Here is a 144,179-nt window from a genome sequence, read left to right on the forward strand (position 1 = left end):
TGGCATTGTCATGTTGGAAAATGCAAGGTCTTCCCTGAAAGAGACGTCGTCTGGATGGGAGCATATGTTGCTCTAGAACCTGGATATACCTTTCAGCATTGATGGTGTCTTTCCAGATGTGTAAGCTGCCCATGCCACACGCACTAATGCAACCCCATACCATCAGAGATACAGGCTTCTGAATTGAGCACTGATAACAACTTGGGTCGTCCTTCTCCTCTTTAGTCCGAATGACACGGCGTCCCTGATTTCCATAAAGAACTTCAAATTTTGATTTGTCTGACCGTAGAACAGTTTTCCACTTTGCCACAGTCCATTTTAAATGAGCCTTGGCCCAGAGAAGACGTCTGCGCTTCTGGATCATGTTTAGATACGGCTTCTTCTTTGAACTGTAGAGTTTTAGCTGGCAACGGCGGATGGCACGGTGAATTGTGTTCACAGATAATGTTCTCTGAAAATATTCCTGAGCCCATTTTGTGATTTCCAATACAGAAGCATGCCTGTATGTGATGCAGTGCCGTCTAAGGGCCCGAAGATCACGGGCACCCAGTATGGTTTTCCGGCCTTGACCCTTACGCACAGAGATTCTTCCAGATTCTTTGAATCTTTTGATGATATTATGCACTGTAGATGATGATATGTTCAAACTCTTTGCAATTTTACACTGTCAAACTCCTTTCTGATATTGCTCCACTATTTGTCGGCACAGAATTAGGGGGATTGGTGATCCTCTTCCCATCTTTACTTCTGAGAGCCGCTGCCACTCCAAGATGCTCTTTTTATACCAGGTCATGTTAATGACCTATTGCCAATTGACGCAATGAGTTGCAATTTGGTCCTCCAGCTGTTCCTTTTTTGTACCTTTAACTTTTCCAGCCTCTTATTGCCCCTGTCCCAACTTTTTTGAGATGTGTTGCTGTCATGAAATTTCAAATGAGCCAATATTTGGCATGAAATTTCAAAATGTCTCACTTTCGACATTTGATATGTTGTCTATGTTCTATTATGAATACAATATCAGTTTTTGAGATTTGTAAATTATTGCATTCCGTTTTTATTTACAATTTGTACTTTGTCCCAACTTTTTTGGAATCGGGGTTGTATAATATTTTTGTCTCATTTGTTTAACTGGGTTCTCTTTATATTCTTTTAGGACTTGTGTAAAAATCTGATGATATTTTAAGTCATATTTATGCAGAAATATAGAAAATTCTAAAGGGTTCACAAACTTTCAAGCACCACTGTAAGGTGGACATGTAAAATTGCCTAATGTCCATATTTTTTTAATAGCCATACAAGTTAGAATTCATCTCTATAATGAACTGTTGTGATAGGCACAAAAACAAAACAGAAAGAAACTACTAAGTCCCAGCAGGGTGTAGTCAAACCTACAGTGCACTTTAACTTGCTAGATCATTAAAACTGAAATTAAAAGTGAAGATTCTTGAGATTATAGTCGGCTACAAAAATAACTACAAAATAACTACAAAAGATTTGTAATAATTATATTTTTATGAAAACATTTGCTTCATCTGTAGTCTTCTACATTTTAAACTTTTGCTTATTTATTTCATCTACATAGGCTATTACTGCCACTGCCCCATGCCACTAGATTATGACAAGCCTTCAATCCCTAAAAGTTATTGAAAATAAAAGCGAAAGTAAAAAAATAAAGTTATTTGCAATTTCCAAGGTAGTTGAACACATACACTTGAGAAACATCGGAAGCCCTTCACAAATGGACAATATATTAAAGAAGCATTTTGTGCAGCAGATAATTTGTTTAATGGTTTAGAAAACAAGAATATTATCACTAGGAGTAAAGATACTCAGTAAGAATGGATGATCGCCAAATAATTAAAACTGTGAACAATGTCAATCCCTGCCATAGGAGCGCTATTGGGTGTGCACTTGGCATCAGAGAGAGCAATTTGAGTTTTGCCAACATGGAACACTGGGAGGTTAATTGACTGATTTACAAAATTAGTTTATGTGACCTTGGGCCGAAAACCCTGTGAGGTTACTCTAAAATCAAGTCAGTTTATTTGTATAGCACTTTTAACAACAGACATTTTCAGAAAGGAGCTTTACAGAAAAATAAAGACTTTAAATATATGAACAAATTTTATCCCAAATGATTTGTGGTGGCATGGTGGTGTAGTGGTTAGCACTGTCGCCTCACAGCAAGAAGATTCTGGGTTCGAGCCCAGTGGCCGATGGGGGCCTTTCTGTGTGGAATTTGCATGTTCTTCCCTGTCTGCATGGGTTTCCTTGGGTGCTCCGGTTTCCCCCACAGTCCAAAGACATGTAGGTTAGGCTAATTGGTGACTCTAAATTGACCATAGGTATGAGTGTGAATGATTGTTTGTCTCTATGTGTCAGCCCTGTGATGACCTGGCAATTTGTCCAGGGTGTACCCCGCCTCTCGCCCATAGTCAGCTGGGATAGGTTCCAGCTTGCCTGTGACACTGCACAGGATAAGCAGTTACAGATAATGGATGGATGGATTAAATTATTTATCAGATGATCAAGCCTGAGGTGATGGTCTCAAGGAAAAACTCCCTCAGACGACATGAGGAAGAAACCTTGAGAGGAACTAGACTCAAAAGAGAACCCATCCTCATTTAGGTGATAACAGATAGTGCGATTATAAATAACTTGCTTCTATAACTGTGTCCTACATAGTCACAAAGTATAATTGTGTAACCAGGACATTCATTATAGTTTTAGCATGACGTCTATTTTGTTGAAGTTATCAGTTGTTCATTGAAGGAAATTTGAGTGCAAAACTATTCATGACAACTGCAGTCCTAAAATTATCATGGCAATTGTAGTCCTATACCATCATAGCAAAACTGTAAGTGTCCAGAGCCATCTTTTACGTATATCTTTTGACTGTCCATTTGGGGTCATCCTCCACAGGAGCGATGTGATGAGAACTCCTGTTAGGGGTCGTGGAGGTGTGGTGAGATAAGGATCCAAAAGCAGAACATAGACAGTAATCCAATAAATAAGGTGATTTAATCCAGGGAAAAAAGGGCATGGCAAAAAGGTAAGCAAACAGGACAAAAAAACAAATGGCAAAAATAGTCCGGGTAAAAGAGACAAAAAAAATTGACAAAAACATGAGACAGGCAAAGACAAAAACGCTAGTGCAAAAAACCATGAACAAGGGAAAAAAACGCTTAGTGCAAAAAACCATGAACCAGAAAAAATAGCTAGAGCAAAAAACCATGAGCCGCAATAGAGGCACAGATACAGCTAGAGAAAATGAGACGTTACTGCAAAGTCAGAGTCTGAGAATGGCTTTTATATATGCAGGAAGTGAATTCAGGTGAGCGCTCGCTGAACGGGGAAGCAGGCAGGATGGAATTCCCGTCCTGGATCAAGATCGGCGCTGATGTGGGAGATCCGTAATCTCCGGAGTGGATGTCCGGGGCGGAGCATGACAACTCCAGCCAGAAGTAGGGCATCGGGATGGATCAGGCAGGTCTGAAGAGCAGGAGAGGCCAGCAATCACTGGTATCTCAGGATTAACATGTAACTTGATAGAGAGAGAGAACACAGGTTGTTAGGTATGCCTGTTGTCACAGAATAGTTAAGAACAGTATACATTTTGTGCTGAGTGCAGACCTCCCAAGTGAAAAATGATATCCAAATCAGCTGACCTGCCAAGACATGAAAAATCCATATACAGAAAATCTAAAGAGTAATGTCAATGATCTGTCAGGATTTATCTAAGCTTAGACTTGCCAGTAAGTCAGTAACTTGCCCTGTCAATAACTGCCAGTAGCCAGTAATTTTGTCACCTATAAATGCTCCATCTGAGGTAATTAACACTGGACAAGTCTTGTAATAACTGCTATTAGCATATAACAGGAAGAGAGGGAAGAATTTCCAGAAGACTATGCAGCTGATCCACATGTAGAGGCCGTGGTTCCTCAACCACACAGGAGTCTACTCATGGGGGAGCCATACCACAATATGGCCCCAATAATTATCAAAGGGACAGAAAGAAGATATGAGCCCTGGACATTCACAGTTGCTCAATGGCTCATCAACAAACAACCCAGATATTTATCAAGGAGGACAGAAGTGGATCACAGCATTTGAAGATCACACATCCTCATTCAGGTTGGCCATAGGAGACATTAAAGTGCATATCCTGGAACAATTTAGTGTTTTTTTATATGAAAGTATGTCCCTTTACACACTCATCCAGAAGGATAATTTTGCACAAGGCCATCTGTCTACAGCAGAAAAAAATAAAATAACAAAACACGTCTGGAAAAATCCCAAGGGAGTCTGAAGCCAGATTCGTGATGTCATGTGCGGATCCGCCAGCAGGCTGAGAGAGCTTACATGGATTCAGTGCACAGTCTGTGTAGACTAAGTTTAGCAGCTAGAGATTTTGCATTGAAATATGGAATTGTCGCCTGAGCTTCTAAACCCATGGATTCATGTATCAATGCTCATCTATGTATTGCTACATAAACCATATTTTTTCTAATTACTATTATGTATTTATATATTTCTTCATTTAGAAGAAATATATAAATACATATATAATACTGTAGGAGAAAGATTTCATAAGCTACACACATGGAATCGGCTAAGCAGGGTTGTATATACATTTAATGTGTTTGACAGGTCCCAAGATCTCAAGCCCTGACACGCATATCCCTTGATATGTGTGAAGTAAGTGTATTATCGCCCAGAGCTTTCGTGTTGTTTACTTTTGTGTGTCAATAAATAATATTATCCTTGTGTCACACAAACACAGGAACACCTATAGTCTATATATACCTATATATTATTTCTTACCCTGGCAACAGTCAACTTGTGAATTGCCAATTTTCTTGGTCTTTTTCTCAGCTCTGCTTGGTCCTCGGCTTTTTCCAGGTGCCTCGCACGAAACGCCTCCATTTCTCTCTCATTGTCTGGTCTTTTGGAAAACGATGAGTACTAATCCCATCATGATTGGTGTTGCTACACCCTCCTATGATGCATCTGTTAACCATTTTAATAATTACGTGATAACGTTGAAGAAATTCGCAGAAAACCACCAGGTCATATTCTCATAAACAAACCAACGCTGACATGGGATTCAGAAGGAGGCGTCCTGTGCGTGACGTCACGAAAATCAGTGTTTGCCGGGAAATCCAAATGCCAAGTTTTTTCAGAGGCAGATGAATTCGCCTCAAATGGCTTGATTTCAACTGAATTTTTCTGGTATTGCGCAAGGTAAAAAAAATTGCACAAAATGTGACAGATATTTGACCAAAGTTTAATATAAAATTATGTACAGTGGGGCGCTGTGTGAGACGGCTGCCTCTCCAGTAGCTCTGTAGTTTTTAGCTCTTTAAACCTCTTTTTTCAACCTTTTTTCCTTTTCTGTTCTTCTTACGAAGACGTAGTGTGTTTTACTTATATCACATGGATATTTTTAACTTTAACACGCAACCAGGAGCCAGTTTTCTCGCTTATTCGAGAGAGGAGCTGCTGGCCCTGAAAACAACGGGACGAGCCAGGAGACGACACCCCATCCCGGCGGCGCTGAGGAGGAAACCCAGGGGCTGCAAAGCCGGAGCTAAGCAAAAGGGTAGGCTAGTGGACAACCGGCGGCACTACAAACCATCCATTCCCTCTGTTATCATGGGGAATGTGAACTCGCTGCTGAATAAGGTCGATGAGCTTTCCGCTCTGAACAACCAGTGGATTTACCAGGAGAGCAGCTTATTTATCTTTACGTAGACATGGCTAACACACCTCGTACCGGATGCTAACGTGGACCTGCGGGGATTCACTGCTGTGAGAGCTGACAGAGACACTAACACATGCGGAAAAAGCAAAGGTGGGGGACTCATCATTTATGTTAACCACTGGTGTAACCCGGGACATATCTCCATAAAGACAGTTTTATGTTGCCCGGACTTGGAGCTGCTAGCTGTTAGCCTGCGGCCATATTATCTGCCGAGGGAGTTCAGTCACGTGATCACCATCTGTGTTTCCATCCCTCCGAGGGCAGCCGCTGCATGTGAGAGGATTCACTCTGTCACAGCAAGGCTGCAGACACAGCACCCTGAGGCATTTATGATCATTTCTGGGGACTTTAATCACGCTACTTTGGACTCTACTTTGGCTGTTTTTACCAGGCTGTGGACTGTCCAACTAGAAACAACAGGACAATTGACTTGCTGTATGCTAATGTGAGGGATGCATACAGAATCACACCCCTCCCCCCACTAGGGAAGTCTGACCATAACCTGGTTCATCTACAGCCAAAGTACACCCCCCTGGTTCAAAGGCAGCCTGCAACAACTAGCTCCATCAGGAGGTGGTCCCCTGAAATGGAAGATGCCCTCAGAGACTGCTATGACATCACGGACTGGGATGTGCTGCTTAGCCCACACTGTGAGGACATAGAGGGGCTGACACACTGTCTGACGGATTACCTCAACTTCTGTGCAGATGTGATCTCCCCCGCTAAGACTGTACGGTGTTACCCTAATAACAAAACATGGGTAACACAGGAAGTCAAAGCTGTCCTCAACAAGAAGAAGGCTGCCTTCAGGAGCAGGGACAGGGAGGCGATGAAAGCAGCACAGCAGGAGGTGAAATGCTCCATGAGGGAAGCTAAGGACAGCTACAGGAGAAAGGTGGAGCAGAAGCTGAAGGAGAACAGCATGAGGGAGGTCTGGGAAGGTGTGAAAACCATCACAGGCCACAATACAAAGACCAGAGTTGTTGAGGGGACAGTGGAGAGGGCGAACGAGTTGAATGACTTCTTCAACCAGTTCAACCAGCCCATGTTCAACCAGCCCATGTCCCCCCCACCCTCCCCCTCACTGCAGTCATCTCTCCTTCTTCTCTCAACACACCTCCCCCCAGTCATCGCAGCAGCCCCCTCCTCCCCCATCTCAACACAGACTCCTCCATGCATTACTACAGACCAGGTCAGAGGTCAACTGAGAAAGCTTCACCCCAGGAAAGCAGCAGGCCCGGACAAGGTGTGTCCCCGACTATTGAAGACTTGCGCTGTTGAACTGGGTGAACCACTCCAACGCATCTCAACCTCAGCCTGCAGCTGGGGAGAGTGCCCACCCTCTGGATTCAAAATTCAATTCAAAAAGAATTGGCCCAGCGAGCTGAACGACTTCTGACCGGTGGCACTCACTTCACATCTGATGAAGATGTTGGAGCGGCTCTTCCTCAGCCTCCTCAGACCCCAGGTACAACATGCCCAGGACTGTCTGTAGTTTGCATACCGGGCAGGTGTTGGTGTGGAAGATGCCATCCTCTACCTGCTACACCGAGCCCACTTGCATCTGGATAAGGGAAACGGCACAGTGAGGATCCTCTTCTTGGACTTCTCGAGTGCCTTCAACACCATTCAGCCCATTTTGCTTCAGGACAAACTAAACAGGATGCGAGTGGACCCCTGCCTGGTCACCTGGATCTTCAGCTACCTCACCAACAGGCCGCAGTACGTCAGGCAGAAGGACATCACGTCTGACACTGTGATTAGCAGCACTGGAGCACCCCAGGGCATGGTGTTGACCCCTCTTCTCTTCACCCTGTACACAGCGAACTTCTGCTACAACTTGGAGCTGTGTCACATTCAGAAGTTCGCTGATGACACAGCCATCGTTGGGTGTATGAGTGACGACAGAGAGGAGGAGTATAGGAGCCTGGTGAGGGACTTTGCTATGTGGTGCAACAGGAACCATCTGCAGCTCAACACCTCGAAGACCAAGGAGCTGGTCATTGACTTTGGGAGGTCCAGACCAAGGTCACGACCAGTTCTGATCGAGGGAGTCAAGGTGGAGGCTGGGGATTCCTACAAGTACCTTGGGCTGTGGCTGGACAGCAAGCTGGACTGGACTTGCAACACCAATCACTTATACAGGAAGGGACAGAGCAGGCTATACTTCCTTAGGGGGCTGCAGTCCTTTAACATCTGCAGGAAACTCCTGTGGATGTTCTATCATGTTCCTTCCCAAATGCAGGACGAACAGACTTAAAAACTCCTTTGTCCCTCATGCCATCAGACTGTACAACTCCTCTCTGGGGGGAGGAGGGGTAACAGGAGGACAGAGGATGGGAAGGAGCAGTAGCCTAGCCTAACAATAAGCAATACCCAACAATGTGCAACATAAAGTGCAATATCTCTCCTGCGCCCCCCTTTTTTTGGTTCCCTTTCTTCCCCCCTTCCTCTCTTCCCCATATCTTATTCTTTTTATATTTGTATATGTAAATACTTAATTTAATTTATCTAGAAGTTTTTTCTCTATTTTCTATTCTCTGTTTATCCTGTAATGATGCTGCTGGAATCTTAATTTCCCTGAGGGAACCCTCCCGAAGGGATCAATAAAGTTCTATCTAATCTAATCGAATCCAATCGAATTACATTGATCTTGCTCCTAAATATACCCAAGATGTGCACTTTGAAAGACTTACTGTCCTGTGTGTGTGGGAGAGCAAAAATGACAGACGTACTAACCGAGGCTAGCATGGAGGAAGCAACAGCCTCACATGCATATGATCATATGCATGTGAGGCTGTTGCTTCCTCCATGCTAGCCTCGGTTAGTATGTCTGTCATTTTTGCTCTCCCACACACACAGGACAGTAAGTGGGAATTCAGCTACTACAGAACAACAGTATGGGGTGCAATAAGAGAAGCTTTCCCAACTAAGATTGACCCAAGTAAACCGGAATGTTTTGAACATTTTGGAACATTTGAATGACAATGAATGTGTAATGAAGCACATGTGTGAGTTCCAGAAAAAGTGGGTGGAGGAGACTGGAACAGCATACGTCAAGTTATATGGTTTCCCCGTGTTTTATATGGGACAATGCAATTTTTTGGCTAATACGGTGTACACTGATTTTCATCCGGGAAAATTACGTTTTGTATCAGAGATTTTTTCTGTTACTCCGAGCAAATGTTCTTAGCATCCACTATTTATTTTTCCAAACACGCCTGCCCAATGAAACAGAACTATTTTCGATTTATGTGGTTTTATAGTTGCACGTGGTTTTCTCGGTCATTTAAGTACATCGGCTCAGACTGCCCAGACTTCTGTGATGGCTGCAGAAGTTATGTTCTGCTAATTTCTCGTGGAACACAACATCCCCCCGACTGTGGCAGACCATTTTTCACAGCTAGCAAAAAAAATGTTTCCTGATTCAAAGACTGCACAGGTAAGCATTTGTGTGATTTATTTATTTATTTATTTATTTATTTATTTTAGTTTTTACTGTTTGCATGTAGGAAAGCTTCCTCCATTATGATGATAATTTATAATATATAATGCACACCATTGTTGTTCAGTGTTCTCCTGATGGTGGACTCATGAACATTAACATTAGCCAATGTGAGAGAGGCCTTCAGTTGCTTAGAAGTTACCCTGGGGTTCTTTGTGACCTCGGGCACCCAGTATGGTTTTCCGGCCTTGACCCTTACGCACAGAGATTCTTCCAGATTCTCTGAATCTTTTGATGATATTATGCACTGTACATGATGGTATGTTCAAACTCTTTGCAATTTTACACTGTCGAACTCCTTTCTGATATTGCTCCACTATTTGTCGGCCCAGAATTAGGGGGATTGGTGATCCTCTTCCCATCTTTACTTCTGAGAGCCGCTGCCAATCCAAGATGCTCTTTTTATACCCAGTCATGTTACAGTAATGACCTATTGCCAATTGACCTAATGAATTGCAATTTGGTCCTCCAGCTGTTCCTTTTTTGTACCTTTAACTTTTCCAGCCTCTTATTGCCCCTGTCCCAACTTTTTTGAGATGTGTTGTTGTCATGAAATTTCAAATGAGCCAATATTTAGCATGAAATTTCAAAATGTCTCACTTTCGACATTTGATATGTTGTCTATGTTCTCTTGTGAATACAATATCAGTTTTTGAGATTTGTAAGTTATTGCATTCCGTTTTTATTTACAATTTGTACTTTGTCCCAACTTTTTTGGAATCGGGGTTGTATATTAATACATGACCAGGGTTCTCCACGAGGGGTTTTAGAGGTGCGGGCCGCCCCCCTTTCTGTGATTCCCGCCCCCGTTTAATTTCTGCCGCCCCTTTACAAAAGGAAGAGACGTCCCTTTGTTTTCTTTGTGACAGATAGCCTTTCTCTGTTGGAGTACCGACAACGCGACAACACCCGAGTGTGAAACTCATTTACCAGCAATTAGTTTAGTCAGTCTGACGATTATAGTCTAAGAAAAGCGTTTCACACTTCGGCGTTTTTGACACATTGTTCTTGCGCCGGGAGATAACACGCCTTTATAATAACATGTGAATCGACACCAAGTTCGAGATAACTGATTGTTATATGGGCAGGCATTAGGAACAGGAAGATCACCTTCGAAGTGGATGTTTAGGAAAAGAGGAAAGCAGGTAATTTTGAGTTAGTTTCTTTCAAATATCAAAGCATTTTGTGCAACCATATTTTAGAGATCATGTTTGGCTGTGTAACTATTACAATGCATTTTGCTTGAGTCTGTATGAATGAGTTTAAATTACAATGTCATTTTTCTTTTTTATCTTCTTAGACTGTTAACTGGTGAACATGGATGGAGCAGTGTAAATATAGCCATAGAGCAGTATAAATATAGCCATGGAGCAGTGTAAACATAGTTAAAACAACATCTTTTCAATGTACTTTACTCTCTAAAAAAAAATTATTTTTTCCAGTGGTGCCTGCAAATACATTTCCATTTCAAACAATGTCCGCTTTTGTGGAGCAGTGTGAATATAGTTAATACAAAAACTTTTTTCTGTACTTTTCTGTTCTTTTTTTGTAGTTTGCTAAATAAAAAAATATTTTTTCCAGTTCCATTTCAATGTGTCTGAATATGATGTGTGTAATGTTTGATGTATGATGTGTTTTGTACCAGTCCAATTGATTCCTCTATTCTAAATGATTACTATTTAAGAGTATTTTATGCAAATTGTATGCAAATGACATATGTAAATTTATGCAAATTTGTTTCGAGGTCATCCGATTGACCCCCATTTTCAATCCGTGGAGAACCCTGCATGACACACATAGAGTGGACCATGTGTGTAGGGAGACATAGTATAAAGGATACAAAACACATGGTGGTCACCATTTTTGATGGCCCTAATAGGCAAAACACTAAAACATTGCATAGTGTGTGCACAATACAACATAAATAAATCTTTCACAGTCCCATTAGGAACAATACCACAGCCCAATGCCCCATTCAGACACTTGATGATGGACTACATAGACATGACACCACATGTAGTAGGGAAATATAGGTACATACTGGTAGTGGAAGACAGGTTCAGTAGATGGGTAGAAGCCCATGCAGTAGTAAAAAAGTGATGCAATGACAACAAAGTTTCTATTGTATTTCCCTGGTTTGGATAAATTCGGATAAATTGAGTTCTGACAATGAAGTACATTTTGTGAACAAAATAATCCAGATAGTGACACAGAGCCTTAGAATAAAGCAGAGAGTAGGTTGTGGGTATCATTCACAGTCACAAGGGATGGTAGAAAGAGTGAACGGTGTGCTAAAAAACAAATTAGCAAAAATCTGTACAGGAGAAAAGATGCATTTGATAGATGCTTTGCTGCTTGCTTTAATGAGCATGAGAATGCAAACTAACCAGAATGCACACCTAACACTGCATGAAATGCTTACAGGGCACCCCATGCCAGTTACCTATCTCAGGTCACCCAACTGGGGACACCCATTGGAGCAGCTTGAGAAAGAATACTTATGTGAAATGTTTAACTGATATCCACTGAGCTTTGTTTACCCAGGTGAAAGATGCCACAGAAGGAAGAACCTCCAAGATTAAGGAAGAAGTATGTGCAGTGGTGCCAGGAGATTAAGTCCACGTGAAGGTCTTCAAAAATAAGTGGAACTAGAAAAGCACTCGGAGAGCGCAGACCTCCGCCAAGAAACCTTTAAAAAATTCCGGGATCCAGAAGGTGATCCGGATCACCGCCAAAATTTAATGGATTGTTACTTGTGCCCAGTCACACCTCTGGAAAAAATTTCAGAGCAATCCGTTCATAACTTTTTCCGTAATGTTGCTAACAAACCAACCAACAAACAAACAAACCAACGCTACCGAAAACATAACCTCCTTGGCGGAGGTAATGATGCAAGAAGGGTAATGTGGTTCTCACAACACCAACAGCAGGGAAAGTGGAAGACAAGCTAATGTGGTTCCACCTCAACCATTGTTCCAGAGCACCAGATCAAGGAAGAATGCTGGGGGACGTTCATCAGTCTCTAAGATGTTTAGCAGCATCAGCAGAAGAAGAGGAAGAGACTGAAGTAGACAGAGTTCCTAGGGGGCAGACATGACAAGGACAACAAAAAAAGCCCACACCAGAAACATCAGAAATGCAACTGCCCAGACACAGCGTCAGACAGCAACAAAAGAAAGAAAAAGCTAGAAGAGCAGGACAACAAGCTGAGAAAATTCTCTGACAAGCTCAGGAAATTCCATGAATGGACCCCCAAACATCGCAGAATAAGGACAATAGAGCCCCAAAAAGACTGCTCTGGAAACTATGCCTAATAATATACTTGGGGACAGTGAACTGTAATGACAAGGACCTAATAACCTATCAAATGAACAATGGGGGTCATGTATTGTTGAGCATAATGACATGTAATGAACTTAAAGAAAGAGAAGCAATGTATGCACGTTGCAAAGCAGCAGTAATGGTGGGATGGGAAACCTGGCAGAGAAAACTGGGTAGCAGAATTGTTCAGAGACTTGGCAGACATCACAAGATATGACTCCAAATTGGACTGGGTGGAGGAACTCAGGTGAAGAGGATGGTGTCTACCAAATGATCTGACAGGAGGGCAGGAAAGAAAGTGCAAGGGGAAGAGTCTAAGATGTAAAACTAGTCTGAATCAAAAGAAAAGATGTCAACCAAAGAACGAGACAGCTCATGCACAACATGGGAAAGACAAAGGGGAATGGGTAATGACTGATGGAGTACTGGACAATATGCTGTATGGACTAATGACTTATACTGCCAAAAGTTATGGTGATAAAGGCAAGCCTTGTGTGGCATGCTATAACAGGAGGAAGTTACGTACCTAAAATAGCCCCAGTACCATGGGAGATAGAAGATAGTCTGACTTGTCGGTCAGGAAGGAGGGGATTTTAAGAGTTTTAAGAATGAATGAATGTTTTCTGCAATAGATAAGTTTCCTTTAAACACATATATAAAATGCATACTGCAAGGCTGACTATCAAAAAATGATATGGGCAAGCTCCCTTGTGTCTGTCATCACTCAGAGGAGGATGAGTTCCAATTGAGTTGGGATTCTCCCAAGGTTTCTTTCTCAAACCATCACGAGTTGGCTTAGTGGTTAGTGTGTCCGCTTCTCGACTGGGAGATTGTGAGTTCTACTTGTGGTTGGGTTATACCAAGACTATTATCAAAATGGTACCTACTGCCATCTGGTGAGGCATGTCACAATACAAATATGAGTAGGGAGTCAAACTCTGACAGTTACCAGAGGACTTGTCCCCCCACTGTAACCCTAGCTATGTAATAGGTGAGTCTGAGAATTATGGAAAAGGAGATTGATGCTGGGCGGCACAGTGTTGTAGTGGTTAGCGCTGTTGCCTCACAGCAAGAAGGTCCGGGTTCGAGCCCCGTGGCCGGCGAGGGCCTTTCTGTGCGGAGTTTGCATGTTCTCCCCATGTCCGTGTGGGTTTCCTCCGGGTGCTCCAGTTTCCCCCAAAGACATGCAGGTTAGGTTAACTGGTGACTCTAAATTGACCGTAGGTGTGAATGTGAGTGTGAATGGTTGTCTGTGTCTATGTGTCGGCCCTGTGATGACCTGGCGACTTGTCCAGGGTGTACCCTGCCTTTCACCCGTAGTCAGCTGGGATAGGCTCCAGCTTGTCTGTGACCCTGTAGAACAGGATAAAGTGGCTAGAGATAATGAGATGAGATGAGAATGAGATTGATGCTGCCCAGCACGGGCGCAGATAGAGGGGGGGACGGGGGGGATTCGTCCCACCCAGATTTAAATTCACCTCATTCGGTCCCCCCCACTTATAGGGAGGAAAAAAGGTCTATGCTGTCTTTCTTTGCATAAGGCAAACCTCACGGAAAAATCAAAAGACTAATTACCATTCGGTTTATTGAGGTGCACAGCAGTACATACATAGTTGCAACTGCGCAGACTGCACAGGTTGCGAGCTCGAGCTTGGTTGCTATGGTTACCCACAACAAGTTTGACAGGCATATCGGGGACAGCTCCTCCTAGTTCAGGACCCCAACACGGCATGATGAAGGGTGCCAAAAGGCAGAAAATGATTGCATCGTTTTTTCAAAAAAAAAAAAAACGACTGTAAGTAAACTGTGCCTTACTTTATCATATCACCTTGCAATTTTTTGATAGTCTGTTCAAAGTAATGTCATAGTGAAAGTAAAATCGTACGGAGTAGAGATGCCTTTCTGGTAGCCTCCTTCTTTCGGTGGCAGCCTGTAGATACAGTGCTCAGAAGGCAGTTTTAATGTTTAATCTGGCATTCCCTGCCATAATTTCAGCGAGCATATTGTTTCATAAGGAAACTTTACGAAGAGTTGTTGACTGACTGCCGCTCACGCAACAAACAGGCATAGTTAGAAAGTCAGGATGCACTGGTTTACACTTTACACACACACACGTAGCCCAGCCTCTCGCTATGTTTAACAGTTGGAACTTTAGCGGTTTTAAAACTAGTTTAACAGTTTTGCAATTTCTGTGCGTGATGATAATGTGTAAACTTTGGATTTCCATAGGCTATGTTAAAATGTTATCATTGTCCTGGCCTACAGGTAGTTCCTGGTGATGGCAGTGAGGGAGGTGAAATAACATGTATACACACTACCGTTCAAAAGTTTGGGGTCACCCAGACAATTTTGTGTTTTCCATGAAAACACAATAAAAAACCTCAAAATTCAGGAAAGTGGCTCCGGTGTCGCAAGTGCACAAGAACAGTTACTTGAAAGTTAACCTAATGAATTTGTGCATGCACGTGCGATTTCATGAAGAACCGGGACAATTGGCATTCGGTGAAAGATTCACACCTATGACTCATTATATTCGCGCGCGCCCTCTCGCCCACTGTTGCTTTGTTTTCCTGATTTACATGAGTGTCTGAAGATGGAGTTTTCAGAAATCTCCACTCTGCCCCGAGTTTGCGAAAGTAGCTGTTTTCAGTGACTGAAACCTCCGTATACAGTACCAGTCAAAAGTTTGGAAACACCTTCAAATTCGATGTTTTTATTTTTTAATTTTTTTCCTACATTGTAAATGAATACTGAAGTCATCCAGACTATGCGGCAACACATAAGGAATCATTTAGTAAACTTTAAAATGTTAATCAAACCAAAATATGTTTTAGATTTTAGATTCTTAAAGTAGGCACCTTTTGCTTTGATTACAGCTTTGCACACTCTTAACATTCTCTCAATCAGCTTCATGAGGTAATCACTCGAAATGGTTTTCCAACAGTCTTGAAGGAGTTCCCAGAGGTGCTGAGCACTCGTTGGCTGCTTTGCCTTCACTCTGCGGTCCAACTCATCCCAAACTTTTTCGGACTGACTGACCTTCATTTCTTAAAGTAATGATGGACTGTCGTTTTTCTTTACTTAGTTGAGTAGTTCTTGGCATAATATGGATTAGAGCAGTACTCAAATAGGGCCATTCACTGTATACCAACTCTACCTCTTCACAACACAACTGATGGTCTCAAACACATTAAGAGGTCAAGAAATCCAAGAAATTAACTCTTGACAAGGCACAGCTGTAAACTGAAAGCCATTCCAGGTGACTACCTCATAAAGCTGACTGAGAAAATGCCAAGATGTGCAAAGCTGTCATCTAAGCAAAAGGTGCCACTTTGAAGAATCTAAAATATAAAACATATTCTGGTTTGATTAACACTTTTTTTTGTTTACCAAATAATTCCATATATATTTCTTCATAATGTCGATGACTTTAGTATTAATCTACAATTCAGAAAATTTTAAAATAATGAAAAACCACTAAATTAGAGGAGTTTCCATTATTTGACTGGTACTGTAGGTGTGAATGAGAGGTGCAACCGAATAAATAAATATGCGTCTTTTTTATCCGGCTACATGTAGGCTATCACTGTGCAAAGCCTCTAATGTTGAAATGGTAGTAATATTTGTTAAAATAATAGTAGGCTAATTTCTACATTAATTGGTAAAATGGCACAAGGGATGTGATGGGGGGGATGGCCGTTTTATAAGGGGGATGATTTGAGATTTTTATTTCAGAAGGGGGATGCCATCCCCCACATCCCCCCTCAACTCGAGTACTGCGTATAAGGCCACCTGACATAGGCCCTTCGATTTCCATCACTAGAGTGCGTCAAATTACTTTCGGTTTTGCCAGCATGGATGCGCTTCTTTTAAATGAAGGCACAGATGTGTCAGACATCGACAAAACGGTAAAGAATAAGTGGAGATGGGCTTGGCGAAATGAAATGAGCGATAATGGCAAGCTCCTGCTGCTGTGCCAAGGAAAAAGAAACAAAAACAGGCATCAGGTGTTGCCAAACTAGATGCCTTTGGCTTCACTGCGAAGAAGCAGAAAAAGTGAACTTTCACTTTACTTTTCTTGTTTCCTGGCTTTATTTCAACAGATTTTCTTATTTTTCTTTCTGTTCCACTCTTTTGAAAGCATGGTTCAAGTTCGACTGCACTTGCACTTTTCTCTGAACCACTGCTGTGCATTACTAAAGTACTGTTAAAATAAATTTGCACTTTGCGCTGAAAACTTGTTTCATCATTTATAGCCAGTAATGACAATGGTAAAGTCTTGCCTTAGCTTTAGTCATTGTTAAAATTATGTAAATGTACTATAAGTAGGGGCCGAGGGGATAATGGACAACATGGCGTTTAAAATTTGACGCATCACTGACATGGTAGGGGCCAACGACATAGAGCTTTTTTTCAGTCAGATGATTTTTTTTTTTGCTTTAATCCATGCGTATGCGGCCGCGCATCTAGATGATATCATCATCTATAGTAATGACTGGCCGAAGCACCTTGAACATCTGAGGGCCGTCCTTAGGTCGCTGAGGCGAGCGGGGCTCACAGCCAACCCAAAGATTTGGGCGGGTGGAAGTACGGTATCTGGGCTTCCACTTGGGCAACGGGCAGGTGCGTCCCCAAATTAATAAGACGGCAGCGATTGCAGCCTGCCCTAGGCCCAAGACCAAAAAGGGGGTGAGACAGTTCCTGGGGCTGGCTGGCTATTACCGTAGGTTTATACCTAATTATTTGGACTTCACCAGCCTGCTGACTGATCTCACTAAAAAGGGGGCCCCAGATCCGGTCCAGTGGATGGAGCAATGCCAGCAGGCTTTGTCAGAGGTAAAGGCTGCACTGTGTGGGGGGCCACTTTTACACTCCCCTGACTTTTCTCTCCCCTTTGTGTTGCAGACCGATGCGGCGGACAGAGGGCTGGGGGCAGTTTTGTCCCAGGAGGTGGAGGGGGAGGACCGCCCATCCTCTACATCAGTAGGAAGCTGTCAGTGCATGAGGGGCGCTACAGCACCATTGAAAAGGAGTGTCTGGCGATCAAGTGGGTGGTCCTCACCCTCCGTTACTACCTGCTGGGGCACCCTTTCACCCTCTGTTCGGACCACGCGCCCCTCCAGTGGCTCCACCGCATGAAAGATGCCAACGCGCTGATCACCCGTTGGTATCTGGCAGTCCAACCCTTCAATTTTCAACTCAACTTCAACTTTATTGTCCCCAAAGGGGCGATTGAGTGTGCAGCAAGACAACATAAACACATATAGACAACACATAACACAGGACAGACCATAAAGTGCAATTGGTCATTAAAAAGTTAAAAGGTTAAAAGAAAAAAATAAAAACATCATAATAAAATAAAATCATCATCACACCATAAAATGCCACAAACAACACCAGAGATCAAGTCAAGTGATCAGTGAGGATCTGAGTTTAACAGGGAAATGGCACTGGGGACAAATGAAAATCTAAATCTGTTGGTTTTGACAGAGGGGAACCTAAAGCATGAATTTTAAGGTGGTCCACAGGCCGGGGGCGCAGATGGTCGTGGCGGACTTCCTCTCCCGTCAAGGGGGGGGGGGGGAGTCAGCTGCGAGCCGGACGGCCGCCCGGCCTGAGTCGGGCGGTGGGGGTATGTGGCAGCGGGGGCGTGGTCAAGCGCCGGTCTGTGACAGGAGGGCGGAGTCAGGGAAGGTAAGTGGCAGAATCACTACACCTGACGGCAATTAACCTGTGTTTGTGTGTGTCTTCCCAGTGACCGCGCCCTACTTAAGGAGGGAGAGCGAGAGCAGAGGGAGCTCATTCCCAAACCAGACGCCGGTCGTGTGTGTGTGTGTGTCTATTTTGTTTAAAGTTGTTCACTGAAAAGTGTGGCAATAAAAGCCCTATTTCTGAACCTGATCTCTGTCCTGCCGTCCTCTGTGCTCCACCCACCCGTACAAACCGTTACAGGGGGAATTTCCTGTTTGCAGCAGTACAGTGGATAGCAGCAGAAGAGGACATATCAAGCCACACAAGTAATATATATATATATATATATATATATATATATATATATATATATATATATATATATATAAGAAAAAAATATACCTGAGATAAATACTAAATTACAGGAATTAAGTTCAGTGGTGCCCAACCAGTAGCCCGCGGTCGACCGGTCGCCCGCGGCCTGATCACAAGTCGTCCGCGGGAGGTTTGGGGGGGAAAAGAAAAAAAGGGGGGAAAACGGGAAAAAAAGCAATTTTCGCAACCGCACCGGCTGGTTGTATGTGTGTGCGTGTGCGCATGTGTAGTCTACCAGTGACACGTGCGTTATGGGAAATTGACAGCTGACCCCGGCAGTGGCCTAGCAACAGCAACGGGCAGGGACGTCACTAGGTTTGAGAGACAGGGGTAGCTTAGCACCCAGAGGAGAAAAGGTATTGTGCGCGCGCAGCGCGCGCCGAACATTTTTCAGAGCACCTACTAAGGCTGTCAATCAATTCATTATTTCAAGAGCATCACACCTTGGGGACACACTTCCCACCATTTCTATTCTATTTTAAAATTGCTTTCATCATTTAATTGCTTGCTGAAGCAACTTCACCAGCTAAACTACAAAAATGTGAAAAAAAAACAAACAAACAAATGGTAGGTGTCATGCATTCCTGCGCAAACTGAAGAGGGCAAGTGCTTCACAAATCATCATGTAAACATTCTACAGAAGACTCAATATAGCCTAGGTAAAGTTAAGCAAATGCAAACCACTGACATCAAATTACAATCTCACCGTGTGTGTCTGCAAATGAAAGCATAGAATTCTGACTCTCTGCAAACCCAACTCAATGGAAGCCCGCACCGCGCCTGCTGCAGAATGCCCGCGTAGTTTTTTAAGTCCTACTAGCCTACCACTCGACGTGACGCTTGACACAGAGCCAATGAGGAGGAATCATAACGATATTAATAATATTGCATTAAACAATAAATAAGCAAGCAGAAACTGTTGTTCGGATTAACTTGCGTTCTTGATGGCTCATGTTCAGTGCTTTACTGCCTTTGTTTTTATTGGGAAAAAATACAAATAATTTAAAAAAGGGCAAAAAATATAGGGTGGCTTTGCCATAAGATAGGGTGGCTGGAGCTACCCTAAAATGGGTCTGGCGACGTCTATGGCAACGGGTTAACATGGCGGAGGGCCCGAGCAAACCGAAACGTCCCAAGACCTATCATTTTCACTCTGAATGGGAGGAAGATTATTTTTTTGTTTATTTTAATAAAGCGCCCATTTGTCTGATCTGCAATGCAAAGGTGGGATTGGCAAAAAAAGCGAATGTTGAGCGTCATTACAAGACGATGCACGCCGGGAAGTACGAGAAGGAATACCCCGCAAAAACCCCTTTACGTGCCGCAAGACTCAAGGAACTGAAAGCACGCCTGTCTGAGCAGCAGGCACAATTCACCAGACCTAATGAACAGTCGAAGGCCGCAACAATTGCTTCATATCGGGCTAGTCACATCCTTGCTAAACACAAGAAGCCATTCAAAGACGGCGAGGCGTGGAAGGAAGGCTTTCTGGAGGCCGCGGATAGCCTATTTGACGGCTTTAAAAATAAAACGGAGATCATGAAGGCGATTAAAGATGTACAAATGTCCCGCAATACCACTACAAAGCGATGTGAGGTAATGGCTGTGGACGTGGAGGAGCAGCTAAGAAAGGACATCGATGCATGTGAATGCTTCTCTCTGCAGTTTGATGAGTCAACTGATATGGTGGATGTGGCTCAGTTATGTGTTTTCATCAGAATGGTTTTCGAAGACATGAGCGCCAGGGAAGAGCTACTGACCATGTTGCCACTAAAAGGACAAACGAGAGGCGAGGATATTTTCAATGCCTTCATGACATTCGCCCGCGAGACAAAACTGCCGCTCTTTAAACTGATTTCTATAACCACTGACGGTGCCCCTGCTATGATAGGCCGCACAAATGGATTTATAGCACTGTGCAAGCAAAGTGAGTCTTTTCCAGACATTCTGAATTATCACTGTATTATCCACCAGCAAGCACTAAGCGGGAAGATCGTTCAAATGAAAGACGTGATGGATATCTGCATGAAGATTGTGTGTTCAGTGCGCGCCAGGAGTCTTCAGAGAAGGCTTTTCCGTGCACATCTGGAGGAAAGCGACGCTGAGCACACCGAGCTGCTGCTTCATACAGACGTCAGGTGGTTAAGCAGAGGGAAGTTTTTAGCCAGATTCACAGAGCTGCTGCCAGAAATCAAGGAATTCTTGAAGCTGTCTAAACATGCAGATTATCATGACAAGCTAAATGACCACCAGTGGCTTTTAGATTTATCTTTCCTCACCGACCTCACCCACGAACTCAATTTGTTGAATGTAGACCTGCAGGGTAAAGATAAAGACGTAGTCCAGATGATGAGTTCTGTGAACACTTTTAAAAGCAAGCTACAGCTCATGTCACGGCGGCTGCAGCAGCGCGACCTGCACACAAACTTTCCAAATATGCATGCTGAACTACAAAGTCAAGGTAAAAGGCTGATGCAACTTGATATTGACCGCTATATGGAGCATGTTCAGAACGTCTCGTCAGAATTTGAGCGGCGTTTTACTGACTTTGCGACCCTCGAACCTGTAGCAACCTACATGTGTAATCCATTTGGTGCAAATGTTGCTGTTGGTGACATTGCTGACAAAGTCAAATCACTGTTCGATTTGGAACGCGATGCGATTGAAAACGAGATTCTAAAATTGCAAAATGACATTGTCATGAAAGCCAAATCAACATCGGCCCCGCCTGGAAAGCACGCAGCGTTCTGGGAGCTGCTGTTGGATGAGAAATACCCCAATCTCCGAAGATGTGCTTTAAACCTGACAGCTCTTTTTGGTTCCACTTATTTGTGCGAGTGTGCGTTCTTGCACATGAAAATTATAAAGTCCAAGTACCGATCAACAATGACTGACGACCACCTTGTAGCCTGCCTACGCCTTGCAATCAGTACCTACACTCCTGCCTACGAAAAGCTCGCCTCCTCCTCCCAGTGCCAGGTGTCCCACTAGCTGCCTCCGCTCTGCCCAGCGCATCGTCTCACCCAGCCCACAGGTAGGCAGTTATGGCTGTGTGTCTGTCTGTCTGTCTGTCTGTCTGTCTGTTATTATAAGAAGCGGCTCATTTTTTGGAGGATTGTTGTCTGCTGTCTGTGAATTATGCCAACAGTATTATTCTGCAACGTGTAATGTGGTCTGTGTGTGTCTGTTGTTATAGGAAGCGGCTCATTTGGAGGATTGTCTGCTGTCTGTGGAATTATGCCAATAGTATTGTTCTGCAACGTAATGGACTGTTCTGCAACTTGTAATGGACTTTTCAATTTCTGGCCTGTTCTGCCACCTGCAACTTGTGATGGACTGTTCTTATTATGATTGCATGGCAGTGTTTGTCCAAATCTGTTGTACTTATGTTTTACTGATGTAGGCCTACTTATAAGTCTGTCAACTTGTAGCCTACTTTATGCTTATGTGGACATAAAGTAAAGTGGTAAACAAAGTAGTATTGTGTTGTTGTGAAGTTACTGCAGGCTGGCGACGATGTTTGTGGTTTGAAATGTTGGTATTGGACTGGTAGACCCCGGAGGGGTTGGCTACTGAAAAGTAGACCTCGGGTCAAAAAAGGTTGGGCACCCCTGAAGTAGATGAAACACACTTATTTCACATATCACGTGGTCATACTGCAAAAGAAAAAACAGAATAAAAACAGAAAAAACAATGCAACAACTATTGACAGACATACAGATGTGAGTCTACTGTGAGCAGTGCTGGTTGTACAGTCTAACAGCTGCATTTAGGAATGATCTGCGGTAATGCTCCTTCACACACTTAGGGTGGAACAGCCTCCTGCTGAAGGAGCTCTGCAGTCCAGTGAGTAAGTCCTGTAGGGGGTGGGAGTCATTCTCCATCATAGGTGACAGCTTAGCCATCCTCCTCCTCCCACCCACTACCTCCACTGGCTCCAGGGGGCATCCCAGCATAGAGTTGGCCCCAGTACCGGTTCACCCAATACGCACACTACGCACGTTGTGTAGGGCCCCGCAAACTCATAGAGGCCCCATGGGGGGGAAAAAAAACGTGACGACGTGACCGTCCGTCGCGCTGCTCACGCACGTCAGATTCCCAGTGCATGTGCATCAACCTAGCAAGATGAAGCGGAGTTATCCCTCGGGGAGTGAAAAAAGGAAAAAGAAACTGCATGAAAATGAACAGCGGGAACAGCAGTCAGGTAACTCTCCTCTCCAGGTGGGAGGGACGGGGCTAGTCGGTGTTTGACCTACATAACAGGGCGGTGAGCCCTGGGTGAACCCCGGACGGTCTCCATGTGCATCTTGCTGGCTTCTACAATTTAAGTGTTATATCAGTCGTTCTGAGTGTAGTTACAACTGCACTTATACAAAATGGAAAGTAATGGATAAATATTTACTAAGATTGAATTTTGTTTGCTTGGATAGTCCACAGGCAAATATAGATGCAGATATATTAGTGAATAAATAAAACTCGTGAAATATTATGACAATGGTGCTAAATAGGCTAAATAATAATCTAAATCACCTACATTTTAAGTACAGTATCTGAAGGTAAAACAAGTGCAGCCAATTTGATGGAGCTGAATTAATAGTAGCCTTATCTATATTTTACTTCTTCAACATTGTGGTTGACTCCACAATAGCATCCATTGATGAACGATTTGAAACTCTGAACCAGGTGAAGCAGAGCATTTTTTAACATAGTTACTGGGAGACCAAATGGCCAGTGGCCAGATTTGGTCTCCTAGTCAATGCCAAACCAGCTCTGGGAGACCAAATTTTAAACCAAGTTATGTCTTATCATTTGGTTCAATCAGTTGCAATTAATTAACCAAGTACCATGTAAGTATACATTTAACAAGGAAAACGAAGATCTATGTTATAAGATATACACACAAGATCATGTTGGTTAAGAAAAACAAAACTAAAATTTGGTTACTGAGATGGCTGATGTCAGAATCCGATGTCATTACTGTGTAACTTTGAGTGTCTTTGACATAACATTTGTGCTTGGTATTGCTCTTGATAGCTGTGTAGTCACTGTAGTGTGTTTGTCTGTATGGTGATTGGTGAACCATTTTGCATCACAGAATATGCCGCAGTGGTGCAGCCGCATGGACTCTGGGGCCTGTGATTGTATTGCCCAGACCAGTTGGTCTCCTAGTGGAAAATCCTTAAAAAATGTTCTGAGGTGAAGACTAAATATGGAGTAGTGCTGAACTTCAGCACTGCATGTCAGATGTCCAGTGACTCCTTAAGGCTCAGTGTATGGAACTTGAGAAATCTCTGACCTTCAACCAAGACTGTGACATCAGTGGAGTTGATTTGGCAAACGAAATCAAGAATTTACCTGACCTACCATCAGCTAATATGACTGCCTTTGAGCTGCTTTCTTTCCTTTGTGAGAAAAATCTGGAGGAACTCTATCCTAACCTTTGGATAGCCCTAAGAATTGCTGTCACTCTGCCTGTGACAGTTGCCTCAGCTGAGAGGAGCTTCAGCAAGTTAAAAATGATCAAAAGCTATCTGAGCTCTTTCATGTCTCAGGAACATCTGAGTGGTTTGGCCATCATGAGCATCAACCATGATGTGGGGAAGCAAATATCATATGATGACATTATTGATGATTTTGCATCCAGAAAGTGCAGAAAGGGACATTTTTAATGGTGAGTAATTTGTTACACATTTAGTTCGATTTGATTTGGTCTGATTTGGGCCGAATCCCATTTCACCCCTTGGACCAACCCCTTGGCCCTTCCCCTCCATTTTGCGCATTCACGTGAAGGGGTAGGGGTATCCCAATCCCAGTTAACGCGGAGGGGTAGGGGAAGGGGTAGGGCTTCTGTACCCCTCCAAACGGAGATTTTCCTGGAGCTGACTCCGAACGAAGGGGTTTGAGTGATTTCCCACAATGCCATGCGGATTTCAGCGAGATTTCATGCGGATTTCAGAAAGATGGCGGTTCCCGCGGCGAAAGATTGTCATAAATGTATTTTCTCCATTATTTACGTGTTTTAAGTTGTTATCCAGAGGAAACACGCCGCTTGATTCGCTTTCGAGCTGAGAATGAGCAGCGATTTCTGAAATCCAAGCTGCTGCTAAAAAGCTTTGGGAGTGAGTATTGTTTTCGGTTGCTTGACTGCGTACATTTTGTTCTGTTATTCTCGCTTTTATTGTTTACATGAGTGTTCTGACACCTCATTCTGTCGGATGTGGTGCACGAAGCGCCAAAGATATCCCATTCAGTGGTGTTAGTTAACAAATCACACCCTGCCAGCAGAGATTTCTGGTTCTGGCTCTGACTGTAGCGGCTGGTCGCAGCCAATGACGCATTTGGTCGCGTTTTGCTAACGTAAACGCTGACGGAGGTACGCGATGACGTATGCGATCGTTGAAGGGCTATCCCAATACGTAGGGGTTGAATTTCAAGCCCTATCCCTTGTAGCTCAGTTTCAAGGGGAAGGGCCAAGGGGAAGGGGTAGAAATTAGAATTGGGATTGGGCCTTGGTCTGTATTTATTTGGAGTTAGACCAACAGGTGGCGACACTAGTGCAATTTGTTTAAAGGGGGGATGAGTGGAAGCACTGGGTGTCAGATGCGACTGTTGAACATTTTGGGGTTCAGTTAAGAGGGCCCCTTAGCAGAATTTTGCCTAGGGCCCCATGGAGGTCTGAACCGGCTCTGGTTGGCCCTCCTGATCAATTTGTCCAGTCTCTTCCTGTCAGCTGTGGAGATGCTGTTCTCAAAACAAACCATGCCATGAAAAATGGCTGACGCCACCACAGTGTCAAAAAGGTCTTGAGGAGTGGTCCTTGCACTCCAAAAGACCTGAGTCTCCACAGCAGATCCAGCCTGCTCTGACCTTTCCTGTACAGTGCTGTGGTGTTATCAGTCCAGTCCAGTTTGTTATTCAGGTCAATACCCAGGTACTTATAAGATGTCACCAGCTCAATGTCCTTCCCCTGGATGCTAACTGGTGTTGGGGGGAGTGAGAGCGCCTGCGAAAATCCACCACCAGCTCTTTAGTTTTCCCCACGTTGATCTGGAGGTGGTTTTGCTGGCATCAGTCCACAATGTCCTGCAACAGTCCTGTGTACTCCCTGTCGTCCCCATCTGTGATGAGGCCAATGATAGCAGAGTCATCAGAGAACTTCTGCAGGTGACAGGTGAGTGAATTATAGGAGAAGTCTGCAGTGTAGAGGGTGAACAGGAATGGGGCCAGAACCGTTCCTGTTCTACGCAGTTTTGAACATGTAAAGAAAGTATTCATTCTGATGTTGTTTAACACCTGTTACTTGAGAGAGATCAGAAGCAGATCCAAAGTTATTCTTAACTGTTCAAACATTACAGCTCATGCTGAATAAAACTCACAGATATTTTTAACAACACAGTGGAGCTGAAGAAGGCAGTGAAACCTGTACACACGCATTTATAGATTTAGTCAGCTTTACATTTGAGTTCTCTTTTCTCTGTCAGTGTTATCAACCTTTTTCTTATGAGCACAGCCACAGCAGCTCATCATTTACCATTAATCATTCCCATCAAAAGTACCTAGGATAAGTTGATCCTCTGTCCATCCAGCCAAATTATCAATGAAAGGTTGCACAAAATAGCCAGGGCTCTTGTCATACATTAATTAATTTGGAGTATTGTCTTCATTCTTAGACTGACCACTTCCACCAATTTTGACACACACAAAACACAACACACACAAAAGACAAAACACAAAGGAGGAGAATTTCCTAGGCAGAGTGAGGCAAAATTTCAACAAATCATAATATTGTGAAATAATTCTCAGCTTGGACTGTATAAACCTCTCAGTCTGTCTCTGGAACACTATCGAGACCATATCTATACAGTATATGGCAGTTTTAGGATATACGTGGTTGAGTAAGACTCAAAAAACTTTTTAATCCCCAGAAACACTCGGAGATAAGGATAACTTGGGCAAATCAGACAAAGCAAATTCAGAGGAATCAAAATCAGACAGATCAAAATCACAGTCTCTTCCAATCAGCCCTAGGAAGCGGCATAGGACTATTTATATGATCAACATGTGTGCGATTGGGATACCCAAAACTACTTCATCCAATCGGTCCTAGGAAATATCATATGACTATTTATATGTTGCACATAGGTGAGCGATTGGGATAACCAAATTTCAGATCCCCAAACAGAAGAAAAGAACCCAATACATTTGATGATACAATTCTCTCTTACCCTCCACATTGAGATACCAGACACAAGACCCCAGAAAACTGATAGGTTTTGATCTGTCTGTACTCTAAGGGTAACAGAAATGGTGATGAAGCATTACATCACTGGTTTAGATTACCCTACTTTATGAAAGAAGAGAGACATTATGACATTACATCACCCACTGGATCATAATCTTAGGAAAGAAGAAAGACATTACTGTTCAAAATAACCTTCATTATCCAATCATCAATCATCATTATCCAATCACATAGTTACAACACACACTTGAATGTGAAAAAAATGTATATATATATATATATATATATATATATATATATATATATATATATATATTTGATGTGATTGACAAAGCTAAGTTATCTATGTATGACAGGGTAACAGAAATGGGTGATGAAGCATTACATCACTGGTTTAGATTACACTACTTTATGAAAGAAGAGAGACATTATGTACCATTACATCACCCATTGGATCATAATCTTTAATCATAATCAGAAAGACATTACTGGTCAAAATAACCTTCATTAAGCAGACAGCAGAATGTGCAAGTGAAGATAAATCTCAAACATTTAACTAACCAAAACAAGTAGCAATCAGACCAACCTATACCAGTTTCAAGCTTGCCAAACATATATTTCTATCAGAATGTCTAGTGCTATGGACACATTCCCTCAAATCTTTGATTAAAAACTTTTTGACTCTTAAGCTGTGCTGGTCTGCGAGTAAGTCTTTCCTGACTAAGATCCTAATGGTACAATCTGGCCAGTATGGATCTGGCAGACCCCAGTCAGTGGAAGACTGTCCTAGAACAACATGGAATCCTACTGGGCAGACAACAGAACCAGATGCACTTCAGTGGTAAGACAGTGAAAGCTATTTCAGTTGCTGTCACGGATCTAGCAGCTCAGATACGACATCTCCAGTTGGCCCAGACCACTGTCCGAGCTCCTACTGTGCCACCTTCTGCTACAACTGCTCCATTCCAGCCTGCTGTTTCACCAAGGAACCACATCTGCCCCCCTCCAGAATGTTATTCAGGGGAACCCTGCACTTATCATTCTTTTCTGGCACAATGCAGCTTGATTTTTGAACTACAGCCATCCACTTTCTCCATGGATCGAGCAAGGGTGGCTTATGTCATTACCCAGCTGTTGAGTCAGGCAAGAGAGTGGGGCACAGTCATCTGGAAGGCCGAGGCACCATATTGTCAGACCTTCTCCACATTCTCACAGGAGATGGAAAAGGTTTTCGATCACTCCAAACATGGCAGAGAGATGGCTTGGGAGATGCTCCGTGTTCGTCAGGGAAACAGCTCAGTATCTGACTATGCCATAGAGTTCCAGACCCTCGCCACCTCTAGTGGTTGGAATACCAAGGCTCAGTTTGATGCATTCTTCAATGGTCTTTCAGAAAGCATAAAAGCTGAATTAGTCACCCTGGAACAGCCTGTCAGTTTGGACACCCTATTAGATTTGGCTATCTGCACTGATGCTCACCTGCAACAACACTGCAAGTGGAGAGCTACTAGAGGTCCCTGGAGGGCTACCAGTGAAGGAACAGTTCCCTATCCCAGCTTGCCCTCTCCTCAGGTTCCATTTCCTACCTCACTGTCAGCCTCTAACCCAGAACCCATGCAAATTAACCATTATCACCTATCAGCAGCAGAGAAACACAGAAGAATTAACTCCAACTGCTATCTGTATTGTGGTGAGTCAGGCCACTATGTGTCTTCTTATCAAGGAAAAGCCAACACTCATCAGTAAGCTGATGAGTACAATTGAGCGTTATCCTCATCAACCTTTCTACTGGCTACTCTCAAGTGGGGTCATCAGCAATGACTGCTCATGTTATTCATTGACTATGGGGCCAATGGGAATTTCACTGATGCTTCCTTGGCTGCTCAGTGAAAACTGCCCTTTCTCCCTTTAAAGATACCCCTGATAGCCAATGCCCTGAATGACAAGAAGTTTGCAGATATCATTCATGTGTCTATTCCAATGACTCTTCTTGTTTCTGACAATCATTATGAACAAATGCAACTTCATATTATTGAATCCCCCATGCACCCATTATTCTTTGTCATCCCTGGTTAGGGAGACATAACCCTCAAATTGACTGGGTCCACAACAAGATTTTGGGCTGGAGCCCATTCTGTTCGTCTCACTGCCTCTTCCAAGCACACATGCTCCTTCATCTAGTTCTGGACCTCCCAGGGGAGTTCCCAGATCTGTCCACTGTTCCCCCGATTACAAGGACCTCAAGGCTGTATTTAGTAATTCCTGGGCTATTGCATTGCTGCCTCACTGGCCCTCTGACTGTGGCATTGATTTGCTACCAGGCATGACACCACTTAGGGGGCATCTGTATTCCCTTTCCAGACCTGAAACTGAAGCCATGGAGGAGTACATTCAAGAACCACTAGCCATAGGCATCATTCATCCTTCCTCCTCCCCTGCTGGAGCAGGGTTTTTCTTCATCATGAAGAAAGATGGCTCCCTCTGCCCTTTCATTGATTATTGGGGACTCAGTAATTAAGTACCACTATCCCCTTTATTTCATGTCCTCTGCACTTGAGTTACTCCATGGTTCATCTGTGTTCAATTAGCTAGACCTCCTTAATGCCTACCACCTGTCTGTATTAGAGAAAGGGATGAGTGGAAGACAGCCTTTGACATTGCCACAGGCCATTATGAGTACCTTGTCATGCCTTTTGGCCTCAGTAATGCCCAAGCTGTCTTCTAAGCTTTGGTAAATGACATTCTTAGGATATATTGAATAAATTTTTTTGTCGATTAGGATGACATTTTGATTTTTTTTTATAAGTCCTCTGACCTCTCTTATCAACAAGCTGTTTGCACCCACAGAACTGTCACTCACTCAATGTTTTTGTGTGTGTGTGTGTGTGTGTGTGTGTGTGTGTGTGTGTGTGTGCCATTCTGTGTAAACTCTAGAGACTACTGTGTGTGAAAAACCCAGGAAATCAGCAATTTCTGAAATACTCAAACCAATCCATCTGGCACCATCAGCCATGTGACAGTGAAAGTCACAGAGAGCACAATTTTTCCCATTCTAATGTTTGAAGTGAACATTAACTAAAGCTCTTGATTTGTACAATGCATGATTTTATGCATTCTGCTGCTGGCAAGAGCTGATTAGCTAACTACATAAACAATAAACAGCAGGTGTATTGGTGTTCCTAATAAAGTGGTCAGTTTATGTAGTGCCCTGCTGCAAATGATGTTTTGTTTCTTTGGACATGTGTTTGGTTGGCAAATGTGCGGTGTATCTTGAAATGTTGTTTGTTGAATTGCTGCTGTTGTGAGGTGGGTTTGCATTGATGTGGAGAGGTCTGTGTTTGGTGCTTTATTTGGGAGGGTGCTGAAATGTCCCATGTCTTGATGGTCTTTGAGTGTCTCATGTCGTTTCCTCTGTTTATTTGAGTAATCAGGTGTCAATCTGTTATTAGCCAATTAATGCCAGTCAGAGATGAGTGTCAACTACCTACCGGATTCGGAGAGGGGGTGGGACTAAAAAGGAAAAAGACGAGGCTCAGGCAATTAACGGGAGAAAAAACGAGGGAAAAGAATAGCGACACAATGTAAAGAGCTAGTTGTAAGCCGTTTGAAACTGTTTAAAGTTGCTATTGTTATTGAAACTAAAAACCAGTGGTTTTGTATGTGGTTACCTGGTACAAAATGCAAGAGTGAGCCGTGTTTGAAGCTGATTCAGCTGGAAATTATACTAAACTTCGGCGACACCATTTTCTGTTGTGTATTAGTGCTAGTTAGCCTCGTTTTCACTAGCTGGGAGAAGAAGGAGACTCTGTGTGCATGTGGGAGACATATTTTGCGCCAGGTTTTCTGAGTGATTATGGATGTTATGTGTGAACTGGTGACAATATGAACATTTATGGGAACGAATAGTGGGTTTATTAGTGTTGTGAATTTCTGCATAGTGTGCCTCAAAGCCCACATGCCTGCCTGCCATCCCGCTGCCACGGAGGCCACCGCTGCTGTAGAGGGTGCTCAGGACTTTGCGCTGCTGCTAGGGAACCTGTTGCACATGGACCTGTCTTCAGGACTGTTTTCTCCATCTCATTTCACCTGTCTTCGCTGAACAGAGGGTTTGAGGAAAACTGTTGCTAACTATTTCTGAATTTCCAAGGATCAGTGAGTACTAAGAAAATACTTTTTATGAGGATTCAAATGAGCTCCAACATGCGCTCCAACGACATGGTACCATAGCTGAGTTTTACAAAACCCCAGGTATTATTTTATTTTATTGATTTCAAGGGTCACCAGGACATTTTAAAGGGGTGATTGCCTGTTTGTGTGTTTATTAAACATTTCATGTTGTTGCAATGTATATCTGCAGTTGCAGTGTTTATGTCCGATAAATGTGGTTAGGGTTGGGCTATGGTGTGTTGAAAGGTATGCATGGGAGGCTGTAAGCTCACAATGACAGTATAGCTATAAAATCAGCTAACTAGGCCTCTCGGCACCCTAGTCAGAGTCATATGCTCTATAGTTAAAGTAGATATATCCCAAATTTAATATTTTAGTAGACTCCCTCCAATTCGCCTCCATGCTTAAGGGGTTATCAGGTGTAAAGGGGTATGCCATGACAATTCTGTAACACATTAGAGTTGAGTGGGAGGGCTACATATAAAATTAGAAAGGGTGCCTGATGTTTGGATAGTACTGTACCATCTAAATGCCTCCATGCAGCATCTCCACATGCAGTGCTGTGGAGGCACTGTTTCATGTTATCTCCTGAGTCAGGATCCTGAAAGGAATCCTGACTGACCAGAGCACTATCTTTACTGTATGTTATGCAGTCTTTGCAAACTGTATGAATTATTAGGAATTAAATTGATTCATAATAGTGTTTACCATCCTCAGACAGATGGGCTGGTTGAATGAGTTAATCAAACAGTTAAAAACATGACTCCTAAGTTCATAGACAATGACACTTGGAATTGGGATACATGGCTTGAACTCCTATTATTTGAAATATGAGAGGTCACACAAGCCTCCACAAGGTTTAATTGAATTATTGTATGGGTGCAAGCAAAGTGGTGTCTTAGATGTTATTCAGGAAAATTGGCAGGAGGCACTTTCAAACAGCAAAAGTGAAATTTAGAACATTCTTGACCTGAGAGTAAAAACTCCACACACTAGGGCAATTAACATTGGAGAATTTGCAATAGGTGCAAGAACATAAATTCTGGCTGTATAAAGGAGGGGCTCAGTTTGAGGAGATTTCACCAGGAGGAAAAGTGCCCGTTTTACTACCATCAAGCTCGAAATTACTTGCCCAGTGGCACAGACACTTCAAGGTCACATGGTGAGTCGAAGAAGTCGACTATGAGGTCAGGCGAATGTGAGAGACAATGCACTTCAAATATACCACATCAGTCTCCTAAAACTGTAATGAGCAGAGATTCCTTTGGCACTCATGATGGTGGTTTCCATAAGAGAGGAGCTGGGACTGGAGGTAATTCTCAAAAGTGCAGCCCAATTCACCCTGGTCCCCTGTGGTGACCACGTCTCACTGTCTTGGAGGTTACAGGTTGCCAGTTTGCAGGGGAATTTTTCCAATGAGTTTCTGCCTCGACCCAGTCACACAAACCTCATAGACCACCACATTAAGACTCTTCCAGGTGTGGTTGTATGCAGCCACCTATACCAGGTACATGAACACAAGAAAAATATGGTTTGGGATAAACTCAAGGCTTTGCTCAACATGGGGGTAATCAGGGAGTCCCACAGTGACTGGAGCAGCCAAGTGGTCTTGGTGCCCATGACCAATAGGTCAGTCCATTTTTGTGTGGACTTTAGAAAAGTCAACTTGGTGTTGAATTTGGATGCATATACAATGCCTTGCATTGATTAACTGCTCAATCGGTTAGGCGCAGCTCACTTTTATTTGACACTGGATCTAACCAAGGCATATTGGTAGATTCCCTTGACTCCAATATCCTGAGGAAAAAATGGGCTTTTTCACTCTTTGGTTTACACCAATTTGTGATCCTTCCATTTGGGTTGTTTGGTGTGCTAGCAATGTTTCACTTTGTCGTGGACAGAATCCTCTGGCCACACAGTGCATATGCTATTGCCTATTTGGATGGTATCACCATTTATAGTAATGATTGGTAGAAGCATTGACAATGTCTGAGTGCTGTCCAAGATCCTGAGGTTCCTTGCAAATGCAAAGAAGTGTACAATTGGGCAGGTATGGTATCTGAGCTTCCACTTGGGTCATTGGCAGGTGTATGTCAAAATTGATAAGACGGCAGCAATTGTGGCCTGCCTGAGACCTAAGACCAAAAAGGGGGTGAGGCAGTTCCTGGGCCTGCTTGGCTTTTATAGGAGGTTTGTGCCAAAATTTTTCAGACTTGACTACCCTGCTTACTGACCCCATTAAAAAAGGAGCACCAGATCTTTTCCAGTGGACAGAACCAATTGAACCAGGTAAAAGTGTTTTGTGTTGGGCCTGCTATTGTATTCTCCTGAATCTTCTCTCCCATTTGTTCTGCAGATTGGCATATCAAACAGAGGGCTGGGAACTATTTTGTCCTGGTGGAGGGGGAGAAACACCCGGTGCTTTACACCAGCCGCAAACTCTTGGTGTGAGAGACTAAGTATAGCACCATTGAGAAGTAGTGTTTGGCTATCAAGTTGGCATTCCTCACCCTACAATACTATGCACTGTGGTGTCCTTTTACTCTCTATTCTGATCACGTCCTGCTCCAATGGCTCTACCACATGAAGAATGCCAACACTCATTGATATCTAGCACTTCAACCATTTAAAATCGATGTCCACAGGTCAGGGGCACAGATGATAGTAGCATATTACCTCTCTTGCCAGGGAGGGTGGGGGAGTCAGCTGCAGGCCAGATGGCTCCCTCTCCTGAGTTGAATGGTGGGGGTATGTTGCAGTGGAGGCATAGTCAAGCATCAGCTGTGGACTGAGAGGAGGTGGTTTGAACCAGCAGGTAACATGATGAGTCTCACCTGTGTCTAATCACTGGAAGTTTTTTGTGTCTGTTGTGTGCTATCAGGAAGGGAAATGGGTAACCAGAGTGTGGCAGCAGGGGCGGGGTCGAGTGCCGGTTTGTGAATAGAGAGCGAAGCCGGGGAAGGTGAGTGGCAAAGTGGAAGCACCTGTTGTTAATTAATGTGCTGTGTCTGTGTGTTTGTGTGCTATGACTGTGAGCAGATAAAAGGGGGAGAGGAGCAGAGAGAGCTGTTCTCTGGCCAGAGTTATGACCTTTCATTGCATGTTGGTTGTGCATGTGTAGCAAATGTTTCTGTTATAGCCCACTGGAAAGCATGTTTTTATTTGATTTCTTTTTGTAAATAAAACCTGAAGAAGAATCTGAACCCACCTGCCTGTATGTTCAACATCCACCCCTGTCAGGGAACTGTTACACTGGTGCCAAAACCCGGGATGCTGAAAGGGAACAATCTCCATGGAGTCCTCCCCATTCAAGGTGCTCATCCATGCCCTCACCGTCGCCCAACAAAACCAGCACCAGGTGCTGCTCACTATGTGGACTGAGTAGGAACAGTGCTTTGAGGCCCTGCTGCAGGCTCAGCAAGAGGACCACCAGGCGCTCCTGGACCAGTCCAGCAGGTGCCCCAGCTCCAGAGTTAGCAGGCTTCCCCCACATCATCCTTACAAAGATGGGGCCACATGACAACCTGGAGGCCTTTTGGAGCTCTTTGAGTGAGCTGAGGAGGCGTGGGGGTGGTTGGACAAGCAGTGAGCAATCCGCATTCTACCGCTCCTGACCAGCGACGCACAGCTTGCAGCTCAGCCACTGCCCACAGGAATATGTGTATCTAAAGTGCACAATCCTGCAGCAAGTCAGCCGGTCTCCTGAGCAACACTGGCAGCACTTCCACGTGCTGACGCTGGAGGAGGTCGGCCAGCCCTTTGCCTACAACTAGCAGCTGTAGGATGCCTGCCGGTGGTGGTTGAGGGCAGAAGACTGTGACATTGAGGGAGTCACTGATGTGGTGGCACTGGAGCAGTTCATCACTCGGCTGCGGAGGGGGACAATGGAATGCGTCGAGTTCCACTGCCCAGCATTGCTGGATTGAGACATTGAGGTGGCGGAGGACAATCTGGTAGTGGTTCCACTGGCAGGTGGCCATCTTCCTTCTCTCTCTCTCATCCTTACCCCTTCTTACAGTAATGCTTTTATGGCCTAGGATTACAAAACTCTACAACTTCATTCACCTAACCCAAGAGAATTTGTGGTAGGCGCTAGAGCACCAATCCCAGCTGTACAACAGGGGGGTACGCCTTAGAGAATTCACACAGGGCAATAAGGTCCTCATATTATTAACTACATCGAGCTCTAAATTACTTACCCAATGGCAAGGGCCCTTTGAGGTCACATGGTGAGTTGGAGACATCTACTATGAGGTGAAATGAATGGATGGGGTGGGGCATGGCAGATATACCAACTTAATCTGCTCAAACTATGGAACGAGAGGGTAGCTGTGGCATTGGCAACAGTAGTTCTGGAGAAGGAGGAGCTGGGGCCAGAGGTTAAAACAAAATCTGCCACTTGTCTCGCCCTGGTCCCCTGTGGAGACCACCTCTTGCTGTCCCAAGTCATGGAGGTCACCAGGTTGCCAAAGGTTCCGATATGTTCTCACCCTTGTCTGGTCACACCCACCTCATAGAACACCACATTGAGATGCCCCCAGGGTTGGTGATGCATAGCCGCCCCTACCACATACCCGAACACACAAAACCTATAGTTCGGGACGAACTTAAGGCCATGCTCAAGATTGGGAGCAGCCTGGTAGTGTTGGTTCCCAAAACTGATGGGTCAGTTCAGTTCTGTGTGGACTATCGCAAGATCAGTGCGGTGTCTAAATTCAATGTCTACCCAATGCCTCGCATTGATGAACTACACGATTGGTTAGGTGTACGTAGTTCCTGAGGCTGGCTGGCTATTATCGTAGGTTCATGCCTAATTATTCAGACATCACCAGCCCACTGACTGATCTCACTAAAAAGGGAGCATCAGATCCGGTCCAGTGAATGGAGCTGTGCTAACAGGCTTGTACCCAGATAAAAGCTGCATTGTGTGGGGGGCCACTTTTACACTCCCCTGACTTCTCTCTCCCTTTGGTGTCGGACAGAGGGCTGGAGGCCATTTTGTCCCAAACAGTGGAAGGAGAGTGCTGTCCCAAACAGTGGAGCCCAGTGCTGTATATCAGCCACAAGCTCTCTGTGTGAGACACAAAATACAGCACCATTGAGAAAGAGTGCTTGGCTATTAAATGACCCATCCTCACTCTCCGTTACTACCTGTTGGGACACCCTCTGCTCGGATCACACCCCGCTTCAGGGGCTCCACCGCATGTAGGATGCCAACGCACAAATCATCCATTAGTATCTAACTCTACAGCCTTTTAAGTTCAAGGTGGTCCACAGGCCAGGTGCGCAGATGGTGGTAGCTGACTACCTCTCCCTGTGTGCGTGTGTGTGTGTGTGTGTGTGTGTGTGTGGAGGGGGGGGATGTTCCTGCTGCAGGCCAGATGGCTCCCCGGCCTAAGTTGGGGGGTGGGGGTACATGGCAGCTGGGGCGTGGTCGAGTCCCAGTTTGTGAATGGAGAGTGAAGCCGGGGAAGGTGAGTAGCAAAATGGAAGTAGCTATTGTTAATTAATGTGCTGTGTTTGTGTGCAGTGATGGTGAGAAGATAAAAGGGGGAGAGGAGCAGAGACAGCTGTTTTCTGGCCAGAGTTATGACCATTCATTGCGTGTTGGTCGCGCATGTATAGCAAATGTTCCAGTTATAGCCCACTGAAAAGCATATTTTTGTTTGGTTTCATTTTGTGAATAAAACCCGAAGGAGAAACTGAACCTGCCTGCTTGTCTGTTCAGCATCCACCACTGTAAGGGAACGGTTACACAGAGGTAGAACTGAACAGAGCTCTGTGTGTGTGTGTGTGTGTGTGTGTGTGTGCGCGCGCGCACGTACATGTGCAAGTGCATAATAAATCAAGTTCGCTGAAAAGTGAGTGTGCAGTTAGAAAGCATACTGTACTTTTTGAGTTGTCCTAAGCCTCAAAACCCACAAGTGTCACAAAGTATTTATTGCAAATACTGTAGTGACTTTGTGACATTCTTGGAAAGGCTTTTGCATGCATGCACACATGGACAAGGTATCCACATGATTCTTGTTCCCACAGGTGGTTAGACAGGGTGAAAAAGCACTGATGTTTCTGAAAGGCATTATAGCACTCTTGAATGAGCTCAGTGCATGCATGGGGCTGTTTTGAGACTTGGAAGGATATTTGCATTCAAACTTAATGTTTATGCAGAGGATATAAAAAAACATTAATTAGCACTGTAAACATTACCATGTACATCAGAGAGAATTTTACATTTTTCACATATGAGGCAAAAAATTGAGCCACAATTTGATTCATTTATTTTATCTTGGCACAATTCATATTGCATTCAAAAAAGTATAATACAGTTTAGAACTAATCAATAATAAATTAATTAATAATTTATTAATTTAATATAAAATGCTGAGGAATTCTAGTTTCAGAGATTTCAAATACATTTGTGAAATTCAGTCTTATTCAACCATGAGGTTAAATTCTCAAAGACATTTAAACCTAGACATTTTAGGTCATATTGGAGTTTGGAATGAATTCTTTTATCCAGAGCTAATTTAACCTTACAGTCATGGTTACAGTCATGGATGAAAAAGAGCTTGAACTGATTTGTGAATCGTTTGGTATTGTTCTTAATGTTATCACTGAGATGCACTTTCATGGCCACGGTGTTGAGATATTTGCTGAAGGCACAAGTAGACTCGCTGATATTGCTTGATATCCCACTAAGCTTTGGTGAAGGACAGTTATCGACGATGTTCCTCTGAAAATTTGTCATTATAAATGTTAATTTTTTTGGAGACATTTAAAAAAAAGTATAAGAATGAATGTCAAAAGATACTTACATATTGGTTAGTTAGGTGTGATGAGACATTTCTAAGAAAAGCAAATGTACGATGTTGATTTGTGGTAGCAGCTTGACTTGCAGCAAAATAAGTTTGCCCCATGAAGTTGCAAATAAGAAGGCTCAAGATATGCATCCAGAGAGTGGGTCCTTTAAAAAGAAATATTGTGTTATGATGTATGTACACTGTCACAGAAATATTAAATTTAATACACGAGTTATCCAGGAACCCATTTATGAAGTCCTTATTCATGCATATAGTTTTGTAATTTGGTAACAATACCAAACTTTTCCTCATTCTAACAATGCCTTATACATTATTAATTAATTATACATTAAAATTAATTATAAACAATATCAATGAATCAATTGTTTGTTACAAACTTTGTTTTAGATTTTCATAATACAAAGTTTGTACAAAAAAGAATAGTGCCTAAGACTGCACAGTACTTGTGTGTGTGTGTGTGTGTGTGTGTGTGTGTGTGTGTGTGTGTGTGTGTGTGAATTTTTCTTTTCTATTTTAGTACAAACTTCACTATAGATTTTTATGACTCTCAATTCAGTACAAAAACATTGTAGATTTCCAAACATTAGTTTTCCAGCACAAAATTAAATGTTACAGAAAAAATGTTTGTATGTCATTAAAGAAAACATCTTATTTAAGAGACCAATGTCCAGACAAGAAAACATATAAAGAAAGCTGCTTTTTTTTTGTAAGTTTTCTGTAACAAAATTAAATATTGCAGAAAAATGTTTGTATGCCATTAAAGAAAGCAGCATATTACTTAAGAGATCACTGTTCAGACAAGAAAACATAAAGAAGGCTGCTGGTATGATTTGTTCTTTCCTGCATAAACTGTACCTGAGACTACTCTTTTTTTTTTTAAGAAAAGGGTTGTCACACGAACTATTGACTTTGTTTCATTTATTTGTATTTACTTGATATATACAGTATAAAATACACACACACATACTATACAGCTAATTTTCTGAGGCAGTATGACATGATACAACAACTTTTTTTTAAAAAAGAAAGAGAAGTATTTGTTATTTCTATGTACCTCACATTTAAAGTCCTCTGGTTTTTAAAGCAAAGGTAAAAATGACCTACCTGTTACATGCACCATGTTGCAGAATTGTCTGATACCTTGTTGATACCCTATCTGTTGTGCTTTCAGTATCCGTGTATGCATGTTTCTTATTTATAATCATGTAGGGGGAAATACCTGGTTAAGGGATGTGCAGTACATACGTAAGATAAAATCTGAAAAAAAAAATTTCCTATGTACCATTTATCAGAGTATCGCAATGGGGATATGGTTTAATGAGTCAGCGATTATGCACAAAGTTTTCAGGGCCCATTTAAGAAGACACCAACACATCATAAAATCTAGCTAGCTAGTCTTTGTCTTGGCCATTTTATAGTATTGCATATCGTATTAAACAGATGATTTTATAGAATTATAGATTTATTTTCAAATAAGAAATAACATATTAATCAAAACCAATAGCCTTCTATTACTGCTCAGTTTAAAGACACTATACTCTATACAACTCAGTAGGAGATTCAGGACTGTAAGATATACTGCAACACTGAGAATTTGTCATTTTGTGTGTGAGTTCCATATTTTGCCAACATATTTCTTCCTTGGTTGATTTTAGTCCCAGTAATCCACCCTGACATATGACAACAAAAAGCCAATGGGAGCACTTTGTGCATCGCCTGGCAACTATAGACAACACAACACACAGAAGGTCTTTACTGGGAAGAAATGCAAAAGACATAACCTCAATTGAAATTTTCTGTGTTTAGCATAAAAAAATTTAAGAAAATTATGAAGACTCTGACTGGCTTTTGCTCCTAATGGCCTGTTGCACACTGACATCAACCATCAACAAGCTCATTCGCAGTCTGTGTTTGGAAAGCTTCCCAGGTGGTAGAGGGAGCTGGGTGAGTGCAGTGATCCTTAACATTGCATGTAGTTAAATATCTGGCACCGCAAACCTGGAGAAACATATGGTACATTATTTTTCCTGAAAAATAATAAAATGACTGAAGAGCAATGATAAATGAACGATTTTCTTTAAACACGCTGAAGTGTTCAGAAGGACTTTGGTTAGGAAAGTCATTTAGACATCAATGTCTTATCCTGCTGATTACAAATTTGGTAAGATAAATGAGACAAATTATTTTATACATTAGTTCCTTTTTATGGGAGCCAAAAACTTGCAATTTGAAAATAAACATCAATGCAGTCAATACCTGATATAATAACACTTCCTAATGTGTCATACTATACAACATTTTAATTACATTGCAAAATGTACTGTTTATGTGCAGTATGTTATTCAATCTGTACATTCTGCATATACTCTAAAAACCAGTATACGGTATAATATTTATTAATATTTGCACTATAATTTGAATGAATTTCTTTCTTTTTTCTGTCTCTCTTTTTGTTGATTCTCTGTGAATGTTTTGACACCCTTCTGTCAAAACAAGTGACCACTACACTTCTCATTCTGAAGCCTGAATGTGGTCTCTTAATTTTTCCATAGCTGTATAAACTTATTAGCTTAAGCCAAGTTGATGATCCAAATGATAATCCAAATCCCTTGCATGATTAGAATGGAAGTAAATAATTATACATATACATATGGGGTGCCGGTGACACTTGGCACCCCATAAATACAATTCTGAAAACAGTGTACAATCCTTACTTTTATAGCGCAAGCCAACATTAAGAGGCTCTGAAGACTGGCATGATGATGAGAGTGCAGGTGCACAGTTCGAGGAGTCAGACAATCTACATGACTTGCTCCAAAGTCCACTATCACCATGGCATAAAGAGGCATCATGGAGTCCTCAGGCCTTAGTCTTGAGAGAACTGGCTGTAAAGGCACCAGAAAAATGTAATGCTGACTTCATATATTCATTCCTGAGAACTCTACGGATTGTGGACAAAGGGGTGAGTCAGGTTTTCAGGGATTTTTCTCCCAAATATTACTCAGTATCTCATTCTCATCTCATTATCTCTATAGCCGCTTTATCCTTCTACAGGGTCGCAGGCAAGCTGGAGCCTATCCCAGCTGACTACGGGAGAAAGGCGGGGTACACCCTGGACAAGTCGCCAGGTCATCACAGGGCTGACACATAGACACAGACAACCATTCACACTCACATTCACACCTACGGTCAATTTAGAGTCACCAGTTAACCTAACCTGCATGTCTTTGGACTGTGGGGGAAACCGGAGCACCCGGAGGAAACCCACGCGGACATGGGGAGAACATGCAAACTCCACACAGAAAGGCCCTCGCCGGCCCCGGGGCTCAAACCCAGGACCTTCTTGCTGTGAGGCGACAGCGCTAACCACTACACCACCGTGCCGCCCCTACTCAGTATTGACACAAAATAATTATGTCATCCTCTTCAAAAAATGGTGCTTATAAAAATTTTCACCTTCATATAAAAATACATCTTACTGTGGTATTGTACAATGCTGTATTAGGGCCATAGGAGATCAAAAATTCACAAATTTATGACAAAAAAAACTTGGAACAATTGTATTTTTTTGTCAAGGAACCAGATTGCTTCACTGTGTAAGGTTGGATCAACATCATCACACCACAGACACCACAGCTGAGCTGAGAGCTATTGGAAATGTCATCTTTCCACTTTGATCACACACTATAAAAGCGCTCAGAGATTTTCTCCTACATTTCTTCGAATGCACTGCAGCCCAGAAGCTGGGAAGCATAATAATTTTTTTCTCATATATTTGTGACTTCTTCATCTTGAAATATCTGACATTTTAATCTTGGAGTTTCTGAGCTTTTTCTTGCAAATTTATGGGTTTATAATATCTGAGAATATTCAAGATTTTTCTCATAAATGTATCATTTTAATATTGGAAAAGCTGAGGTTTTTTTCCATGACATTACCCCGTACAATGGCCCTAATACATCCATCCATCCATCCATCCATTATCTATAGCCACTTATCCTGTTCTACAGGGTCGCAGGCAAGCTGGAGCCTATCCCAACTGACTATGGGCGAGAGGCAAGGTACACCCTGGACAAGTCTCCAGGTTATCGCAGGGCTGACACAGAGACAAACAACCATTCACACCTACGGTCAATTTAGAGCCACCAATTAACCTAACCTGCATGTCTTTGGACTGTGGGGGAAACCGGAGCACTCCCGGAGGAAACCCACACAGACACGGGGAGAACATGCAAACTCCACACAGAAAGGCCCTCGCTGGCTGCTGGGCTCGAACCCAGGACCTTCTTGCTGTGAGGCAACAATGCTAACCACTACACCACCATGCCACCCCGCCCTAATACGTCATTGTAGTATTATGTATTGCAGAGATCAATTTTTATTTATAAATATTGATAATTTTTCATAATTATTGCTTGAATATTTCTTTTTCTGTTTTGAAAGTATGGCCACCTTAGTATTATGTATTACAGAGATCAATTCTTATTTATCTTCTTCTTTTGGCTGCTCCCATTCGGGGTCAGCACAGTGGATCACCATGATCCACATATTTGATTTGGCATAGGTTTTTACACCAGATGCCCTTCCTGATGCAACCCTCCCCAATCTATATAGGCTTGGGACCAGCACTAAGTATGCATTGGCTTGTGCAACCCCAGTGGCTGGGTATTTTTATCTAATTTGCATGCCTTTGAACTGTGGGAGGAAACCGGAGCACCCGGAGGAAACCCACGCAAACACGGGGAGAGCATGCAAACTCCATACAGAAAGACTCCCATTAACTGTGAGATTTGAACCCAGAACCTTCTTGCTGTGAGGCAGCAGTGCTAACAACTGTACCATCATGCCACTCAGATCAATTCTTGTTTATAAATATTTCTCATGACTATAATTTTATAATTATTGCTTGAATATTTCCTTCTGTATTTTGAAAGTCTGGCTTTTGTCATTTTATATTCATAAGCCAAAACATGGGTGAACAGTCACACTTTCAAAATGCATGCATGGGCAGGTACATGTAATTTCTGTATGTCATACCAAAAAAATACCCACCATCAGATATTCTGGCTTATCAGAAACTATTTATCACAAAGGAATATCACAAACCCAAATAAGGTTTGAAAATGTACACAGTGATCTGTCTCTCCCAGTTGTAGGTTATTAGTCCCATCTGTCTATCTGCAATTAATTAAATAAAAATGGTGAAGGTAGAAAACAGTCAACTTTTGATAGCACTAACTAACTCTAAATAAGGTTTCTGTGTCCTGCACAACAATTATAACATTTGAGCAGTCAACCATTTGGGATTCTCATCACATGGCACTTCTTTGTACTTTTACTGATATTTAATAGTTGTGGTGTCATTTGGTGTCCTCCAAGATGATCATGTTGGCCCTTGAACATTTGAGTCAAATGGGTTGATTTATTCATGATTTAATTACCAGGGGTGGTGGGTGGTGGTCGATCATATTTAAAGATTATTCCCCTCAAGTAATGATGTATTTAAATATTAGATTCCAAACCTGGGATGCCAAACGAGTTTCCTGAGCTTAATTGTTCTGAAATAATTTTTAATAGTGTCTATAGGCTGTCACTGAATAAAATAATAGATACAGAAATAAAATTCAAACTATGTATGTTCATAGTGTATTCCTGACTCACATAAAGTGTTCCTGGGATTGGCTCTGAATGTATTAGGACCCTGACCAAGATATACTGGTTACTGAATTTCAATGAATGAATGAATTAATGACTCTTCCACCGGTGTAGTTTTACATTTATTCAAAGGATGCTTACATGCAAAGTGACTTGGAAGTTAGACAGAATCCAATCCAGACAAATAGCAAAACAATTGCAGTTTATTCCAATAAAGGCCTGGAATTAGTCCAGGAATGCCTACCTTCTGATCATTGTCATAGAGCTGTAACTTCTTGTGCAAGAGAGCAATTGCAACAAATCTATTCAAAGTTTCTCAAAGTAACCTCCTGTCTTTTTAATCATTCTGCTACAGTTCCTAGTTGATAGTGTTTTGTACTCTCTGATTTTGCCATCTTTGGATATTGATGATGGAGTTGTCTATGCTGAGGAAATAACAACATAACTATTGTCTCCAAACTTGGGGTTCAAAATTTGGGAACGTGAACTGGTACATACGTAAGTGTGCTACAGCTGTTAAGTATGCAGTGTGTGAAACTCCAATTACTATGCAGTGTTTTGCATAACCTTCATCAAATACTGACTATGTAGAGCAGGGGTGTCAAACATATGGCCCGCGGGCTGGATCCGGCCCGCCAGATGGTTTAATCCGGCCCCAGACTTGTAGAGAAAAAATTTCTAAGGATGTCAAAAAAAAAAAAAAGTAAATCTCTAGCCTATTCCTGTGACGACTTATGAATTTTTAAAGAAATAACTGAAATGTTCAATTCAGCCGCTAGGGGCAGCCAAAAAAGCAGCACTGATATAACAAGAGATCAGGAAATAAACAGCACATTTTAGCAACGTGGCCAGATATGCTGTCTGATTCCATGAATGGCAGTCTTACCTCACCACTATTAAGTTGCTATCAAAATTATCAAGAGTGATACCCCCATTACCAAAATGTCTGTCAAAAAGAAGAAAAGTTGACATAGAGTGCAGAGTTTTCCAGGAAAAATGGACTGAGTATTATTTATTCACAGAAGTGAATACAAAACCAGTGTGCTTGTAATCAACAGGTTGCAGTGCTCAAAGAATATAATATTCGGCACCATTATGAGACTCATCATAAAGAAAAATTTCACAATTTGTATGGACAATTAAGAAAAGAGAAGATAAATGAATTGTTAGCTGGCCTGAAGAAACAGCAGTCTGCATTTACTCGCAGCTGTGAGGTCAGTGATGGAGCAGTGAAAGCTAGCTACCTTATTGCAAACGAGTTGGTGCAAGCATCCAAGCCATTTTCTGATGGTGAACTCATGAAAAAATGCATGCTGAAGGCTGCAGAATTCGTGTGCCCTGAAAAGCAATCTGCCTTTGCCAACATTAGTCTATCAAGGAACACTATTGCAAATAGGGTTGAAGATCTCTCACGAGACTTGGGCAGCCAAATGAATGACAAAATCAAGTCATTTATTGCATTTTCGGTTGCAATTGATGAGACCACCAATGTCACAGATGTTGCACAACTGTGCATATTTATTCGTGGTGTTGATGAGACTTTGACCGTCACTGAGGAGTTCCTTGAGTTGGTGCCTATGAAGGACACTACAACAGCGAATGACATATTCAGCTCTCTCATTAGAGCGCTGGACAAGGTCGGAGTGGACTGGTCCCGTGCTGTCAGTTTGGCTACAGATGACACCCCATCAATGGTCGGGAGAAAGGCAGGCGTTGCGACAAAATTCAGAGAGAAAGTGCAGGCTTGTAAATTTCATCAGAGCGCAAGGTCTGAATCACCATCAGTTTAACTGTTTTCTCAGTGATAATTACATTCCGGCTGGCTTACCATACCACACTGAAGTACGGTGGTTAAGCCGAGGTGCCATACTCAAGCGTTTCTTTGAACTACAAGAGGAAATTGGACAGTTCATGGAGAAAAAGGGCAGACCAGTAGAGGAATTTAAATGCCCGGAATGGGTGTGGGATCTGGCCTTTATGATGGATATTACACAGCACCTGAATAATCTTAACAAAATGTTGCAAGGCCGCAGAAAAGTTGTCACTCAGTTTTATGATAGCGTACGCGCATTCAAGTTGAAACTGTCACTCTGGGAGACACAGCTATCTAACAGTGACACCTCTCATTTCCCATTGCTCACAGCTATGCGTGCGACTGAACATAATGCTGATTTGGATCGATACAAAGACAAGATAACAGAATTGCTGCAGGAGTTCAAGTGGAGATTTCAGGTTTTCAGTGAACTTGAGGATGAATTTGCCTTTTTTCGCTCGCCATTTACAGTCAATGCTTCTGATATGCCCGCTGACATCCAACTCGAGATAATTGACTTGCAATGTGATTCCAATATGAAGCAGAAATTTGCATCGGTGGGCTTAGACACGTTTTACCAATATCTCTTGCCAGGGTACCCCAAATTAACATCCCTGGCTGCAAAGATTTTATCCATGTTTGGGACTACCTATCTTTGTGAACAGGCGTTCTCTGTTATGAACCTCAACAAAACAAAGCACTGCTCAAGGTTATCAAACGCACACTTGAATGACATTGTGAAATGTGCTGCTACTCAGGATTTGAAACCTGATATTGATGCCCTCGTGAAGGCTAAAAGATGCCAAGTGTCAGGAGCCAGCAGCAGCCAGTAGACTTGGTGAGAGAAAGTGGGGAGGGAGGTTAATCAGCATTAAGGCCTGGGCCTAATTCTTGTAATGTTCACAAATGTTTGCAGTCTGAAGAATGCAGTTCTTTGAAAATAAGATTACTCTGGTTTCACTTTAAAAGACAATGAATATTGTGCAGTATATCATTCTCAGCTTCAGTAAGCCTAGCCTACAAAATAGTTTGATCTGATGTAGCCTAATCGTATTGCTCATGCACTGCTATAACTTTTACGTTTGTTAATTTAATTTTATTTTTCATAAATTTGCACATTTACATTTTTAGGCAGGATGTTTAGGCTACTTTCTTCATAGCTCCCACTTGAGTTTAGTGTGGGGAGTTGGTTCAGGTTGTCAGATGTAAAAATGTATTCACTCAACTGTATAAAAATAAACCAGTTGTTTGAGAGTGAAATGCATTTTATTTCAAATCCATTGGCCTCTCTGTGAATAAATGTGTAATAATCTAGATCCCTTGTGATCAGTGATTATGTAGGCTACAAATGTAGGCTGAAGCATAAAGCATAGCCTACTGAAAAAACAATGCTAAAGATTTGGAGTTGACAAAGGTTATTTTGCAATTATTTTACTGGTCCAGCCCACTTGAGATCAGATGGGCTGTATGTGGGCCCTGAACCAAAATGAGTTTGACACCCCTGAAGAGCAATAGCTCAAACTCTGTTTACCAGTTAATGCACAGTCTGCTCTGTACTTAGTGATAGTTAATGTGTAAATATTAGTTTGTACACAATAATTACATTCTACTGCAATCATTAGATAATTAATCAGGTACTGATATATATAATCTTTACAGGCACTACATCACTAAAATATTAATTATACGTACAGATTTACATACAACATTTCTGACTAAGACATGATTTCATAGTAGGTGCATGTTGTTCTTGTAACAGGATTGCCTGTGTGTATAGTCATCTAAAGTTCCATTTGTTGGATTGAGTGTGATATTAAAAATTTTGAAATCAAAATTGAATAAAATGGAAGTTATAGAGAACCATCAAGGGAAACTCTGCTGCTTACCCACACAGGATAAATGAGTGTGAAACTACTGCAGATCCATTTATGTGTAATATTTTCCTTATTGATAATTGTACTCATCATATCCGGAGTGTTTCTTATCCCCTTAAATCTGACGTCAAGATAAATCTTGAGCCAATTTTGCAGATTTTATCAGTTCATGTGAATGTGTGTTTTGCCAGGTTGAAATAGATAAATATTTTTATTATTTTTCTATATGGGTGGTTTACTGGTGCAAGGTGTTGTAACATACAACATGTGCTGTTTTACTATTACTTTATTTTGATATATAGAATACAAATGATCATTTTCATTTTGTTTTGAATCTGTTCATAGCAAAAGCACGTTTCATTGGAAATTTTTGCCAAAACATTTTATTTATTAAGCAATCTTTCTATTTTTTTGCCTTCTAGGTCTCAGTCATTGATGAAGGATTGTTGATGTTCACTTGTCTTGAAGAGCTCATATTAACTGTTAACAACATCACTGAGGTTCCATTAAATAACCTTCCAAAGACACTTAAGGTGAAGATCCATTGTATTCAGGTCCTTCAAGGGACATATTGATATCTTCTGCCTCTATACACCTCCATACTGTACCTACTCCATATCCTTGACAGGATGCTGTGTATTTTGATGCATCCTACTCACACTGAATGTATCCTTAAGTTCTTCATATTTTATTATTTTCTATAAGAACTTTCTTGTAGCAGTGCTTAACTTCAAAAATTTTATGTGTACTCCTGTAGGAAGTGTTCAGTGGTTTTGTTACCTCTGCCAAGAAGGTTATGTTTTCAGTAGCGTTGGTTTGTTTGTTGGTTTGTCTGTTAGCAACGTTACGGAAAAAATTATGAACGGATTGCTCTGAAATTTTTTCCAGAGGTGTGACTGGGCACAAGTAACAATCCATTAAATTTTGGCGGTGATCCAGATCACCTTCTGGATCCTGGATTTTTTTAAAGGATTCTTGGCGGAGGTCTGCGCTCTCCGAATGCTTTTCTAGGTTTTTTTTCTGGTATTTTTTTCTGCTGTTTTCTTAAAGGGACTGGTGTGATTGGGAATAGGTGTGCATGTGTAACAAGGGCTCTGGACATTTCCCTTCCTTGCCAGGAGAGGTTGTGCCGATGAGAGCTTTATAGCTTTGGATGCATTTAATTCACTGTGTGCTAACAAGACTTCATTTATTTATTTTATTTTTCTATTTATTAATATCTATTTTTAAAGGGTTATCAAATGTTTACAGTGAAATAATACCTTGTTGTGGAAACCTGAATGAGAATTGTATCTGTGTGCTTCTACACAGTGATGTGAATGATATGAATGATAATTTCATTTGATCCATTTAAAGGTTCTTGAACTTTATGGCAATCAAATTTCCAGTCTCAAAAGTCTGAGTACAGAACTTCCTCCTCATCTCCTGCATTTAGGCCTTGGTAACAATTGGCTTGGCTCTCCTGAAGACCTCCAGTATTTTACTGCTAATCTTTGGTAAGGGCTTGACCGCAAAAATTGTGTTTCCACGTCTCTGGTTTTTTTTTTAACCAAAAAAGTCGACATGATATACTGTACTTAATATACATTGAACAGTGTGACCCAGTTACATCACACACTTTATGTTGCATTATCCATGACCCTGCATGAAGTATTTGTTGTGCAAAATAGTTCTGTTCTTATGGAATAAAACTACAACCTACACAAAGACAATCTCAGGAAAAAAAATCCCTGTCTCACTTGGATAGCCAAGTCTCATTCATTATTCAGTGGATAACTTCACTTGGCTACTATGGATTTAAAGCTAAATAATTTGGGTAGTTTAGATTTAAACCAAAAAACTCAAATGAAATGTAAAACAAAAAGTGACTCAGATGCTCATACTCAAGATTCTTTCAACACACAGTACTGTTTGATTTGGCATCATACAGTTGTGGAAGAGTAATGACTCATAACCCCACACTACTAATCTCAACCAGAAGAGGATCAGTTATCTTTTAAGTCTGATAACAAGAAGCCTTTATTTATCACATGTACACTCAAGCACAGACTTAAGCACAGTGAAACTCTTCCTCTGCATTTAACCCAGCTGAAGTTCTAAAGGTTTCTTCGTCATGTCATTTCATGGAGTTTTTTTCCTTGCGACTATCACCTCTGGGTTGCTCATTAGGGATCTAAATTTGTATTTATTTCTAGATTTCTGCTTTGTGCAGATGTCTCTTGTCATAAATAAAAAATGTCTATTGTAATAAATAAAAAATTTGACATGCAGATATTAGATTTAAATTATTTACATAATCACATTTTGGTAAATGGTTTGGTAGATGAACCACATTTGGTCTTGTATGTGCTATGTATTTCTTTCTGCTTCCCTTCCTGTTAGTTAGTTAGTTAGTTAGTTAGTTAGTTAGTTAGTTAGTTAGTTAGTTAGTTAGTGTTTTTACTACAGTCTTTTTGAGTAACCCAATTTGCTCTCTTATGGCCCCAACTGTAGGCCACAGCTGATGTCTCTTGATTTGAGCTGGTCTGGGTATACAAAACAATATGCTCTTGTGGATGCGCTCTCAAGATTGCCTCACCTACAGAATTTAGTTCTAGAGGGCAACCCTCTAACCCTAACCACCTTGTACCCGGGCTTTACACTGGACAGCTTAGTTCACTTGCAGTACTTAGATGGAAATCAAGTAACACCAGATGACCGGCATCGCTTCAGTGGCCTTGCCCAACTCAGAGGTAATATTATTGTATTTTGTATGAATTAAATTCAAACCAATTTAATGTTTCTTTCATGGCAACTTGTGTGTCACAAATATAAAACCAAAAATAATTAAAATGATAACATTTACATTATGCTAAAAGTGGTATATTGCTAACAGTCAATGGATTCTATGTGATTCCTCAGTGAGAAGTGCACGGTCAAAACAGACTTATAAAGGCTTGAAAGAATGTTATAACATTATACTTTTAATTTCATGAAAGGAGCCTTGTATAAGAGATTCTGTCTACTAAAAATGAAAATATCTCTACATATAAATCCAAGGCATGGTGCTGCAGTGGTTAGCACTGTTGCCTCACAGGAAGAAGGTTCAGGGTTTGAACCTCACACTGACGGGGGCCTTTCTGTGAGGAGTTTGCATGTTCTCCCCATATCTGCGTGGGCTTCCTCTGGGTGCTCCAGTTTCCTCCCACAGTTCAAAGACATGCAAATTAGGTAAAATACCCAGCCACTGGGGTTGCACAAACCAGTGCATACTTAGTACTGATCCCAAGCCGGAGAGATTGCATCAGGCAGGGCATCCGGTGAAAAAACTTATGCCAAATCAAATATATTTATATTAAATTAAAAAAATAGATCATGATGATCCGCTGTGGGGACTCCTAACAGGAGCAGCCAGAGGATGAAGATCAATCCAAGACATTTTTAAGCCTGAAATTAGATACTGGTCTCATATCACCAAGATATTATATCTAATCTATCTAAAATGTAGGCTTCAAATGCTTCATTTATTTCACAGGCAATATCATATTACTTTAATGCTAAAGGCTGTTGATTGTGCAATTAGCCAGCCATAATGCATAATTAGTGATAATAATGCTTGCCTTCATAACTTCACTGTTATCTGGATTACCTTCGAGTTCTCCACTGTAATCCAACCTCCCAAAAACATGCTGGTCGATGAAGTGGCTATACTAAAGAGCTTCTGTGTGTGTGTGTGTATGTGTGTGCGTGTGTATGAGTGGATAAATGTGTATGTGAGTAGTGGTCTGTGGTGTCCCATCCAGGGTGTATTTCAGTTTCGAATAGGCTCTGGATCCACTGTCACATCCATCCATCCATTATCTGTAGCTGCTTATCCTGTACAGGGTCGCAGGCAAGCTGGAGCCTATCCCAGCTGACTACGGGCGAAAGGCAGGGTACACCCTGGATAAGTCGCCAGGTCATCACAGGGCTGACACATAGACACAAACAACCATTCACACTCACATTCACACCTACAGTCAATTAAGAGCCACCAATTAGCCTAACCTGCATGTCTTTGGACTGTGGGGGAAACCAGAGCACCCAGAGGAAACCCACACAGACATGGGGAGAACATGCAAACTCCACACAGAAAGGACCCCATCGGCTGCTGGGCTTGAACCCAGGAACTTCTTGCTGTGAGGGGACAGTGCTAACCACTACATTCACTGCCACAATAACCATGAAAATGTGGTTACTTATGTTTATACTGCTCTTGCTGATAATGGAGACATGTATTTTACTTTTGTGTTCAAGTATATTTTTGCATTTCAAGCAACAATCTCTGAGGAAGCAGAGATCACTGTGCGTGTGAAGAAGATGAAGGGTGTTCCTAACTCCAGTGCCTTGCTGTTGAATGATGGTGCAGTTGATTTCCCCCTGGTCAGCTACTGCTATTCAGTCTCATATGAATTTTTTGATGAAGCTCAATCCCAGAAAAATGTAAGTAGCCTTCCCTTACAAGTTTACTTTTAGCCATAATGTACAGTGTTTTGCAAAAGTATTCATCCCCCTTGGTGTTTGTCCTGTTTTGTTGTATTACAAGATGGAACTAAAATGGATTTTTTGAGGGTTAGCACCATCTGATTTGCACAACATGCTGTAACAGTCCCTGATGTGGGTGGAGTACAGAAGCACGGCAGGCAGAAGTTGATGTTCACATACACTTTATTTTACCTATTTTCTTAGCTTTTCAGCTTTGCTCACTCACACACAGTCACACACACACAACACACACACACGTGTTCTGGTCAGGAGAGAGACTTCTCTCTGATCTCTCCCTCCTTTTCTATCCTCCGTTCCTGCAACAACACAAACACAACATTAATTAGCCACAGGTGCATTGACTTTGCCAGTCACCTTCCATGGCCCTGCCCTCCATTCACAAACTGATGCTTGGCCACGCCCCTGCTGCCACATACCCCCACCACCCGACTCAGGCCGGGGAGCTGTCCAGCCTGCAGCGGACTCCCCCCTGACAGGACCGGAAGTCTGCCACCACCATCTGTGCCCCGGCCTGTGGACCACCTCGAATTTAAATGGCTGGAGTGCTAGATAGCAACGGGTGATCCATGCATTGGCATCCTTCATGTGGTAAAGCCACTGGAGGGGCATGTGGTCCAAGCAGAGGGTGAAAGGGCATCCCAGCAGGTAGTATCGGAGGGTGAGAACTGCCTACTTGATGGCCAGGCACTCCTTTTCGATGATGCTGTATTTGCTTAGCCATGTGTGAATATGCATGTGTGTGTGTTGGGTGAGTAGGGTGGGGGGTGGGGGATGTCGATTTTATGTGCATGTGTGTAAGTGTGTGTGTGGTGATCTTAAGTGTGCTGGTGGGTTGGGGGATGGGGGCTGTTAATTTTGAGTGTGTGTGTTTGAATTAGTGAGTGTGCGTGTGTGTTTGTGATAGTATGTTTATTATGTAGAGCAGGTGTAAAGAAAGGTAGGTAATGTCTGACCATTTTTATTAATTTTATTAATTTTATATTTAGTGGATGAATGGATATGTGGATGGACATTGACATATGGTTAGTTATGTATATGTATATTGGCTGTATTTTAGATTGAATGAATGGCCTGGATGAATGGATAGGCTGCTCTTTAAAATAATTTTTTTTTCTTTTTTCTTTTTCTATATTATTTTGGGCGGCACGGTGGTGTAGTGGTTAGCGCTGTCGCCTCATAGCAAGAAGGTCCTGGGTTCGAGCCCCGGGGCCGGCGAGGGCCTTTCTGTGTGGAGTTTGCATGTTCTCCCCGTGTCCATGTGGGTTTCCTCCGGGTGGTCCGGTTTCCCCCACAGTCCAAAGACATGCAGGTTAGGTTAACTGGTGACTCTAAATTGACCGTAGGTGTGAGTGTGAATGGTTGTCTGTGTCTATGTGTCAGCCCTGTGATGACCTGGCGACTTGTCCAGGGTGTACCCCGCCTTTCGCCCGTAGTCAGCTGGGATAGGCTCCAGCTTGCCTGCGACCCTGTAGAAGGATAAAGCGGCTAGAGATAATGAGATGAGATATATTATTTTAAAAGCCCTTCTAGGGATGGGCATTGGAAATTAGCCTATGGCTATAAATGCTATGATGCCTACTGTTAGGCTGTTGCATAGCCTGCATGATATGTATCTGTCCCTATCAAATAAACCATAACTAACTAACTAACTAACTTTCACGCATCGAGAGCTTGTGACTGATGTACAGCATGGGACGCTCCTCACCCTCCACCTATTTGCAATGCCCCACCCCTATCCATTCGCCTCACCTCATATTCAACGCCCCCCAACTCGCTGTGTGACCTCGAAGGGCCCTTGCCACTTGGCTACTAATTTGGAGCTCGATGTGGGCAATAATATGAGCACTTTGTCTCCCGGTGTGAACCATCTAAGGTATGTGCCCCTGTCATACAGCCAGACTTGACGTTCTTGTGCCTGCCATAAATTCTCCTGGGTTAAGTGTGTGAGGGTGTGGAGTTTGGCGCACAGGTCAAGAACGTACTGAATTTCATTTTTGCTAGGTGAAGGTCCCTCTTCCCAATTTTCTCATAGCACATCCAAAATGCCACACAGCTTATGCCCATATAATAGCTCAAACGGTGAAAAACCTGTGGAGGCTTGCGGGACCTCTCGTACTGCAAATAACAGGGGCTCGAGCCATTTATCCCAATTACGTGCATCCTGACTTACAAATTTCCGAATTAAGTTTTTGAGTGTCTGATTAAATCATTCCCCTAAGCCATCCATTTGTGGATGATAGACACTGGTATGGATAGACTTAATTCCCAATAACCTATGCAGTTCACACAGTGTGCGTGGCATAAATGTAGTGCCTTGGTCTGTCAGGATTTCTTTCGGAATCCTGACCTGGGAGATAATATGGAAGACCACTTCTGCAATACTGAATGTTGAGATATTGCGGCGAGGCACTGCTTCTGGATATCGCGTTGCATAGTCCACCAGAACTAAAATAAAGCAATATCCTCGTGCTGACCAATCTAATGGCCTGACGAGATCCATACCAATTCTCTCAAAAGGACTCTCGATTAGCAAGAGAAGGTGCAAAAGTGCTTTTGGAGTGCCTGCGGGATTTAATAATTGGGATTCGCGGCATGCCGCACACCACCGACGAATATCCCTGCGAATCCCTGGCCAATAGAACCAGGCCATTATTCGGGCTAGTGTTTTATCCTGCCCCAAGTGTCCGGCCATGGGATTAAAGTGAGCTGCATGGAATACGAGTTCCCTATGGCTCTTTAGGATCAACAACTGGGTTATCTGTTCACCGGTTTGAGTGTCCTGCATCACTCGGTACAACATATCCTTAATAATAGCAAAATATGGGAAGGCCAGTGTTGCACTTGGCTGGAGAGTTTGACCATCGATTACTCTCACTTGATCAAACGCATGATGCAGAATCTCATTTCGCAACTGCTCTGACAGGAAATCCTCAAGGGAATCCCTGAGAAAGGGAGGCGGGCAAGCTGCTCCTCACTCCTCATATCGCCCTGATGCGGTGCTGACGTAGACGGCTCTGTGATAGCTTCCCCAGTCAATGCTACGCTGGGATCTTCTCATGACATGCTAGTGCAGGACCCACCTCCTACTATGTGTTCCATCAATTCTTTAAATTCTGGCCAATCAGTCCACAAAATCAGTTAGTGGGTCAGACAAGGATTAACCACAGCCTGTAATCTATGCTTTTGTCCCCGGAATAGAATGTGGACAGACACTAGAGGATAATTGTGAATGTCCCCGTGCACACACAACACCTTCACCACTTATGCTCTCCCCAATGCCTCACTTCACACCAGACTTTGATGAATTGAAGTCTGATTACAACCGGAATCCACCAACACGTGATATGTATTCCCTTGAACACTTACCGGTATGCAATACGTTCCGGCCCAATCAGGGGTGGTCTCTGGTGCATCAGGGATCCAGATCACAGCTCCCACCTCCATTGTGGAGCTCTGACTCTGGAGATGCTCCGGCTCCCCGCTGTGCCAGCACACCGGCCCAGACTTTCCCTCTGCACCGGCGTTATGGGTGTCACTCACCTGAGGGGGAGAAGACAGACACAGAAGAGGGAGGTGGGAGGACACCACAGGTGTGATGGGCTGGCTGGGGAGGAGCTGGCTGCTGCCTCTGCGGTGGGGGAACGGGGTGGGGAAGAGTGGGGAGACAGGAAATGAGGAGAGGCGCCTCATCTGCCTGCTGTCGGAACCACCTCCAGATGGTCCTCCAACAACTCAATGGCTTGTTTTAACGACGCCAGGCGATGACACTGGACCCATTCTGCCATTCCTTCCGGAAGTTTAGAGATGAACTGTTCCAGTGCCACCAGATCGATGATCCCATCGGCGTTGCGGTCTTCTACCCTCAGCCACTGCCAGCAGGCGTCCCAGAGTTGCTGGCTGAGTGCGAACGGCTGGCCGACCTCCTCCAACGTCAGCGTCCGGAAGCGCTGGCGAGGTTGTTTCGGGGAGCAGCCGACATGCTGCAGGATGGCTTTCTTCAGGTTGGTGTACATGAGCCGGCAGTCAGCAGGGAGCTGTAGTGCTGTGAGCTGCGCTTCGCCAGTCAGAAGCGGGAGGAGGCGTGCCATGCGCTGCTCGAGCGGCCACCCCCATGTTTCAGCCGCTTGCTTGAAGAGAGCAAGGAAAGCTTCTGGATCATCCTGCAGGCCCATCTTCGTGAGGGTGACATGAAGAGGACCCGCCGTGGTGACGGTCAAAGCCCCTGCCGACATGAGCAGATGCCGGAACGCCTGGTGGTCTTCCTGCTGGGCCAGCATCAAGGCATCAAAGCGTTGCTCTTGCTCCTTCCGGAGGGTGGTCAGCACTTCATGCTGGTTCTGCTGGGTGATAGCGAGGGCATGGATGAGCTCTTTGAATGGGGAGTACTCCATGTGGTGGTCCCTTCTGTACTCCTGGGTTTCAGCACCACTGTAACAGTCCCTGATGTGGGTGGAGTACAGAAGCACGGCAGGCAGGAGTTGATGTTCTCACACACTTTATTTTACCTATTTTCTTAGTTTTTCAGCTTTGCTCACTCATACACAGTCACACACACACACACACACACACACACACACACACACACACACACACACATGTTCTGGTTGGGAGAGAGCCTTCTCTCTGCTCTCTCCCTCCTTTTCTATCCTCTGTTCCTGCAACAGCACAAACACACAACATTAATTAGCCACAGGTACATTGATTTTGCCACTCACCTTCCCTCCATTCACAAACTGACACTTGGCCACGCCACCGCTGCCACACATGCCTACCACTTTAAAGGTGCAAATTGTTGTTTTATTATGACACAGACAATAATAATAAGATGAAATAATAATAAAATGATTAATAAGATGAAATAATAATAAGATGAAAAAAAAAACAGAAATCTGGAGTGTACATAGGTATTCATCCCTTTTCATATGAAACCCCTAAATAAGAGCTGGTCCAACCAATCACTTCATAATTCACATAATTAGTTGATTAAGATCCACCTGTGTGCAATCAAAGTGTCATATGACCTGTCACATGATCTCTGTATAAATCAGTCTGCTCTGGAAGGACCCTGACTCTGCAACACTACTAAGCAAGCAACGTGAAAACCAAGGAGCACTCCAAACATGTCAGAGACAAAGTTGTGAAGAAGTAAGGATCAGGGTTGGGTTATAAAAAAATATCCCAAAGTTTGAATATCCCACGGAGCACCATTAAATCCATTATAGAAAATGGAAAGAATATGTCACCACTACAAACCTGACAAGAGAAGGTTGCCCACCAAAACTCACAGACTGGGCAAGGAGGGCATGAATCAGAGATGCAACAAAGACACCAAAGATAACACTGAAGGAGCTGCAAAGATCTACAGTGGAGATGGGAGTATCTGTCCATAGGACCACTTTAAGCCATACACTCCACAGAGTGTGGCTTTATGGAAGAGTGGCCAGAAAAAAAGTCATTGAAGATGTGTAATCCCAAAGAAAATATTGGGGTAAATCAATAATTATCTGACTCTGAATACTGCCGTCAGACATGTAATCCGTTTGGTTGATATTCTACAACATAATTATGGCAAGCAGACACGTTTGACAAACACAATACATCCATGTAGGTCTTTGCATATAAATAAACAGAGTTGTCTTTGAATTGTTGAGTATAGTGTATACAGAGAGCAATGTACTGCATTTGATCATGTTGAAAAATCATGTTGATGAATCCCCTTGAATTATAATTTTCACAGCAGATTCATAGTGAAGGCCAAACACTGGAAAATATCCCACAGAATTCACAAGAAAATAAGAGAGTAACACCAATCCCATGTATGTCATCCAATCACGGTAAACATTTCACATAAATTATTTCTATAGTTTCTATAGTTTATGAAAGTTTATTAATATCTGCATACCACAAATATTATAAGTATAAAAACAACTATTTATTCAGTTTATTATTATGATAGAAATTTGATCTGCACTTTGTAATATAAAGCATTGTTATATTCTGATATCCCGCTCCTTCTGAACTACCTTTCACTCAGTAGTTGGAAGGAACAGCCATTTGGACCACACATTAATATATTTTTAAAAGCCAGGCCAGTGTGTATTATCTCACAATTGCTGACAATTAAAACATTAGAAAACGTTTTAAAACAAAAGAACAACTATGTCAAATTAATCATCAATAATGTTTTATCTTTGGGTTTGGTTTTTGCATGCATTGCTTTTGAGAAAGCATTTGGCCTGCATTCCTGTCTCCCAACTGATCAACATAATAGTGCAACTGTTTTTCTTGATTGATGGTCACACACCAAATCTCAGTTCACTTTTTCTCACTGTCTGTCTCTGTAAGCTTTCAGCCTTCCTGTAGCTATGAACTGGACATCAAAGCAAGAGTGGGCTGAAGTAATTGAGTTTAATTATGCAAGCACACACCACATCAGAGACTTGGAAGCTCTCAAGAACTTTATTCTCCGAGGCCTTAGGCTGACTGTGGAAGAACAGAAGGTTTGACTTAAAGAAAAACTATAATAATAATAATAATAATAATAAATCCATACCAAAAAGTATAATGCTTTATTTAATTGGTACCCACATTGGGCCTCATTAAAACACATTTAGAAGCATTGTTTATACCTTTCATAAAAAATGATGAATGATTTAAGATGAGGCAGCACGGTGGTGTAGTGGTTAGCGCTGTCGCCTCACAGCAAGAAGGTCCGGGTTCGAGCCCCGTGGCCGGCGAGGGCCTTTCTGTGCAGAGTTTGCACGTTCTCCCCGTGTCCGTGTGGGTTTCCTCCAGGTGCTCCGGTTTCCCCCACAGTCCAAAGACATGCAGGTTAGGTTAACTGGTGACTCTAAATTGACCATAGGTGTGAGTGTGAATGGTTGTCTGTGTCTATGTGTCAGCCCTGTGATGACCTGGTGACTTGTCCAGGGTGTACCCCGCCTTTGCCTGTAGTCAGCTGGGATAGGCTCCAGCTTGCCTGCGACCCTGTAGAACAGGATAAAGCGGCTACAGATAATGAGATGAGATGAGAGATTTAAGATGATGAGGTTTATGCCAACAGTTGTGAGATAACAGAGGTTTCCATGTATTAATGAGCTTGTTTGAAACATTCCTATTTATTTAGCTGACATATTAATTTCAGAAAACTGAAACTCTTTAAATATGTTTATAGTTAAATATTTTTATTTGTTTAGTGATACTGGTGCTACTTTATTGGTTCATGTTATTCCTGTGAGAAGTTAGAGGATGTGTGCTGTTCTGACATTGCAGAGAGATATTGCTAGCACAGTTACAATGCAATTGTAACAATGACCTGTTTAGCACAATGCCAGTGAGCAGAGTGTACACATGAGAGTCAGATCTGATTTTCTGCCTTAATGCAACACAGATCTGATGTTTTCAGGGCTGTGTAAACACACAATTCTGATCTTTTCAAATCAGATTTGAGTCACTTTCATATGTAATCCTAGATCGGATACATATTTGATTTCTGACCATGCAACATGAATGAGAATGTTCAGATCTGAATTCATGTGGCTTTTTGACTGTACGCATGTGCTGAGTTTTGTCATCATCAGCCAGCACTGGCAGTTGGGCAAAACAACAATGGAGGAGAGCTACAATAGCTGTGAAAACAACAAAAGCTGTTTTTCTGGGTTTTTTTCCCCTTCTCAACTTGATCATGTACAGCTGACGAACTGTTTTCTGTCTTCAAACAACAGCATGCTGGAGTACCCAGACCTGAAGCAAGCTATACTGCAGCAGGTCAGCCACAGCCCAGAAGGGCATTGCTAGCACTCCTGCACGCTGGCATATGACAAATTCGGCCACTTCTTTGCTTTCATGCAACAGCTCTGAGACGCCTGCCAACAGTGGTTGCTGGCGGGCTGGTGTGATGTTGAGGACATCATTGATTGAGTGGCACTGAAGAAGTTTTTCATACAATTGCTGAGCAAAACATCAACATGGATCCAGTGTCACTGTGCAGTGTTGTTGGAGGAGGCAGTCTGGCTGGCAGAGGATCACCTGATGGCATTTACCGGGAGCAGGTGCTCTTACAGTGCTCTTGCGCTCTCTCTCTCCCTTTCTTGCTCTCTCTCTTGTTACTGGCTATCTGAAAGACAGATGGAGACACACATTAATAAACATGTTACCTGCTGGTTCAACCTGCCTCCTCACCATTCACAGCCAACGCTCGACCACACCCTTGCTGCCACAATGACCCTTCTTTATTTCTTTGTTTACCTATTTAGATTATCCTTTTGGATCCTTCTACATTTATTGTATTGTGACCTAGGCCTGATATCTGACTGCTTTTTTGATTGTAGCTACCCTGAGATATATCTGTGTATTTACCCTAGCCTCCCTTTTGACTTTGAGTTTTGGATTGTGGACTGTTGTAATAAACTTTCCTGCATACATACAGTGGTGCTTGAAAGTTTGTGAACCCTTTAGGGTTTTCTATATTTCTGCATAAATATGACCTAAAACAACATCAGATTTTCAGACAAGTCCTAAAAGTAGATAAAGAGAACTCAGTTAAACAAATGAGACAAAAATATTATACTTGGTCCTTTATTTATTGAGGGAAATGATCCAATATTACATATCTGTGAGTGGTAAAAGTATGTGAACCTTTGCTTTCAGTATCTGATGTGACCCCCTTGTGCAGCAATAACTGTAGCTAAATGTTTCTGGTAACTGTTGATCAGTCCTGCACACCGGCTTGGAGGAATTTTAGCCCGTTCCTCCGTACAGAACAGCTTCAACTCTGGGATGTTGGTGGGTTTCCTCACATGAACTGCTCACTTCAGGTCCTTCCACAACATTTCGATTGGATTAAGGTCAGGACTTTGACTTGGCCATTCCAAAACATTAACTTTATTCTTCTTTAACCATTCTTTGGTAGAACGACTTGTGTGCTTAGGGTCGTTGTCTTGCTGCATGACCCACCTTCTCTTGAGATTCAGTTCATGGACAGATGTCCTGACATTTTCCTTTAGAATTCGCTGGTATAATTCAGAATTCATTGTTCCATCAATGATGGCAAGCCGTCCTGGCCCAGATGCAGCAAAACAGGCCCAAACCATGATACTACCACCACCATGTTTCACAGATGGTTCGTATGCTGAAATGTAGTGTTCATATGCTGAAATGTAGTGTTTTCCTTTCTCCAAACATAACGCTTCTCATTTAAACCAAAAAGTCTATTTTGGTCTCATCTGTCCACAAAATATTTTTCCAATAGCCTACTGGCTTGTCCACATGATCTTTAGCAAACTGCAGATGAGCAGCAATGTTCTTTTTGGAGAGCAGTGGCTTTCTCCTTGCAACCCTGCCATGCACACCATTGTTGTTCAGTGTTCTCCTGATGGTGGACTCATGAACATTAACATTACCCAATGTGAGAGAGGCCTTCAGTTGCTTAGAAGTTACCCTGGGGTCCTTTGTGACCTCGCTGACTATTACACACCTTGTTCTTGGAGTGATCTTTGTTGATCGACCACTCCTGGGGAGGGTAACAATGGTCTTGAATTTCCTCCATTTGTACACAATTTGTCTGACTGTGGATTCGTGGAGTCCAAACTCTTTAGAGATGGTTTTGTAACCTTTTCCAGCCTGATGAGCATCAACAACGCTTTTACTGAGGTCCTCAGAAATCTCCTTTGTTCGTGCTATGATACACTTCCACAAACATGTGTTGTGAAGATCAGACTTTGATAGATCCCTGTTCTTTAAATAAAACAGGGTGCCCACTCACACCTGATTGTCATCTCACTGATTGAAAACACCTGACTCTAATTTCACATTCAAATTAACTGCTAATCCTAGAGGTTCACATACTTTTGCCACTCACAAATATGTAATATTGGATCATTTTCCTCAATAAATAAATGACCAAGTATAATATTTTTGTCTCATTTGTTTAACTGGGTTCTCTTTATCTACTTTTAGGACTTGTGTGGAAATCTGATGATGTTTTAGGTCACATTTATGCAGAAATATAGAAAATTATAAAGGGTTCACAAACTTTCAAGCACCACTGTACATCTCATCCCTGAGTCCTCCACATTACAGAAGGCTTTGTATGGAACTGTGGATACAGCAGGAGTCCACAAATTCTAGTTGGCACTCACTTACTAGGTCAAAACTACCAAATATTTGCCCATTTGGCTTCCGCTTTGACTTCCCTCTGTAGGGGTAAACTGAAAACTCTGAGATGGACCTAAGATGCCACTCAATCATTCAAGAAACTGAAGAGTCAATTCAGCAGTGCCCCCCTTTTCCATCACCCAGATCTTTTGCTCCCATTCATCATCAAAATAGATACCTCCAAAAGTGGAATCAGAGCCATCCTCTTGCAATGCAATGACAGTCCACCCAGTAGTTTATCCTTGTGTATTCTTCTCATCAAATTTAAGTCCAGAAATACATTATGATGTGGGAGAACTCCTAGCAGTCAAAGTAGCACTTAAAGAATGGCAACACTAGTTGGAAGGGTTGGAAGATGCTTTTTACTTGATTTAAATTTACTCTTTCTTCCAGAGAAGGAAGTAAAAATATTAAAGCTGATGAACTTTCTTACCAATCTGAGAGTTCACAAGTAGAAAGTACTAGGAAAGACATCCAGCAGACACAACAAGAAGACCAAATCCCACCAGAGTGCCAACCAGAGAAGACCTACTGTACAAATTTCTGAATATGAGTATGGCCATTTATTCAACAATCAGCATTTACCCAACAAATTCTGGTGGTCCATGAATTCTCCTGATGTCACAAGGTTTGTCAAATCTTGCTTAGTGTGTACATAGTCCTGTACCTCAAAGCAACAATGCACTGGACTCCTTGAACCTCTACCCCTCCCACAGTATATTTGGTCTCACATAGCTGTAGATTTGGGGCAGCACGGTGGTGCAGTGGTTAGCACTGTTGCCTCACAGCAAGAAGGTTCTGGGTTTGAGCCCAGCAGCTGACTGGAGCCTTTCTATGTGGAATTTGCATGATCAAGGATTTTTATTGTCATTGTAAATCACAATGAAATTCAATTTGACACTCTCCTAGCAGCAATTAAAAGGGATTAAAAAAAATCTATATGACACAAAAAAAAACCCCACAAGTGATAAGACAAGGTGATAGAAATAGTTGCAATTATAAATAATAAGAAAAGGTAAATACATATAGGCAGCATCATATAAAGTGCATGCCAGTGGCGGCTGGTAGTCTTTCAAACAGGGTAGGCTGGTCGGTTATGATATTTCCAGATTTTAAAAGAAAAAACACATAAATTTTGCCCATACTCTTGCCTCTGATCTGGCTGATTGTTGGCAGGGTCACAAACTGTGAAATAACAGGTTCGTTTGGCCCATTAGCCTACTGTCCAATATACATGATGTTGGGGGGGTATATTTTAACATTTTATATTTTAAAATTGTGGCATGTTGTTTAAAAATTGATCATTATTAAAAGCAGCTCTTTGTCAGGAACCTCAGCAGTACCAGCAGAGCATTCTGGAATAGGCACAAGCACTGACCTTGGGGAGCCAAACATAGAGCTGGGTGCCACACATTTCATTCAATGACACTTTCCCTATATTTTACTTATTTTGACTGAGAAATGTTTTATTGACAATTTTGATAACCCTTCACTTTTAATCCAGGTCTGTAGTGTGAAATGTTCTCGGCTGTGTTTTTGTTTAAAAATGTTTTCCAAATTGTAGCTGTGTTTAATTCATATCCAGAAAAATATACATTCCAATATAATATACTCAGCATAAACATTTTAAATAGATTCTATATTTTTGGTCCATCCATGACATATTACTAAAGTAGCCTATTTACTGTTGTTGATGTGGGTCACTTGCTGTTAGCCAATTCACTTTCTTGTACCAGGAGAGCTGAAAGGAACGAGTATTATTCCCTACCTTTTTCACCAAGTCAATTTGAGGCGTTGGTCTACCCTGCTCTTTAATTTAAATTTTTTCCTCGAAAGGAAGACTGGCAAATGGCTTCGCCAAAATTAAATCAGCAATGCTTGGCATCCGTGCGCAGCTTTCTTGCTAGCTGACTAGCCCCCTCAAGTTCAAGTTCAGTCACTCAAATAAACGAAATTTCTGGAACTAAGATGGCAAACTTGACAACACTATATTTACACTTTATTTACAATGAGAATATATACAAACTAAAAAAGCTGGTAGAAACCGTATGTAATGAATGAAATCGAAATGTAAGCTGATCTCTTACAATACACTACACTACTTGCGAATCCACATGGGACTGAACTGAGATTCACCGCTGCCTGTCTATATTTGAAACGAGCTGTCAATCAAAGAAAATATCCGGCCGCTTTCACCAATCACCAGTCTCCTCGCGGAAAGCTTTGCCATGTCCCTCCCATGTGAGGCTCGGAGTCCGTAAGCGGGCATTTTCGCAGTATTTGTCCAATAATCATCTTGCATTTTGAGATTGAAAAGCGCATAGCTCCCAAATGCCATTGAAGTCCACTGAGGCTGGGAGTCCATGGGGTGGGCGTTTTCGCAGTATTTGTCCAATAATCATCTTGCATTTTGAGATTGAAAAGCGCATAGCTCCCAAATGCCATTGAAGTCCACTGAGGCTGGGAGTCCATGGGGCGGGCGTTTTCGCAGTATTTGTCCAATAATCATCTTGCATTTTGAGATTGAAAAGCGCATAGCTCCCAAATGCCATTGAAGTCCACTGAGGCTGGGAGTCCATGGGGCGGGTGTTTTCGCAGTATTTGTCCAATAATCGTCTTGCATTTTGAGATTGAAAAGCGCATAGCTCCCAAATGCCATTGAAGTCCACTGAGGCTGGGCTGCATCGCGCTGTCACGAGGGGGAAAAACTCACGCACACATTAGGCGAACTGGGGAAAGTTATAACGGAATGATTTCGCACTGTAGTTGGGTTGAGCACATATATTTCTATGATTCTGGATCTGAAATAGCAATGTTATAAGGTCGGCTATAACATAAGCCTAGCGCAATTCATCCTACACGATGTTCGTCATTTTTAGAGGAAGCTGAGCCTCCCTCGTTGTCTTCAAGCAATCGCCCATGGTGCATGTAGTTCTAAGTGGAGGCCTAAGTAGAGGCCGCAGCAGTAGGCTGTAAAATGTATTGGTGCTAATAAAGTGCAATAATGAAAGCGACACTGTAAGAATGAGAGTGGGTGGGTGGAGCACAGAAGTACGGCACAGACACATCTCACGCTCATTCCCCCATGCACACACACACTGACACACAAACACACACACACCACTACCACCTATACATGAGTCCATATCAAGTCCATGCTGTCGTGTGTGTGGGAGGGGCAGTGATTCAGGGCAGGGGTTGTGGGTAATGGAGGCTGCAGCTCTAAAGCTGCTCCCCAGTCCTATATGGGTGGAAGGGTGGGAGGGAGGAAGGGGGGGAAGTGATGAGAGCTACAGCTCTTGTTCTAAGTGGAGGCCTAAGTGGAGGCCACAGCAGTTTCCGGAGGGGGCGGGGGGTTGGGGGATGATGGAGGCTACAGCTCTTGGGAAAAAGCTGTTCCTCAATCTTGTGGTTTGAGTCTGTAATGTGCGGTACCTCTTTCCTGATGGTAGGGGGACGAACAGGGTGTGTCCTGGGTGGGTTTTGTCTGTGCTTATTGACCTTGCCTTCCTCCTCAGGTGATCAGCACACACAGAGTCCAGGTTCAGGAGCTCAGCCCCTATAATCTTTTGAGCTGACCTAACCACCCGGGGCCAAGGCCCTCCTGTTCTCTGCAGTGCAGCCTGCATACCACACATTACAGCTCTGGCAGAGGATGCTCTCTATTGTACTCCTGTAGAAGTTTGTGAGCAGGTGTGGGGGTAAGCCAGCCTGTTTGAGTTTTCACAAGAAGAAGAGCCTCTGCTGGGCCCTCTTCACCAGGTTGGAGGTATTAAGCACCCATGTTAGGTCCCTGGTGATGTACTTACTCACTTACTTATGCCCTTCGCCCCCTGCGGAGCATAGGCCATCAACAAGCTTCCTCCAGCGCACCTGATTCTGAGCCTTTCTAGCTAGTTCTGTCCAACTCCAGTCATTCGCTTTAACTTTGCTCTCCAGATCCCTTCTCCTACTGTTTCTTGGGCGCCCTCTCTTCCTTTTTCCCTGGAGATTCCACAAAAGAGCCTGTCTCGTGATGTTGTTTGCTGGTTTTCGCAGAGTATGACCTAACCATCCCCACTTCCTTCTTCTGATTTGCATTGCTACTGGTACTTCCCCAGCCCACTTCCACAGCTCCTCATTTGAAACCTTGTCTTTCCAGAAGATTCCAAGAATTCTTCTAAGGCAGTTGTTAATAAAGCTTTGGATTCTGCTCTGTATCTTTACGGTAGTTCTCCATGTTTCTGCCCCGTAAAGCGGAATATATGAAGTTTAGTTCTTATCGATAGCTCCTTTGATGACCAAAACTTTCTCAACATAAGGAAAGCTGCTCTAAGCCTTGCCAATCCTTGTCAAAGCATCCTTGTCTGTACCTCCCATGGTATTAACAACACTTCCAAGATAGGTAAATTCTTTAACGTCCTCCAGCTGCTGTCCATCCACCATGATAGGTTCTTCACACGTGGTATTCATTCTTAGTACCTTCGTCTTCAACTTGTTTATCCTCAGCCCCACTTTTGCTGATTGCTCTGCCAGCCTTGATGTCTTTTGCTGCATTTGCGTATGATTGTGAGAAAGTAAGGCGAGGTCGTCTGCATAATCAAGGTCATCCAGTTGTTCCCAAGTTGTCCACTGTATTCCGTTCTTAGCCCTCTTGGTTACCGATCTCATTATCCAATCAATTGCCAAGAGAAAAAGAAAAGGTGACAGCAAACACCCTTGTCGCACACCTGTCTTGATTTCAAAAGGTTCCGAAAGTTGGCCCTCATGGGACACGCGACAGGTAAACCCTTCATAGTTGCACTTTATTATGGTGACAAGCTTCTCTGGAATTCCATAAGATCTTAAAAGTTTTCATAGCATCTCCCAATCCACACTGTCAAACGTTTTCTCATAGTCCACAAAGTTGACATAAAGGGGCGAATTCCATTCTAGTGATTGCTCTATGATAATCCATAAGGTACAAATCATGAGCGATCTTTCCGGAAGCCTGCCTGTTGGTCTCTAAGCATGATGTCAACTGCTGTCTTCATCCTTTCCAAAAGTATTCTGTTAAACACCTTGCCCGAAACAGATAGTAGCATAATGCCCCTGTGGTTGTTGCAATTTCCAAGGTCTCCTTTCTTAGGAACTTTGACAATAATCCCTTTTTGCCACTCATCTGGGATGCTCTCCTCTTCCCATATTCTAGCAAAAAGCCTATGAAGGATATCTATTGATGTTGACAAATCTGCCTTCATGGCTTCCGCAGGAACCCCATCTGGTCCTGCTGCTTTACCGTTCTTCATCACCTGGGTAGCTCTCCTAATCTCAGATTTACTTGGTTTATCACATTTCAAGGGGAAGGCAGTGTCTGCTGGTGGAATATCTGGAGGATTTTGGGGGGCAGGTCGGTTTAGAAGCTCTCCGAAGTGCTCCACCCATCGCTTGAGTTGTTCTTCTGCAGTGGTTAATGGTTTCCCCTGCTTGTCCTTTCCCGGTTTCTGTACACAATGTTGAGTCCCCGTCAGCTTCTTTGTGCAACTATAGAGATCTTTCAGATTTCTTTTCTCTGCTGCTTCCTCTGCTGCCTTTGCCAAACTGTCAATGTAGACCCTTTTATCTCTCCGAACACTTCTCCGTACTTCCCAGTGAGCTTCTCCATATACCTCTTGGGCCCTGGCTTTCAAAGCTCTAGTTCGACAGTTATTCAATTCAGCTTTCAACTTTTTCCTCTTTTCAATCTTCTCCATAGTATCCAGAGACATCCAGTCCTTATGTGTTGCTTTCTTCTTCCCAATGGTCTCTTCACAAGCCTCTGTCCAAACCTTTTTTGCTCTTCTCCATTCCGTCTCAATATCAGTAACTCCTTCTGCCTCATACAAATCCTGTAACACCTGGAATCTGTTTGACAAACTCTCCTGGTATTTGTCTCGCATCCTTTGCTCCCTGAACAGGTCCACGTTGTATCGCATCCTTGAGACTGCAGATTGACAATGCCATTTGAGGTGCAGTTTTAGGGTGGCTACAAGAAGGTGATGGTCTGATGCCACGTCAGCTCCTCTCTTAACCCGGACATCTTGCAGAGTTCTTCTGAAATTCTTGCTGATACAAACATGGTCAATCTGGTTTTCAGTCTTGTGGTCTGGTGATACCCACGTAGCTTTATGTATCTTCTTGTGTGGAAAAACGCTACCTCCGATGGCCAATTGATTTAGTGCACAAAGGTCAGCAAACAGCTCTCCATTTTCATTCATATCACCAACCATGCTTTCCTATAACCTCCTCATAACTGGTGTTGTTAGATCCAATCTTAGCATTAAAGTCCCCCATGACAATGGTCATATCTTTTCTTCTCTCCTTGCCAAGTAGATCCTGTAGTATGGAATGGAATTCTTCCTTCTTGCTTTCTTCCACGTCATTAGTAGGAGCATAGCACTGTATAATACTAACATTTATCTTTTTCTGCTTAGTGGCAAACTTAGCTGAACAATTCTAGGGCTCACCGCTTTCCAGCAAACCAGGGCTGCTTTCCTTGATAACATCAGTGCGACGCCTTGCGTATGAGGGGCTCCATCCTCTTCATGACTGGAAAATAAAATCACTTCTCCAGATGATAACATTAGCCATCCAGCCTGATTCCATCTTGTTTTGCTCAAACCAAGAACAGAGAGGCCATAGTTTCTCATTTCCGTAGCTATCTGTGCTGCTCTTCCTGCTTCGTACATCGTTCTCACATTCCAATTCCCTATTTTGATGGTCTTTCTAGGAGTCAGTAGTACATTTGGCCTCACAGCTTCTGATTGGCTTTCACTGTGTCGCATCATAAGCCTTCTTCTTGAAGATCCTGCCTCTCCCAGCACTGGTTGTCTCCCTGGTGATGTAAGTCCCTAGAAATTTTATAGAGTCCACCCTCTCCATCTCTTCCCCATTGATGGAAAGTGGGGTCTGTTTGATCCTCCTAGACCTCCTAAAGTCCACAATGATCTCCTTTGTTTTGATGGTGTTTAGGACCAGGTTGTTATCCACACACCACTCTGCCAGGTGTTGGACATCCTGCCTGTAGTGGGTCTCATTGTTGTCCCTGGTGAGTCCCACCACAGTGATGTCATCAGGAAACTTTATTATGGATGAGTGGATGGGGACACAGTCGAGGGTGTAGAGGGCAGGGCTGAGTACACATCCTGGGGTGCTCCTGTGTTCAGGGTTATAATTGCTGACGTCAGGTTCCCTACTCTGGCATTCTGTGGTCTGTTTATGAGAAAGTCCAGAATCCATGAACAGAGTGAGGCAGGGAGACCGAGATTAATGAGTTGTGCACCAGTTTATGAGGGATTATGGTGTTAAAAGCAGAACTGAAGTCCATGAAGACCATCCTGACATACATGTTTGGGTATTCCAGGTGGGACAGGGCTGCATGGAGTGCGATGGAGACAGCATCCTTAGTAGATCTGTTTGCCTTATAGGCAAACTGGTGGCCGTCCAGGTCTGCAGAGATGCTGTCTCTGATGTATGACAGTATCATCCACTCAAAGCATTTCATATTGACTGGGGTGAGGGCAACTGGGCCATAGTTGTTGAGGCAGGTAACGGCAGATTTTTGGGGGATGGGGACAATGGTGGTGGACTTAAGGCAGGTAGGAACTGCCGGCTTGTTGTAGGGAGAGGTTAAAAATGTAAAGACTCCAGCTAGCTGGTTGGCACAGGACCTCAGTGTACGGCCCGACGCTTTGTTGGTGTCAGTCCTTCTCAGGGTAGACCTCACCTGGTGGTGCTGAAGAGTGAGTGTCTGCTCCTCCCCAGACTGAGTTCTGTCTGCTGTCAAAGCAGGTGAAAAAGCAGTTCAGGGTGTCTGGAAGGTCCCTGTCCTGGCTGACCAGTATGGTGTTACATTTGTAATCAGTTAGAGTTTTGATACCTCTCCACATGCTCTGGGGGTCTTTGCTCTCAATGTTACCTTCTATGCACTGTCTATACCTGCCTTTGGCCTCTCTAATGCCCTTTTTAAGGTCTCTCCGGGCAGTTCTATAAGCCAGCATGTCTCCTGACCGGCAGTATCTCTCTGTACCTGAGTAGCTCCATTCTCAAGGCAGTATCTCTCATCCTGAGTAGCGACCTCACATTACAATCAAACCAGGGTTTCTGATTAGGGAACACCTTGATGGTTTTGGTGCTCAGTACTGTTTCAGTGCAGAAATTAATATAATCCAGGACACTAGAAGTATACTCCTCCAAATCAGCCCCCTGCGAAAATACCTCCCACACTGTATTCTCAAAACAATCCTGTAGTGATGTAACAGCCTCCTCACTCCATACCTGTACTGTCTTCACAGCTGGTTTGGCTCTGCAGACAACTAGTTTATAAGATGGAGTTAATGTCAGAGAGATGTGGTCTGATAATCTCAGGAGTGGAGATGATACAGCTTTATATGCCCTCTGGATATTTGTATACACTTGGTCCAGGATGTTTTTATCTCTGGTTGGAAAGCATACGTTTTTGTGGAGTTTTGGTAATACTGTCTTGAGTTCTGTGTGGTTAAAATCCCCAACCACTATCACCGCTCCCTCTGAGGGCCCATCTAGCTGGTTGCTAATAGAACTGTGCAGCTCTTCTAGAGCTAGCTTAGTGTTCACTTGTGGTGGGATGTAAACAGCTGTAATGAAGATAGCAGAAACCTCCCTCGGCAAGTAAAACAGCCTGCATTTCACAACTAAGTATTCCACATCCAGGGAACAGTGCTTCCCAACAATGTCTGTGGCTGTACACCAGTCATTGTTTACACAAATACACACTCCTCCTCCTCTGGTCCTACCAGAGTCTGCAGTCCTGTCATCAGGAATAGTGCTATCCAGCTATGTCTCTGTGATTACTGTCACACAGTTACCCATGTTGTTCGATGAAATCCTCAGCCTTATTTCGTCAATCTTGTTGACAAGTGACCGGCGGTTGGCCAGAAAGAGACTGGGAAGAGGTGGTCGATATGGGTTAGCTTGTAGCCTAGCCTGCAAGCCACCCCTCTTACCCTGTTTCTGCCTTCTGTCCTGGCACCACCTCCGGCACCTCCCAAGCGGGTAGTGGCTCTCATTCTCAAGCCCTCCAGGGCACAGGATCTCTGGAGGAATGGTGTCCGGTCCATCGATGGTATAGACCCAGTGCTGTTTTCCAATGACGAGGAGTTAAGTTCACTCACAGGTGACACGAGCATCCAATGCAAGGACAAGTACACAAAACATACATAAAACATACATGCTGCTATCCAGTAGAGAGCACCAAGCCGCTGCGTACATGCGCGCCACTATTGCCCATAGGTGTGTATGTTCTCCTCATGCCTGCATGGGTTTCCTCTGGGTGTGCCGGTTTCCTCCCACAGTCCAGAGACATTAGGTCAATTGGCTACTCTAAATTGCCCATAGGTGTGTATGTGTACCAGATGAGGGTTTGGGTGCCCTCTGGTGTGCTACAGTCACCCAAGTGAATTCATGGAAACTAGTTGATGGCTTCCTGAATTGCCGACCTTCCAGATAACATAGTGTCAGGCCAGGGAGTTCAGTTTACCTCATGAGTATGGCATTTTGCAAGTAACTAGATACAAACATTTGTCTACTGTCAAGTTATCACTCACAGTCCATTGACCAGTGTGGAATGCCTAAACCAAGAAATTGGGAGGTTTTTGAGGATATACTGCAGCAAACACAAGGATGACTAGAACATCCACTGGGTTGAATATGTCCAAAATTTGCTTATTCAGTCCTGCACTGGTCTCACCCTCTTTCAATGTGTACTCTGCTACCAACCATGATTCTTTTCATGGTCAAAACTCATCAATTATGCTTTATTAAAAATTAAATATGCAATGTTTATGAATGTGTTATAAAATTCCAGTGTGGGTACCAAAATCAACAAGTGTAGTCGAGAAGTACATATTTGGAATATGTTCAGAGCTCACAACCTAGTTTGTAAGTGCTCAACGAGCTTAGATTATGTTGGTGTACTTTGTATATGCTACTTATTTGTATAATAATGACAAATCAGTGCATAAAATGCATGGTGGGCCTATTAGTTAGTCAATGATATGATAAATACAAAGGCATCATATGTGATGAAATGCAATTCATGTGAATTGCAGTTTAACTCATAAGACTGACATTTGCAATGATATATATAGGTTTTGTCCTGGCCTGCACATCCTGATGAAAGCACTGGAATCAAAACATCAGCAAACAAGAAAGAAAAAGAGGTACAGTCATGTGTCCTAGATAGGAGCCTGTTAGCAGTAGATTATAGACAACTTTTTGATCAACATAGAGTATCATTCATTCATCTTTAGTATTTTATCCTGGTTAGAGTCATGAAGAGCCAGAGCTTATCCACTATGCACAAGGTGGTAATACATCCTGGGCTTATCTCTCTCTTTCTCTCTCACACACACAAAACACACACTCTCTCTCATATGCCCATGCACACACACATGCACACACCCATTTGCACAGTCAGTCACAACTAGGGGCAATTGGTTAGCTGATCCACCTACAATAATACTCACTTTGCCACCATGCTGCCCCTATACCATTTTAATAGTCTCAAAATTAGTCATCTCTTTCTTTTTTTTTTTTAACTTGATGCCTACTTTCTTCTGGTGTTTCTAATAATCATACTTAACATAAATTTTGCTTCCAGAAAATTCACTGGCATAATTTTGTAATTTTGGACCTGAATGTTTTGTTAGGCCACAATGGCAGGTGCAAAATCAAAAGATAAGAAGAAAAAAAAAGTGTCAGAGCTCAAGCTGATACATGAACAACCTATCAAGCGAACCCTTGGTTCAGTGCATGTAAAGCTGAAAGATCTATTGGAAGGAAAGGATCAAATTGAAGAGGAGTGTGACTTGGGGGTACAACACTCAGATCATGCCATCAGAACAGTAGTCACCCAGGAAAAGGTAGGTCATTAACTCTCAAAAATATTTGAAGTATATAAAAAAGCATGTTTACTTCCCTTTGTTCTGGACTACCAGAGTGGTTTTCTTTGGAACTAATTAAGTTCTCATGTTCGCTTGTTTCTTTTACAATCACAGTAGTGTTTGGGAATCAGACACAGTCTCAGCGTTAAAGTGAAGGCTGAAAACATCTGTTTATTTTTGTTAATAGTGTTTATGAGGGAAAGGAGTAGATCTAAAGGGTCCTCAGACATAGAATGTTTTGGTAAACTGTATAGATGCTGTCAGTCCCCCACTCGCTTGCTCACTCGAGTTTGTTGATGGTGTAGTCAAGTCAAGTTTATTTGTATAGCACTTTTAACAATAAACATTGTCCCAAAGCAGCTTTACAGAATTTGAATGACTTAAAACATGAGCTAATTTTATCCCTAATCTATCCCCAGTGAGCAAGCCTGTGGCGATGGTGGAAAGAAAAAACTCCCTCAGATGACATGAGGAAGAAACCTCGAGAGGAACCAGATGCAAAAGGGAACCCATCCTCATTTGGGCAACAACAGACAACATGACTATAACATTAACAGTATTAACATGAAGTCAGTTTCACTGATGTTATAACTCTTCATTGATGGAAACTTGAGTGTAAAACTGTTCATGACAACTGCAGTCCTCAGCCATAAAAGCATTACTGTATGTGTCCAGAGTGTCTTCCAAGTGTGACTTTCAACTGTCCATATGGGGCCATCCTCCACAGGAACAATGTGATGAGACTCCAACCAGACATAGGGCATCAGGATGGATCAGGCAGGTCCGAGGAGCAGAATAAGTCAGCATCTCGATCTCTGGATTGACATGTAACTCAGAGGGACAGATGGGGGAGGGGAGAAAACATAGTTTGTTAGGTATGCCCAAAGTCACCTGAATAAGTAGGAACAGTATACCTTTTGCACTGTGTACAAGCAGGGACTATGGCAAAACTATGACAGCATAACTAAAAGGGGAGAGCCAGAAGGTAACACAGGCATGAAGGAGCCCTGGGACATAAGGCAGCCAGCCACTACACTGTTAACAAACTCGAGTGAGCAAGCGATTGGGGGACTGACAGCATCCATACATCCCAGTTTACCAAAACACTCTATGCCTGAGGACTCTCCAGATCTACTCCTTTACCTCATAAAACACCATTAACAAAAGGCTTAACTAAACAGATATGTTTTTCAGCTGAGACTGTGTCTGATTCCTGAACACTACTTGGAAGGCTGTTCCATAACTGTGGGGCTTTGTAAGAAAAGGCTCTGCCCCCTGATGTAGCCTTCAATATATGAGGTACCAGCAGATGGCCTGCACCTTTTGATCTAAGTACGCGTGGTGGGTCATAAAGGACCAGAAGTTCATTCAGGTACTGTGGTGCAAGACCATTCGGTGCTTTAAAGGTCAATAGTAGCATTTTATAATCAATACGAAATTTTATTGGGAGCCAATGCAGCTTGCTGGCTAAATCCTGATTGTGTAGTGGCTGCTGCTTACGTCCTGGGGTGCCCTCATGCCTGTGTTACCTTCTGGCTCTCCCCTTTTACTTATGCTATCATAGTTAGTTTTGGCAGAGTCCCTGCTTGCACTCAGTGCAAAATGTATACTGTTCTTACTTCACCAGGTGACACTGGGCATACCTAACAACCTGTGTTTTCTCTCTCTCCCCCCCCCCCATCTGTCCCTCTGAGTTACATGTCAATTCTGAGATCGAGATGCTGACCTCCTCTGCTCCTTGGACCTGCCTGATCCATCCTGATGCCCTACAACTGGTTGGAGTCTCATCACATCACTCCTGTGGAGGACGGCCCCATATGGACAGTTGAAAATCACACTTGGAAGATGCTCTGGACACTTACAGTAATGCTTTTATGGCTGAGGACTACAGTTGATTGCTAACCTTAGGACTGCAGTTGTCATGAACAGTTTTGCACTCAAGTTTCCATCAATGAAGAGTTATAACATCAACGAAACTGACTTCATGTTAAAACTGTTAAAAATGTTATAATCACGTTATCCGTTATCACCCAAATGAGGATGGGTTCCCTTTTGAGCCTGGATCCTCTCAAGGTTTCTTCCTCATGTCATCTGAGGGAGATTTTCCTTGCCACCGTCTCCACAGGCTTGCTCATTGGGGATAGATTAGGGATAAAAGTAGCTCATGTTTAAAGTCATTTAAATTCTGTAAAGCTGCTTTGCGACAATGTCTATTGTTAAAAGCTCTATAAAAATAAACTTGACTTGACTTGACAATTACCAATAGTAAAGTTGTCCCCTTATGACTGTGACTGTGGGAAGTTTATAAAAGGTTCATACCATGGGTGCCTGATTTTCTGTGAAATTCGTGGAGCAAACACATAGTGGCTGTCACGTCTGCACATGCTCACATACAGGACTCCACTTTCCAGAGTTTGGAGCAGACTTCAAACATGTCCGCCACAGAGTACAACAATCACACTGCACTGCACCACTCTGTCTTTGGAGTACTACTAATCACTCACACCTGTTCTAAATCAAAGCCTCATTACCACTGCGTATAAATGGACTATCAGGTCATACACAGATTGCAAAGTAAACACTCAGTTTTCCCTTGCCTGACTTTACTAAGCTTTATTACTTGTGCTGTTTATCTGGTTACTGATATAGTTTGTTATTTGGTTTACACTCTCTGTCTTCACCTGTGATATCCTGTTTGTGTCTTGCCTGTTTGTTGACTCTGACTTTGCTCTACAACTTGGATTTGTCTGCCAGCTTTGCCTCAAATAAACACTCTGCCATTTTTACATCTGTCTGTTGCCTGCATTCCTGACAGATTTCTTCACCATTACCATGAATGCAGCAGATGAGAGCTGCTTTATCTGTACAAGGGCATCTCCTGGGAGAATAACAGCAATGTATGGGTGAAATGGATGCCCGCATTTCTCAACTCACTTCTGCTGCTTTGCAAGCAGTCTCAGCATGCCCTGTGCCAGTTATGAGCTCCAGCACACTTATTCCACATCCTGGAAAGTTCTCAGGAGGAGTATCTGAGTGTGAGGGATTCCTGCTGCAATGTTCCCTGTTCTTCACTGTCCAAATGGGGAGCATGTATCAGCAGAAAATAGCCCATCAACCTGCTCACTGGGAAATCACTCAAGTGGGCAACCACTGTCTGGGAGATGGGCGGCAAGCCAACTACCTCTTACGAGTGCTTCATTGAACTGTTTTGCTGGGTCTTCAATCACAGTCCCGAGGGAATGGAGATTGGTGAACAGTTGCTCACTTGATAGCAGAGTATGCACTGGAGTTTCATGCTCAAAACTGGAAATGGATGGAACAAGCCAGCTCTCAAAGCGGCATTTCGTCAAGGGCTCAACCCTCAAATTCACATGGAAATAGCATTTTGGGATGAACAAGCTACCTTAGACTCACTCATTAACATGTCCATCCAAGTCAACAATCTCCTCCGAAATTGACCATCATTGCAAAGCCTCACATCTAACACACCTGTCACAGAAACCCCAGAACCCATGGAGGTCTCTCACACCAGAGTGGCTCACTCAGAATGTAAATGAAGGCTCAATGAGGGGCTCTGCTTTTACTATGGGGAAGCCATACACCATCTGTTGCACTGACCTTCTCATCCAGGAGGCTCAAGGGTCCCCACCATGGCTGAGAGAGCTCTGAACACTGCTAGCCCTCTCTCTTTGAGTCCATTGAAACATCTCTCTTTCAAGTCATTTAAGATTGATGTGTAGATAAGGCTCTCAGACTCTGGAGCCATGGGCAACTTCATGGACAGTGAGACTGCACAGAGACTCCAAGTGCCCATGCAAGAACTCCAGCAGCCATTAAGCATTTGGGCCATCAATGGTGGGCCCTTTGAAGAGAGATTCATCAAGACACATACCAAACATCTTGTTCTCTCCAGTCACTGCATTGTACTATGAGACCCTAAGCTCACAGTTGCTTCCATCACCATGGAGAGCCCTGAGGTCTCCACCATGGCCCATATTCCTGAGTGTTACCAGGCATGCATTGAGGTATTCAGCAAGGGTAAAGCCAGTGGGCTCCCTCCTCATCGTCCTTACGATTGTGCCAGAGGGTTCCTTCCCGACACCATGCATCCTCACTGCTGAATCTCCTCTCTTACAATCTCTGAACAAAAGTCTATGGAGGACTATGTGCAGGAGGCTCTACAGCAGGGGTACATCCATCCCTCCACATCACTTGCATCTGCTGGGTTTTTCTTTGTGGAGAAGAAGGGAGGGGGCACCAACTACCATAGACTGAATCAGATCATGGTGAAATATCCATACCCCTTGCCTTTAGTTCCATCAGCCCTGGAAAAATTCTCTGCAATATCTCAGCACGCAGAGAGATAACAAGACCCGGTTCTAAAACACAAAAGCTGATGCATTGTCCTGTGTATACCACTCCTCAGCTCCAGCCCAGGATTCAGAATCCATTATCCCTCCTGTCTGCTTCATCAACGCCCTCATCTGGGATACAGACCAAGAGCTTGCCCAGACCTTACCATATCACATTCCTGACAGTTGCCCCACCAATCTCACTTGTGTCCCCCTCCATGCCTCTGACGCCAGATGATCACTTGGGCACACGCTACTCCTGCAAGTGTGCACTGGGGCAGCCAACATACAGTACTTATCAACTGCTTAAAACTAAGTACTGGTGCCCGAACATGCTCACTGACATCAAACAATATATCTCATCTTGTTCGGCATGTGCACAGGCTAAAGTACCCCAGATGCTCCCGGTAGGCAAACTCATGCCATTACCCACACCACAATGTCTATGGTCCCACACTGCCATCAACTTCATCACAGACCTTCCCAAATCCTAGAACCACACCGTGATCATGGTCATCATCAACCACTTCTCAAAGTCTCTGAGACCCATCCCTCTACCTGTCCTTCCCACACCACTAGAGAAAGCAGAACTGATCTGCTCACATGTCTTCCAGTACTTTGGCATCCCTGAAGACATTGTCAAGTCAAGTTTATTTTTATAGTGCTTTTAACAATAGACATTGTCGCAAAGCAGCTTTACAGAATTTTAAATGACTTGATCTGCGCATTGGCATCCTTCATGCGGTGGAGCCACTGGAGGGGCACGGGGTCCGAACAGAGGGTGAAAGGGTGCCTCAGCAGGTAGTACCAGAGGGCGAGGATCACCCACTTGATGGCTAGGCACTCTTTTTTAAATTGTGCTGTACCTGCCCTCTCGCACTGACAGCTTTAATGTACAGCATGGGATGCTCCTGCCCCTCCACCTTCTGGGACAGAACGGCCCCCAGCCCTCTGTCTGCCACATCTGTCTGTAAAATAAAGGGGAGAGAAAAGTCAGGGGAGTGTAACACTGGCCCCCCACACAGTGCAGCCTTTACCCTAGAGAAAGCCTGTTGGCATTGCTCCGTCCACTGGACCGGATCTAGTGCTCCTTTTTTAGTGAGATCAGTCAGCGGGCTGGTAACGTCCAAATAATTAGGTATGAACCTCCAATAGTAGCCAGCCAGCCCCAGGAACTGTTTCACCCCCTTTTTGGTCTTGGGCAGGCCGCAATTGCTGCTGTCTTATTAATTTGGGGGGGGGGGGGGGGCAAGGATCCCTGGGGGGGGGTAGTACCTCTCTGGCTGGTCGTTATCAACTTGGCGTCCCAGATTGGTCCTCCCATATCCAGCAGCATGGGATGCGTAACACATGGCCAACTCAACATCAGCAAGGGGCCACACCAACCAGCTTCTCCCATGCCGAAGACCGTCCATAGTGGTTCCACGTGCCGCCCCTGGTTCTTCTTGCGGAACTCAGCGGATCTAGGGGAGTAAACCCCGATAAAAAAATCCCACCATGCTGGATCCCCGATCGTCGGGGTTTTTCCCTGCCATTGGACTTGGACCACTTCTTGCATAGGCACCGTGTGTTTACTGCTGTGCACCAGTACTCCCATGTTAAAAGATTTAATGCGCAAGACATCTATTAAAGGATCACTTTGCAAGCCTGCACAAGTCCTTCGGCGATCGTCGAGAGGCGACGCGGACAGGATTAGTGAGATCTGGAAGTCCCTAGTTTCAAACTGGCAGAGTTCTGATTCAGTCATCTCACTCTTGGATTTAGGAACAGAAGAGTGTCCCAGCAGCGTTCTCTGCGACTGAGCAGTCCTTTTTAGGAGCCGCTCTGCTCACCCCACGATGGGGAGGGGGCTAGAAAAGGTGCCCTAAAAATAGCCTGTTCCACCTACTCCTGGCTGGAATACCACATCCAGCAGGATCACCATCCTAGCGGTCGAAATACTTATAGAAAGGACTTGCAACTTGGAACGTACGAATGCTCCTGGATAACCAACACACTGATCACCCTGAAAGAAGAACCGCCTTAGTCTCCCTCAAACTGAAGCATTTCTGGGTTGACATTGCTGCCCTTCAAGAAACCCAGAGAGCCGGAGCTGAACAGCTGACTGAGCACGGGGGAGGGTACACCTTCTACTGGCAAGGCAGACCGGAAGGCCAGCCACGAATGCAGTGTTGGATTTGCAATCAGGAGTGAACTGACTCAGCATCTTACCTCTCTCCCTCATGGCATTAATGAGCGTATCATGGCAATGCGTCTCTCTCTTGATAGAAATCAATATGCTACTGTCATCTGTGCATATGCTCCAACCCTTGACACTGAGGAGGAGATGAAGGAAGCCTTCTACTTAACACTTGATAACATCCTAGCAAGCGCTCATAAAGATGACAAGATTATTATTCTTGGTGACTTCAATGCAAGGGTTGGAAGAGAACACGAACTCTGGAAAGGGATAATCGGCAAAGAAGGGAGTTCTCTTGCTCACCCTGTGCACAAAACACCAGCTTGTAATCACCAACACTCTGTTCCGCCAAAAGAACAAATTCAAAACTACTTGGCAACACCCAAGATCCATGCACTGGCATCTGATTGACTATGTCATTGTTCGAGCACGCAATCTGAAAGATGTCAAAATCACCAAATCAATCATTAGCGCAGACGACTGCTGGACTGACCACTGACTTGTATGCTCAATCGTCATTCTAAAGCTTCACCGAAGGAGACGGCATACAGCAAAACAACTGAAAAGGCGACTGGATGTTGAAAGGTTAAAAGACCCTGTGGTGCGTGAAAAACTGCAGCTTGCTCTAAATCAGTCTCTCGTCTGTCCATGGCGATAGTGTTGAGGAATACTGGGAGGCTTTGAAAGTAGCCATTCTGTCAAGCAGCGAAGCCTCTATTGGCTACAGAACTAGGAAACATCAGGACTGGTTTGACGAAAACGATCACGCCACTGAAGAACTTATATCTGGGAAGAGGAAGGCCTTTTGCACCTGGCAAAATGATCCTACTAATGAAGCTAAATGCATTGCCTATCACAATATACGGGCTGAGGTCCAAAGGCGGATTCGCCATATGAAAGATCAGTGGTGGGCAGTAAGCAGCTTCAAGATCTTGCCGACAGAGGGGATACTCGTGGCTTTTTCAGTGCTACCAGAACCATTTTCGGACCTAGCACATGTGACGAGATGCCCATTAAAGACAAAGATGGAAGCCTTTTGAAAGATACAGGGAGCATCAATCAGCGCTGGAAACATCACTTCCAGGATCTTCTGAACCGCGACTCCTTAGTGGACGAATCCATCTTTGATAAGATTCCACAGTCGCCAATGAATGCTGAGCTAGGGGCAGAACCCAGTCTGGGTGAGACAAAATCGTTGATCAGTCAAATGAAAAATGGCAAGGCCCCAGGTGTTGATGGCATACCTGCAGAGATTTTTAAGCACGGAGGCGATGAACTTGCTCAGCGTCTTCACCAACTCATTCTTCTTATCTGGCAGATGGAGGAAATAACATCAGACCTTCAGGATGCGGACATAGTTAAGATTTTCAAGAAAGGAGATAAATCTGACTGTGGGAACTACCGTGGCATTTCCCTCCTTGCTATTGCTGGAAATATCATCGCCAGAATCCTCGCCAATCGTCTAGTCCCGCATGCTGAAGGCTTTCTACCAGAGTCTCAATGTGGATTCTGTCCTTATAGAGGAACAGACATGATCTTCACTGCCCGGCAGTTGCAAGAGGAATGTTGGGAGCAGCGTCAACCACTTTATATGGCCTTTATAGATCTGACAAAGGCATTTGACTCCATCAATCGAGTAGCTCTGTGGCGAATTTTGGCTAAATACGGCTGCCCTGAGAAGTTCATCACTATCCTTAGACTCCTTCATGATGGCATGTCCACCAGAGTTCTCAGCAGCCGAGGTGACAGTGAGGCCTTCGAAGTATGAACTGACGTAAAACAAGGCTGCACAATCGCACCTACTCTTTTCTCCATCTTCATATCTGCCATTTTCCATCTAATACAAGACAGACTGCCCGACGGTGTAGAGGTCGTCTATAGAATGGACGGGGGGCTGTTTAATCTTCGAAGGCTGAAGGCAAGAACTAAGACTGCTATAACCTCACTCATCGAGCTACAGTACACAGATGATAATTGCGTTTGCGCCACATCAGAAGGTCAACTCCAAGCCATTCTGGGTGCTTTCACGCACACGTATGAGAGCCTCGGCCTCTCTGTAAAGGTGAAGACGACGGAGGTCCTTTACCAACCTGCTCCTGGTCAGCCGTCCAAAAACTCTTTCCTGAGTATCAGCCGGTCCACACTCAAGAACGTTCAGAGCTTCTCCTACTTAGGTAGTGTTCTATCAACAAAAGCTGACATCGACGCTGAAATCATACACCGTCTAAGAGCCGCAAGCTATGCCTTTGGTAGGCTGTGTGAGAGAGTGTTCGAAGAGAGGGGGCTAAAGAAAGACACTAAACTCCTTGTTTAAAAGGCTGTTGTGCTACCCTCCCTTTTATACAGTTTGGAGTCTTGGACAACCTATAGGAGACACCTCAACTGCCTCGAAAAATATCATCAGCGCTGTCTGTGACGGATCCTGGGTGTGACCTGGCAGGATCAACGGACCAATAACAGCATTCTTGATGAAGTGCACTGTACCAGCATTGAGGCCTTAATAATGAAAAACCAACTATGATGGACTGGCCATGTGGTCAGACTAGATGACTCGCACCTCCCAAAACAGATTTTCTATGGGGAGCCGAGATCAGCACTAGATCACAAGGGGGACAACGAAAGCGTTTCAAGGACAATCTCAAAGCAAATCTCAAAGTGTGTAACTTCAGTCTGCCAGCCTGGGAAGACCTGGCACGCGACAGAGATGGTTGGCGAGCCTCGGTTAGGGAGGGCGTGGCGCTGTTTGAGCAGGAGCGCCATCACAAGGTGGAAGCAAAGCACCAGCACCGCAAGGAGTGTGATGAATGTGCCCCTTGTCGGCCACAGTCTGTTCTTAACACCTGCTCCATATGCGGCAAAATGTGCGCCTCCAGAACAGGGCTTGTAAACCACCAGCGGGTACGTAAGTGAACTTGACTAGACAAATCCTACTCGATTACAAGGGATCCTGAGAGATAGAGAAAGCTTAATTTGGGGATGCACCTGCCCATGGCCTAAGTGGAAACCCAGATACCGTACTTCCACCCGCCCAATCGCACATTTCTTTGGGTTGGCTGTGAGACCCGCCTGTGAGACCCGCCTGCCTCAGTGACTTTAGGACGGCCCTAAGGTGTTCAAGGTGCCACAGCCAGTCATTACTGTAGATCAGGGGTTTTCAAAGTGTGGGAGAGTCAGCCCCCCCCTCGGAGAGCAAATAAACAACAGCGCCCCCCCTTACAATTTTTGTTGTTGCTATACTTAATGTTCCATTCGTATTTAAAAAAAAAAAAAAAAAAAAAAAAGGTTGTTGTACACATTATTTTTTTCTTTTTCACATTTTAAACATCTGTGCTTTTTAAAACATCTTGTTTTACACATTTTAAACATCTCATAGCATCGTTAGCTAGCACCTCTTGGCAGACAACACACTGTGGCAGTGGAGCATCTTCAGATCCAGTCCATGAAAATCCAAACTTTAAATAATCGTGGTCATACCTCCTTCTTTTTCCAGTCCCCCAGGATTCCGCAGGCCTTTTTTGTGATTGTTGCGGGCTAAAATGTCTGATGTTGCGGGGGTTTCCAAAAAAATTGCAATGAAAGTTGCGGTGTTTAGGTTTTTGTTGTGATTACATTGCGGGAGGAAGTGAAAGTTGCGAGAAATTGTTGCGATTTTCTCTTTGTGATTAAAATTGAGTGATATGTTAAATATTAAGTTATTACTGAAAAACTATTGATTAAAAAAACAGACACTGAGAAATGGTCCTATAAACAACTTTACCAATATAAAAGATTACCAGGACTACAAAAATGCAGAAAAATAGGCTTTACTGATCCAAATGCACCTGTTGGTTCAAAAGTTAAAGTGCATAGAACCTCACAGCACAACATGAAGTTACCTTAAAATATAATATAAATGCCTCAGCTTTCATGTAAGAAAAAAAAACTATTAATACTAGTACCGTGTGCAGGCAGTCTCTCCTGAATACTAAATTAAACAGTAATTATAAACTAATAAAATAAATGGCTCAGGCTTCATAGAAGAAAAAAAAAAAACAATTTGAACAGAATCTCACAGTATGATGCTGAAGCTGCCTAAACAATGGAAAATAAAATACCATTTTGGCAAAAATGTTGGCATCCATTAATTTCTTGTATTAAGTAAAAAAAAAAAAAAAAAGTGCACACAGTCCTTCACTGTAAACATACACTTTCAGCAACAGAATTTAAGCCTATATAAACATTGTCTCGCACATCATGCAATGTTGCCAGATACTGCTGACGTTTTCCATTCCAAATATGTTCAAAACCCGCCAAAATGCACTTGAAACCGCCAATCTGGCAACACTGTGCGCATGCTGCTTCTCTTGAACATAGACATCCAGAAGTAAGGCGGAAGGTAGTTTGTTGATGTCACCTCAAGACGACGCCAACAATTGGTCAAATTTGCGGGAAAGCTGTGGTGATTGGATATAATTGCAACACCGCCCTGAATTCGCGGGGATTGGTTGAATTTGCGCTGAAGTTGCAAATCGCAACATCCTGGAGGCTCTGTTTTTTTGCTTGGCTGTCTCCTCACTCCCTGTAGCTTCAGGTACTAAAAATCGATCCATTTTGTCTCTCACGTTGCGCCCCCCCTGAAGAACTCTGGCGCCCCCCGGGGGGGGCGCGCCCCACACTTTGAAAAGCCCTGCTGTAGATGATAATGTCATCCAGATAAGCAGCTGTGTAGCTGGCATGGGGACAGAGGACCCTGTCCATAAGCCACTGGAACGTAGCAGGCGCCCCAAACAGCCCAAAAGAAAGTCATGAATTGGTGTAAGCCAAACGGTGTGGAAAAGGTAGTTTTCTCTCGGGACAGAGAAGTCAAGGGGATCTGCCACTATCCCTTCGTTAAATCCAGTGTTGAATAAAAACGAGCAGCGCCTAATTGATCGAGCAACTTGCCAATGCGAGGCATTGGGTACGCGTCAAATTTAGACACCGTGTTGACTTTCCTATAGTCCACACGGAACTGGACCGACCCATTGGTCTTGGGGACCAGGGCCACTGGGCTGCTCCAGTCACTGTGGGACTCCTCAATTATGCCCATTTCGAGCATGGCTTCAAGTTCATCCTGGACCACCTTTTTTTGTGTTCGGGCAAGCGGTAAGGGCAGCTGCGCACTACCAACCCTGGGGGTGTCTCAATGTGGTGTTCTATGAGGTGGGTGTGGCCGGGCAGGGGCGAAAACATGTCAGAAAATTCTTTCTGCAACTGGGCTACCTCTGTGAGCTGGGTCGGGGAGAGGTGGTCTCCACAGGGGACCGGAGCGGTGGGTGATGTCAATTTTCTTTTTTGAACCTCCGGCCCCAGTTCCACCTTCTCCGGAATTACCGACACCAATGCCACAGGGACCTCCTCATTCCAATGTTTTAACAGATTGAGATGGTAAATCTGTAATGCCCCACCCCTGTCTGTTTGCCTCACCTCATAGTCAACGTCCCTGACTCGCCATGTGACCTCGAAGGGCCCTTGCCACTTGGCGACCAATTTGGAACTCGACGTGGGCAACAATGCAAGTCCTTTGTCTCCCGGTGTGAACTCCCTAAGGCGCGTGCCCCTGTTGTACAGTCGGACTTGACGTTCTTGCACCTGCCGCAAATTCTCCTGGGTTAAGTGCGTGAGTGTGTGGAGTTTGGCACACAGATCGAGAACGTATTGAATTTCGTTCTTACTGGGTGAAGGTCCCTCCTCCCAATTTTCACATAGCACGTCCAAAATGCCACACGGCTTATGCCCGTATAACAATTCAAACAGTGAAAACACTGTGGAGGCTTGCGGGACCTCTCATACTGCAAATAACAGGGGCTCGAGCCACTTATCCCAATTACATGCATTTTTGCTTACGAACTTCTGAATTATATTTTTGAGGGTTTGATTAAACCGTTCTACTAAGCCATCCGTTTGTGGGTGATAAACGCTGGTGTGGATAGGCTTAATCCCCAGTAACCCATACAGCTCACGCAGTGTGCGTGACATGAATGTAGTGCCTTGGTCTGTCAGGATTTCTTTTGGAATACCAACCCGGGAGATAAAGCAGAAGAGTGCTTCTGCTACACTGCGTGCTCACCACTGATGGACATCCCCGCGAATCCCTGGCCAATAGAACCAGGCCATTTTTCGGGCTAGTGTCTTATCCTGCCCCAAGTGTCTGGCCATGGGATTAAAGTGAGCTGCCTGGAATATGAATTCCTGGTGGCTCTTTGGAATTAACAGCTGTGTGATCTTTTCGCCAGTTTGAGTGTCCTGTGTCACTCAGTATAGCCTATCCTTAATAATAGCAAAGTAGGGGAAGGCCGGCATCGCATTTGGCTGGAGAATTTGACCATCGATTACTCTCACTTGGTCAAATGCATGCCGCAGAGTCCCGTCTCACGACTGCTCTAACGGCAAATCCCCAAGGGAATCCCTGAGAGAGAGAGGGGGGCAGGGCACTCCTCACTCCGCATATTGCCCTGATGCGGTGCTGACGTAGACGGCTCTATGACAGCTTCTCCCATCAATGCTACTCCGGGGCTTTCCCTAGCTGAATTACAACAGGACCCACTCTTCACTATGTGCGTCATTAATTCATTAAACCCCGGCCAATCAGTCTCCAAAGTTAGCGAGTGGGTGAGACGAGGGTTAACCGCCACCTTTACACTATGTTTTTCCCCTCAAAATAAAATGTGGACAGACACTAAAGGATAGTTGTGAACATCCCCATGCACGCACGCACACACACACACACACACAACACCTTCACTATTCGTGCTCTCCCCAATGCCTCACCTTGCACCAGGCTTTGGTGGATTGAGGTCTGGTTACAGCTGGAATCCACCATAGCCTGACACGTATCCCCTTGGACACTTACCAGTATTCGATACGCTCCGGCCTGATCGAGGGCGGTTTCTGGCACGTCGGGGACCCAGACCACCGCGCCCACCTCCATTGCGGAGCACTGATGTTGGAGATGTCCTGGCTCCCCGCAGCGCCAGCACACCGGCCCAGGCTCTCCCTCTGCACCAGTGTTACAGACGTCACTCACCTGAGGGGGAGGAGACACAGACAAGGAAGGGGGAAATGGAAGGACACCGCGGGTGCGCCGGGTCGGCTGGGGAGGAGCCAGCCCCCACCTCCACGGTGGGGGAATGGGGCGAGGATGGGAAGCAGAGGGAGAGGGGAAGAGAGAGCAGAAGAGGAGGCAAGCCTTCCTGCCATCGGAACTGCCGCCATGTGGTCCTCTGCCAGCTCGATCGCCTGGTCCAATGACGCCGGGCAATAACACTGGACCCACTCCGCCATTTTTTCCGGAAGTTGCACAATTAATTGTTCCAGTGTCACCAGGTCGATCACTCCCTTGGCGTCGCGGTCATCTGCCCTCAGCCACTGCCGGCAGGCATCCCGGAGTTGCTGCCCGAACGCGAACGACCGGCCGACCTCCTCCAAGCACAGCGAGTGGAAGCGCTGCTGCTGTTGCTCTGGGGAGCGGCCGACACGCTGGAGGATGGCTCTCCGTAGCTCCACATACACGAGCCGGCTGTTGGTGGGGAGCTGCAGCGCGGCCAGCTGCGTCTCGCCCGTCAGCAGGGGGAGGAGGCGCGCCACACGCTGGTCCACCGGCCAACCCCACACCTCCGCTGCCTGCTTGAAGAGCGCGAGGAAGGCTTCCGGGTCGTCATGCGGACCCATCTTCGTTAGGGTGAGGTGGGGAGGGTCCGCTCCGGTGGCAGTTGTGGGCCCCGCCGACGCGAGCAGGTGCTGGAACGCCTGGCGGTCTTCCTGTTGGGCCAGCACCAAGGCTTCGAACCGTTGTTCTTGCTCCTTCCAGAGGGCGACCAGCGCTTGGTGCTGGTTCTGCTGGGCTGTGGCGAGGGCATGGATGAGGTCCTTGAATAGCGAGGACTCCATGGGGCTGTTCCCTTCTGTACTTGTCCCGGGTTTCAGCACCACTGTAGCGAAAGTCAGGTGTGGGTGGAGCACAGAAGCACGGCAGGCGGCTGTTTGCATTGAAGAGGGGTTTTTATTTTACAACTTTTCAGCACAGGGCTCCAAAAACTCTCACTCTCTCACACACGCATGTGCGCACACATACAGGCTGTCAACGAGCCCTCGGCGCTGACCTCCCCTTCTCGCTCTCCTTTTATCGGGCGCAGTCACTGAAGGAGACACACAAACACACGTTAATTGACAACAGGTGTAGTGACACAACCACTCACCTTCCCTGACTCCGCCCTCCATGACGACGCTCAGCCACGCCCCCGCTGCCACAGGGTTGTATTAGTAGTAGCAGTGTTGTGTTGTATGATTGTTGTAGCTGGTGTTGTAAGGCAAATTTCCATGAATAGATAAAAACATTGTCCAAACTAATTGTTTTTAATTTCATAATGATGCTGTCTTCCACAGGAAAAAAGTAAGAAGCCTAAAGAAGAAAAGAAAGAAGATAAAATATTAACACCAACTTCTGTAAAAGGTGATTAATATATGATCATGAAATAATTATATGTTTCAGTTCTAGTGCAATTTAATTAGTCCAACAGAATCCCAACTACTTTTTGGAATATCCTTCAAAACATTTCATGCTATTATTTTAGTTTTAATAATACACTTTGGCCCACAGTGCACCCAAGTTTGTTTTCCGGAAAGATTTCCTGACCTAAATACTGGGGAAACCCCCCTCCTGACATATTGTGTAAATGGAAGATATTTTTTGAACAACTATATTTGGTTTGAATCAGATATCTGCTCTTGGGTACTACACTACAAGCAGTCTAAATGTATACATCAATGGATAGCTGCCAGGACCAATGACTTATGGAAAACATTGCACCATTCACCCCCATTGTGTTTTGTGAAGCCTTTTTGGCCTCTCACACACCCACAGTACATACATGTCCACAATGAATGATCTAAAGTGAACCTAAAATTAATTACCTAAAATTTTAAATACCTAAACTTTAAAAAGTTAAAGTGGTAAGTACAGTGTTATTAATTAATAAGTAAATTGCTAAACTGTACTTGTAATTTTTTTATAGTTATATTGATTTTATCACTGTCAGGAAAAGATTTGAGAGCTTTAGTCATAACTGACTGAGGTACTATTTGCTAGCTCACGGAGATTTTGCATCATTTTAATCAAAATAATGCAAGTATAAGTTACTAATGTAAGGTGCCAAATGAAAATATAAACAGCAGTCAACATTTACACCCATGTGTAGATGTGTAAGGCAGGAGCTGCTCAGGCTACATCCACACTAATACATTTTAGTTTTAAGATAATCACTTTTGCAATGTGTTTTGCTATTGAGGTATTTCACCTGACGTCACAGGGTCACGTGACGCCCCGGTGTCCGCCATTTTGGATGGCAAGCTAGCTAATGTCAACAGCAGTAGCTGGTATGTTACTGTAGCAATGTTCACGTTCAGTCATTTGGATGACTGTTAAAACCTTCCAGTCTCAAGTTTTTCCTTTACTGGATTTACTAGTTTACTGAGCTAGCGAGCGCGCTAGCCAGGCTCCCGGCCGGCGAGCGCGCTAGCCAGGCTCCCGGCCAGCGAGCGCGCTAGCCAGGCTCCCGGCCAGCGAGCGCGCTAGCCAGGCTCCCGGCCAGCGAGCGCGCTAGCCAGGCTCAGTAAACTAGTAAATCCAGTAAAGGAAAAACTTGAGACTGGAAGGTTTTAACAGTCATCCAAATGACTGAACGTGAACATTACTACAGTAACATACCAGCTATGATGTTGTTGACATTAGCTAGTGCTAACAGCTAGCTGCTAGTACACTGCTACAACTACACCGACCCTAATAATACAGTTCTTAGTCATTGCCTGGTAACAGCAAACTTATAACGGGCCATGTCTCAACAGACTAAGAAGTTATTTCAATGACATTTAATAACATTTTGTTTATCCTGAGGACCGAAAGTAAATGAAAATGTGAACAAACCTTAGCTGTAATCAGATGGCGACCACCGGCTCCAGGGACGACCCGCTGATGTAGGCATGTTACCCAGCCTGACAAGATATTTGTAGGTATCCAAACTCGTATACGCTTTCAGATCAATACCCGTGTATAGCGATGGGTTTTTAACAACATAGGTATACAGATCATGTGGGCCGAAGTCAGGTAAAAGACGAGGGCTTCGTGTACTTCCGTACGTCAGTGAACAATCCTGGTGGAAGCAGGTAAACGTCGTTCTCTAAGCCTGCTAACCTCAATTTTTGCAAATACCTCTCCCTCTGCTCGCCCTGTAAATGCCCTACGTCGCTGGATAGTGAAGGTGTTTTCTGCATCTCGCTCCTTTTTCTTTTATGTTTTTCGTTTGTCACCTTCCTCGCATTCAAACTGATTCGAGCCGTGCCGTCCAAAATGGCAGCATCACATGACTTGGTCACATGAGTGAAATACCTCAATAGTGTGGATACCTTGTGTCCACACTGGTCTGGAGTTTTCAAGTCCCATAAATGGAGACTTTTGGATATGTTATTGGCCCCATTTTAGTTTGAAAACTCCAGGGTAATATTTTAGTGTAGATGGGTGAAAACATAGACATTTTGAAACATTGATGCAGGCACCCATATTTGTTTGCTTACAGTGTACATGAATGGTCATGTGATATACGTTTTCAGACGTGTCAATATGGATGGAGATTATTTCTGATATGGAGCTAAAGCACTTGTCTAGACAGAGATCATTTTCGTTTTAAAATACTGTTTTAAAACTAAAATTTATTAGTTTGGACACAGCCTCAGTGAGAAAAAAAAGGAGCAAAGTTTCACAGACTGCCACTCTAGAATGGGAGCTGGGGTAGGTTGGCTGCCCACCTTGGAATATAGGGCATGATCACTTTTTTTAATTAAAAATTTCATGATGTAGAGAAGTAACAAACAGTTGACTTTACATCAGCATCGGCCTTGCAAGGTTCAGGATGATTTTAACCAGGAGATGGCATTTTTAGCCATTTTCAACTCATAAAATGAAGAAATTTTTTTTCAAGATTAAAACCAACATTGATGTATTTCATCGCAGTACTGTCATATTACTTTACAGCTCAAAAAACACATTGTGGAATACCGCTTTAACTGGCAGAGGAATGGGCAGGGTTAAAAATTGTACTGCAGCCAGTCACTAGAGGGAATCAGAGACATTTTAGTGTTATGCTGAGATTCGAACCTGGTTCATTGGTGTGATAATCCAGCAAACCCCCACTAGGCCACCAGGGGGATGACACAAATGTGTAGTGCCCAGACGGGGTGTTAAAGGCAGTCTTCCACTCATCTCCCTGTCGGATACGGATGAGGTGGTATGTGTTCCGTAGGTCCAACTTGGTGAAGACGGTGGCGCCTTGGAGCAGGTCGAAAGCTGTGGACATCAGCGGAAAGGGATATCGGTTGCGCACAGTGATCTTGTTCAGGCCCCTGTAGTCAATACATGGTCGGAGCCCCCCATCCTTCTTGCCGACAAAGAAGAAGCCGGCACCAGCAGGTGAGGTGGAGGGTCGAATGAACCCAGAGACCAGGGCGTCTTTGAGGTATTCCTCCATGGCCTTGCGTTCTGGCTGAGAGAGGGAAAACAGTCCGCCATGAGGAGGGGTAGTCCCAGGGAGCAAGTCGATGGCACAGTCGTAGGCCCGGTGCGGAGGAAGAACGGCGGCCCTGCTCTTGCTGAAGACCTCTTTGAGATCCCAGTACTCTGTGGGAACTTGAGATAACTCTGTGAGATCAGGGGGCTCGGCAGGAGACACAGGAGAGCTAGAGAGCAAACAAGAGGCATGGCATGCAGGGCCCCATTCCACAACCTGGCTTGTTACCCAGTCTATGCGAGGGTTGTGGCGAGTAAGCCAAGGAAAGCCTAGAATAACTGGGAACTCAGGTGAAGGAATCAGGTGCAGGGATATTTCTTCCTTGTGACCTTGAGACTGGAGGAAGACTGGAGAAGTAACTTGGGTGACTCTTCCATCACCTAACGCTTGGCCATCGAGGGCAGACAGACAGTGGGACTTCAAGAGGTGCAGTGGGAACATTGATACTTTGGGCGAAGTGAATATCCATAAAGTTCCCAGCCGCCCCTGAGTCTAACAAAGCTTGACAAGAATGGACAGACTCACCCCAGGAGATGGAGACCAGGATGTAGATTCCTTGGCCAGGGAGTCCGGGAGAGAGGGTAGGCCCCGTCACAACCCTCCCTCAGCTGGACGGGGCGGTCCTTTTCCCGAAAGTTCGGGACATGATGCTCGGAAGTGACCAGGCTTGCCACAGTAGATGCAGCACTTGTCCCTCCTTCTGCGCTCCCTCTCAGATGCAGAGAGGCGAGTACGACCCACTTGCATGGGTTCTGGACAGTCACTGAAGGAGGTAGACGGGCTCCAGGTAGAGGTAGGGAGGCTGGGGGGGGGCTCAAGACTTGGCAGTGTTCTCTAATCCTGTTGTCCAGACGAATAGCATGTGAGATGAGAGTTTCGAGGTCACTTGGGCATCCAATAGAGGCCAGACCGTCCTTGATGGGGTCAGACAGACCATGGTGGAAGGCTGACACCAGGGCAGTCTCGTTCCATCCACTTACTGCTGCGAGCGTCCGGTATATGAGATGGCATAATCTGCGACGCTTCCTCCTTGCCGGATGGACATGAGCTTTCGGGCTGCGTCGGTACTGATGTCTGCCTGATCGAAGACCCGAAGCATCTCTTCAGAAAACAGCTGGAAATCAAGGCACTCAGATCCCTGTCTCTGCCAGATAGCAGTAGCCCAGGCTCGCGCCTTACCAGCTAATAAGGTTATCACAAAGGCAATCTTGTGGCGATCCGTAGTGTAGGTGGTAGGCTGAAGCTCAAAGGTGAGTTGACACTGGGTAAGGAACTCTCGGCACTCACTGTGCTTGCCGTCATACCTCTGTGGTGCAGGAAGGCTGGGTTCACGAGGTGAAGGCAGCATGGCATTGGCACTGGAGCAGGATCAGGATGGTCGCTCCGAAGCGTGTCAAAGCTGCCATAATTCCCTGAAGGTTGACTGGGTAGACAGTTGAAGCAGCCTCTGCTGAGTCGGTCATGACGGAGTCTTTCTGTTAGGGTTTTGCTGGGATTTGAACCTGGTTCGTTGGTGTGATAATCCAGCAAACCCCCACTAGGCCACCAGGGGGATGACGCAAATGCAGAGGCGTGAGGCAGAAGTAGAAAAAAGTATCAAAAGGTTTATTTACAATATATACACAAAAAAAAAATCCAAAAAGTAATAATCCAAAAACGCTCAGAAGATATAAGGGAAAAAATAAAAAAAATCCAAAAGTACAAAACAAAAGCCAAAAAAACAGAAAAGAAAAGGCAAAAATACCAAAGCTCAGAAGATCCAAAAACACAGTAACTACTAGGTCCAAAAGAAAAGCAAAAGTGCAAAACAAAGAACACGGTACAGAGGAAACTGGAGATAAACATATCAGCACAAAGACTCCGTGACAAGAGGACTGAACTAAGGGGGTATAAATACACAAACTAAATTGAACACAGGTGAAAATAATCAGGACTAAACAGGCAATTAACACAAACACAAAACACAGGAACAGTGGCGGCCTCTAGAGGCCAAAACAAACATGACACGAAAAGGAAATAACAGCGGCCTCTAGAGGCCAAAACATTCCTAGTCCTAACATTTTAGATTCACTTGAAGTTGAAGCATTCACATCTGTAGGGGAAGCATATTAATAATTCTAAAGATATGTCTGAAATAAATTAAGCCACAACCTTGAATATGTGAACATGCTTCTAAAATGGTATTTCTTTGAATCAAAAAGACATTAATTTTTTTTTATAGGTGCAGCACTTTCAAAAAGTTCCTTAAAGGGATCCTCCAGCAGATTTTTTCTCAAACTTATTTTATGTAAAATTAGTCAGAGATTTCAAAAATCAAACTTTCATTTTCAGAGACCAAATGGTGTTAGAGAAAAATGAATTTTCTTTAAAATGCCAGATGGGCTTCCTGTGGTGGTGATGTACGTGATGACATCAGGTAGTGGTTACTTGGAACAACTCAGCTGTTTATATTCACTGTTTACATCATAGTTTTGCTAATTTTACAAGTATTTTACCGAATTGATCAGTTTTTAAAAAAGCATGCCTCATTGTGTAGCATATAAATGCCACAATGATGCTAGAAAGAAAGCACAAGCTGGAACTAGACTGCATTTCAGCATAGAAAATGCAAAGTGTGCTTGCTCAGCTGTAGCAGAGTATATAGTGTAGTGTGTGTAGTGTTTGTGGCTGCGCACTCTAAAATCTTGGTTTTAAGTGGCTCAGTGCACAGCTGAGCTCTAAAATCTGTATTTTAAACCATGCCATACACTTTGTTAATTTACCCAGCACCAACTGTAGATCATGTAAAAAAAGATTTTAGACTGCAAAGTGTCATGTTGCGCTGCAAGCTGAGCCATTTTAAACTAAGATTTTAGAGCGCACAGGTACATACACACTATACACACTTTGCCACACATACTTTCTGTAGATCATGTGGGAAAAAAAGATCTTGCAGCACATGTCTGATTCAGTTTCTGTTGGTGACACTTTCTCACACACACACACACACTGTAGATCATGTAAAAAAAAAAAACAGATTTTGCAGCATGAGGTCTCATATCTGATCCAGTGTCTGTCGGTGGCCTTCTGCCACAGCTGAGCAAGCACATTTTGCATTTTCTCTGTGGAAATGCAGTCTAGTTCCAGCTTGTGCTTTCTTTTTATTATCACTGTGGCATTTATATGCTACACAATGAAACATATGTATTTAAAAACTGATAAATTCAGTAAAATACTTGTGAAACTAGCAAAACTATGATGTAAACAGAGAATATAAACAGCTGAGGTGCTCCAAGTGGCAGCTACCTGATGTCATCACATACGTCACCACCGCAGGAAGCCCATCTGGCATTTTAAAGAAAATTCATTTTTCTCAAACACTATTTGGTCTCCGAAAATGAAAGTTTGATTTTTGAAATCTGTGACAACGTTTACTAAAAATAAGTTTGAGACTAAATCCGCTGGAGGCAGTGTTGTACAGTGGTGCTTGAAAATTTGTGAACCCTTTAGAATTTTCTATATTTCTGCATAAATATGACCTAAAACATCATCAGATTTTCACACAAGTCCTAAAAGTAGATAAAGAGAACCCAGTTAAATAAATGAGACAAAAATATTATACTTGGTCATTTATTTATTGAGGAAAATGATCCAATATTACATATCTGTGAGTGGCAAAAGTATGTGAACCTTTTCTTTCAGTATCTGGTGTGACCCCCTTGTGCAGCAATAACTGCAACTAAACGTTTCCGGTAACTGTTGATCTGTCCTGCACACCGGCTTGGAGGAATTTTAGCCCATTCCTCTGTACAGAACAGCTTCAACTCTGGGATGTTGGTGGGTTTCCTCACATGAACTGCTCACTTCAGGTCCTTCCACAACATTTTGATTGAATTAAGGTCAGGACTTTGACTTGGCCATTACAAAACATTAACTTTATTCTTCTTTAACCATTCTTTGGTAGAACGACTTGTGTGCTTAGGGTCGTTGTCTTGTTGCATGACACACCTTCTCTTGAGATTCAGTTCATGGACAGATGTCCTGACATTTTCCTTCAGAATTCACTGGTATAATTCAGAATTCATTGTTCCATCAATGATGGCAAGCCGTCCTGGCCCAGATGCAGCAAAACAGGCCCAAACCATGATACTACCACCACCATGTTTCACAGATGGGATAAGGTTCTTCTGCTGGAATGCAGTGTTTTCCTTTCTCCAAACATAATGCTACACATTTAAACCAAAAGATCTATTTTGGTCTCATCCGTCCACAAAACATTTTTCCAATAGCCTTCTGGCTTGTCCACGTGATCTTTAGCAAACTGCAGACGAGCAGCAATGTTCTTTTTGGAGAGCAGTGGCTTTCTCCTTGCAACTCTGCCATGCACACCATTATTGTTCAGTGTTTTCCTGATGGTGGACTCATGAACATTAAGATTAGCCAATGTGAGAGAGGCCTTCAGTTGCTTAGAAGTTACCCTGGGGTCGTTTGTGATCTCGCCAACTATTACACACCTTGCTCTTGGAGTGATCTTTGTTGGTCGACCACTCCTGGGGAGGGTAACAATGGTCTTGAATTTCCTCCATTTGTACACAATCTGTCTGACTGTGGATTGGTGGAGTCCAAACTCTTTAGAGATGGTTTTGGAACCTTTTCCAGCCTGATGAGCATCAACAACGCTTTTTCTGAGGTCCTCAGAAATCTCCTTTGTTCGTGCCATGATACACTTCCACAAACATGTGTTGTGAAGATCAGACTTTGATAGATCCCTGTTCTTTAAATAAAACAGGGTGCCCACTCACACCTGATTGTCATCCCATTGATTGAAAACACCTGACTCTAATTTCACCTTCAAATTAACTGCTAATCCTAGAGGTTCACATACTTTTGCCACTCACAGATATGTAATATTGGATCATTTTCCTCAATAAATAAACGAGCAAGCATAATATTTTTGTCTCATTTGTTTAACTGGGTTCTCTTTATCTACTTTTAGGACTTGTGTGAAAATCTGATGATATTTTGGGTCATATTTATGCAGAAATATAGAAAATTCTAAAGGGTTCACAAACTTTCAAGCACCACTGTAGTTGAGTCACTAAACCTCGAGTCAGAGTCCAGTCTCAAGTCCCCATTGTTCAAGTCTGATTCAAGTCGAAGTCATTAAAGAAAATTTCGAGTCAAGTCTGAGTCGAGTCTGAGAACAAGACTCCAACCACACCATTTGAAGGTGGCTGTTGTTGCCTTTATGTGAAACCATCTCTGCTGCCGTGTTGGACTGCCCCATTTTAGTTAATAGGCTATAGATAAAAAATCTTGTTCATCACTCAGCAAGCCCTGCTATCAACAGGACAAATAACATGAGGGAGGGTTAACACTAGCTAGTTCATCAGTCACCAAGCAAGCCCTGCTATCAACAGAGCAATGAACATAGCATGTTACTTACTTCTCTGGGTGTAGTCTTGCCAAATGACGATTGAAGTTCGAGGTTGTCCCCATCGTCTCCTCGATTGTTCTTCTACATATGGAACACATAGCAATGCATATTTTCCCACTGCACGAGAAGTCTGTATAAGCAAAGCAGACAATCCTAGGGACATTCTCTCCAGGCATTTTAGCGCCATTAACGTTAGTTTGTTCCTGAACATGATGTATGAACAGGTGAATGTGCATTCTCTTGCATGAAATTAGCATAAGAATTTATGTAGATATAAATATCTTATGTTAACTCATTATGGAGGGCGGCACGGTGGTGTAGTGGTTAGCGCTGTCGCCTCACAGCAAGAAGGTCCGGGTTCGAGCCCTGTGGCCGGCGAGGGCCTTTCTGTGCGGAGTTTGCATGTTCTCCCTGTGTCTGCATGGGTTTCCTCCGGGTGCTCCGGTTTCCCCCACAGTCCAAAGACATGCAGGTTAGGTTAACTGGCGACTCTAAATTGACCGTAGGTGTGAATGTGAGTGTGAATGGTTGTCTGTGTCTATGGCCAAGTTTACATTAGACCGTATCTGTCTCGTTTTCTTCGCGGATGCACTGTCCGTTTACATTAAACCGCCTGGAAACGCCAGGAAACGGGAATCCGCCAGGGTCCACGTATTCAATCCAGATCGTGTCAGCTCCGGTGCTGTGTAAACATTGAGAATACACGGATACGCTGTGCTGAGCTCTAGCTGGCGTCGTCATTGGACAACGTCACTGTGACATCCACCTTCCTGATTCGCTGGCGTTGGTCATGTGACGCGACTGCTGAAAAACGGCGCGGACTTCCGCCTTGTATCACCTTTCATTAAAGAGTATAAAAGTATGAAAATACTGCAAATACTGATGCAAATACTGCCCATTGTGTAGTTATGATTGTCTTTAGGCTTGCCATCCTTCCACTTGCAAGTGGTAAGTGATATGCACTGAGAGCACACACACAGTGGCTCAGTCCCGAATCACAGCTTGTGCACTTCACTCGCGTGCTCTGTGAGCTGCGCAAGGCCGGAGTGCGCACCCTCCAGAGCGCACTTGCTGTTCAGGGCGGAGTGATTTGGAGCGCAGGATGCCTGCGGAGCCGAGCGTATCCGTGTATTGGTGTTGCTGTGTGCACGCAAATCGTGTATTGGTGTTGCTGTGTGCACACTAATCATTTTAAAAATGTTAATCTGATGATCCGCTGATACGGTCTAATGTAAACATGGGCTATGTGTCAGCCCTGTGATGACCTGGCAACTTGTCCAGGGTGTACCCCACCTTTCGCCCGTAGTCAGCTGGGTTAGGCTCCAGCTTGCCTGCGACCCTGTAGAACAGGATAAAGTGGCTAGAGATAATGAGATGAGATGAGAAATCATTATGGAATGTTATAAAAAATAAAGAAAAAATCTGAGTCCTTGTCTCCAATTTATGAGTCCGAATGCAGTTAATGCACGAATCCGAATCCAAGTCCAAGTCATCAGTGCTCAAGTCCAAGTCAAGTAACAAGTCCTTAAAATTAGGACACGAGTCAGACTTGAGTCCAAGTCCTGGACTCGAGTACTACAAGCCTGGCTGGAGCATCCCTTTAAGAAACTAAAACATTCAGTATTACATAACAGAGTGGTGAAACCTTAAGATTTGCCAAAACATTGTCAGTTCTTGTTGTTCAGAATCAAAATAGTGTAATCTCATCCCATTCTGGTGTTCATTAGATTTTGGAGAAATTACCTTGTGTCTTTTAATAGGAAAAGAAAAAAGATGCCAGGAGATTGTGACTGAAGCCTTGGCTGATATAAGCAACCCTTCCAAGATGACGCCTCTAACTGTGGAGTTCAGCATTCAGTTGGACAAATGGACCTCTGATTCACAAGCATTTTATCTAAACTCAGTAAAATAGGGTCTGTGCTGATAAGGCTTCATATTGTTCTGCTCAGCATTTTTCATTACAGAATATCTATATATTTGTACATGTATTTAATTCTGAATACACTGCTTTTTTCTGTTCTTTGTAATATTTTATATTCTATTGTCCTCTTTTCTTTTTTCACCTTTATTCGGATAGGACAGTGTAGAGACAAGAAATGAGTAGAAGAGAGAGACACGGGGAGGGATCGGGAAATGACCTCGCGTCGGAATCGAACCCGGGTCCCCAGATTTATGGTATGGCACCTTATCCACCTGAGCCATGACGATTATGTTCTTATAGTTATCCATCCATTATCTGTAGCTGCTTATCCTGTGCAGGGTCGCAGGCATGCTGGAGCCTATCCCAGCTGACTATGGGCGAGAGGTGAGGTACACCCTGGACAAGTCACCAGGTCATCGCAGGGCCAACACATAGAGATAAACAACCATTCACACTCACATTCACACCTATGGTCAATTTAGAGCCACCAATTAGCCTAACCTGTATGTCTTTGGACTGTGGGGGAAACCAGAGCACCCAGAGGAAACTCATGCAGACACAGGGAGAACATGCAAACTCCACACAGAAAGGCCCTCATCGGCCGCTGGGTTTGAACCCAGGACTTTCTTGCTTTGAGGAGACAGTGCTAACCACTACACCACCGTACCCCCCATTCTTATTGTTATTAATATTATTATTGTCATTCATGCTACTGTTGTTATTCTTTTTTTAAAGCCTTCCATGGACAAGTGTTGAAAATCAGCATGTATGCTAACACAATCAAGCAATGCATTTGGTTCGTCTAATGTAATTGTGATGTCCATGTCAAATAAAAGAAATATATAATATATATCTTCAAACCAAACTTATGCACATTCCATTTTGTGTAGTTTGTAGGTTTTTATTGCATACTGAAATAATTTTGAGGACAAAACCATATTATTTATATATATATATATATATATATATATATATATATATATATATATATATATATATATATATATATATATATATAACACATACATACATATATACAGTGTGTATATACATCCGTTCATCATGGACATGACAATAACATGACAAAAAATTATTTCTTTGAACTGTTCTTTTTTATGGGGGGGGGGAGTACAGTGATTATACAATATACATCTTTAATATAAATACAACCCAAGACGCTTTTGTGGCAGTTCGTAGGAGGGGGAAGAGCACAGAAAGACGGCAGGCCAGAATAAAGTTCAATATCTTAGTTTATTTTGCTCTTTTCAGATGCAAAAATCACTCTTTCAGCCATGCACGCGCACGCACACACACACACAAGTCGTCTGGCTGGGGAGAGAGCTCACTTCCTCTGCTCTCTCTCTTTATATAGGGCACGGTCACTGGGAAGACACACAAACACAGGTTAATTGACATCAGGTGTAGTGATTCTGCCACATACCTTCCCTGACTCCTCCCTCCGGTCACAGACCAGCGCTTGACCATGCCCCCGCTGCCACATACCCCCACCGCCCAACTCAGGCCGGGCAGCTGTCCGGCCCACAGCCGACTCCCCCCCCCTTTGACGGGAGAGAAAGTCCGCCACAACCATCTGCGCCCCCAGCCTTTGGATCACCTTGAAGTTAAGGGGTTGGAGTGCCAGATACCAATGGGTGATCCGCGCATTGGCATCCTTCATGCGGTGGAGCCACTGGAGGGGCGCGTGGTCCGAACAGAGGGTGAAAGGGCTTCCCAGCAGGGAGTAGCAGAGGGCGAGGACCGCCCACTTGATCGCGAGGCACTCCTTTTCAATGGTGCTGTAGCGCCCCTCGCGTACCGACAGCTTTCTGCTGACGTACAGCACTGGACGGTCCTCCCCCTCCACCTCCTGGGACAAAACGGCCCCCAGCCCTCTGTCCCATGCATCCATCTGTAACATAAAAGGGAGAGGAAAGTCAGGGGAGTGTAACAGTGGCCCCCCGCACAGTGCAGCCTTCACCTCAGAGAAAGCCCGCTGGCATTGCTCCGTCCACTGGACCGGATCTGGTGCCCCCTTTTTAGTCAGATCAGTCAGCGGGCTGGTGACGTCCGAATAATTAGGTATAAACCTACGATAGTAGCCAGCCAGCCCCAGGAAGTGTCTCACCCCCTTTTTGGTCTTGGGCCTCGGGCAGGCCGCAATTGCTGCTGTCTTGTTAATTTGGGGACGCACCTGCCCGTTGCCCAAGTGGAAGCCCAGATATCGTACTTCCACCCACCCAATCGCACACTTCTTTGGATTGGCTGTGAGACCCGCTCGCCTCAGCGACTTAAGGATGGCCCTCAGGTGTTGTAGGTGCCGCGGCCAATCATTACTATAAATAATGATGTTGTCGAGGTATGCAGCCGCATAGGTGGCGTGGGGGTGGAGGACCCTATCCATCAGCCGCTGAAACATAGCGGGCGCCCCAAACAGCCCAAAAGGAAGTGTGACAAACTGGTGTAAGCCGAACGGTGTGGAAAAGGCCGTTTTTTCTCGGGATAATGGAGTCAAGGGGATCTGCTAATAGCCCTTTGTCAAATCCAGTGTCGAGTAAAAGCGAGCCGTGCCTAGTCGATCGAGCAACTCATCAATACGAGGCATTGGGTACGCATCCAATTTAGACACCGCGTTGACTTTTCTATAGTCTACATAGAACCGGACCGACCCATCGGCCTTGGGTACCAAGACCACCGGGCTGCTCCAGTCACTGTGGGATTCCTCGATGATGCCCATTTCGAGCATGGCCTCGAGTTCTTCCCGAACCACTTTTTTCTTGTGTTCGGGTAGCCGGCAAGGGCGGCTGCGCACTACCACCCCCGGGGGCGTCTCAATGTGGCACTCGATGAGGTCAGTGCGGCCGGGCAGGGGTGAGAACATGTCCGAAAACTTGGTCTGCAACTGGGCAACCTCCGTGAGCTGGGTCAGGGAGAGGTGGTCTCCACAGGGGACCAGAGAGGTATGCGATGCCAATGTTCCCTTTTGAACCTCCGGCCCCAGCTCAACCTTCTCCAGAACCACCGACACCAATGCTACGGGGACCTCCTCATTCCAGAGTATGAGCAGACTGAGGTGGTAAATCTGTAGCGCCCCACCCCTGTCCGTTCGCCTCACCTCGTAGTCGACGTCCCTGACTCGCCGTGTGACCTCAAAGGGTCCTTGCCACCTGGCGATCAATTTGGAGCTCAATGTGGGCAATAGTACGAGTACTTTATCTCCCGGTGTGAACTCCCTAAGGCACGTACCCCTGTCGTACAGGCGGGTTTGTCGTTCTTGGGCCTGCTGCAAATTCTCCTGGGTTAGGTGTGTGAGTGTGTGGAGTTTTGCGAGCAGGTCAATAACGTATTGAATTTCGTTTTTACTTGGTGAAGGTCCCTCCTCCCAATTTTCTCGCAGCACATCTAAAATGCCACGTGGCTTATGCCCATATAATAATTCGAATGGGGAGAACCCCGTGGAGGCTTGGGGGACCTCTCGCACTGCAAATAACAAGGGTTTGAGCCATTTATCCCAATTACGTGCGTCCTCACTTACGAATGTTTTAATTATATTCTTGAGGGTGCGATTGAACCGTTCAACTAAACCGTCCGTCTGTGGGTGATACACGCTGGTGCGGATCGGCTTAATTCCCAATAACCCATACAGTTCGTTCAGTGTACGTGACATAAACGAGGTGCCTTTGTCGGTCAGAATCTCTTTCAGGATTCCAACTCGGGAGATGACGCGGAAGAGCGCTTCCGCAATACTGCGTGCTGAGATATTGCGAAGAGGCACTGTTTCCGAGTATCGCGTTGCATAGTCCACCAGAACTAAAATAAAGCGGTACCCTCATGTTGACCGATCTAATGGCCCGACGAGATCCATCCCAATTCTTTCGAACGGGGTCTCGATTAATGGGAGAGGGTGCAAAGGCACTTTTGGAATGGCCGCTGGATTTACTAACTGGCATTCGCGGCACACCGTACACCACCTACGGACATCGCCCCGAATCCCTGGCCAATAGAACCGGGCCATTATCCGGGCTAGTGTCTTATCCTTCCCTAAGTGTCCTGCCATGGGATTAAAGTGAGCCGCCTGGAATACCAATTCCCGGCAGCTCTTTGGAATCAAAAGCTGCGTGACTTGCTCTTTAGTCTGAGTGTCCTGCGTCACTCGGTATAATCTATCCTTCATAATAGAAAAATAGGGGAAGGACGGGGTGGCGTTTGGCTGGAGCGTTTGACCATCGATTACTCTCACTTGGTCAAACGCATGCCATAGAGTCTCATCTCGCGACTGCTCTAACAGGAAATCCGCAAGGGATTCCCCGAGAGAGGGAGGAGGAGCCTGCGGCTCCTCACTCTGGCGCAAAGATGACGTAGACGGCTCTGTGACAGCTGCTCCCGCCAATGCGACACCGGGACCTCCCCCTGCTAAACTACGGCAGGACCCACTCTTCACTAAATGAGGGAAAAAGAAACTACCACTGCTGCCTATGTAGTGCCCTATTTATACAAATAGGAGTCATTCAGGATTCAGCCATGTTTTTGCTCCGTGTCATGGCTGAATCCTGAATGACTCCTATTTGTATAAATAGGGCACTACATAGGCAGCAGTGGTAGTTTCTTTTTCCCTGACATGGAAGCGCACTTGTATACTGAGGAGGAAAGCAATTTGCATTACAGCCCTGAGGCGGCTCCTGCTCAGCTTTCCCTTTCGGGCGCTCTCGTTTTCTGTTAGAATTTGGTAAAGAAAAAAAATAATAATAAATATTATTTACCAGCTTACCGGGTCCATGAACATAAATCTGACAGCTAACAAGGTCGGGATATAAACGAATCGAATACAAACCACCCGCCGGGACTCCTACTTATGCGGCTCCAGCTTATCCTTGAAGCTGGAGCCGCAGCTGGATGAAGCCGGCAGCGCGCAGGAAAATAGTGCCAAGCGATTTCGAGGTCTGACTTTTTATTTGGCAACGGTTTTGTGATGCAAATATATCACTCTTTTGAACACATACTGTTTTGAGACGAAAAACGTTTTACTTTCGTGACCCCAACAAACTTGCCGGACTACTTTCGTCTGGACCAAAACTGGACAAGAACTGGACTCACAGGATGCTGTCAGGGGTAAGTCAGTGTGTTTGCACGACACTATTGATGGGGATGCCATACAGATTCATGTCAAAAATCCCGAACTATCCCTTTAAAGTACTCAATGGACTGGAACCGTCTTACCTCTGTGATTTGCTGGTTGTGCAGAAGCCACAGCAGACGCTACACTCAAACAGCAACAACACCATCGGTCATTCTACGCTACGTTACAGAACTAAAACATATAGAAAGCATGGGTTTTCATCATGTGCACCAAGGCTTTGGAACCACCTTCCACATACTTTAAGAAACTTAAAAGATATAGAAAGCTTCAAAAGATAACTTAAGACTTTTCTTTTTGATTTAAATGTTTTACTTATATATATATATCTATATATATACACACACACACACACAGTGGTGCTTGAAAGTTTGTGAACCCTTTAGAATTTTCTATATTTCTGCATAAATATGACCGAAAACAACATCACATTTTCACACAAGTCCTAAAAGTAGATAAAGAGAACCCAGTTAAACAAATGAGACAAAAATATTATACTTGGTCATTTATTTATTGAGGAAAATGATCCAATATTACATATGAACCTCTAGGATCAGCAGTCAGCTGTTTTCAATCAATGGGATGACAATCAGGTGTGAGTGGGCACCCTGTTTTATTTAAAGAGCAGGGATCTATCAAAGTCTGATCTTCACAACACATGTTTGGGGAAGTATATCATGGCATGAACAAAGGAGATTTCTGAGCACCACAGAAAGAGCGTTGTTGATGTTCATCAGGCTGGAAAAGTCAAGTTTATTTGTGTAGTGCTTTTAACAATAAACATTGTCGCAAAGCAGCTTTACAGAATTTGAATGACTTAAAATATGAGCTAATTTTATCCCCAATCTATCCCCAACGAGCACGCCTGTGGCGACGGTGGCAAGGAAAAACTCCCTCAGACGACATGAGGAAGAAACCTCGAGAGGAACCAGACTCAAAAGGGAACTCATCCCCATCTGGGCAACAACAGACAACATGACTATAACATTAACAGTCCTAACAAAGTCAGTTTTGTTGATGCTATAAACCCCCCACCAACGGAAACCCAAGTGCAAAACCGTTCACGACAACCGCAGTCCCAAAGTCAGCAAGTCAACTACAGTCCCCAGCCACAAAAACAAAAGCAAAGGGGAGTCCCATATACGATTCGTACATTGGGGGAGTGCCTGTTAGAGAGCGCACTTGTCCTGGGCCATCGGCATAGTGAGGTAGGGTGGCCAGTTCCTTTCCTCGCCGCCTTTAACTTCCCCAGTGTTTCCACCAAGTCCCCATTCACTACTGGGTAGACAGGGAGCGAGCCCCAGATCCCCGTCGAGCCGAGGCTCGAACCAGGGACCATTCGCTTAGCGGTCAAACGCTCTAACCACTTGGCCACCAGCGGTCTGCCACAAAAACACCACTGCAAGAGTCCAGAGCATCCTCCAGGCATGACCCCCAACTGTCCACATGGGGCTGCCCTCCACAGGAGCGATGCGATGAGACTCCAACCAGACACAGGGCACCAGGATGGACCAGGCAGGTCCAAGAAGCAGAAGAGGCCAGCATCTCGATCCCAGGACCGACATGTAACTCAGAGGGACAGATTTGGGGGGGGAGAAGAGAGAGAAAACACAGGTTGTTAGGTATGCCCAATGTCACCAGAATAAGTAGGAACAGTATACATGTTGCACTGAGTACAAGCAGGGACTCCGGCAACTAACTATGACAGCATAACTAAAAGGGGAGAGCCAGAAGGTAACACAGGCATGAGGGAGCCCCGGGACATAAAGCAGCCAGCCACTACACCGTCAACAAACTCAAGTGAGCAAGTGAGTGGGGACTGACAGCATCCATACATCCCAGTTTACCAAAACACTATGTCTGAGGACCCTCCAGATCTACTCCTTTACCTCATAAACACCATTAACAAAAGGCTTGACTAAACAGATATGTTTTCAGCCTAGACTTAAATGCTGAGACTGTGTCTGATTCCTGAACAGGTTACAAAAAGGTTACAAAACCATCTCTAAAGAGTTTGGACTCCACCAATACACAGTCAGACAGATTGTGTACAAATGGAGGAAATTCAAGACCATTGTTACCCTCCCCAGGAGTGGTCGACCAACAAAGATCACTCCAAGAGCAAGGCGTTTAATAGTCGGCAAGGTCACAAAGGACCCCAGGGTAAGTTCTAAGCAACTGAAGGCCTCTCTCACATTGGGTAATGTTAATGTTCATGAGTCCACCATCAGGAGAACACTGAACAACAACGGTGTGCATGGCAGGGTTGCAAGGAGAAAGCCACTGCTCTCCAAAAAGAACATTGCTGCTCGTCTGCAGTTTGCTAAAGATGACATGGACAAGCCAGAAGGCTACTGGAAAAATTTTTGTGGACAGATGAGATCAAAATAGAACTTTTTGGTTTAAATGAGAAGCATTCTGTTTGGAGAAAGGAAAACACTACATTCCAGCATAAGAACCTTTTCCCATCTGTGAAACATGGTGGTGGTAGTATCATGGTTTGGGCCTGTTTTGCTGCATCTGGGCCAGGACGGCTTGCCATCATTGATGGACCAATGAATTCTGAATTATACCAGCGAATTCTAAAGGAAAATGTCAGGACATCTGTCCATGAACTGAACTGCAAGAGAAGGTGGGTCATGTAGCAAGACACTGACCCTAAGCACACAAGTTGTTCTACCAAAGAATGGTTAAAGAAGAATAAAAGGGCAATTCCATGTAAATGTCAACCTCACCATGCAAAAATAAAGCAACATGTAATACATCAAAACCACTCCCAGAGATATCACCGAGGCCTGTATTTTACAGATGTGAATAAGTTGAACCAATTTGTCGCAACAGTTGTTCCCTTCGCCTTAATATGTCAGTCTTTCTTTCTGATAATGTAAAACCCAAGCTAAAATCAACTTTGATCATGTACAATTCTATATTATTGCCACAAGCCACAGAAATGTATGCTAAAATCCACCAAACAGCAAAACAATAGCCATCCTAAATATTATTTAAGAACTTTGATAGTTTTAGCTGATATTTAGAGAGTTTTTCAAAGGGTTATGGTGGTTAAATTGCTAATTTTCTAAACATATGCCATGTCCATTTCAGACGCGTCACATCCATAACGGAATTTCGTCACATCTATAACGCTGACTTTTCCTTCCGAAACTCTGCATGAAATATAAAATATTTTAAACAAAGATTTTTTTAATATTCACCTTGGACCCCTCTATCAAATGGATATCTCCATTTCGACATTAGGTTTACAATTTCACAGAGTTTGATAAAAATGTACAGTCACCCAAGAAAAGTGATACTTTTTCTGTCACATCCATAACGCATCTTTTATTGGCATTTTCTGGCATGCCCTAGATGTACTATGGGAATTGTTCTTGTTCTATCACTTCTCCAGTATGGTACAGCCTTAAAATATGCAACACCTGTTTAAATACTGGGAGACAATAAAACATGCACTGGGTCATTTGTTGCCATTTTGAGTTCAAGTGTCACGTCCATAACGCTGGAATTGCTCAAAAGTTAATGTTTTGGAATGGCCAAGTCAAAGTCCTGACCTTAATCCAATTGAAATGTTGTGGAAGGACCTGAAGCAAGCAGTTCATGTGAGGAAATCCACTAACATCCCAGAGTTGAAGCTGTTCTGTACGGAGGAATGGGCTAAAATTCCTCCAAGCTGGTGTGCAGGACTGATCAACAGTTACCACAAATGTTTAGTTGCAGTTATTGCTGCACAAGGGGTCACACCAGATACTGAAAGCAAAGGTTCACATACTTTTGCCACTCACAGATATGTAATATTGGATCATTTTCCTCAATAAATAAATGACCAAGTATAATATTTTTGTCTCATTTGTTTAACTGGGTTCTCTTTATCTACTTTTAGGACTTGTGTGAAAATCTGATGATGTTTTAAGTCATATTTATGCAGAAATATAGAAAATTCTAAAGGGTTCATAAACTTTCAAGCACCACTGTAGATAATAAAATATGTAGCAGTGGCTACAATTATCAACAGGCCATAATTATCGACACCTTTTCAGATTTGCCAATAAAAGTCAATTTTACAAAGGTGAGTTTCAGTTACAACAGTTAATTAATCAACCCGATTGCTTGATTGATTGGTTAATTATTATAATTATATATAATTATTATTATATATTATAGTATTGCTGCTGGTGACAAATCTCTAAATGGTACAGGGCCCAATTACCTCTCTGATATGTTGCAGCGGCCTAACCCAATCAGATCTACCAGATCGCAGCAGCAAAATTTACTGGTAAAACCTGTTGTTAAAACAAAGTGTGGTGAAACAGCTTTTAGTTACTATGCAGTACAGCTATGGAACCAACTCCCAGAGGACATCAAAAATGCTCCTGCTGTTGGCAGCTTCAAATCTAGATTAAAGACCAAGCTGTTTTCAGATGCTTTCTGCTAACTGATTAATATTGTCATCTTTACATGTTTTAAACTTTACTTAACTTTTATTCTATTTTATTCTGCTGTTTTTTTTACTGAACTTTTACTTCATTTTATTATTTTATTTCTACTGTTGTTTAATTCTTATTATTTTTCTTCCCCATTTATTTTATGTAATTTTATTTTCTATTGTTTACTGTTTTGCTTTTACTTCTGTAAAGCACATTGAACTGCCACTGTGTATGAAATGTGCTATATAAATAAACTTGCCTTGCCTTAATTAATCAACTGGAAGACCCCCCCCCCCCTCGCTCTTTGATCTTGTCGTCTGATGACACAGCTCGTTACCTGAGATGGAATTTTTTTTAGATCAGCAATTTGAGGAAAACCTGGACGTTATCATCGCAGGTGAGCATGGTGGAAAGATCATGGACATGTTTTACTTATCAAATTCACTGATATTTCATGACATCCTTGTTGAAAACTACTTTGTTTCTGACTCTTTCATTTGACAGTCGCCATTTTGTATTGAAATACACGTTTGAGCCACGTGAGGTGTCGATAATAGTGATCACTTTCACCAGTGTCCACCATTATCGACACCCTATGGAATTAAGTGACATTTACAGCTGTTATGTATTGATCTTTGTGTAACATTGTTGAAGTAGATGAAGTACTTTAAAAAAATATAAGTGCTGTGATTTATCATATTTTTTTTCCTGATTCATAACAGAATGGAATGCTTATAGAGTATTTGGAATTGTATTGCAATAAATAGAATTAGACCAGAATTAAATGCCCAGCATATAAAAAAATTACATGCTTGAAATATTCAGATTTTTCTATTCCATTCAGAATATTTTTTTTTTTTTGCAGTTTGTTGTAAATATCTCCCATATATTACAATATCAGTAGACATAAAATATAAACTTTTGGTTCAAGGAATGACACGCGACGTTTGACCTGGATTTTCATGTGGTTACAATGTAAATTGCCTGTTGACATTTATTGGTAAACTACAAAACTAGAAATTAATACAAACAACAATGAATGATTAACAAAATTTGATATACGAAAATACTTAGAAAGTGGAGAAAGATTTTTTGACACAGGTTAAACATTCAGTTCATTTGTTTACAAATATTAAATTACTTCCTCGGGCGGCACGGTGGTGTAGTGGTTAGCGCTGTCGCCTCACAGCAAGAAGGTCCTGGGTTCGAGCCCCGGGGCCGGCGAGGGCCTTTCTGTGTGGAGTTTGCATGTTCTCCCTGTGTCCGCGTGGGTTTCCTCCGGGTGCTCCGGTTTCCCCCACAGTCCAAAGACATGCAGGTTAGGTTAACTGGTGACTCTAAATTAACCGTAGGTGTGAATGTGAGTGTGAATGGTTGTCTGTGTCTATGTGTCGGCCCTGCGATGACCTGGCGACTTGTCCAGGGTGTACTTCGCCCGTAGTCAGCTGGGATAGGCTCCAGCTTGCCTGCGACCCTGTAGAAGGATAAAGCGGCTAGAGATAATGAGATGAGAAATTACTTCCTCATTTACGTAAGTACCTACATCGATATATTTATATAAAAGATATTTTATACTAAATATAAGTCTATGTAAAACAAATTTTGAATAAAAATTGTTTTGTTAACTTAATACCACATACCGATGATTTTTTTAAATAAATCATCATCTGGATGTCGATAATTGTGGAATGGTGTCGATAACTGTGGAGAAAGGTGTCAATAATTGTGGAACGGTGTCACATGACCTGATACGCTAAGTAATTGGGAATCAACTCTTTTTTTTTTTTCTATGGACATTTGAGTCATTATTCATGCACAATTTATGTACTGAAAGTCTTTTCTATTTTTGCAATGGCCAAAAGATCGTTAAGGTGTTGATAATTGTAGCTGCTGCGAGCTAGCTAGCTAGCTTTTTTTTTTTTCATTTCATTTCCTTCCTTCCATATGATATTTTTCTTTGGTGATTGTGTGTGTGTGTGAGGGCATTGAGATTTTTTTTTGAATGCACAAGAAATAAATTATTATTATTTTTATCAACTTCTCTTTTTCTGAAGGCTTCAGAAAGCTCCTTTGTTCATGCAGTGACACACTTGCGCGTTATGAAGATCAGACTTTGATAGAGCCCTGTCCTTTAAATAAAACAGGGCAAACACTCACACCTGACCGTCACCTCATTAATTGAAATCACCTGACTCTAATTTTACCTTCAAATTAACTGCAAATCGGAGAGGATCCGCTTTTTTCTTCAACTTTTACCCCTTACTGATACATAATATTGGATCATTTTCTTCAATAAATAGATAGATAAATTAGGGTCTCTTTATCTACTTGTAGGACTTGTGAGAATCTGATGACATACAGTGGTGCTTGGAAGTTTGTGAACCCTTTAGAATTTTCTATATTTCTGCATAAATATGACCTAAAACATCAGATTTTCACACAAGTCCTAAAAGTAGACAAAGAGAACCCAGTTAAACAAATGAGACAAAAATATTATACTTGGTCATTTATTTATTGAGGAAAATGATCCAATATTACATATCTGTCAGTGGCAAAAGTATGTGAACCTTTGCTTTCAGTATCTGGTGTGACCCCCTTGTGCAGCAATAACTGCAGCAAAACGTTTCCGGTAACTGTTGATCAGTCCTGCACACCGGCTTGGAGGAATTTTAGCCCATTCCTCCATACAGAACAGCTTCAACTCTGGGATGTTGGTGGGTTTCCTCACATGAACTGCTCGCTTCAGGTCCTTCCACAACATTTCGATTGGATTAAGGTCAGGACTTTGACTTGGCCATTCCAAAACATTAACTTTATTCTTCTTTAACCATTCTTTGGTAGAACGACTTGTGTGCTTAGGGTCGTTGTCTTGCTACATGACCCACCTTCTCTTGCGATTCAGTTCATGTCCTGACATTTTCCTTTAGAATTCACTGGTATAATTCAGAATTCATTGTTCCATCAATGATGGCAAGCCGTCCTGGCCCAGATGCAGCAAAACAGGCCCAAACCATGATACTACCACCACCATGTTTCACAGATGGGATAAGGGTCTTATGCTGGAATGCAGTGTTTTCCTTTCTCTAAACATAACGCTTCTCATTTAAACCAAAAAGTTCTATTTTTGTCTCATTTGTTTAACTGGGTTCTCTTCATCTACTTTTAGGACTTGTGTGAAAATCTGATGATGTTTTAGGACATATTTATGCAGAAATATAGAAAATTCTAAAGGGTTCACAAATGTGATATGTACACGCAGTTTGCATGGATTTTCTCCAGTTTGTCCCAACCAGGGGGTTTTTCCTCCAGTGTTCCACCACCAGTATTGCTGAGAGAGGCACTGAAAACCCTGACAGAAAGTGGTTATCGAAGATGAATGGATGAAATTTCAGATACAAAAGTTCATTGTCACATTACAATGTTCTGTACCAGAGTGTGACTCTTTGAGACATTACTTTGAAATTATTTCGTTGAAGAAAAAATGTGGAATTATTATTGTGTAATTGAAGTATTTCCCTTCCTTCTTTAAGCGTGGTACAATGTCTGGTGCTGGGACTATGTGAGACGTGACATATAATATTTTGTCATATTTTGAGAATAGAATGTTTAAAAGTTAAAAGCTTACGTACACAGGGTCGTATCTATTGTATACACATTGCAAAAAAAAAAAACTTGCAAAGGAAATGAGAGTAAGTACTTCCGGGTCACGGCGAATTATGTTGCTACAGCCCTGTTGTTCGTGAAGTCGATCCCGCAAGGCAGAAAACAGCTATAAATAAAATACATTTCTTCATTTTGAGAGGCGGTATGTACGTCTTAATCGTTTACTATTTGCATTTGATGATGTGTTTATTAATAGCACTGGAAAAGTTTATTATCCTCGGTTACTTCGCGTTCACGTATCCGGGTGATGGCGAGCAGATGGAGGGAGGGAGATTTTGGACTGGTAGGCCGCGTGAGCTCACAAGAAAAACCAACACGATAAACAAGCGAGCTGAGCTAGTCCGATATAAAATATAAACACTGTGTTTCGGTGTGTGTGTGAGTGATCTGTTCGGAGTGGCCTTAAAATTGAGATGGAATGTGCCTCTGCCTGCTGCAGCAGCACACAGTTAGCCTAACTAGCTGTTAGTTCGATAATACAACAGGCAAACAACACCTTGGAACAAATTATGTCGAGTTTCACTGATGAGGTCATGTATGAAACAACCGGTGGGAAGGGAAACTAACGCAAAACCCGGACGTCTAGACACATATATGTACAGCTACTAGACTGACTCTGAGTTATCATGAACTTATGAGTAAACAGGTGAAATCTTATTTACGTAAAAACACAACAGGATACCGTTATGACAAACAGGATCTGACGTCACTCATGACGCGTTTCTGTGCGATTAGGAAGTTTTATCACGTCATCGTTCTTGCTGCTTGTCTTGTTTTTTAGATTAGATTAGATAAGATACAACTTTATTGATCCCTTTGGGTGGGTTCCCTCAGGGAAATTAAGATTCCAGCAGCATCATTACAGATAAACAGAGAAAAGAAATAGAGAACTTTTTTTTGCATAGATCTTTACCAAGGTGAAGAAATTGTGAAACACTAAAATTGTGATGTAATATGCTCCCACCCTTTTGAAGATTCACACGTCAGTCACTGTTTAATTAGTAAATATCTTCAATTATGCAAGATCTAGTTTATGATGAACATTGACTGTATAAAACATGGACAGCGAGGAGCCGCTGCCTCCCATTCTAGAGAAATTAAGCCCAATGAGTTAATGACTCATCATTTGGGACACATGGCTATTCTGAGCTCATTGTAAATTAACTCACAGACTTATAAAATCCATCCTAATGTTAGTAGTGTACGTGTTCACTAGCAAACAAATGGCATTTGTGCAGATTTCAGTGGCTCGTTGTCCGGATCCTGATAATACTGAAATAATATATCTATTAAGCTTGCTAGATGTCTGGGTAGCTTGTGTGATTAGCCTTTTTCTATGAAACCTCTCGATGTTTTTAGTAGAAATGGATAACAGTATGTATCAGTGCATATGTCTAGAAAAGTTCAAATAAGTATTTACGTGACGTCGAATTCTGTGGTGAAGTCCCCTTTTTGAATGGCTCAGTCACATCACCAACCAGTGGATTAACACCAGAATCGCTAAGCACATTAATTAATATATATATATATATATATATATATATATATATATATATATAACACTATGGCCGTAAGTATGTGGACACCTGACCATCTTAAAAAAAAAAAGCTATAGAGATCTTGCATGTGACGTCACAGCCGATCCAGATTGTGACAGACGCCATCGTGTCGGTCAAACGCCATATTCCGCCTTCTACTTCTGGTTCTACTTCTGCTTTTACTTCTTCTACCTTTTCTTCTGGAAAACCCTACTATATACAATACAACGGCTGTGGCTACAAGCTCTCCCTACCTGTGCACGTTTTTTGTGTGTATTTTTGCGTGTTGTTCGTCTGTACCGGACTTCAATATCCACTACAACCGTATGGACTTACTGGACATTGGTTTCCAGCAGAAAATGACGGTTTGTAGCGATTTCCATCGCATGCACAACATTCCGGACGAGAAAAAAAACATTCCAGACGAGACCAGATGGCGAGACCAGTGGGGTCTCCATGGATTGTTATCGGAAGCAAAGCGAAGGAGGCAGCGCCGGGAGCTGAAGCAAAAGCGAGGCTACAGGCAGAGCCGGCCTGTTGACTAAGCTCAGAAAACAGCCACTCAAATCTCCACTGCCAAGCCTCTACCTCTCCAACGCCAGATCCATGTAAACAACACGGACGATTTGGAATTACCTTATTCTATAATCGGCTGGTCAGTGCTATACTCAATACTTAAGTGACTTACCCATCCAGTGAGGATCATTTTCTTGTTTACAAGATGCCACATCTGAGTCGCTGACAAATCCTGAATTTCTGTAAAGATAACTGTCTAGAGATTTATAAGCACGCAGCGCTTCACCACTGAACAGCGAGGGAAAGTTAATGAGGTAATCATACACATCCGGGTATTCCGCTGGCAGTTCAAAATCCGGTCGTGAAAACTCCGTCCGGAAAGCCATAAGGGTCACAAATCTGTAGATCGTTTATTTTAGACATATATCTAGTTATCTGTTCATTAGAAAAATGAGCCGTGTAGTCCGTCGGTTGAAATTGATCCATTCTGTACACGAGTGCAGCAGTATTCAGCGGTGTTTTTGACCGACACGATGGCGGTTGTGTACTTTCCGGTCACGTGACTGCAAGATCTCTATAGGCTGATGTTCGGCTTAAGTCATGTTGTAACACCACCATGAATTATGGGCTCCGCTTGTTAATTGGCCTCTGTGTGTGGAACAGTTGGAGAGAAAGGAAAAAAACTCTCGTTCAAGCACAACAGCATTTTATGGAATTTTGTAATAAGGGAAAGCCCCTGGATTAATTGTTACCAATAAATTAACCTTGAAAGATGAGTCTGTCATGTTGCCCTGAGCTAAGTTAGTTGTGCTGCCAAGCAAACAGATAAGAGTGAATGTGAGTGGGCCCTTTTTCATCTGCAGTACAAAAAAACTGTGCTGAGCAGGAAATTCTGACCTTTTATTTGAGAAGCAAGAGAGATAAGCAGAGTAGAGTTTTCCCTGCTGTGTAGAAAGATTTGTGATAAAACAAATGTTCTGCCACAGTGCTGCTGAATTCTGGAATTTGATTGGTCAGAAGGTTTGCATAATTTTTCCGTAACAGCAGGTCTGACGGCGTTTCCAGCTGCAAAGCAAATCACAGACTTATATTAATGTAATCATTTTGATAGTATCAATTTGCACACACTGGGTATGCAGGTATCCTATGTGTGTTCCTCCAGTCCAAATTCAGCCTCCATTTAAAAAAAATAATAAAGGAGTAAATGCAAGCAAAATGCTTGCAGTATAGAATCCTGCTTCCCTTAACTTCCTCATCCCACACAAAACCATTCTGTCCTCTATAGCCATCAGTAAATTGGGAGAGATGCCACCAGTGGCGGTTTACTAACTGTGGAGTGTTGTTATGAAATACAGGATCTGTTGGAGGAGAATAGGATGATGTGCTTTTTTTTTTTTTGAGCAGGTGGTTGAAAAGTTATCTGTGACTAATCAACTAGCTTTAAGGGTAAGAGATTTTGGTGAATTAGTTTTTTACAGAAGTAGTTTTCAAATCTGAATTAAAGACAGCACTAACGATGTCAAAGATCTTTGAAAGTTGTCTTTTCAAAGGTCCCAGTGAGAGCAGCATGATACATTTGTTATATTTAATATCCTATCATGTTGACCTGATGTTAGTTGTTTTTCCATCCAAAGCATAAATTAGACCAATTAAACCAAGGTGCCATGTAAGGTCATCCACCTATTTAGGGTTAGGATCAACTTTAAAGGAAATCATGACCAAGGAATGTTGGTATGGCCACTAAATAGAGCAGCATTTAAAACCATGCTTCTGTTCCCAATTAGGCAAATGCCGCTGCCCTGAAGAAGTTACTGCGTCCAAGCTCAGTGTTTGACCAAGTCCACGTCAACATGGAAACTTCCAAATCACCCAGGAGCGGGAGACATCACTCACGTTCCAGATCACGATCAAGGGACAAAAAGCGCAAATCGGGTAACTCTTTCTTTGATGAACATGAAACAAATACATAAATAAAAGAATGCTTGTGAAAACTGGATAGGTGTGACCTTAAAAAGTGTTCACTGACTAATTATTACACATATGTTGAACAGATTGAAAATTGAAAAAGTTCAGTTGAGGCCAGAAGTTTACATCCGCTAGGTTAAACGTACACCGATCAGCCACTGCTATGTTTTTAATAACATTAAAACTACTGACAGGTGAAGTGGATAATATTGATTATCTCACTACAATGGCACCTGTTAAAGGGTGGAATATATTAGGCAGCGAGTGGTCAGTTCTTGAAGTTGATGTGTTGGAAGCAGGAAAAATGGGCAAGTGTAAGGATCTGAGCGACATTGACAAGGGCTAAATTGTCATGGCTAGATGACTGGGTCTGAGCATCTCCAAAATGGCACATCTTGTGGGGTGTTCCCGGTATGCAGTGGTTAGTATCTACCAAAAGTGGACCAAGGAAGGACAACTGGTGACAGGGTCATGGGCACCAAAGACTTGCTGATGTGCGTGGAGAGCCCATCTGGTCTGGTCCAGGCCCATGGAAGAGCTAATGTAGCACAACTTGCTGAAAAAGTTAATGCTGGCTATAATAGAAAGGAGGCAGAACACAGTGCATCGCAGCTTGCTGCATATGGGGCTGCATAGCTACAGACCTGTTAGAGTGCCCATGCTGAACCCTGTCCACTGCCAAAAGTACCTACAAAGGGCATGTGAGCATCAGAACTCGACTATGGAGCAGTGGAAAAAGGGGCCTGGTCTGATGAATCATGTTTTCATTTACATTATGTAGATGGCTGTGTGTGTCACTTTTCTGGGGAAGAGATGGCACTAGGATGCACTGTGGGAAGAAGGAAAGCTGATGGAGGCAGTGTGATGCTCTGGGCGTGATCTGCTGGGAAACCTTGGGTCCTGGAGTTCATGTGGATGTTACTTTGACACATACTTAAACTTTGTTGCGGATCCCCCTTCATAGCAGCTGTATTCCCTAATGGCAATGGCCTCTTTCAGCAAGATCATGTTCCCTGCCACACTGCAAAATTGTTGAGGAATGGTTTGAGGAACATGAGGTTCAGGGTGTTGACTTGACCTCCAATTTCCCCCAATTTGGTAGTATTGCTACCAAATACTAACAAAGTAAATCTGATATAGCAAATAAAAGATGAAATAAATCTGTCTTTAGCTATTATTTTGAAATGACCTCTTATGGAAACAAAGTACAAACCCTAATTGACTTAAAGGGGACATATGGAAAAACTCACTTTTTCAGTGCTTGTGCACATACAGTACCAGTCAAAAGTTTGGATGCAGTTACTCATTACTATGAAAGTGTGTGTCCAAACTTTTGACTGGTACTGTACATTTGGGTATCTGGAGCCGACCAACCCACAAACTCTGAAATAAAACAACCCAGTCAGTTTCTTTTGGGCTCCCTATTTCACAAAACACGTGCTTCAACAAGTCATTCAGATTTATCTTCAGTTTCTATGTCACAAGGGGAGCTCATTAGAATTATGCTGCGCTTTCATCTGAGTATCTTGATTCAGGGCTTGAGAACTGCCTTTGTGAATGAATATTCATGAGGAAAGTTCTACTTGATTGGCTGGCAGAAGAGGGGGTGGGGCAAGCAGTGGTTTATTATCTTTTAAACTTACAGGCAACTCATCAGCTATTTTGAACAGGGCTGTTTAGACAGGGTAAGAAGGGAGCTGTGGTGTTTTATACTTGCAGTATTTTGAACAAAGCATGTCAGTCTTTGAAATGGCAATTAGAGAATGGCAATGGCATTTAAGACCTCAGATAACTGTGTCAACTTATGGAAAAGGGGTACAATATGTCACCTTTAACACAGGAAATGTGAACATTTAATTCCTTTAGCTAAGGTATATGGAAACTTTTGTATCCAAATTAAATATTCCTATTTAACACGATCACAGTTAAAATGTGCAGGTTCATATATTCTTAGTGTGCAACCATGTGACAAAAACAGTGTGATGTATGCACCCACCACCATGTTGGATGATATACAAATCCCGAATGCAAGAACTTGTACATAAGTACAGGTAGTCGTCGACTTACGACTGCGTTTGGTTACGACTGACCGGTCGTAAACCAATCTGGTCGTAAGTCGGCCTATGTTAAATGAACGTAAGTATATTGTAATGTGTAATGATAATCATCTTAAAGTCTTATTTTATCAACATTTTCTTATTTCATTACCTTGGCTCATTATTTGGTTTAAGTCAAACACTGCATACTCAGGGGTGAAAGTAACTTTTATTTCTTGCCGGTATATTATTTTGAGCCATAGTGCGCACGCGCCGAAAAATACACCTAATTATTTATTATTGTCTACTTATCAAGCATTCACTAGGACTTCTTATCACTCAGTAGTACTAGTATAGTACTTTATCACACTATCACTCTTTCATCCACCTGTATCAGTTTTTGATTATAAATAAATTGCAAACAGATCATTTCAACAACACAGTCGTTTTAATTACATTTTTTTTAGCTGAACAGTTGAAAACTAACTTTTCATTTTGAACATTGGACACAGAACAGTGTAACAGATTTTGGACATTGGACACAGAACTGTAACAGAACAGAAAAGTGAAAGTTACTTTGATTACCAGCTGCGCACGTTATAGCACAAGATCTGGTTAAGCCGCACGCGCGCTGTAGCTCGCTCGTTGTTTGTCCAGTGAAACACTGCACACACAATAGAAGAGGCTGGATGCAGTGTTGCCAGATTGGGCGGTTTTAAGTGCATTTTGGCGGGTTTTGAACATATTTTGGGCTGGAAACCGTCAGCAGTACCTGGCAACACTGGCTGGATGCTGGGCGCTGCCAGGAGCTGGGGCGGAAACTGTCGTACGCTCAGCTAGCTCAGCTGGGAAACACTTGCCAGTCATAACCAGACAGTCGTAAAGTCGATCGGTCGTAAGTCGCATAGGTCGTAAGTCGACAACTACCTGTAGTATATTTTATTAACATATTTTGATATTTTTATATTATTAACCAAACAAACCTTTACATTTCAAACAATAAAGAACTTTGATTTTAAAAAAAAAAGTGCACGGTCTAAAAGCATGCAACAAAAACATCACTAAGCAAGTAGTACTAGTTTATGCTAATTGTTTTCTTTTTATGGACAAAGTAAAATCACTCTCATCAAAAGGAACAATTGATGGAGATAAATTACACAAGGCACAGCATACTTTGGCAATCTGATCAAGTTAAATCAGCTTCCAGTATTTTTTTTTTTTTTTTTTTTAAGTTCCACCAATTCACAAGTCATATCTCTATTGCACTGGTCCATTTGAGATATTTGTAACCCAGTGAGTTCCGTCTGGCAACCACTTTCATTTTGGTTTCAGGCACAATTTCATTTGACTCTGGTACGTCTGTAAAATAAGTGCATAAGTAAAACGAAGTTACTGGGTTACTGAAACGGCATCGCTGATATCTCACCTAGCAAAGTCGACCCACGTTGTTCTCCTTGTGTATCCAAACTCGCTAAAGTTTGTGCTGCTCAGGAGCTTAGCGAGGATTGGGAAGGTTGGGAGTGTTTTTCTGAAAGTAGGGAGTGTAACTTTGTAAGTTGATGAAATTTTGAAAATTTCGTCTTTTTTGATGTAATCTGGTGACTTCTGGAGCTGCAATTGAGCCTTAAAAAGAAAAGAAAGAAAGCATTAATTTTAAGTGTGAATTATATTTTATTAGGCATTTAACACATTTTATTTACTAAAGTAATAAAATGTTATAAAGTTTAAATTTAGTTTCTTATTCCTTAACCAGAACTTTACAAATCACTGTAATTATCAATAAAATCTACAAATTCCTGCAGTAAAAACAGAAACCTTAAATTATAATTTCTAGTGCACTTAAGACAAAAAACAAAATACAAATTTCTGCAATCAAGTCCTGTTACACAGAATCCATCTTTACTAAATATAACAAAGATGATAAATGAGATTCAGCCAACTCTGAAGATTTTTAATATTATGAAATATATACAAGTGAAAATAATAGATAACTTTTAACAAGTTTTGATTTTACAAAATATACATAATGCAAATGTTACATCACAATGTTAGGAATCATTTTGATTCTGTTAAGTGCAATAAACAGGAGTTAAAAATAAGTGAAATTAAGTTACAAATGAAAGGAAATTTTCCTGTAGTTACTAGTTAATTGAAATGTAAATACTGTAAACAATAAAAAAATGCAATAATAATGGTAGTGTATTAAAGTACTATTTAAGATAATGTAAATCTTGGCAAAAGAGAAACCAACCGAAAGCGTGAAAGTGATCGTCATGCCGTTACTATGGGAACAATCTTTTATGAATGCAGATTCGGCTCTCAGCATGCCGAGTCCGGTGTGACTGAGGAAGGTGACAAGTTTTATGTTTCATCTAATTTAGGTAATTTAAAAACTATAATATTATTTGGCAGTGGGCACAGAGGAAAGTATGACATTTGTTAATATGTTTATCATGCTTGTATGATAAAAAAAAAACTCGAAGATATTTATCTAAATACATGACCTACTCATTCTAAACCTGCCGAGCTTTGCCAACAAAGCTTTCAAAACTCGTAGTATTTTGCTTCCATTCAAGCCTCGTTTCAAAGTCTGACCAATAACAACGCTACATTTTTGGCGGTAAATTTGATTTTCTTGATTTAACTTCATATATGGAAAGCGCATGCGCCGGGCACGCCCCGGGAAACTGCTGACCATCGACAAAAATGTCCGCAGAAATGTACAAAATTGCTTCACGAAACAACAAAATTTTGGTTAGCACAGGTTAGTATAAAATTTGTAGGCCGTGTTTGGGGATTTATGGCCGTGTTTTTTTGAGAAGTGGCCGTGTAAAACATGGCTGCACGGCTTGCTAGCTAAGCTGATGGCGCTGCTTCTAATCTGGCTTTCTTGGCAGATCTTTCATTTATCCTGTTGCTTCTTGATACTGCAAGATGAGTTTTCGTCTTGATCTTATTGTGTCCTAATTTAAGTGTTGGTGCCCAATCTGGATTTGTTTTATTGCGTAGGTTTGTCGGTGCTCCTGCAAGGTGAGAAGTAGAGTGTTTGCGTTAAAGCTCAAAAGTTCAATTTAATCAGCAGAAAACATAGCTTTAATTAGCAGTGAACTCCTACCAGATATAAAGTGGTCATCACACATGTGGGTGTAATTAGCTTTTTCCTCAGCTAAGTCTTTAAGATGTATGTTTTTGAACCACAGCGCACGACGTTCTCTGGACAGTTCATCTGTTTTGTCGCTGATTTTAATTATGTTGGGAATTCTGAAGAACTGTTTCTCTTTGTCACAAGTAGCATTATTACCGCAATTATATACCGCACACAAAGTAGGCATTGTCTTTCTTCCAAGGCCGTGAAATCAAAAGAAAATTATGAAGCGTTGGTTCCTGGTTGTCATCATCCAACATGGCGGACTTCTGGTATGGAAAATAAGCTTGACGTCACTTGCACATGAAGAATAGGGTTTTAGATGGAGTAGCATGCACAGCAGTGGCGGCTGGTAGTCTTTCAAACAGGGGAGGCTGGTCGGTTACGATATTTCCAGATTTTAAAAGAAAAAAACACATCAGTTTTGCCCATACTCTTGCCTCTGATCTGGCTGATTGTTGGCAGGGTCACAAACTGTGAAATAACAGGTTCTTTTGGCCCATTAGCCTACTGTCCAATATACATGATGTTGGGGGGGTATATTTTAACATTTTATATTTTAAAATTGTGGCATGTTGTTTAAAAATTGATCATTATTGAAAGCAGCTCTTTGTCAGGAACCTCAGCAGTAACAGCAGAGTGTTCTGGAATAGGCACAAGCACTGACCTTGGGGAGCCAAACATAGAGCTGGGTGCCACACATTTCATTCAATGACACTTTCCCTATATTTTACTTATTTTGACTGAGAAATGTTTTATTGACAGTTTTGATAACCCTTCACTTTTAATCCAGGTCTGTAGTGTGAAATGTTCTCGGCTGTGTTTTTGTTTAAAACTGTTTTCCAAATTGTAGCTGTGTTTAATTCATATCCAGAAAAATATATATTCCAATATAATATACTCAGCATAAACATTTTAAATAGATTCTATATTTTTGGTCCATCCATGACATATTACTAAAGTAGCCTATTTACTGTTGTTGATGTGGGTCACTTGCTGTTAGCCACTTTCTCGTACCAGGAGAGCTGAAAGGAACGAGTATTATTCCCTACCTTTTTCACCAAGTCAATTTGAGGCGTTGGTCTACCCTGCTCTTTAATTTTAATTTTTTCTTCGAAAGGAAGACTGGCAAATGGCTTTGCCAAAATTAAATCAGCAATGCTTGGCATCCGTGCGCAGCTTTCTTGCTAGCTGACTAGCCCCCTCAAGTTCAGTCACTCAAATAAATGAAATTTCTGGAACTAAGATAGCAAACTTGACAACACTATATTTACACTTTATTTACAATGAAAATATATACAAACTAAAAAAGCTGGTAGAAACCGTATGTAATGAATGAAATCGAAATGTAAGCTGATCTCTTACAATACACCACACCACTTGCGAATCCGCATGGGACTGAACTGAAATTCACCGCTGCCTGTCTATATTTGAAACGAGCTGTCAATCAAAGAAAATATCCGGCCGCTTTCACCAGTCTCCTCGTGGAAACTGCCATGTCCCTCCCACTGTGAGGCTCGGAGTCCGTGGGCGGGCATTTTCGCAGTATTTGTCCAATAACCGTCTTGCATTTTGAGATTGAAAAGCGCAGAGCTCCCAAATGCCATTGAAGTCCACTGAGGCTGGGAGTCCGTGAGACTCCGTGGGCGGGTGTTTTCGCAGTATTTGTCCAATAATCGTCTTGCATTTTGAGATTGAAAAGCGCATAGCTCCCAAATGCCATTGAAGTCCACTGAGGCTGGGCTGCATCGCGCTGTCACGAGGGGGAAAAACTCTCGCACACATTAGGCGAACTGGAGAAAGTTATAACGGAATGATTTCGCACTGTAGTTGGGTTGAGCACATATATTTCTATGATTCTGGATCTGAAATAGCAATGTTATAAGGTCGGCTATAACATAAGCCTAGCGCAATTCATCCTACACGATGTTCGTCATTTTTAGAGGAGGCTGAGCCTCCCTCATTGTCTTAGAGCAATCGCCCGTGATGCACAGAGAATAAAATCAGATCAGGATTTGAACCTTCTGAAGTACCAGGCAGACTTTTCAATTTTATTTTACTATTTTCATGAAATGAGACCAACAAAGTAAAGTAGTTTAACCAGTGCAGTCTTGCGAGGTAAATATTTTATTTAAATTTGTATAGAATTGGTGTGGACTAAAACCTTGCAGCACACTCTCCAGTGTCTGAAGTATTTCTTTTTCAAGATTGTGTGTGTGGTGTGCTATTGCATTAATTTCCTTTGAATTTCAGGTGACAAAAAGCACAGAAGATCCCGGAGCAGAAGCAAAGAGGTAACTAAATTAAAGACCATTTCACTCATGTAGGTTAAGTTGATGTGGTCACATCATTATGTAATTTATCATAAATTTTAGGACAGGGTAAGTATGAAGCTTTTACAGGACATGATGAAATGCCAAAATTAAGTAGTTCTTGAGGGATAATTCCTTTGGTTCTCTCCCTCACATGTCAGTTTTGTGAAATTAGACATGACTAAAGTAGAGTACAGATTGTGTGGGAATTTTCTTTTTGGTAAAAGCCTGTATTTAGATCACATGATAACATCTCTATAACAAATTACACTCAGCGTGCTAATGCACGAAGAGACACTCTGAACAGAAGACGCTGCTGACAGATAGCAAAATTATATGCCTACATCTGGACAGGTAACTATCAGCCTCAATCTTCCACTTGCCTAAAAATTATATATTTGTTTCTGTCTAGCAACCTGAATTATAGTTCTAATTTTCCAAGCCCCACATGAGTTGCATTGATCTTGATCGTTCTTTGTTGTCTTATCTGTATGCATGAATGTTGGGAATGTCATGAAAAAGCAAACTGAAAGGCTAGTACGTATAAGTTGCATCAAAAGAGGAAGCCATAGCAAGCCTGACTTGGGGGGGGGGAATGCTTGATACAGGGCCGTATTCAGAGTTGCGTTCTGTTTACATAATAAGGCCATTCGTATTGAACTTGATCACATTGGCATGTAGACCTCAGACTTATCTACAGACTTCAGCCATATTAAGGCGAGAAGTGCAGTGCCACTGTCTGACAGTTTGTGGTCAGCCTGAAACGTGTTTCGGGTATGTTTGTTTATTTACACACACACACACACACACACACACACACACACACACACACACACACACACACACGCCAATTTCATGTGGACTGCTATTTGAGGCAATATTAAGTGTATAGGTATGACACATCGTCATTGAATTAATTAAATGTCAAGAATCCTCCCTGAAGAGGCCAATATATATTTGTATCTATTTTTGGACTTCCTTCTTACAATACAATTATGAACTCCACCCACAGTGAGCTGTAACCACAGCAGGTGACTGCTTGTTCAGCTTGTCTTTGCAGCCATGGCTAAATCCTTTCTTGACCTGTTCATTGAATTCTGCTGCAATTCTCAATGGCAGCTACAGCGTTTTCTCCCCTGCCTAAGGTTCACATTCTTTTCTGCCATTAATAGAGAATATTAGGCTGCTTCTTGTACATTGTGCTATTTTATAGGCTGATGGGTGGAATACATTCTCACACTGAAGTTTTTTTTTAGTGATTGTGAACTACGTGTTTATCACAACTATGAAACTTCCATTTCATGTTCTTGGTGGTATTAACGTAGTCACAATAGATTAGAGAACTATTCGATTTTTATTTGAGTTTTAACCGCCTTCTCATTTTCATGTGGTCATATTAAGATACTTAGTGTGTTTTATATTGTCTCTTGCTTTAATGCAACAGTGTATCATAGTTGACAGCAAAGAGGAGGGGATGCTGTTATTTTCTGCTCTGTTTTCAGAGTTCGCATTCCACACCCCCAAAAGTTATAAGGCAAGTGCCTGATTTTAAAGGTGCTGATAGACACAAAATAGATACTGAGAGCCTTAAACAAGAAAATCTGGCGATTTTGGAGGCGTGATTTTGAAGTCTTGAACTCTGAATACGACCTTCTATTAGAGTTGAGCTAAGATCAATTTCACTTTTTTCTTATTTCATGATTTTTATTGTTTTTAATAAGAATGGGATTTGTGCCCAAAGAAATTTGGTGTTTGGAGAGGTGTAGGTGAGAAGGGGGGGTGGTTGGGGCTGTGCGTATTAATCATCTGAAAGATGCTTGTTCTAAAACTGGCATACTAACTCTCTTTGTCACACTATTTTCCTGAAAGAGACCACTTCTTCTTAAAACAGGCACGGCGGAGAGACCCGGACAAGTTGGTCAGATCACATAGCCGATCTGAGGACCTACTGCAGAGTTCAGATAAAGAACGCGAGAGGCTTTCAGAAGACAGCGGAGAGGAACGACACCGCAGAAAGGATAAGAGGTCCTCCAGAGGAAGAACCCCGTCCAGGTCCCGCTCAAGGGAAAGGTAACATGGCAAAAATATAAGCCCACTTTCATTAGACATTCACTTTCCAGTATCTAATGGTCAGTGGTCATGCCCTACTTCACGATACACTGGTGTTCATATAAATGCACTTATTTCAGAATACTTTGTACTACAAACATGATGCGGTGCATTGGCGGGTGTTGTAGCCTCCCCTTTTTTGATTGCTGTTCGTACTATCGATCTAGATATTTATTGACTTATTCCTCACACACCAAACGCAAAGATCACATCTCTGAATTAGAAAGAAAAATGCCACCAGAACACACACATCCATGGTCTGCGTGGTATAATGCTGATTGTGCAACTAATCCCAATTTAAAGTATTTCATTCAAGTTCAGTCAGAATAATTTAATTTCATCAACATGCACACAGGTGTAGAGTAGGGCTGTGCAGTTCCTTTAAAAATTACACTTGATTGAGTTAATAAATCGAGGCACAAGTATAATTACAATCAGTCAATATCAGACCTTATTATTTATCTTCCCTACGACACCACAGCTATTTCAGTTTTAAGGTTCTTAAAATACATGCTATTAAAATACTTTAGTGTTAGTTCTGTGGTCTGTTGTTTTGCAGTCATAGAAGGCATCGTAGTCGAAGCCGGGACAGACGAAGGTCTCGGTCACGCAGCCGTGAGAGGAGATCAAAGAGTCGTGAGAGGAAGAGGCGACCCAAATCCCGATCCAGATCGCGTTCCAAACATAGACAAAGGAGCAGAAGTCGCAGCAAAAGCAGGTACATCAGTGTGGAGAATATGTGCGGGAAATTCACATTTCCCCAAATTTCTCATGATGATTTACTATAAAATTGTTCCTGAAGATTACTAGTACTTCAATAATGTCATTAATCTTGGGTTAGTTTGTTATATTTCTCCCTCACAAATGACAAACTTGCTGAGATTTTTTTAAAAGCAAACCATTTCATGAAGTTGTACATGCACCGGGATTTCTCAAATTAATATTTTTAAATGTTTGATCATAAAAATTTAACAGCAAAATATTTTGTATTTTTATTTCTTTTGCAACAGAGAGAAGAAGAAAAAGAGTGAGAAAGTGAGAAGGAAGAGTCACAGTCGCTCTCCCAGTCCTGTGGTTTTCAGGGGCAGAAACACAGCTATGGATGCACAAGAGGCTTTGGCCAGGAGGTAGAACAGTGTTTAATTTAAAGGGCTGTTGTTTTAAAACATTACACACACACCATGTATGTTACAATATCAAAAGCTGTTTAGTTATATACGTTTCTGGATTCTTCTCCATGTCACAGTTGTTGGGTGGACTCTGCATAGACTCGTTAAATTTCTTATCGTAAAATCTTTACTTGATTATATTCTGCTTTGGCACTTACAGGTTAGAGAGAGCCAAAAAACTTCAAGAACAGAAAGAGAAAGAGCTGCTGGAAAAACACCAGCAGCAGCAGCAAGAGATTGTAGCAGGTAAGGAACTTTACTTAGCTATGTTTAGTCAACATTATTTACTCATCTGGTGAAAATTAGCGTCATCTTGAACACTTTATTGACGTTACCCTCCAGCAGCAGCAGCGGCCACAGCTCCGTTGCTCTGTGACCACGCCCCAGCTGCTGCCTCCAGTCCGGCGCTGAATGTGGCAGCGCTGCTTGCTTCTGGCACACAGGTCACACCACAGATTGCTATGGCAGCTCAGATGGCAGCGCTGCAGGCTAAAACGCTGGCAGAGACTGGCATCGCTGTGCCAAGCTACTATAATCCCTCAGCTGTCAACCCCATGAAGTTTGCTGAACAGGAGAAGAAGAGGAAGCTATTGTGGCAGGGGAAGAAGGAAGGGGTGAGAAAAAGGGTGGCATCTGCATTCAGGAATATTTGTTTTTTATTTATATTGTAATATTGTTAATTGGGGGAAAAACATGATTGTTTTTTTCTGACGAAAGGCTAATGTATTAATGTCATAGGTTACCCCAGAAAATTGCACAACGTTGCAATCAGCACAAATGGTCAAATTAAGAGATTGCAAAAATTCCAATTAAGATTCGTAAAGGTACAGAACTGTGTAGAAATATGAAATTAATTGAATAAACAATATAATGAGCATTTTGCAAACTCTAAAACGTATACCGTTAAAATGGTCATTGCTGTCATTTTAAAATCTTCGTTGTTTGTGTTGAAGGACAAGTCCCAGACTGCAGAACTTTGGGAAAAGCTGAATTTTGGCAACAAAGACCAAAACGTGAAGTTCCGCAAACTGATGGGCATCAAAGTAAGTTCAAGTCCTGCACGTATTTTACAACTCCAAATCAGAAAAAGTTGGGACAGTGTGGAAAATACCAATTAAAAACAAGAAAATAGTGATTTATAAATTTACTTTGACTTGTACTTTATTGCAGATAGTAATTCATGAGGTGAGTCATCAAATTATGTGCTGTTGTATAATTTTGAGTGCAATATAGGTCAGAGGTTATTTATAAATCATTGTTTTTAGTTTTAATTTTGATAGACCATCCTGATGTTTTCTGATTTGGGGTTGTAAATGATTTTAAAATTAGAAATGTAAGTGATCTATTAACTTGATGCTAAAATCTCTGCACTTTCGTATTCTGATGAATGTTGCACAATCTAACCAAGGAAATGAGGAAACACACTTTTGAAAGTCAAGTTTTGATTTCAGGTTGTCAAGGGGGGGGAGGGAAAGAAAAAGTGCATGCATCCAGGGAAGCACCTCATCAGATTTCAGTGAAATACACACACACACACACACACACACACACACACACACACACACACGGTGTTTAGGCCTAATAGTATATTAAGTTTTGACATGGGACTTCAGTCCCATTCTTAGTTCACTATTTGGAGTGTTTTTTTTTTTTTTTTTTAAACTCGCATATCAAATTACATATTTGTAGTCTTAATTTTGTCTTGAGGGTAGACAAAATTTTATACACTTGACTTGAGTTAGTGATTTGTAGACTCTGTTCACCTGCAGGCTGATGATGACTCATCTTCTGGAGACCTCAACGAGGAAGGCATGAAGACGCTGCAGCAACAGGAAGAAATGTTCCGTAACCTGGATGTGCAGTATGAAATGGCGCGCTCACAGACGCACACACAGAGGGGGATGGGCCTCGGTTTCTCCACGTCTTTCTCTTCACGAGGGACAGACCCTGTTTGAATATTCACCGTTTCACTCGTCCATCATCACCTCAGCTCCTTTTTAACGTGTGTATAGAAAGCTGATGCTTTAGATCGCATGGATATTGGTTTGCATCTGTAATTTATTCAACTATTCAACTTTTGTCTTGAAAGAATCCAGATGTACATACGAGTGATTTGGTTTGTTTTTTGTTAGGATTGTACTGCAGCTCTCCGGAATATTACACAAAGGTGCAATAGGATTCTGCATAGCTTTACTGGGGGTTTGAATGTTGCAACTTCATTTTCTTTGTGTTTTTTTTTTTTTTTTTAAATAACTCCTATTTCCCCCGTGGATAGAACGGATTGAACACATTGCTTAGAATCATGCTATGAAGAACATGACTGAAACCTTTCCATCAGAAAACACTGGCATAGTGGCCACAATTGTGCCAAGCTGTTCTAAGTGCTTCTCACATTAAAATTTTTGTTTGTCCAAAAATGTTAGTGATTTACCCTCTTTCAGTAAATAAATTTTAAAATGTTTACCCACCATTTGTAGTTTTGGGGGGGGGGGGCAGTTCTTCAAAAGTAAACTCCAATTAATTTTTTAAAAGATTTTATTGTATTGTCTTGTGTGTGGGTTTTTTTGTTTTGTTTTTTTTAAACCGTGTCCTAACATGAAAATGTATTTAAATCCACGTTTATGTCTAAACAGGTATGGCAGAGAAATTACCCGTGCACATACAACAAAAACCGGATAGCACTGATGAACAAAGGTTTTTGTTGGGTCATGCTAATAACATTCCATGTCCCAACAGCTAGCCGCTGTGTCCGAGGATCAGGTCGTCGAGGCCCCTGCCTTCGATTGCCACCCAATCCACACTGCACCAGTCCCCTACTGCTACCTCTGTGGGTGGTGAACCCACAGGGGGTCGGGCCCACGTCACCTCTTCGGGCTGAGCCCGGCCGGGCCCCATGGGCAAAGGCCCGACTGCCAAGCGCTTGTATACGAGCCCCAACCCCAGGCCTGGCTCCAGGGTAGGGCCCCGGCTGCGCCATACCGGGCGACGTCACGGTCCTTGATGGTTTCTCCATAAGGGTTTTGGTATCAGCACTTCCAAGTCCGAGGCCATGGTTCTCGACCGGAAAAGGGTGGCTTGCCCTCTCCAGGTTGGTGGAGAAGTCCTGCCTCAAGTGGAAGAGTTTAAGTATCTCGGGATCTTGTTCACGAGTGAGGGAAGGATGGAGCGTGAGATCGACAGGCGGATCGGTGCAGCCTCCGCAGTGATGCGGTCGCTTTACCGGTCCATCGTGGTGAAGAAGGAGCTGAGCCAAAAGGCGAAGCTCTCAATTTACCGGTCGATCTATGTTCCGACTCTCACCTATGGTCATGAGCTTTGGGTAATGACCGAAAGAACAAGATCGCAGATACAAGCGGCCGAAATGAGTTTCCTTCGCAGGGTGGCTGGGCGCTCCCTTAGAGATACAGTGGTGCTTGAAAGTTTGTGAACCCTTTAGAATTTTCTATATTTCTGCATAAATATGACCTAAAACGTCATCAGATTTTCACATAAGTCCTAAAAGTAGATAAAGAGAACCCAGTTAAACAAATGAGACAAAAATATTATACTTGGTCATTTATTTATTGAGGAAAATGATCCAATATTACATATCTGTGAGTGGCAAAAGTATGTGAACCTTTGCTTTCAGTATCTACTGTGACCCCCTTGTGCAGCAATAACTGCAACTAAATGTTTCCAGGAACTGTTGATCAGTCCTGCACACCGGCTTGGAGGAATTTTAACCCATTCCTCTGTACAGAACAGCTTCAACTCTGGGATGATGGTGGGTTTTCTCACATGAACTGCTCGCTTCAGGTCCTTCCACAACATTTCGATTGGATTAAGGTCAGGACTTTGACTTGGCCATTCCAAAACATTTACTTTATTCTTCTTTAACCATTCTTTGGTAGAACGACCTGTGTGCTTAGGATTGTTTTCTTACTGCATGACCCGGCTTATCTTGAGACTCAGTTCATGGACAGATGTCCTGACATTTTCCTTTAGAATTCGCTGGTATAATTCAGAATTCATTGGTCCATCAATGATGGCAAGCCGTCCTGGCCCAGATGCAGCAAAACAGGCCCAAACCATGATACTACCACCACCATGTTTCACAAATGGGATAAGGTTCTTATGCTGGAATGCAGTGTTTTCCTTTCTCCAAACATAACGCTTCTCATTTAAACCAAAAATTCTATTTTGGTCTCTTCCGTCCACAAAACATTTTCCAATAACCTTCTGGCTTGTCCATGTGATCTTTAGCAAACTGCAAACGTGCAGCAATGTTCTGTTTGGAGAACAGTGGCTTTCTCCTTGCAACCCTGCCATGCACACCATTGTTGTTCGGTGTTCTCCTGATGGTGGACTCATGAACATTAACATTAGCCAATGTGAGAGAGGCCTTCAGTTGCTTAGAAGTTACCCTGGGGTCCTTTGTGACCTCGCCGATGATTACACACCTTGCTCTTGGGGTGATCTTTGTTGGTCGACCACTCCTGGGGAGGGTAACAATGGGCTTGAATTTTCTCCATTTGTACACAATCTGTCTGACTGTGGATTGGTGGAGTTCAAACTCTTTAGAGATGGTTTTGTAACCTTTTCCAGCCTGATGAGCATCAACAACACTTTTTCTGAGGTCCTTAGAAATCTCCTTTGTTCGTGCCATGATACACTTCCACAAACATGTGTTGTGAAGATCAGACTTTGATAGATCCCTGTTCCTTACATAAAAGAGGGTGCCCACTCACACCTGATTGTCATCCCATTGATTGAAAACACGTGACTTTAATTTCACCTTCAAATTAACTGCTAATCCTAGAGGTTCACATACTTTTGCCACTCACAAAGATGTAATATTGGATCATTTTCCTCAATAAATAAATGACAAAGTATAATATTTTTGTCTCATTTGTTTAACTGGGTTCTCTATCTACTTTTAGGACTTGTGTGAAAATCTGATGACGTTTTAGGTCATATTTATGCAGAAATATAGAAAATTCTAAAGGGTTCACAAACTTTCAAGCACCACTGTAGGGTGAGAAGCACAGTCACTCGGGAGGAGCTCGGAGTAGAGCCGCTGCTCCTCCACATCGAGAGAAACCAGCTGAGGTGGCTCGGGCATCTTTTTCGGATGCCTCCTGGACGCCTCCCTGGGGAGGTGTTCCAGGCATGTCCCCCCGGGGAAGACCCAGGACACGCTGGAGGGACTATGTCTCTCGGCTGGCCTGGGAACGCCTCGGTGTTCTTCCCGAGGAGCTGACCGAGGTGTCTGGGGAGAGGGAAGTTTGGGCTTCCATGCTTAGACTGCTGCCTCCGCGACCCGGTCCCGGATAAAGCGGAAGAAGACGAGACGAGATGCTAATAACAAATTTCTAACTCTGTGGAAAAGGTGAATAATTCTGGAACAGGTTTGACAGTTTGAGCACTTCAGTTTCATTCAGTCTCTTACTTCAGTCATAACATTAGGTTTGTTTTTCTAGTATTTCTCCCAGTACCTGTAAATATCAGCACGAATGACCATGTCCTGAAAATTTCCTTCTACTTTCATTTCTGAATTTTTTTTTAAGTAGAAATTATCAATTTGAATTGGGCTGTATGTTAAAATAAGCTTTGCTTTAGCTTCAAATTCAGTCTCATGAAGTCTGGTAAATTAGCAGTAGGGTAAGCCACATCTAAAGGAAGTGGGACAGGCACTTTTAGCATGGAGAACGCTGTTGTCCTCTGTGTCCTTTCACTACGTGGAAGAAGTAATGGATCTGTCAACAACTGAAATGCACATATCTAAGAAATTCATGACTAGCACTAACAAGTGTGAATTTAATGGCTGGTTCATGTAAAGAGCAAACAGTTCAAAGTTTGATGGTGAACATCTACAGTCCCTGACAAGAGTCTTGTCACTTATCCATTTTGTAAAAACAGCAGCTTATAACCTGACTTTTAATTAATCCATTGGTTTTAGAAATGGCTCATATGAAAGCTAAAATCCTCCCAAATTATGTTTAATATACTAAAATAAATTTGCTTCACTGAAGAAAGATTGATCATTTAATGAACACAAAGGTCAGATTTTGGCAAGACAAAAGTTTTGTCGCCTACAGAGAGTAATGTGAAAATTGAACAAATAATTTACTTCAAATACAAAAATATGTTGCATAACATAAGTGAATTAAGTAGTGGTGCTGTGAGATCCATATTTAATATCTTGTATGACTTCCATGAGCTTGAAGGACTGCATCCATGCGGTTCGACAATGATTCATACAATTTATTGATGAAGTCATCAGGAATAGCAAAGAAAGCAGTCTTACATGCCTCCCAGAGTTCAAGATTCTTTGGTTTTGTCTTCCATGCTTCCTCTTTCATTCTACCCCAGACATGCTCAATGATGTTCATGTCTGGTGACTGGGCTGGCCAGTCCTGGAGCACCTTGATCTTCTTCACCTTGAGGAACTTTGATGTAGAGATGGAAGTATGTGATGGAGCAGCATCCTGCTGCAAAATTTGACCCCTTTTATGGTTGGGAATGTAAGAGGTAGCTAATACTTCTTGATATTGCCTTCCACCCTGCAAATCTTTTGCATACCCCCATACTGGATGTAACCCCAGACAATGATTTTTCTGCCACCAAACAACTGTTTTCTGGGTGAATCTCGGATCCATGCGGGCTCCAGTAGGTCTCCTGCAATATTTGCGGTGGCTGTGATGTAATTCAACCGAAGATTCATCTGAGAAATCCACCTTCTGCCACTTTTCCAGCGTCCATCCTTTTAGCAAGCTGTGGGCCTTGGCAAATGCCACACGTTTTCTTAATTGCCTTTTGTTTAGTGCTGGTTTCTGGGCACTGATTTGACCATGGAGGCCATTTCGAGACAGAATTCTACAAACTGTTCTGGTTGACACGGGGACTTGAGGTGACCAGGCCTGGTGGAGCTCTGCTGCAGTGGAAAAGGGGCTGGCCTTGGATTTTCGAGCCAACAAATGGTCCTCCCGAGCAGTTGTCTTGCAGGGCCTGCCGGACCTGGGCTTGTCAAAAACATCTCCAGTCTCTTCAAATCTTTTTCTTATTCTTTGTACTTGATGCTGAGACACATTGAAGGTGTCAGCCACCTCAGCAGTAGATCTGGTCTTCAGCCTCTTGATAATCAACGCTTTGGTCTCAGGGTGAATCTTAGGCATGTTGTCAGAGGTCAAGTTGCAGTTGATGTGAAGGTTTGGTGTGCTGGGGTTCTTTTTATACACACCCACTAATTGATTGATCACAGGTGAGGCTGTAATCTAGGATTGGGTGCATCATATGACAAGGTGACAAGACTTTTGTCTTTTCAAAAACTGACTCAGTGGGCTTTACCAAGCTGTGAACGTTAGAATGCTTTTCAGCAGTTTCGTTTGGCACCAAAACATTATTTCAAAAGCTGTTGGGATTGAAATTAGCCATTTCTTGTAAAAAAAAAAAAAATTGATTAGACATATATTTAAGGGGCACTTAAGGTCAACTTGTACCCAAGCAACAAGACTTTTGTCAGGGACTGTACAAATTACAAAATGGTCATCAATATATCTCTTGAACAGGATAATACTCTGCAGGAAAGGACTACGGTGGAGCACATATTGATTTTTAAGAAAGCCAAGATATAATTTGGCACAGTCAGGGGACACAGTTTGTTTGAATAAAAAGTAGTTAGGGGTGAGAACAAACTCAGCCATACCCATGATAAACTTGGTCATCAAAGGCCGTCAGACAAGAAATCAAGAAAATATTAAAGGGCAGACAGACCTTCAGTGTAGGGTATGTTTCTATATAAAGAGGTGACATCGGTGGTAGCAGGTAAAATGTCCTATTGGACCTACTTCTGACAGGCAGTGTAAAAAAGTCTGATGTGTCCCAAAGGTAAATTGGGAGGGATGTTACAAAGGTATTAATATGTAGTCAACAAAGTTAGTGTCTCAGTGAGGCTAGTGTTTCCTGCCACTATTGGATGTCCTGGTGGATTAATCGAGTCTTTATGGACCTTGGGCGGAATATAGAAAACCAGCTTTGTGGGAGGATGGCTGAGTAGATACTGTAAATATCTATCAGAGATCAATGAGAGAGCATGAGCTTCTTTAAGGAAACCATCTATTCCTTCAAGGAATTGTGCAGCGGGGTCCGAAGGTAGATCTTTATCATATTGAGATTTGATACCACCCTTGTTTTCCAGTTTCACTACAATGCTTTTATCTCTGTATAATTTATCAAGAGTCTGTTTCTCAGTCAGTGTTAAAGGTAGACTGCCTTTCAGATTTTTCAAGTGTTGGTCATAAAAAGAATTTTCCCTGATACCCAATTATTTTTGTTTAGTGGACTGAAAGCTATTGAATCCAAATCGCAGACTTCCAATTTTTTTTTTTTTAAATAATGAATTTAGGGCCACATGGCCTTAAATTCTCTGCTATTTTTCTTGCTGCACCATGACCCAATTCAAGATACTACATCATGCATCATATGGTGGGCTAGATAGAATAACACTGAGTGTAATGCTCTGTTGAAGTACCAACACTGCAAACAGCCAAGGAAAAACTATCCAACTGTCAAATGAACTGAAAGTACAACTAAATAGGGAAAAATAAAACACAAATGGCTAACCCCAGGCTAGACAGCACACAGCCTGGGTTGGTCAAGACTGATAGGTGATTACACAGTGTGCAGGAAAGCAGGAGAGAGGTGTAGCCTGAAGAATTGAACCTTCGGTCCCTGCTTGGAGGTGGTCAGGGAATCAGCAGTTCTGACCTCAATGGGAAAGTCATTCTACCAACAGGGAGCCAGGACAAGCAGCAGTCTTGAGCAGGCTGGGCAGGAACGGAAAGGAGGCGGGGCTCGGCAACCAGTAGCAGCGGAGCACAGGGATCTGGCTGGCGTGTAGGGGCACCTCAGTCTCTGGAGGTATACTCGCCCTAATTCCTTCACAGCCTAATAAGCTATATAGCTACATGTATAAAGCAATTATTCCACGAAATGAAGCTGGATGTGTGCTGATAGCCAACGAGGCTCGGTGCACTGAGTCGGCTATAAGCAGTATACAACGAAATGGAGTGGCATAATTGTTTTTAATCTATCCATATTCACTGGATTTTGAGAAACAGAGCATTTTTATATTTTGCAAATTCGACAAATCAAAACTTGATACAAAACGTCCGACAAAATAATTTCTGCTTAGAATGTAAACAAACTGGCAAAATGACAGTAGCAATTTGTGAAAAATACGATAATTCTTGAAAACTAAATATACATTCTTACCATCAAATACTTTTATTCCATATTTTGTTGCTTTTTTTTGGTATTTTTGGGGTTTTGTTTTCGAGTAGAGATTTTATTTGATCCTCCGTTGGTCCAGCAACATGGTCCACCATTTTTTTTTTCCGGCAGTTGGCAAACCAACTTAAAGGTGTATTACCGCCACTGACTGGGCTGGAGTGGGGAACAGGAGATATTGGGGGGGAGCTACATTCTTTTATTTAGCTATTTCTGTTTCTTTTAAGTGCTTGATAAAATGTTTATATAACACAAAATATCTGATTTGATGCGCTCTACCATTTTGTTTTTCTCTACTCATGGTATATGAGCTGATATCCTAATAGTAGAGTAACCAATCAGAGCATGTGATTGTTCATATCCAGTGAATGTGGATAGAATAAAATACATTATATATAAGATTGAACTTTATTGATCCCTTTGGGAGGGTTCCCTCAGGGAAATTAAAATTCCAGTAGCATCATTACAGGATAAACAGAGAATAGAGAAGAAAAAGAAAAATATATATACAAAATGTGTGCGCGCACATCTTTCTTTCAGTCAGTAAGGGGTGTGTTATGTGTTGACTTACTACTGACTTTAATTTTGGCTGTTTTAACATGAGTAGATGATGTTCACACTGAAATGACCTTCCACCAACAGCAACTGATTTATTTACATGAATGGTTCCAAAACCAGTCTCCAGAGCCTTTAAGATGGTCCACATCAAGTCAAGTTTGTTTGTATAGCGCTTTTAACAATAGACATTGTCCCAAAGCAGCTTTACAGAAGCTGAATGACCCAAGACATGAGCCAATTTTATCCCTAATCTATTCCACATTTTGTTCTCTCTGTTTTATGCAACATGGGAAAGAGAAAACATGTGGACTGCCTGCAGGGCCCTGAGGACTGGTTTGAAACACTGATATCCATGGAGTGGGAGACCGGATGCTGATAAATTATCAGTGATAATGCTGGTGGTGGAGGTAGTGATGAGAACCGAAAGTCACAAGTAATGCCAGCAGCATTTCTGTTCAAGCAATTAACCTAAATAAAAATCAGACCCAAACACATATTCTGTTTTATCACCTCTCAGTTTTTTTTTTTTTTTACCACACTGTAGGAGCACAGATCAAAAGCATGTTTAGTCAGACATATCGCAATGGAAGACAGTAACGTAGAAAATCTTATCACTCGTGTCAGATGTAATCAGCATCTGTTTCTCATGCTGTTAAAACATTTTTGGGGTTGACTCAATCATGAGCACAGTTTGGCTGTGATAACCTCCACTCTTCTGGGAAAGTTTTAACGCTAGATTTTGGAATGTGGCTCCCGGATTTGCCCTTTTGGCTACAAGAGCATTCGCGAGGTCAGGCACTGATGTTGAGTAAGAAGGACTGGGGTGCAGTCAATGTTCCAGTTCATCCCAAAGGTGTTCAGTGGGGTTGAGGTCAGGGCTCTGTGCAGGACACTTGAGTTCTTCCACTCCAACCTTAGTAAACCCTGTCTTTACGCTTTGTGTACAGTGGCATTGTCATGCTGGAACAGGTTTGGGCCTTTTAGTTCCAGTGAAAGGAAACTATAATGCCACAGCATACAAACATTCTGTAAAACTGTGTGCTTCCAACTTTGTGGCAACAGTTTGGAGAAGAACCATACATGGGTGTAATGATCAGATGTCCACAAACCATCAGCCTTACAGTGTAATATATCACCAGGTGATCAGCTCTTAATTGTACAACTGTAAGCAAGAGCAAGGTCACAAGTAATCACTGTCACAAATTCCCAGAAGTTGAAGAAAACATCACTGGCCCCGTGCTCTGGGTAGGAAAGATGGCATTCCTCTTCATACTTTCCACCACAGCAACAATAGCAAATGTCCTGGGAGCTATAGAGCTGTTAACACTCTTCTATAAACGTTTTACATGTGACCACCTCTTCAAAAAACTCCTTGGGAAAGACCTTAGTTTCCATATCCTCTACAAGTCCTTAATGTGTTCATGTCTTAAATCTTTCCACCTGGTGACTTGTGCTGCTTTTGGCTTCATGCACATCTCAACACAAGCCAGGCTGCCTATACTGAGCTTGTAGCAAGGGACTGGAAATCATGGAATAGCTAGGAAAAAGAGTTTTCAGCTTCAAGATGACATCCTTTCGGAAAGGTCACACTGTTAGCTTCACATGACTTAAAGGAAGCTCATGTCAGCCCTCAGCTGGGAGAAATTGTGTTAGGAATTCTAAAATAAAACAATTGCACTGCAATAATCTCTCTCTACCTGCATATGAGACTGGAATACAATACATGAGCCACTCCTGTAATGAGGTTATGATTGGCAAACTCCAATATAAGCAAAACAATCGGATATTCACTGAGCCTTTTCCATGTTGCTGCTTCTTCACTGAGGCCCATCCAGTGTATCAGCAGGTTCCTCATGGCCTCAGGGAAGAGCTCGGTTGCTAGATCTTCCGCTGGTGGTAGGTCTTTAATGTGTTCAATATTTCTCATCTTAAATCCTTCCACCTGGTGACTCACACTGCTGTTGGCTTCATGGAACTGTTGACCCAGCCAGCTAGCCACAGCCTGTAGTAAAGGACTGGAATAGATGGAGTGGCCATGAAAATGAGTTTGAAGCAAGACCATTACAGCTTCTGTCAGTTTTTCCTCATCTACCTGTCCATCAATCCAATAGTCAACATAATCCAGCAGTTTCAAAATGGTCTCTTCATGGTTCTTGTCCATAGCCGAAGTACATTTCACCTTGTTTCCTATGCTGTAAAGCCTCTCTGTGAGTACACTAAAGTGTTTAGACTCCACTGGTTCAGCTAGGGAGCAGTAATCATGGTCTGCAGAAGATGAATTATCTCCTTGACCAGATGTTGACTCGAATGTCATTTCCTCCAAGTCTTCAACTGTGGTCTGAGAATTTAAATTGTCCTCTGTAGCTACAGAAATCGCACTAGATAAATGATTAAATCCTTCTGGTATCTCTTGATCACTAGCTTTTGGTGGTTTCATGTCTAACTGGATTCCAATGTTGTACGCCAAGTTTAGTTGATCATCATTGATCCGAGATTTCCACAGATCCTGAAAAGGAGAATAAGGTTGAATGATTTGCAGAAAATTTCTGATATTACAAATTTCTAAGAGAATGCTGAAATCTATATTTCTGCATTTTTATGGTCTGCTCAAGAGTTTAATATGAAACCAAATATGTGGAGCAGTCAGATACAGTCAAAACTTGTCAGATGCTGCTGTGGCTGAATATTGGAACATAGCCGAAAAAGGTGAAAAATATGATTGACATAAAATGTCGTATTTCTGCCAACACCACAAGAGGTCCTTTCATCTTTGTTCTAGTAAAACCATGTCCACTTTTGAGAAAAAAAATATAACAAGAATAACATGAAGACACTTGTGCATTAACCGGTTCTGCTCTAGCTCATCGCCTGCTGTTTGTTAACATAAGAAACGCAGTATAAAAAGGTCTCTTAGATAAAGATTTGACTGAAAGCTGCTCTAAACATCCTGTGGAATTGTTTGTTCTTTCCTTGAATGCGTGAGAATAAAGTTGGTTTGCTCATATGACCTCCTCCCTCTATTTGTTAGTGATAAGGAAGAAAATTAGCTAAAATGGGTCAACTATCAATTTTTATAGGCCATCTTGGGTATAGATGCTTATCATAACAGTACTCTGTCCCACTCATAACATCTGATATCGGTTTGTCACTGAATATTTACTGTTAACTGATTAGTGTAGACAGAAATGTGCTTGTTCTTGCATTTACTGTAATGAGAGCAAAAGCAGAGAAGTGTCACAAATGTGTCTCAAATTGCATACTTATTTCATTATTACTCCTGATAAATTAGCGCATCTTTCACAAAGGATTTAAACCCGGAGTGGGCGTGGTCTAAGCCGAAAAGGTTCTCTTATAGTTAGTTCTATTTCCCAAAATACAAACAGGCTAGCAGGCAGTTACAAAGGATGAATGAGTGAACACTGTAAAAGCATTGCACAGTGTGAATGATTGTGGTCTTTCTTTGGCCCAGGAGCTTCATATCTGACCACTCACTTGTGCCTGCATGAAAGAAAAGACCCTCAGCTCTTGAGACTATTTTTTGTTGCTTCCCACAGGATCCTAGGCCTGACGCACACCTCTAATCTCAACCAGATGCCCTGTGAACCTTTTTAGCAAGTTTTCCTTCTAGTTTCTTTTTTTTTTGAATAAGTGTCTCCTATTAGTATCAGTTTCTCAAGTGTTAAATGTTGAAATTTACAAATAATTATATTAAAGAGAGTCATACACACTCAATTTTATTTCTGAAACAGAAAAACATACCTTACAAATATTACACTTTGCCAACACAGTACCAATCATACCATCTGGTTGTTTTTTTTTAAATGATTTTCTAGTTTTGCGACCTGACTGCACAGCAACTAACTTTTTGCCCACAATGTGGCATATGTTTACTAGCCACTTTATTAGGAACAGGGTCTACAGGGTCGCAGGCAAGCTGGAGCCTATCCCAGCTGACCACGGGCGAAAGGCGGGGTACACCCTGGACAAGTCGCCAGGTCATCACAGGGCTGACACATAGACACAGACAACCATTCACACTCACATACACACCTACGGTCAATTTAGAGTCACCCGTTAACCTAACCTGCATGTCTTTGGACTGTGGGGGAAACCGGAGCACCCGGAGGAAACCCACGCGGACACGGGGAGAACATGCAAACTCCGCCCAGAAAGGCCCTCGCCGGCCACGGGGCTCGAACCCGGACCTTCTTGCTGTGAGGCCACAGCGCTAACCACTACACCACCATGCCGCCTGCGCAGCTGAAGATTTAAAAAAAAAAAACCTACACACACACACGCTTCAACTGTCCATTTTGGGTGAGCCTTTACCCACTTTATCATCTGATTCTTTTTCTTGACTGGACAAGGAGTGGAACCCAATGTGGTCTTCTGTTGTTGTAGGTCATCTACCTTAGGGTTGGAGTGCATTTGAGATGTTTTTCTGCTTACCACTGCTTTAAACAGTGATTATTTGAGTTAAGTGGTTGGTGTATGTATGCGGTAAATGACCCTGATGAACTCAGCAATTCAGTTGAAATACAGTATACACTACCTGAAATGACTCCAAGATTGACAGCTGCTCTTGTTTGCTGTAAAGCTCAAAGGCCACTCGAAAAACCCCATGAACACAGTAGAACCACAAACTGTTACTGGAACAAGGAACTCGTAAACCTTGGAACCTCAAGTCTGCAAGTATACATTAGACAAAACAGCATCTCCATCACAACATCCATCTGACAATCTCATAGTTTCAGGCTGTTTACATTAGCTCAAAGACATGATACCTGACGAGAAAGCCAGTTTGGTTGCAAGTCCTCGTTTTGCAAACTTGGCATGGTATCTGGGATGGTTTTCAGTGCGGACGTCTGTGTTCAAAAAGAGATCAGCTCCAAGAAAGAGAGGGATTACTGGCTCCTTTATAAATGAAGACATGAAGCTGTTAATTGTGTACAACATTTGCAAAGTAGCATGTGCTATGTTTAAAAAAAAAAAAAAAAAAAACATTTATTTACCTCATTTGTACTCGGTTTGGTCACTTGAAAGGAATTGTCACCAACGAGATACAAGTATCGAATTCTCCTTTTGCCACTTTCCCAGTATGGCAAGTTGGTGACCGAGACAGACTTAGTGGTCATTATTTTGATTTTTTTTTTAAATGGGTTTGACACCCTTTCACGTGATTACACAAAGACGAATGTCAAGTTAGTTTTCTTTTGTGCATTATTAACAGGGACATTTTCTCATATGTTAGGTTTTCATAACTACCTTCCAGGCTTTGATTAAAGAACAAGCCTTGCAACCAAATTATGCAAAAGGAAATTGTATCATATAAGGAATGGCTGCAGGAACTTAATAATATATTTTTAAATGTATACAAGATTAAGTATTTACTCTGACTGAAACCACACTTCAGTTCAGTCTCAGGATTGTTGCCAGAGCCTGAACTGTCACTTCATAAACAAGAAAAGCCTCCAGTTCTTTTGAGGAGAAAAAAGTTGGAAATCTGCTTCAAATTCAAAACTTTCCCATTAATACAGAGGAATATTCAAATCTGGTGACTGAAAATATCGGATTTACTTGATCCTGGTGTTTACAAGCTGACTCCAGAACTCTCTTATCCAAGTCTGAGGATGTGTTTAGAAAGTGCCCATGATTTGACACACACTGCAACACGAAGAGCCGAAATAAATAAAATAACGTTTTAACTGAACGTTCGCTATGTTAAAAATAAGTACAAAGTTAATATACAGAGAATAGAAAATAAAATAAAACAGTTGATACTACGCCATATTACAACCAGTATTGTTATCAATACGCATGCGCACCTAGGCTTGCCCGCGTCCTCTTCTTCGATGTTATTTTGATTAGACACATTGCATTTCGCTTGTATCAACAGCGCCCTCTTCCTGTCAGCTGACGAAACGCACGTTTTCTCACTCTACTGTACGTTTTAGAAGCACTTTTATACAGTATTTTGTCATGCTTCAGTTGCAATCTCTCATTGACCACTTTATTTGCAGATTTGTTACAAGTACAAAAATTCCTTCATCGAGTAAAAGTGAGTCCAGAGTACTCTATTACTCTGGTTTATTAGGTACAACTGCATATCACATACCTATCTCCAAGGCTTGGTCTCCTAGTCAATGCCAAACCAGCTTCACTGGGAGACCAAATTTTAAACCAAGTTATGTCTTATCATTTGGTTCAATCAGTTGCAATTAATTAACCAAGTACCATGTAAGTATACATTTAACAAGGAAAACGAAGATCTATAAGATATACACACAAGATCATGTTGGTTAAGAAAAACAAAACTAAAATTTGGTTACTGAGATGGCTGATGTCAGAATCCGATGTCTGATGTGTAACTTTGAGTGTCTTTGACATAACATTTGTGCTTGGTAATTGCTCTTGATAGCTGTGTAGTCACTGTAGTGTGTTTGTCTGTATGGTGATTGGTGAACCATTTTGCATCACAGAATATGCCGCAGCGGTGCAGCCGCATGGACTCTGGGGCCTGTGATTGTATTGCCCAGACCAGTTGGTCTCCTAGTGGAAAATCCTTAAAAAATGCTCTGCTGGTATAAGTGGGCTATCCAACCCTCTTTTTCAAGGACTCAATTTTCAGCATTTACATCATTTAATTTGCTGTTAATAAATGTGGGGAGGCACGGTCGTGTAGTGGTTAACGCTGTTGCCTCACAGCAAGAAGGTCCGGGTTCGAGCCCTGTGGCCGACAAGGGCCTTTCTGTGTGGAGTTTGCATGTTCTCCCCGTGTCCGTGTGGGTTTCCTCCAGGTGCTCCGGTTTCCCCCCACAGTCCAAAGACATGCAGGTTAGGTTAACTGGTGACTCTAAATTGACCGTGAGTGTGAATGGTTGTCTGTGTCTATGTGTCAGCCCTGTGATGACCTGGCGACTTGTCCAGGGTGTACCCTGCCTTTCGCCTGTAGTCAGCTGGGATAGACCCCAGCTTGCCTGTGACCCTGTAGAACAGGATAAAGTGGCTAGAGATAATGAGATGAGATAAATGCCTTAAAGTGGGTTATTTTGAACTTTTGCCAAATCAAGAACAGCACCACCAACTGTTGTCAGTAAAAATATACAGAAGGGTATGATGAAGTGAGGCTAGAGCTGATTTCTTTCTAGTCCAGACTGTAGATTCATGCAGTCTATCAGTGATAATTATGTCAAGTGGTTACACTTGTTTAAGTCCACATTGCTGACAAATTCATAACACATCATCAGCAGTGATTGAGAAGGTGCATATGAAAAACAGTAACATGTCATAACCAGAATGCCTTTGGAAGAGCAATAGAAATTAAATACACTAAGCACACATTGTCCAGACAAAGTACAATTACACAAAGATGTGTGTGGTTTGAATGAAAGAACTGGCTAACTGCAAACACAGCTTTTCTGTTTACTCCTCTTACTCTTTAGAAGTGACAAAGTAGGAGATTATAAACTTCATGCACTTGACTTTAAAACAAGATCATGATTGGTGTTGCTTATCAGTCTTTCAGTGAGTGCGTTCCTATGTGTATGCATGTAGGGTTTGTTTGTTTGTTTGTTTGTTTGTTTGTTTGTTTGTTTTTGTCTATGGTGATTCAGTATTGTGAACAGTCATCACTGTAATTTTATACCTTTGTGCGTATAAAATTACTGCCTGGATCATATCCTTTTGCTTTCATTAATTCCTCCAAACTGACCTACATGGTAGACATATCTGATAACAATCAATAAGGGTAGCTATATTGTAGGTGTATCTAAATAAAGTGACTAATATATTTATCCATCCATTATCTGTAGCCGCTTATTCTGTACAGGGTCACAGGCAAGCTGGCGCTTATCCCAGCTGACTATGGGCGAGAGGCGGGGTACACCCTGGACAAGTCGCCAGGTCATCACAGGGCTGACACATAGAGATAAACAACCATTCACACTCACACCTACAGTCAGTTTAGAGCTACCAATTAGCCTAACCTGCATGTCTTTGAGGGAAACCCGCAGGAAACCCACGCAGATACAAGGAGAACATCCAAACTCCACACAGAAAGGC

General features: G+C 42.8%; 4 protein-coding genes and 1 long non-coding RNA gene across 8 annotated transcripts; 3 read left to right on the plus strand and 2 right to left on the minus strand.

Annotated features, from left to right (window-relative positions):
- Positions 1 to 19,925: 19,925 nt before the first annotated feature.
- LOC132872345 (zinc finger BED domain-containing protein 5-like) lies at positions 19,926 to 21,647 on the plus strand. Its single transcript, XM_060907115.1, has one exon. The coding sequence runs from the start codon at positions 19,926 to 19,928 to the stop codon at positions 21,645 to 21,647; it is 1,722 nt and encodes a 573-aa protein (XP_060763098.1).
- Positions 21,648 to 37,453: 15,806 nt separating this feature from the next.
- On the minus strand, positions 37,454 to 39,064 carry LOC132872670 (uncharacterized). The gene is made up of 3 exons (XR_009651468.1): positions 38,991 to 39,064; positions 37,881 to 38,029; positions 37,454 to 37,798 (listed from the first exon to the last, which is right to left on the minus strand). It is a non-coding gene; the product is annotated as an uncharacterized LOC132872670 (long non-coding RNA).
- Positions 39,065 to 39,116: 52 nt separating this feature from the next.
- LOC132872346 (leucine-rich repeat-containing protein 43-like) lies at positions 39,117 to 98,261 on the plus strand. Its single transcript, XM_060907116.1, has 13 exons — positions 39,117 to 39,123; positions 39,709 to 39,830; positions 40,609 to 40,848; positions 47,651 to 47,761; positions 48,585 to 48,724; positions 49,722 to 49,960; positions 51,523 to 51,689; positions 57,490 to 57,594; positions 58,097 to 58,252; positions 72,032 to 72,103; positions 72,593 to 72,805; positions 87,761 to 87,827; positions 98,110 to 98,261. Exons 1-13 carry the CDS (start codon positions 39,117 to 39,119, stop codon positions 98,259 to 98,261), a joined length of 1,791 nt encoding a protein of 596 aa, XP_060763099.1.
- Positions 98,262 to 111,532: 13,271 nt separating this feature from the next.
- rsrc2 (arginine/serine-rich coiled-coil 2) lies at positions 111,533 to 128,756 on the plus strand. Of its 4 annotated transcripts, none has more exons than XM_060906819.1 (10): positions 111,533 to 111,645; positions 115,342 to 115,489; positions 122,957 to 122,997; positions 124,907 to 125,085; positions 125,684 to 125,842; positions 126,135 to 126,251; positions 126,454 to 126,539; positions 126,636 to 126,907; positions 127,247 to 127,336; positions 128,063 to 128,756. In XM_060906819.1, the coding sequence occupies exons 2-10, from the start codon at positions 115,408 to 115,410 to the stop codon at positions 128,246 to 128,248; spliced, it is 1,212 nt and encodes a 403-aa protein (XP_060762802.1). In that variant the 5' UTR covers positions 111,533 to 111,645; positions 115,342 to 115,407; the 3' UTR covers positions 128,249 to 128,756. The 4 variants fall into 4 exon arrangements, with proteins under 4 accessions (XP_060762802.1, XP_060762803.1, XP_060762804.1 ...); XM_060906820.1 differs by having other exon boundaries at positions 126,639 to 126,907; XM_060906822.1 differs by lacking the exon at positions 111,533 to 111,645 and adding an exon at positions 123,291 to 123,369 and having other exon boundaries at positions 115,440 to 115,489.
- A 7,257-nt stretch (positions 128,757 to 136,013) lies between these two features.
- On the minus strand, positions 136,014 to 142,020 carry si:ch211-110p13.9 (uncharacterized protein LOC562347 homolog). The gene is made up of 4 exons (XM_060906824.1): positions 141,131 to 142,020; positions 140,903 to 141,032; positions 140,671 to 140,804; positions 136,014 to 138,624 (listed from the first exon to the last, which is right to left on the minus strand). The coding sequence occupies exons 1-4, from the start codon at positions 141,251 to 141,253 to the stop codon at positions 137,812 to 137,814; spliced, it is 1,200 nt and encodes a 399-aa protein (XP_060762807.1). The 5' UTR covers positions 141,254 to 142,020; the 3' UTR covers positions 136,014 to 137,811.
- Positions 142,021 to 144,179: the final 2,159 nt, after the last annotated feature.

The sequence above is a fragment of the Neoarius graeffei genome, chromosome 24, assembly GCF_027579695.1.
Source record: "Neoarius graeffei isolate fNeoGra1 chromosome 24, fNeoGra1.pri, whole genome shotgun sequence".
In the NCBI taxonomy this organism is placed as follows: domain Eukaryota; kingdom Metazoa; phylum Chordata; class Actinopteri; order Siluriformes; family Ariidae; genus Neoarius; species Neoarius graeffei.

Coding starts and splice junctions, on each gene's coding strand:
- si:ch211-110p13.9 (XM_060906824.1), bottom strand. CDS start 141,253: ATGACCACTAAGTCTGTCTCGGTCACCAACTTGCCATACTGGGAAAGT. Junction 141,033..141,130: donor CCAAACCGAGTACAAATGAG/GTAAATAAATGT, acceptor TCATTTATAAAG/GAGCCAGTAATCCCTCTCTT. Junction 140,805..140,902: donor CAAACTGGCTTTCTCGTCAG/GTATCATGTCTT, acceptor GTATACTTGCAG/ACTTGAGGTTCCAAGGTTTA.
- LOC132872345 (XM_060907115.1), top strand. CDS start 19,926: ATGCACGCCGGGAAGTACGAGAAGGAATACCCCGCAAAAACCCCTTTA.
- rsrc2 (XM_060906819.1), top strand. CDS start 115,408: ATGGAAACTTCCAAATCACCCAGGAGCGGGAGACATCACTCACGTTCC. Junction 125,843..126,134: donor AGAAGTCGCAGCAAAAGCAG/GTACATCAGTGT, acceptor CTTTTGCAACAG/AGAGAAGAAGAAAAAGAGTG. Junction 126,252..126,453: donor CAAGAGGCTTTGGCCAGGAG/GTAGAACAGTGT, acceptor TGGCACTTACAG/GTTAGAGAGAGCCAAAAAAC.
- LOC132872346 (XM_060907116.1), top strand. Junction 72,806..87,760: donor CAGTAGTCACCCAGGAAAAG/GTAGGTCATTAA, acceptor TGTCTTCCACAG/GAAAAAAGTAAGAAGCCTAA. Junction 87,828..98,109: donor AACACCAACTTCTGTAAAAG/GTGATTAATATA, acceptor GTCTTTTAATAG/GAAAAGAAAAAAGATGCCAG.